At 37.3% G+C, this 144179-nt stretch overlaps 3 protein-coding genes, 3 long non-coding RNA genes and 1 pseudogene across 13 annotated transcripts in view; 3 read left to right on the forward strand and 4 right to left on the reverse strand.

Annotated features, from left to right (window-relative positions):
• Positions 1–5412, reverse strand: part of LOC132114887 (SRSF protein kinase 3-like) — a 19981-nt gene extending 14569 nt beyond the window's left edge. Inside the window, exons 1-3 of the mRNA XM_059523270.1 lie at positions 5263–5412; positions 4748–4865; positions 2540–2931 (exon numbers count right to left, since the gene is read on the reverse strand). Of these exons, the coding sequence (XP_059379253.1) occupies positions 2540–2931; positions 4748–4865; positions 5263–5278 (526 nt within the window). The 5' untranslated portion in view covers positions 5279–5412. The remainder of the gene's footprint in view (positions 1–2539; positions 2932–4747; positions 4866–5262) is intronic.
• A 3903-nt stretch (positions 5413–9315) lies between these two features.
• Positions 9316–75568, reverse strand: LOC132114888 (plexin-B3-like). 4 transcript variants are annotated; one of them, XM_059523274.1, is made up of 35 exons: positions 75337–75568; positions 36290–37394; positions 33283–33462; positions 31371–31499; positions 30947–31047; positions 29515–29647; positions 28959–29118; positions 28246–28354; positions 27275–27383; positions 26439–26564; positions 26106–26222; positions 25789–25879; positions 25279–25445; positions 22329–22480; positions 21977–22243; positions 21287–21460; positions 20782–20926; positions 20325–20561; positions 18695–18853; positions 18125–18273; positions 17863–17963; positions 16181–16398; positions 15547–15725; positions 14923–14989; positions 14260–14406; positions 14006–14165; positions 13810–13913; positions 12812–12893; positions 12518–12684; positions 12211–12371; positions 11326–11473; positions 11107–11171; positions 10908–10983; positions 9992–10066; positions 9316–9913 (listed from the first exon to the last, which is right to left on the reverse strand). In XM_059523274.1, exons 2-35 carry the CDS (start codon positions 37379–37381, stop codon positions 9809–9811), a joined length of 5652 nt encoding a protein of 1883 aa, XP_059379257.1. In that variant the 5' UTR covers positions 37382–37394; positions 75337–75568; the 3' UTR covers positions 9316–9808. The 4 variants fall into 4 exon arrangements, with proteins under 4 accessions (XP_059379257.1, XP_059379255.1, XP_059379254.1 ...); XM_059523272.1 differs by having other exon boundaries at positions 36290–37397; XM_059523271.1 differs by lacking the exon at positions 75337–75568 and adding an exon at positions 50363–50516 and having other exon boundaries at positions 36290–37397.
• A 3441-nt stretch (positions 75569–79009) lies between these two features.
• On the reverse strand, positions 79010–96566 carry LOC132115042 (ATP-binding cassette sub-family D member 1-like; annotated as a pseudogene).
• LOC132115250 (uncharacterized) lies at positions 87309–87851 on the forward strand. The gene is made up of 2 exons (XR_009425454.1): positions 87309–87364; positions 87794–87851. It is a non-coding gene; the product is annotated as an uncharacterized LOC132115250 (long non-coding RNA).
• A 4332-nt stretch (positions 96567–100898) lies between the features above and the next one.
• On the forward strand, positions 100899–102183 carry LOC132115252 (uncharacterized). The gene is made up of 3 exons (XR_009425458.1): positions 100899–100972; positions 101693–101765; positions 101865–102183. It is a non-coding gene; the product is annotated as an uncharacterized LOC132115252 (long non-coding RNA).
• Positions 102184–102212: 29 nt separating this feature from the next.
• LOC132115251 (uncharacterized) lies at positions 102213–104962 on the forward strand. Of its 2 annotated transcripts, XR_009425456.1 has the most exons (4): positions 102213–102309; positions 102662–102780; positions 104339–104436; positions 104514–104962. It is a non-coding gene; the product is annotated as an uncharacterized LOC132115251 (long non-coding RNA). The 2 variants fall into 2 exon arrangements; XR_009425457.1 differs by having other exon boundaries at positions 104339–104962.
• A 9986-nt stretch (positions 104963–114948) lies between these two features.
• Positions 114949–144179, reverse strand: part of LOC132114891 (coiled-coil domain-containing protein 120-like) — a 48422-nt gene continuing 19191 nt past the window's right edge. For 2 of the 4 annotated variants that reach the window (XM_059523276.1, XM_059523277.1), the window contains exons 2-11: positions 131157–131298; positions 130968–131049; positions 126379–126509; positions 126079–126195; positions 125860–125983; positions 123749–123805; positions 123046–123187; positions 121504–121605; positions 119170–120204; positions 114949–118145 (exon numbers count right to left, since the gene is read on the reverse strand). In XM_059523276.1, coding sequence (XP_059379259.1) covers positions 118040–118145; positions 119170–120204; positions 121504–121605; positions 123046–123187; positions 123749–123805; positions 125860–125983; positions 126079–126195; positions 126379–126509; positions 130968–131049; positions 131157–131204 — 1944 coding nt within the window. In that variant the 5' untranslated portion in view covers positions 131205–131298 and the 3' untranslated portion in view covers positions 114949–118039. Of the gene's footprint in view, positions 118146–119169; positions 120205–121503; positions 121606–123045; positions 123188–123748; positions 123806–125859; positions 125984–126078; positions 126196–126378; positions 126510–130967; positions 131050–131148; positions 131299–144179 lie in introns of those variants that run through there. The other 2 variants (XM_059523279.1, XM_059523278.1) reach the window with 2 other exon arrangements.

Genomic DNA, 144179 nt, shown 5'->3' on the forward strand with positions numbered 1-144179 from the left:
GGTAGGAAAAGCGCATTTATACCTCAAACACAATAGATCCATTATTGAAACTCAGTGAAAGTTTGATCATGGCACATCTGGTAACACAAACAGTACAAATGGCTTGTGAAAAACCACACATTGTCTATATGACACTTTCATGTAAGCAGAATATCGCTGTGGAGAGATCGCTAAACTCATCAGCGCTTGTTCTGCCATCAGTGAGCGCACAGTGTATCCTTAAAGGAGAAAAGCTCTGTTTTGAGGCTTAAAGCTATTCACATCTGGCAACCACAAGCATGGACGCTAGTGAAGACTTGTAAGCAATGCAAGATAACGCAAATGCCAAATTAAAAACATGTTTCAGGATTAATAACGAGGCGGCCAATATCGTGACGATTATTTTTAATTAATTGATTATTTTTTATTAATATATTAAACACTTAAACTAAATGAAAATCTTGAAATGCTGCCATGGTAACTAAATGAAAATTGCTGGAAATAAAAACTAAAACTGAAATAAAAATAAATTAAACCTAAACAATAATAGTTAAAATCATTAACAACATTACTAAAAACTCAACTAAAAAAAAAATTCAATATAAAAATGTATAAAAAAAACTATAATAGTTCATAAATAATGCTAGAATACCACTGTTTTGCATTGATACCAGATTTTTTGTATTTTTATGAATATTATAATTTTTTGGTTTGCATTAATAATGTTCCAAATAAAAACAGAAAATTATGAAATGAAGGGCTTTTTTTAATTTGGAAAGTAATTAATTCACTGGATTATAAAAAAAGGCATTTTTAAATGGTTATGTAATACATTAAATATTTTATTAAATTTTCAGCAAAATTAACTGTTTAGAGATCATAGACTGTATAATAACATGGACGTAGTGTCCGTGATGTCACCCACTGGTTTCCGAAGAGCGATTTTGAAGCCAAAAGCAGGCAGAGGTGGATGTCACCATCTTGGCAGCACATCACCGAGCATCACTCCTGGATTAGGGCTGCACGATATTGGGAAAAAATGACATTGCGATATTTTATTTTTCTGCGATATATATTGCAATATTTTTTCTTACAAACAAAAATGGGGTGAGCACACTTACATTCTCATTTTAAATGATTTAAACATCGACACCACCATATGCGCGAGGGAGAGAGAGCAAGACAGCGCTCGTGTTGTTCGAAAACGGCTCGCTCTCTCTCTGTCTCTCTCTCTCTCTCTCAATTCAATTCATATTGCTTTATTGGCATGACATACAAAGGTACATATTGCCAAAGCATTGTACATAGCAGAATAGAAACAAACAAAACAAAAATACATATATATTTATTATAAGAAAAAAAAATTACATGCAAAATAAATCCATATACATTTCTATAAACATTGATGGTACTTCTAATGTACTCTCTCTTTCTGTCTCTCTGTCTGTCTCTCTCTGTCTGTCTCTCTCTGTCTGTCTGTCTCTCTCGCGCGCGCTCTCTCTCTCTCTCTGTCTCTCTCGCGCGCGCTCTCTCTCTGTCTCTCTAGCGCGCGCTCTCTCTCTGTCTCTCTCGCGCGCGCTCTCTCTCTCTCTCTCTCTGTCTGTCTCTCTCTCTGTCTCTGTCTCTCTCGCGGTCTCTCTCTCTCTCTCTCTCTGTCTCTCTCACGCCCTCTCTCTCTCTCGCTCTCTCTGTCTCTCTCGCGCGCTCTCTCTGTCTCTCTCGCGCTCCCTCTCTCTCTGCCCTGTTAAACTTGCATGTGGTTTTCAGTCCTGTCAATTATAAACTTTCACTCTATGATGGTTAAGCTGTGCAATTAATCCGCGAATCACATTCGTCAAGGGCAGGGGAGTAGCTGGCCCGTACAGTTAATGAATAAACGGATCAACCCACGACAGCCTACATCGCACATCCTGCGATGTGACTATCGTGGATTCGTACATCGTGATATCGATGCTTAAACGACACATCGTGCAGCCCTATCCTGGATAATCGAAAATGGGCAAAAAGGAGGGAGCTGGTTGCTGAAACCACGCCCACCTTATTCGATTGCGGTGACAGCAGCGGCAATCCACCTGTCACTCAAGTGGCTGAGCCCTTAATGATGCAGAACTTTAAGGCTTAATATAATTTAAACGGATGAGTTATAAAATAAAAAAAATTCACCTGCCCTCACAGTTGTCACGGAGGGCAAAATTAGCCATATAGACCAAAATAATTTTTTGTACCAGGCTGTAAACATGTTTTTTTTTCTGCTGTATAGTTGGGCATTTTAACATGAGGAGTCTATGGGATTGACTCCCTTTTGCAGCCAGCCTCAAGTGGACAGTCGATGAATTGCAGTTTTAGTCACTTCCGCGTTAGTTTCAAGAAAGGGAGCGGAAGATTGCCGCTTGGATGAGATACATTTCATTAGTGTGATTTATATACCAGTGTATATATTTTTCCACATTATGTATTGGTGATACCTCCTCTTTAAGTTGAACAACTTCATATTTTTATAAGGATAAATAAGTATCATTAAAATCATCTATAAAGCAACAATTTCTTATGATCATCCTACCTTCACAGTAATCTGACGGATTCTCTTGCTCCTCATCATCTGACCCGAGTAATTCTGCTGGGGGTGGGGAAAAGTCTGGAGGGGGAGGGCTCAGAGCTTGTGGTGGGATCGTCTGTTTGGCCGGGGCCTGTGGAGTGGGAGGAGTCGTGGAGAGAACAGCAGGTAGAACCAGTGAAGGTGCTGTGGGAGTGGAAGATGTGTCTGGAGATGAGAGGACACTGGGTGAGGAAACCACTGTGATGGGAACGGAGTGAGGGATAGGGGCCGGAGGCTGCAGGTCTGGGGGACTCTGGGAAAGGTTTAACGGGGGCGTCGGGGGCGACTCTGGAGGGGTGGTGCATCTGTGGATGGTGAGGATGTGGCACAGATCATCAGAGGAGGGGATCTGGGGTCTGTAGAGCGAGAAATAAAAGAAGAAGATAAGATTTTAAATGCATCATCTGGTGGCTGACATCCTGTCTGAAAATTTTCTACAAAACATCACTTGTCTGTCATCTATAGCCCCTTTCACACTGCGATTCCGGCAAATACATGGGTAATATGTCCCGGCAATTGTTCGCTAGATTTTGCACTTTCACACGGCCAGTGATGACCCGGGATATGTGCGTGCGTTCACACACAACCCGTAAAAGTCCCGTAATGACACGTGACATCAGGACCTGGCATGTAATGTACGAGTCGAAAACGTTAGGCACGTTATACTTTCACTGAAGCTGGCGAACGATCTCAGCTTCAGCGCGGAAAGTGAGGAACTAACTGATCTCTGCTTCATTACAGTTTGCACATATTTTTTTGTCTAGAATGTTGATCTTCCTTCAAAACACCTGGTAAAAGAGTCACGCGATAACGTGCGTCATCACTATGACACGGCATTAGATCTGAATTTTGTTCACACAGCGCTCGTTCCGGGACTGAACCCGGCAATGTTACAAGGTCCCCGACCCGGGATCAGTCCCAGAATTAATCACGGGATATGTTTGCTTTCACACAGAAGGCGACCCGGCAATGTTTCGGCAATTTGCCAGGTCCGACGTGCAGTGTGAAAGGGGCTTATGGAAAACGCAGCTATGTTTAAAGAAGCAGAATGTTACTATTTATAATCAAGAATCCCTGATGACAACTCCATAATTCTACTACTTTTCATAAGCAATCTCCAGCTGTGCCTTTCATATCTAGGGCTTTTGATTTCATTCAAAGCACAGTCTTCAACCATCTGTGCAATTCAAAACATCAATGCACCATCTTAATATTAAGCCACACTGTGTCTCAGTCTATCTAGCTTTTATTAAATGGCCAATAAGTACATCTAAAGGGGTTTGCAACTTTGGCCAACCAATATCGGTTAAAAGCAGTGTGGCTAATACAATGGCCAACATAAACATATAATGTGTTATGTACTCGCTATAATGCACAAGAACATTCAGACATCAGGGCTACAGAGTGAAGTTCATGTCCACTGTGATAAGAGTAGAGATAAGTAGAATTATTGTTATTATTATTATTCAAAAAACATCAGAATTTAGAAGTAATAGGCTCAATGTAAGTAATAGGTTTATGTTTTCAAAATTTGTCATAAAGCTGAGACTATGATGACATGGCTGAAGGAATAAATTCGTTTTTCATTTTAATTTATTTTAGTAATGAAACTGAAGTTCACTCGCCGGATTGCTTCTGAATCACTACTGACTGAATCCTGCAAATTTTACTGACACCAAATAAGACATTTAAATTGGAGAAATAAAAAAAAGCTGAAGGTGTAAATATAATGTCTTCTTAGAATAAGATACTAAGAACACGTGATATTTATGTAGGGGAAGCACATACACATCCGCTCTTACTCTTTGCATCTTCATGCTATTTTGGCCTACTTTTGAGCGCTGCTAATGCAATTGAATCGCTTGCATTTCTCCTTATCTGACCATATTCATTTCTCAGCTTGTACTAAATAAATATAAACGTGGGGAAAATCAGAATTTTGACCAATATCTGAACAGATCTATGGTTCTTACTTATAATATGTATCTAATGTGTATTGTTTTCCAAGGGTGTGTTAAAATAGGTTGCACATGCATGGACCGGGAGGGAGGGCCATGAGTCAATATGCTTATCTGGAGAAGTGACTCCCATGGCCACCCTCCAATATATTTTTAGCAGCATCTCACAGAGCAGAAACCCAGATCTGGATCCTGCCCAGTTAGACACACTCACCCCAGCTCCAAACTAGAAATCTCCAGTGCTACTGCCTCTACTTTACGGTGCTTCTTGTTTTTCTTCTTCTGCTTTTTGCCGTGGCTGTTCAGGGGAAGGCTGTTATCGCTGCTGGATACTGCCATGCATCAAAGAGAATGTCATATAACATGATACATATTAGACATGCTGTTATAGACACCCCCACCCCCAATTCACTACTAATGGAGGACAATCCACCAATAAAATCGAGGATATCACATTGTCAGCAGGATACATGACTTTATTAATCACATGCATTTATCAATAAACAACCGAATACTTAAAAAAAATTGTGAAAAACCAAACATTAGATCCTGTAAACGTGCTCAGGCTTAGCTTTACAGCTAACACGGGCTCTAGTCATCAAAACAAGCGTCCTTTTAACCCCTTCGGCAAGCCGACATTGTTGAATTTATCCTCAAGAAACATAATACATACACAGACATGAATATATTTAGGGTTGTTTGACTGGTTTTTAATGAAAACACTCTCACCGTTCATCGATATCATCGGGACAGCTGTCACCTCACGCACATTCGCCTCGGTTGGTTCTGCGCATGCGCATGCGCATTCGGACAGCGCTGTGTTGACAGCATCTCGTGCGGTTGAAAAGGGACTGCTCGAGGACAACGGGGCCCGCCACAACGTGCAGAATGCAGATCCTTATATTTTCTGAACATCAGGCACATAAATAACGTCGAACAAAAATATAGTTTTTTTTACCCGCTTACGGCATTATTTTATTCCAAATTAGTGAGACAGAACAATTTTTACTTAAAATTGTTCAGAACAAAAATCTTTTTTGCTATTTCTGCCAAAATGTCAGACTAACCTCATCAAGCATTAAAGGAATCGTTCACCCAAAAATTAAAACTGTTGAATATTGACTCACACTCAGGCCATCCTGATATAGATGTGTTTTTTTCTTCATCAAAACATAGTTGGAGAAATTTAGCTTTCCATCACTTACTTACCAATGGATGCTCTGCAGTGAATGGGTGCCGCTGATAAAAACACCACAATAATCCACACCATCAATTTGACATCTTGTGAACTGAAGTACTTTTTTTTTTGTCCTCTATCCATAATATTTCTTTCTCCTGTGAAACGGTCATCTTATCTGAATCAGGAGAGAAATATGCAAAGATTAAACACCATGAAAAAGCAAAAATAGATCAAAACAGTTTTAAACAAATATGAGGGTGTATTTTGATGTGAAAGGACAACAGGGGATGGACTTTTTCACTGGTGGAAGCGTTATTATACATTATGGACTAGTATTTTGACCAGAAGTGATGATTTAGAGTTAAAATGCCTTGATGGGTTTGTTTCTTACAAACACACATCTTTTCACTTCACAAGATGCTAACTGATGGACTGGAGTGGTGTGGATTACTGTGATGTTTTCATCAGCTGTTTGGACTCTCATTCTGACGGAACCCATTCACTGCAGAGGATCCATTGATGAACAAGAGATGTAATGCTTATTTTCTCCAAATCTGAAACACCTGATGGTGAATACATTATTATGTACTTTCAAATAGGACTTATTTTCCCAAAAGTTAACATTAGGTTTATCATTTTGATTCATTTTAATAGCCTGTTTTTTTATTATTATTATTTCTATATATTTCATTATTTTAGAAAACATTTATTATTAGGCACATACTAAAACACTTTCCCTCCTCAAGTATTAAAATCCAAAGTAAAATATTTGTACATTTTCATGTTTATAATCTAAAAGCAAGAAATTGTCTTTTTTTTTTTTGTAGAAATGGCTCAGAATTTGAACCAAAATCCTCCTTTTCTGAGTGAGTGAGTGAGTGAAGTGACATTCGGCCAAGTATGGTGACCCATAATCAGAATTTGTGCTCTGCATTTAACCCATCCGAAGTGCACACACACAGAGCAGTGAACACACACACACACTGTGAACACACACCCGGAGCAGTGGGCAGCCATTTATGCTGCGGCGCCCGGGGAGCAGTTGGGGGTTCGATGCCTTGCTCAAGGGCACCTCAGTTGTGGTATTGAGGTGCCCTTTTCTGTTATTGACATGTCACTTTAAATCATTTTAGCCCACAGAAGATGGATCCGCCCATTTAAAACACTTTTGTTCTACTGTCTACAAATATAAAAAATCCAAATCAGTAAACACAATGTCTTCATTGTTAAAATTATAGCTTTATTTTTTTTTCCAGATACAAATTTCCATTTCACTCATCTAAACATTTAGGTCCCAATTTCTCCTGAATGGAGAGATTATGTCCAAAGTCTGTCCAAAGTGGAAAAAAACAACAACCAAAAAACAAAAAAAGAAAAAGAACAAGTCCTCTTCACAATATGTACAGGTACATATACACAATTGTTAGCAAACTATACACAATACAAATACAAAAGAGTACGTCTTTTGAGTGGGTTTAAGTTCTCTTTTAACCCCAAATTCATTAGAAAATTAACATATATTATTTTTTTTACCCTTGTATAAAAACTCGTAGCCAGGCGAGGGCTCAATATACACCAACAATTCTCTAAACAATGGTCTGAATTGTATATCTGCAAAGATACAAAGCCATATTCCACACAACTGGCAAAACTAGAAATCGCAAGACTCTACAAAAGAAGGTTTCGCTGCGTTCTCTTAGAGAAAAGTGTCCATAACAGGAGATTCGCCAAAAACCTCACCATCATGTACGAAGCGCTACAATTACTTAAAAAACTCTCATGCATACACACACACTTTCTTCTGAGGAGTGTTTTTATGAGAGTCATGCACTCATAATGTAGTCCATCGAGTGAACCTCATAAAGAACCCCAATCAGAAAATCCAATCAAATTTCAAGCATGCTTCAGCCTTAATAATAAAAAAATACACCAAGAGCCCAAACACATTCAACAATGGGCTAATAACCATACACAAGATGAGCAAACTAATACGTTTTCAATTTTTAAAAAACAACTCTGTGCAAACATTAGTATGATGAAGCATAACAGCTCAAAATCTCACAAATAAAAGCAGGAACAGGGAAGCCTTCAATATGTGTGTCCAGATAGCATTGAATTCATTATTTTCAGTTCTATACATAAAAGGGATCATGTTAAAGCACATGACGTCAAAAAAAAAAAAAAAGAAAAACTGACATTATGGGTGAGCCAAAATGTAACCACAAAAGTGATTTTGCTTCAGGCAAAAACTAATTATGACCATTTTAAGAAGCTTTAAACAATGGATGCCCACACACGCAAAAATTTACACCATCATCACCTGTGAAAACAAGGTGAATACAGATCGCTCCAGGAAATGAGCCGGCTAGAAATGATTAAGCTACACATGGTTTTATATTGAATCCATTGAGATCGACGGCTATATGCACTGTATGATCTTCACAACAGGCAACAGTTGTGCCAAAGTTCATCTTTTCCTCCATTTGGCAAGTAATGTCAAGCACGTTTACTTAAATTGTAGACGTTATAAAAAGTAACAAAGAAGGCACATTGGCGGTCATGTATAAATAAGTAGTATTTACAATATAATAAGTTAGTTTCTATCCAGTGTCTGATGTACACAACTCTCAATCCAACAGCTGCTTTTCTATTCATTGAGACCAAGTGAATAAAGATGCTTTTCTCCATTTTGCCAACATTAATCCAATGACCCAAACTGTCCCAGTTTTGTTTCAATACCTCCCAAGAGACCGGACATCCCAGCTGCAATTTCATCTGAGACTCAAAACTCATGAGATTGGATCTTTAATTGTACTCGCTTGTGCTATTAAACACAAAGCAGGCATGAGGAAATCAATGCCATGTAATGTAAGTGTGGGTGAATCTCACAAAACCTGCAAAGATCTAGGATTGATTTCATGCCTAAATCTAATTAAATCAGAAATTAAAATGGAATGGAAAGGTATTGTGCACTGCAACATTCTTAGAAGTATTAGGAAGCAATGCAAAAATCTATAACTAAATAATGATATATTAGAGTATGTTGTGCAAAGTATAATTTCTTAATATTTATTATTTTTTTTCTGTTGCTTTGGTAGCGAAATGTGGCCCAGACCCATATTTTATAGGGATACATCAGAAATCTTGGGAATAAAGGTGTATTAATCCTTGATTAACTTAAGTTAACAGCTTATGATACTACAAACCAGATTCAGATGAACACATTTAACAATTTTGAGAAATTCCAGATATTTGCGATATTAACAACAGCAGAAAACCTGAAAACTCTGACATTTTGCATGCACACCGAAAGCTACACAATAACATGCACATAAATATTGTGCTTTTATAACATGTTTTGGCACTTGTGTGCATAGACTTACTCTACAGTCCCTGGAAAAGCTTAACACTTGTTTTGATCTGCAATGCTAATGTAAAAACGTTGGTATAAAAGGTTAACAGCACAGGGCCAGGGACAGTCTTTGAGTTTGGGATGTGATTGTGCAGAAGCAGAACATTTCTAAACCTGGAACGAAATACTCCACGTACAGTAGAAGCAAATGTGGGATTTGTCCGCAGTGCTGACATGACTGTAAGGTTTTGTTTGAATCAGTTCGTGAATCTCCATACAGTGGATCTGATCACTTGAGTGGAAGTAAGAATGGTATAAAATGTATCTCAGCATGTCACAATATGTGAGAGCTGCTTCAGTAGTGTCATTAAAAAAGTCTCGTGTCACAATTTTAATTAAGTAATCTTCAAATAAAGAGCAGAGCCTTTCAGACAAAACACATCAGAATTAACCATGCATGCGCGCGCACACACACACACACTTCCCATCAGTCAATACTCCAGTGAGTCGTTCAGCGCCTCAGTCTGAAAAGCAATCCTTTTCCAATAAAATTCCCATGAAGGTTTCATCGGAAGAAAGTGATCATTACTTCATTTCCTGTTCCCTTTTGTTAAGAATATGCGGGTAGTTTATGCTAACGGTTGTGGAAGCACACGAGTGTTTTGACGTAGTGATTGCCTTTCATCAGCCGATAACACACATGATTATAGATGAGCTTAGACAACAAGGAAAAAGGTCAAAGCCTAAAGGTCAGTGACTTTATTCTCCACCAGGGCGGCAACCTGCTGAAGCCGATACGCAAGCTGCATCTTCTGACCCGCAGCGTCTTCTTCCAGAGACATGATAATCTGCACAAAATGCAATATGAAAAATATATTAATTTCCTCTAGAACAAACATGATAAGGTTATATCAGTGCCTACTGACCTGATCATAGTATTTGTTGATATACTTGTACAGCTCATGCAACGCCACCAAACTGTTCATCTCAGACGCAAAGCTCTAAAAACAGACAGTCATCAAAATCTTAAAATAGAAGGTTTAACTGTCCTTGAGAAAGAAAAGGAAAAATCTTTTAAAATGGAGGGACAATCTCATTTAAAAAATTGCACATTTTCCTTATACCTTAAATACATGTAAGAGTATAAAAAGTAAATTTAAAGTAAGAACTTTTTTTAAACATCATTAAAAAAATATTCATTTTACTAATATCATGAATTATTAGTTAAAATAATATGCTTAATATTTGATCATTATTAACCTGAATTTTCACATTGACATGGTATTTTTTTATAAATGTCAAGAATTTTTAATAAATAAATATTTTTGATACTTTACAATTTATAATTCAGCAAGTTGTCATTCCACATGCCTTTTTTTTTTTTTACAAATATCATACATTTATATTCCAAAAATACTTGTAATTATTAATTCAATTTTTTCATGCCAAATAACTTTTCAATATACTATTCATTCAAAAATATTTTTTAGGTTTTATAATTCTTAATTTAAATAGTCACACAACATGTTTTTTCTTTGCTTTAACAAATATTATGTACTACTAATTAATATATATTTTCAATATTTTACAATAACTAATTCAAGAAATTACACATCACATTTTATAACCTGATCAAAATCAATCGATCAATAAAAATGAATTTTAAATCAGAAATCAAAAAGAATATTCAAGTTGCTGTATATGTGAATTGCAAACTATGTGTATTGCTAGTGTATGCTTGAATAAATGAATAGAACAATTTGTTTTTGTACTTTTGGAGCCTGCTGTGTGTTAAAATGTAAAATCGAGTTGAATTTAGAATAAAGTAAAATCCAGTCTTACCCCTGACAGCTCTGTAAGGGTTGAATTCATTTCCTGGTAACAGCCAGACACGGCGCTATGAATATCACTGTAGTACCTGCAGGAGAGGAAGAAGCTTTATAGCACTAGACACCATAACTATCCACTCTTCCTTTCAGTTCCTTCTAGATATGTTAAATGCAAAAGTCTGCATTGCTATGCATCATTTAGATTTTCTCACCTCTCCACCAGCTGCTTGTATCGTGGGATTTCTCGGGCATACAACAGCTTATTCACTGGAGAATCCTGAAGGACAAGAGACATGACAATTAGCTCTTTCACTGCTACAGCATCTTTCAGCTTTTTCCTTTTTTTTCCTTTCCTGTCTTCTCGCTCATCATGCACACTCTTATCATGAGGTCACAGCTAGAGAGGTCAAGAGGTTAATCGCTGTACTGACCCGGCCTACTTTGTGCTCGGATGTAGTGCAGGAATCAATGAAGGTCTGAGCGATAACGGAAAGGACGGCATCCACGCTATCCGTCACCTGCACGTCAAAGACAAACTGAGGATTCTTCAAGATGTTGACCCAGAAACGCAAAGGTAAACTGCAGGTGGAGGGAAGACAAGAATGCATTTTAATTACATTCAATATTATGAACACAGAAACATCAGGGTTCTCACACTTTCTGCTCCATGAATTTCCAATGACCTTTCCAATCATTTGCAATTATTGAGCAAGGATTTCTAAAAATCAATTCAAATTCAGAATGATTCACTGATGAATCATTCAGACCAAGTTCTGAACCAGTTTGACCGATCTGAATTAATGAGTTGCTAACTTTTTTTTTTATACAAACTTTAGCCAAAGAAATATTACTAAATTAAAATGCGTATAATAATGTATATTCACTATAGACATTTGCAGATTTCACAAATGTCCTGGGCTTTTCCATTATCTTTGTATTAACTATGGTTTTCTATAATATTGTAATTCCATTGTAATTCAGACCGATTGAGTACTGAATTGTTCAAATCAATTAGTGAACAAGTTGATTTGGGGAAAACAACTAAAAAGAATAATTTGCTAGTTTTGCAAATTTTACACAAGAGCAATAACTAGATAATATTATATATAATTCAGAGTAAATAAAATTAATTTCTTAAAAAACATCACCAAACAAATTGAATTAAAATAACTAAGTTAAATTTCCACTCCAAATGTCATATTTAATCCCATTTCATATGCTGTACTAAGTATTATGAATTTGAAGAAAAAACGTTTTCTTAAAATGCTTCATTAAAAAGTTTTATAATACTCGAAGATGTAGGAAATAGCACCGACCTATTTGTTTTCCATATGTGAACGGTCTCTGGGTCGTCAATCCCGTGTTTTTCTGCCATGTCGTCCAGGAAGTCAAAGAAGAATCTGACAGCGATGGGTGGAGGCCGCTTTGTACTCAGTATGGCTACAAAGACATCATCTACAAACTTCTGCAGAGTGCCCTGAAGATACACATTTGTAAACACAGAGCAGCTTTCAATCACACTGACAGTCAGCAGCATCTCAAACAAATATGAGAAACGGCAGGATTTGTTTGATGTGGCGTGTACTGTATTAAAGATGACTCCATCGCAAACATTTCCTGTACCTTCATAGAAAGCAGTCGTGTAAGGTAGATCTCAGGAATGGCTTTTGCTCGCTCCCGCTCTCTCATGCTGCTCTTCCTGTGTTTGGGGATCTCGGGGTCCTCGCTCGGCTTCACCAGATGCCACAGACGAAGACCTTCCTCCTCCTCTCCCTCCAGCATGGGAGTTTCTAAAGCAAGACCAGGCATCAAGAAGAAATTGATCATTTGTTGCTCTCTGATGGTCGGTTATGAAGTGGAAAGAGTGTAAAAATAATGGCCATTTACTTTTGATTGATCAAAAAGTATTAAACTTACTCTCTCCAGTCTGGTAAAACTGATTTACTCCAAGAGAACTCTGGGAACGAGGGATGAGAGCCACAGTGGCCCCATCAGGCACCTGAGAAGAGAGTAGAGAGACACTTAGTGCTAAATCAAGTCAACCAAACAGATGGTCAATGAATCAGCTAACCAACCGACTCAGAAAATTAACCAGTTAACATGATGCAAACTCCATACAAAAAGGCATCCTGGCTCAACCGAGACTCATCCCACAAAATCAACCAAAAAATTAATTTCCAAAATCAAACAATAAAATCAATCAAAAAATAAATTCATAAAATCAATCAGCTTACAAAAACCAACCAATCAATTCACAAAACCAACCAACTTAAAATCAACTGAACAATAAATTCACACAATCAACCTAACAATCAACTAAAAAAATATAAGAAACACAAACAACAATAAATAAAAAACAAACAAACAAAAAATTAACCAGTTAACACACAAACCCCACACAAAAAAGGCATCCTGGCTCAGCCCCAAAATCAACCAAACAATAAATTCAGAAAATCAATCGAATAATAAATTCATAAAATCAACCAAACAATGAACCTCACAAAATTAAATCAACTTACAAAAATCAACCAATCAATTCACAAAACCAACAAATTAAAAAAAAAAATTAACCAAACAATAAATCCATAAAATCAATCAAATAATAAATTCATAAAACAATGTAGATGTCAATGTCAACCAAACAATGAACCCACAAAAAAAAAATAAACCAAACAATAAATCCACACAATCAACCTAACAATCAACTTAAAAAAATAGCTACTAACTTATAAAAACTAACTTACAAAATCAATAATCAACAACAACAAAAAAAATCAAAGAACTCATTAAAAAAAAAAGTCAGTTTACTAATCAAGCAACCCACAAACCAACTAACCAACCAACCCATATTTCAACTAATCAATCTGAATGAGCTTCCATGTTTAATTCTAGTCACAGTAAATGTCCAGCTGTACCTTGTAGTGCTGTAAAGTGTTGATCCGTTTCCAGCGACCCTGAACGATGGCTGTGACATCATCATCAGAAAGAGTCAGGTGACCCGCCTGACCTGATCTCCACTCTGAAGGAGAACAACACACAAAACAAGAAGCTTTAACAACAACAACAAAACTGTAGTGGTGACTAATCTATATATATCTAGAAAAACCTTACCAAGGTCCAGTGAGTCTGCGGCTGGTCTTTGGGAGAATCCTGCTCCTTTATAAATCTGGTCCAGGATTTTATCTTTAACCTGAGTTATGGTGTCAGTGTCCAGAACTTTAACAGGACAGGGCTGGACCTCGACACCGCTCTTCACAAGCACAGTCAGAGTCTGAGATGAGACACAAAAACTCATCTTATTAGATTTGTTCATTTAGGAGATTTGCTTGGTATAGCATTAAGATGGAAGTATTACAGAGATGTACCACTGAGCAGTATTCAATGTCCTCTCGGAGCAGGTGGCTGTCGTTGAGAGTGCGCTTGGCTTTGCCTGTCACTGCATCCACTGGTCCTTTATCGACCTGGTATTTAATAGCCCTGTACAACTTGTAGAGAGGCTCACCAGCAACCTCCTAGCAAAAATGCACAAAAGATAAATAAATAGTTCATAATAACGATGATCTATTATTTTATTAAACTATTTAAAATAATAATAATAAACATATACATACATATATATACATACATATATATATATATATATATATATATATATATATATATATATATATATATATATATATATATATATATATATATATATATATATATATATATATATATATATATATATACATATATATATATATACACATATATATATATACACATATATATATATATATACATATATATATATATATATATATATATATATATATAAAATGCAAATAATAAAACAATTTTCACAATAAATACATTTTAATGAAATACATATTAATAATTAAAACAATGATTCAATTAAAATATATTTCTTGTGAAAAAATAAATAAATAATAATAGTATTACCACATTTTAAAACTATAAATACAAACAGTGACATTCTCATTATTCACTCATTAATCAATGCAAATCACATGCTGTGATACCTTGAGAAACGAGTAGAGACAGATGGACATCCAGTTGGTCAGCATCTTCTCCACCACCGTTTCTGTCCTACAGATAATGATGTGTGAAATATCAGATCAGATTTACTATAATCAGATCAGGACGGACATGATGCACTCATTTGAAATGTATAAATATATATATATATTATATACAATATAAAATATATATATTGCGAGCTAGAAACTTGTTACAATGGAGTCTTAGAAACACCAGGTAAAATAATCAATAGAGGCAATCCATTTTCATAAGCTAGGAGTCTCTTATTAGTCTGCTTATTATTATTTATTGAATATTATTGAATACTGGGTTCTTGAAAACCACACAAACATACAATACAGTATGATTAAATCACATTTCTTAACCACCTGCTTTGTGGTAAAATACAAGGTTACTTCTTCAAACATATGACAAAAAAAATAATATGAAAATAATAAATTATTTATTGCAATTGTAATATTTTTTTGAGCCTCTGAGACTCCCTACGTAAAGGTGCAAATATCAATGCCAGCTGATTCAAGCAACACATATACTAATAAAACATATGCCATGAATGTTGTTTTGGGTAAAATAACAATAATAAATAAAAGGCGTATGTACAATACCTGCGCAGCATGAGTTTGGGGTTCTTGGCCACATATTGCTGCACTAGATCCCCCAGCAGGGTCTTCATCACATCTGTGAAGTATTCCAGCTTGTCATGAAGGGCCATCGTGAGAAGAGATGCGACGTAACCTCTGTCCCGCTGTGAGAAACTCTGCTGCACCTCCAAAGTATGAATGAACTAGAGGAACCCAGAGCAGAGTTTACCTGCATTAGTGCCATCAGATGTCGCCTAAAATGCACTACAACAGCATACTAGTTTAACCAGTTTCAATCAAACAGCTTGAGCTTTCAGACACTGCACTACAAAGCCTCAGAATGCAACAATGGATATATATTTAAAATCCTGAAGTTCAACACTGAAGTTTCTGTGCTGCTGTCTGACAGGATAGCAACTGAGATTCCCCCCCCCCCCCCAAAAAAGATAATAATAAAAAACCCTCTTTCTACTAAACAGACATCCAGCCGCATTCTGTGCAAAATTAATATTACATTTGCTTTCTTTTTCATCTTTTTTTTAATCTTTGAGGTGAAATAATGGCTGCAGAAACAGCCGAATACACCAGCGGCAGAAACACTGTAATTACACTTTTCCTCTACAGGAAGCTAGTGCCGAAAACAAAGCACTTCACTGACCCGTATAAGGAAGAGTCTGTTGTTGAGCAGGTTGTTGAGCTGACCCAGGCCCTGCTCCACGGTCTGCCTGCGAGAATCAGGCAAATCCAGATTCTGACTCAGCGGCGCACCCTTCTGGCCGGGGAAGAAAACACGCTCTGCATATGTGCGGTAATCCAGAAAGGGGATGCCAGGACCACCAACGTCACTGCTCAAATCCATCATCTCCGTCATTAGATCTGGAGGGCGGGAAAAAGTCTGTTTAATGGTGCATGTTATGGATACAGTCAATCGAAAAGTGTCTCAATTTGAATGAATAAAATAGTCATTAGTGCAAGCTTTCATTTTATTTTAACTGTTATAAATATACATTTAGGGGGAAAAAAGGAATACTTCCCAAATACTATAGTATAATACAGCTGTAACTGTTAATACAACAATATAATTAAAATTTAAATTTTGAAACGTTTAAAGTGAAATCTATATAAATCTAAAATGAATAATAAAAATAAACTAATACATACATTAGGGGTGTAACGGTACGTGTATTCATACCGGACCGTTTTGGTACAGGGCTTTCGGTATGGTGCACGTGTGCACCGAATGAACGAATGCAATATTTTGTGCGCGGAACATAAGTACATTTTTGTGTTTCCAAACGAACATATTAAGTGTCGGAAGTCTCCGCGTTCAGTGCAAATCCCGCCCTGCAGCTGATTCTAAGGCCGGTGACACACTTGTGTGAGTGTGGCGTTTCCGCTGCGTGTCAGTTGAGTGACGGCTGCCTCGCGTTTTCCCGTGTCTTTACACACCAGAATCGTGTCTGATGCGGCGTTGGTGCGCTGCTGCTACTGGTGGCATAGAGGAAAGCCGACAGACCAGGATCTTGTCTTCACGACAACAATATCTATACTTCATGTTGAGCATAAATATAAAGCCTACTGATAAAGGACACCGTCAACAGTATTGACTGTGTTTGACAGGTTAAATATGCCAGTGTGTCACCGGCCTAAGGTTTTTAAAAGGCATCACGCGAGTGTGAACATCACTACAACTAGGAAAAAAATGATTGTAATTCAAACACAGCTCCCGTCGGCATTTAAACAGACCGTTGCTCTTAATTCCGATTGGGCCAACGCAATAACGAAATATGAGCAGGCCTAAAAACTGAAACTGTTGATTGGAAAAGTTGCACTTTGGAAAAGTTATATATATATTTTAAATATGAGCAGGTCTACAAGCTGGGATTGGTAATGCTGCACTGTAATCATAGTTATTTATTTATATTTTTCATTATATTTTATTATATGATACTGGTTTGAGACTGAGAGTATTTTATTTAGTGGAGAACTTTGCAGCAGTATTTTATTTCTTATAATTTTTTTATTTTATATATATTTTATTAAAAAGGATTTAAAAAAAAAAAAAGTGTAAACAAATTGTTAAAAAAAGTTTATAGTAATGAACAACCAGTTTAATGTTTGCATTTCTTTCCCTTACTGTACCGAAAATGAACCGAACCGTGACTTTAAAACTGAGGTACGTACCGAACCGTGATTTTTGCGTACCGTTACACCCCTAACATACATACAACTTAAATAAGATAGACAGATAGATAGACAGACAGGCAGACAGACAGATAGATGTCTACAGTGGTATATTATAATTAAGACAAAGTGTATGGATGAACAGTGTTACCATACCAGTGAACTCTTTTCTGCACTGGTCTCCAACATTTATCTCCAGAGTCTCCAGCTGCATCAGAACCTTTTTATAGTCTCTCAGAGCTTGTTTACTCTTCCGCCTTTACAAACAGAGAGCGAGAGCAAGCACAGGGTTAGAGCGCTACCCTCCACAAATGGATACCATTCGAATTCTCTCTGAGTGCTGGATGTGAGTTCACGGCTCATCGTCATGATGACAGGCCCAGAAGGGTGAGGAATGTGCCATCTGAATTCACTCTACCTGTACATGAGAATGATAACCAGCACGATGAGAACGACCACCGCGGCTCCCGCTGCCAGACCGATCTGAGCTGACAGAGGCACAGAGGAGTGTGAATCACTGTCATACTGCACTGGACCCAAGTCAAACGCCAGGCGTCCCATTAACACCTGTGTGACACACACACACACAGATAGTAGCATGTGAAAGCAAAATTAAGTCACAATTCTAAGCAGGTGTGATACAACACAGCATGAAGCAATTAATTACATCTCTTTAAAGAGACGGGTTCCAGGCCGCAGTCGGTAGTAAAAACCTCATTTTCACCACAGAGAAAATAATTTACAATAACACACGAACCGTTCAAGACAGACAGTATGTCTGAGCTCCGAGGTTGTTCAGAGAAGAACAAACAAGCCAATGTGATTTTAATTGATCTAAAAGTCACAATTTTGTCATGTTATTTGCAATGCTTCTTGGAAAGAGTTAGGGATGCACAATATTAAATTTCATGTTATGACCAATAACTAATTATTTATATTATAAGCCGTCCAATGAAACAACTAAAGCTGACACTGGATAAAGACTGACCTTTAGTCTTGGTAAGTCGCTGTCGTCCAGGGCGAGAGGCAGTTCCTCAGGTGGTTCGCAGTACAGGTGTGTGTTATCCAGAGTCTTGATGATACACTCTTTGTCCCCTAGCCAGGCCACAACTTCCTCTTTACTCATAGCCAGTGTCAGTCCCTTACCCTTCAGACACAAAACACACACGCTCAGTCACAGCAACTCAACTACAACTTAAAAGTGCTACTAAAACTAGTAATATATTTAGTTTACTGAAATAAAGCTGAAATCAAATCAAATAATAAATATAATAAATTATACTATGAGACCATTGGCTGACGAATGTTCTGAGGTGTGTAATTATTTTCTGGGAAACACACAGCGAACCATAGTTCCAGGCAGCTCTCTTGACCGCATTACAGTTTCATATCACTTCACATAGTTAACGGTCACGCAGTTTGCACAAAAAGGTGTTGTCAGCGCTGCCTTGACAATTTTATCAGTTAACCTATAGTGTAGCAACTTAAAGAGTGCACATGACATTTCTCACTAGTGAGGTAATAACAGCGCTGTATTGAGATGCACAGAGGTAGCCTAATTCACACAAGCTCTCTCTCTCTCTCTATCTTTTCTCTACATCTCTGTCTCTCTCGCTCTCTTTTTAATAACTGCTTTAAAATGCTATAAATGGCTCAAGCCTCCATTACCAGCTTTAAAATTATGTTTTGGAACTAGCAAAAGAGGCATTGAATGAGAGGTGGAAGAAATAATCCTACTTACAATACTATTTTAAGTACAAAAACCAGACAAATCTCTTTAAATATATCATCTGATCGATGTCTTGAGGTGTGATAACCGCAGTATAAGTGGAATAATTGACTCCGGGATGTTGAATTATTCTAAAAATAATGCACACCTGAAGTGTAACAGTGTGCATTATTTTTATAAAGATTCAAATGGCCCACCATCAATTATTCCTTACATATAAACCAACATTAAATATAAGATAAAATAGTAACTTCACCTTGGTAGCAAACTAAAATAAGTTTATTACTTAAGCCCTGAAATTTCTAACTGGAAATAAATAAATATCTAAAAAGAATTATTAATCAAACTAAATAGTAATATTTAAAATAAAAAAACTAAAGCAAAATAATCTTATTTCAAACATAAAACAAGATTACTTTGCTTACCCCACTGGCAGATCATTTTGCTTATTTCAAAACAAGACAATAATTTTTACTTATCTAGAAAATCATTTTTGATTTAAGAATTCAGATATTTTGGCTGGAAACAAGACAGAAAATCTAAGCTTGAAAAGCGTTTTTGCAGTGCAGTTGTTATGTTATTGTTAGGTAAAATTTGATAGCCTGAATGCACTGTAACTCTCTTTGGATAAAAGCGTCTGCTAAATGCATAAATTTAATTTAACTTCATTTATATAATAAATGAAACTAAATGGCAACTAACTTCCTCAAATACATCTCTGTCACCCAACTCTGCATTAGATGACAGTTCCATTCTTTCGACTATTAATATGAGAACTGTTCTTATTAAATACATTTTGTTTATACAGGCAGTAGTTTCTTTTTTAGAATATAATGAAATTCCACTGGTGGACAATCAACCAAACAGAAATAAACAGAAATGCGAGCACCTCTACTGCCAGGACTCCTCCAGGTTTGAATCGGATGGGTGTTCCTCGGGACTCACTGTTGAGCTGGAACAAGTCTGGGTTTGGGTGGTACACGAACGGTTTGTTCTTGATGCTGTGGAAGTCAATGTGCACATTGTCCATCTCGAACCACACTCGCACGATCCTGGATTTCGGCTCCACTGCAGGGCTCTTGCAAATCATCCTCTCTGAGGTCACATTGGTGCACAACTCCTGAATCTGAAGACAAAAAGAAACATATGCATTTCCTTTCATGCGGTTGGAGTGAGAATGAGTTTTAGTCAAGTAAAAGATTAAGCCATTTCTGAATAAATATTTAAACCTCATGAATGAATCAATTGTATAAATCATGCATGCATTAATTTTGAAAACAAATTCTATGTTTGATATGTAAAATTGGTTGAAACAATCCGTGAAATGAGTTCTCTGACTGTTTTACCATAACCAAGGGATTCCTGACAGACACGTGGGTGTATCGACGTCTTCTGACTCCTGACCTGTCTCTAGGCTCATAAGAGACTGACATCTTTGGCTGCTGAACGACATTCAGGTTTTGGCCAGTCACATATATAAGACGTCCACCCCTGAATTTAAATAAAAATATTATAGGAACATAATCTCATGACGTAGATGTAGAACAAATCTGAGTAAACGCCTGTTCATACATGGACAATAACTGTAACAACTTAAGTTTGTACGAGTTTCTTTCTTCTGCTGAACACAAAAGAAAATATTTTGAAGAATGCTGGTAATTGAGCAGTTGACGGTAGCCATTGACTTACATAGTATTTCTTTAAGTCATTGGCTATCAGTAACTGTTTGGTTACCAACATTCTTCAAAATATCTTCTTTTGTGCCCAAAGAAAGAAACTCGTACAGGTTTGGTAACTTGAGGGTGATTAAATTATTTTTTTGTGTGAATTATAAGCCTTGAGCGCACATACCCGTAGAAACTCTCTGTAGGTGTTGCACCAGTAATCACAGGGTCTTCCATATAGCTGAAAAGAACACTATCCAAAATCCTCTCTGCTTTTCCAAACACAACTTTGACAGGCACTCTTCCAGTTTGGTTGGAGTGACTGGTGCGACAAATCAGCCGTGTGTCACTCACTTCATTGCTTACAGAAAAAAAGAAAAAGAAAACTTAGACAAATGCAACTTGCAGCATCTTTTCAGTCAACTGCATTCACATTTTCTGTCAATAAACAGATAAATGATATCAAGTGCTGCAGGGATGATGTATTTTTGTAGACCAAAACCCATAAATGAGTTAACATTTGAGTACCTCCGGTCCACTTTCACATCCTCATTGTGCTTAGAATTGCGCTCTTAAAAATATTCTAACTCAAAATTTAAAGGAAAAATAAAGACTGAAAGCTTAATGGTAGTGACGCTGAAGTCCAGCGACCATGTTGTGGTTAGTTTATAGCCTTTTTACTTCTGCTGACTGTATTTAGGCTTCAAAATTAAACATTTGTGTTAATTTCTAAAGATGATCACGATTTACAAAACATGTAAGAAACACAAACTTTGGTCACAGAGCTAATTTTCTACAATAACTTAAAAGCCAATGGAAAATCCAGTTGGGTTTTTGTCAAGGGAACCAAGGTGCTGTTAGCTCCATTTGCTCTTACATGCGACAGGGTTTTGAGCCCATGAAAGCCTGCAGGTCAGCGATTTGGTCACTACTTTGTTCTGTTCGTTGTCCCGTCAGGAGCTGCGACCCATGGACCGTTAGTATCGTGCCACCAGCTAAGGGCCCTTTTTCCGGGACAATCCTGCTCAGCTGTGGATTCTGATATGAGAACGTCTGCTGGGACTCTTGTTTCTCTGATCCTCTGACGGTGATGATGACCGGTCCGGCTGTGACATTTGCACTGGCCTGGAGCTCACACACAATGCTGAAAACAAAACCAGAATTATGCACATATGAAATCTGACGCCAACTTGTCATCATATTTGGTGCACTAAAAAAAGTAGTTGTACCTGGTGGAAATGCGATAGGCCTCAGGCAGAGGTCTGCAGGTCACCCCTGCCACCGTCACCCCTGACTGGATGTCCTGGAAACTCTGGCCCAGATTCGATCCCTGGATTGTTAGCAAGATGCCACCCTCCATTGGCCCGGTCAGCGGCTCAACCTACCCACAGATAAAAGTTTGAGAAAATTAATCTTTAATATTTTATTTACCATTTTCTAGTTCAATTTGGCACATTAAACTTAACACAAATTGTAACATGTACAAAACACACATGGTCTTTTATAAATATATGTGCTTGAAGACCAAAATGAATGCCTGCCATGTGTTGCATGTGATTAATAGTTAGTTTACAAAGTATGTAAGATACTTCCATTTTTCAGGAACAATAATAGGTTTAAATGGCAATGCAATAACAATAGTTTGAGCCTCACAGCTTTTTGGTCTTTCAGAAGCTATGTGAATCAAATCAAAGAGACACTATGCCAAAATTTGTTTTGCAACTCCACACCAGGGATATTAGATCCAGTCTCTCCAATAAATATGTTTTGTCTGATACCCCAAACCTGTTAACATTGCATTTTGTTTGATAACCAAAACTGTATTAACTGTCTTCTATCAGCTCAAAAATTTGACAGAGCAAGACAGGGAAGAGTAGAAAGCAGGAAACAATAAGATGATAAGAATGAGCAGGGTGTCTGTTGTTTTTCAATGCTCAGCTGCACTTGGCACAAATCCAACAACTGTTGTTCTATCAAATTGGTTCACATTATTCCATTAAACAAACAGATAAATAAATATTATGTATGTATAAAAACACAATATACAAAATCATTTTTAAAAATGACAAATGATTAAATGATCAATTATATGAATAACATAAAAATGATTCAATAAACGATTGAATGAATTACCATTATGAAAGTGTAACAGGTATGGAAAGTATTATGCTCATTTAGAATTACACAGAAATGTTGAAATGTATACCTAATATGTCAGTCTACACTCACCTAAAGGTTTATTAGGAACACCATACTAATACTGTGTTTGACGCCCTTTCGCCTTCAGAACTGCCTTAATTCAACGTGGCATTGATTCAACAAGGTGCTGAAAGCATTCTTTAGAAATGTTGGCCAATATTGATAGGATAGCATCTTGCAGTTGATGGAGATTTGTGGGATGCACATCCAGGGCACGAAGCACCCGTTCCACCACATCCCAAAGATGCTCTATTGGGTTGAGATCTGGTGACTGTGGGGGCACTTTTAGTACAGTGAACTCATTGTCATGTTCAAGAAAACAATTTGAAATGATTCGAGCTTTGTGACATGGTGCATTATCCTGCTGGAAGTAGCCATCAGAGGATGGGTAAATGGTGGTCATAAAGGGATGGACATGGTCAGAAACAATGCTCAGGTAGGCCATGGCATTTAAATGATGCCCAATTGGACCTAAGGGGCCTAAAGTGTGCCAAGAAAACATCCCCCGCACCATTACACCACCACCAGACTGCACAGTGGTAACAAGGCATGATGGATCCATGTTCTCATTCTGTTTACGCCAAATTTTGACTCTACCATCTGAATGTCTCAACAGAAATCGAGACTCATCAGACCAGGCAACATTTTTCCAGTCTTCAACTGTCCAATTTTGGTGAGCTCGTGCAAATTGTAGCCTCTTTTTTCTATTTGTAGTGGAGATGAGTGGTACCCGGTGGGGCCTTCTGCTGTTGTAGCCCATCCGCCTCAAGGTTGTGTGTGTTGTGGCTTCACAAATGCTTTGCTGCATACCTCGGTTGTAACGAGTGGTTATTTCAGTCAAAGTTGCTCTTCTATCAGCTTGAATCAGTCGGCCTGTTCTCCTCTGACCTCTAGCATCAACAAGGCATTTTCGCCCACAGGACTGCCGCATACTGGATGTTTTTCCCTTTTCACACCATTCTTTGTAAACCAAAGAAATGATTGTGAAATACTCAGACCAGCCCGTCTGGCACCAACAACCATGCCACGCTCAAAATTGCTTAAATCACCTTTCTTTCCCATTCTGACATTCAGTTTGGAGTTCAGGAGATTGTCTTGACCAGGACCACATCCCTAAATACATTGAAGCAACTGCCATGTGATTGGTTGATTAGGTATTTGCATTAATGATAAAATGAACAGGTGTTCCTAATAATCCTTTAGGTGAGTGTATATGTGTGCATCCTCCCCTTTAATTTGCAAAGTTAATCTTAATTTCCTGTCTTTGCCCCTCCTCTTTCCTTTCTTCACTGTCTCTGCATGGGAGAAGTGGGTTTCTTTTTTATCTTTGTTTTAAAAAAGTAAAAATGTTTTTCTGTTTAAATTATATATATAACTTTATTTTTCATGTGTGTTTCATTATTTTCATGTTTTTGTTTTAATTGAGGTTGTGATTAATTTTGTTGCCTCATCGATAAACTTGAAGCACATGCTAATTGATCTATTTATTTAATCAAAAACACTATACAGAAAACACCAGTTACAAAAGTAAATTGAGAAAATAAATCAATATAATTATATGGTTGTGCATTTGAAGCTACACACACAGAGATTGCTATTGAACACTCAAACTAGATCCTTCGACACAAACTGTCCACTTATGAAATGATCAGTGACTATGATGACAGCTTTTGCCTTCACATTGACATTTATACATTCGGGAGAAGCTTTTATCCAAAAGTTTTATCAGTTTGTGTATTCCCTAGGAATCAATCCCATGACTTTGATTTTTTTTCGACACACAGACAGGTTTTTGATTATGCAAATGACAAAATTGGCTGTATGGTTTGCTACAAATACTCAAACTAAAGTTAATTAATTCCATTGCCTTGGCAACAAAGGGCATCTTTAAAGAAATAACACAAAATGAAGTTTCATAGTTGGTGACACATTTTCTAAATTCACCCACACAATTAAATTTTGGACCATGCATATGTGTACCTCAGTAATTTTAGGAGGAGGACAGGTGTCCACGGTTCCGCTGGTGCAGGATTGGTTATACACACAGCCGGGTGTTTCACCGACACACCACACACATCCGTAATTAGACACAACCGCACGACACTGACTGCAGTCGGACTGTCCCACTGAGCAGTCGTACAGCTGCACTGTTACACAAACACAAATTCATCTCAATTAGGTCACAAGCAACAGGGACAAAAATGTTACTAGCTGCTATCTAGCTAGTTTTTAAAAACATAAAACAATTTATATATAAAAAGTACATATATGGTCAATATATATATATATATATATATATATATATATATATATATATATATATATATATATATATATATATAGACCATGTATGTACTTTTTTTAATTATATATTTATTTTACATGTATTTAAGTAAATTAGCAAATTAGTAAGTACTAAAATAAAAAATGAGAGTTAATTTTATGATTTTTGCCACTGAATGTACATGCATAAATGGTCACGGTACTCACAGCGGAGATGTGGTGCTGTGTCTATACGCTGCGTTCCCCACTGCAGGTATACAGGAGCGGAATATTCAAACTGCTTTCCCGAGTACTGAAACTAAGCACACACATACAAAATCAATGTATAATCAGCCAGGTGCATGCAGACAAATTATGTGTGGCACCATCAACAAATCCATGTTTGAATTGCTGTGTTTTTCTGGCTGGTGAAATAAATTACAGCTATTATCAGTGCAGACATCACATGCACAAGTCTATATTAACTGCACCGGCTGTGGCATAATTTGATGTGGCAATGCATAAATGGACACTATTAATATCACCTGATGAGCGGCACACTTGAACACATGCGTCCCCGTCTCTTTATTGCGGTCCAACGTGGCCTGCAATCGCAGCTCCTGGCCTTCGATGACCAGCACGCAAGCATAATCCTCCTCATCCTGTTTAAAATATCACACGGCATGTCACACAATCAAATGCTAATCACGAGCCATCTCTAACCCCTTTCCCCATTCCACATGCATTATTCACCCAGACCCTCCTGACCACCCTGGAATAATCGCGTCTTAAAATGCACAGGCATGAAACGTCAAGGCCAACATATTGATTCAGGCACAATGAATGAGGTGGAATGATAAGCGGCAGATGAGCATCACCTCAAATATGTCCAGGTTTTTGCCCTGCAGAGAGAGCTCACTGTCAAAGCCAACAGGAACCAGAGGGGAGCTCTGCAGGGCCCAGACACAGGGGCAAGAGTCAGGCCCGTGGGGCAATGACTGCTCCTGTTCACATGCGCACACAAAATGAGAATTTCAGTGAGGGCAAGGGTTGGTTAGAAAAGAAGAGAATTTTCAGTCTAATGCAAATCTGTGTAAGGTGCGTTTTGACTGAACAGACCAAATTTAGACATGATTTAGGCATGATTTCCACCACAGTGTGAGAGATATACTAAACTACTAGTTTTTCCAACAATAGTCGTGTAAATGAATCATGAGAAAAAAAATTGTTGAAAGCGTAAAGTTTTCAACGGGGTACATGTTACTGCCATCATTTTAAAAGTAGTAATAATAATAATATAATATATTTTAATGCTATATATATATATATATATATACACTATAGTAAATACTTAAATATTTTAATGTAGTAAAAATAACTATAGTACCCTACAAAGAAGCACTGTGCTAAACTGTTGAATGATATGGTGCTTTGAAATAAACCATGGTTCTGAATGATATACAATATAATAACTTGTAAACTGTACTTCAAAAAATACCATGGTAGCGTAAGCCACTACTGAAAATGTTTATTCCTTTATTTGAAGAAAGAATTACTGATGATCTCCAAGTACAATAATATGAATTTATTTTGACCTTGAGAAAGAGAAAAAAAAATCACTATATGTATCATGAGAGGTCATGACCCCGTTGACTGTCTGTAATGATCTCGATTAGCGGTCAGGAGATGGTAAAGTCCTGGGGGAGATACTTACCCTGCTGTTATAGATGATGTGTTGACGAGGACAGCTCTTAGCATGAGTGCAGAGCTCATCCTTCACACACCAATGACAGGGCCACATACTGCTAACACACGCCATGCACCTGCAGCAGATCACATACGATACAATGAACATGAAAATGTGTTACTTGAGGCCGGTCAATACATGGAACCATACTGTATATAATTCTAGTACATCTATTATGATAGTCACGGTTGCACCATAGTCGTACTGCAGCTTTTCACTCAGTTTCCATCCTCTCACTCAGACTCATTTAGAATTAAACAGGTCATGAAAGTATTTAACCCCAAAAGGCAAGACACTACAATTTTTTACTTCCATAACATTCATATTTCAAACTCTTATTAGTGGAAAGAAAACCTCTAAAATACACGTTTAAATGTTAATTTATTTGTTTATGTAGAAATTATAATACATATTTTTACAGGTTGTTTTCTCAAAAAGATTTTTTTTTCTCAGGAATATACCAAACCTCACATGGTTTGCTCCTATCTATATTCTGTAGGTTTTCACATAAGGGATTTTTATAGATCATTCACTTGATTTATTTACCACATAGTTCCTAAAAATATGGTAAATTTAGTTCTGGCTGTTGACAGTAATTTATACAGCCTAATTACAGGCTGTATGAGATTCACCTAAACAGGTTGCTTTTGTTAGTTTAGGTTTAAGACCTCAACGTGTAAAATGACCTCTGTGACCTCTTGCTCACTCTCATTCCACAGGACAAGTTGCTAAATATTAAATTGCATTTGATGCAATTTATTAAGCTTAAGTTATGACATCAAAATACCAAAGATTTCTTAAATATTTTGCAGGTGCGCTTCTGTAAAGATGAACAGAAGAAGGGTTTTTCATGATACAAGCATTTAAATTCTTAAACATTGCATTTTGCATGTGTGAGTTTATTCATAAGAAAGAACTCTGTGTGCATATGTGCTTACGGTGAGGTAGCGTTGAGCCGTCCGACTGCTTTACAATCATAAAAGGTGATATTTGTATGCGAGATGGTCACGTTTCCAAACCTCAGTGCAATTGGAACAGATACGTGATCTACAAATAAACAAATATCAGCAAAGCATATGACATAACCAACAATATTTAAAACTTCCTCTGTTTTGACCTAGATTCTCCACATTGAAATGTGAGTACATGATATTCAATATTTAACATGGATTTAATCATCCCTGCACAGTAAATACTGTACACCTACTGTATACTCTAGAGAGACACATAACTCATTGTTAGGATCTCAGGGCTGTTTGTCTAAAAGCTTTAGTACATATTCCCAGCAGAATGACATTTTCTAGCTGCAGCAAAGTAGATAAAGTCAAAATAATCCCTATAACCCAGATTCAACATCAGTAAAATCAACAGAAGTATCTTAAAATGTCTATAAATCCACGCCAATGCACATTCACAACATGCACGCAAACATATTCTAAAAAACTAATTATCGCACGATGTGTGCTTGGGCAGTTAGATAAAACCATGATAGCCAGTTTCAGATTACCAAGAATAAAAAAAAAAGTATTGTGTGGGTAACAGTAGCATGGTCCCTTGAAAAGAAATGGTTTGGGTTTAATTCCCCTCAGCTCAACAGTTGGTTGCTGGGATAAAACGGTCTTGGCAATGCGATCATGTCAGCGTGGCTCACCGTTGCCTGGTGGACTCGGCGGGAGCTGCTCTGGAGCTGGAGATTGACATGTGATTCTATTCTCCATGACAACCGCAGGCTGAGCAGCCAAACTCCCAAAAGCGCAAGATAGAGACTCATCCTTTGACAAGACCGGCAACTGTAGAACCGTGAAAGAGACCTTGAAAGCAGAGAAGAAAAAAACATCAGATATTTAATGGCCATTTTAGGAATGTGCAAGGCCATGGTTGGTCTTGTGAATACTAATAAGAGATGTTGTTGAATCTTTTGTTTGGATGCTGGTGAGGTTTTTGTGCTTCGCTTGTTAAGACCAAGGTTTTCACTCTATGAAACCATCTGTTAGTATTGCATAAGCGGAGATCTGACCCCTTACAAGAATGTTACTATGCATATGAAAACCTTGAGTCCAGTGTACTGATGCATTTACAACTGAAGCAAGAATTCGAGATGGGGCATATCAAAATTCTCTTAAAATTCTCTCAGGCTGCTGTGAAGACCTCACAGACTATAATGTGACAGCAGAGTGTGGACGGTGATCTGGGATCAGGGTTTGTACCTGTGTCTGCTCTTCTCTGCTCTGGATGGAGGGGTATAGACTCTCTATAGACATACACTGGTGCTCACGGCTGTAGCTCCAGATCCAGTGGTGAAGCTGAGCGTGCCGTGCACAAGCCATCTTTCTTGTGCATCTGATACATAAACAAACAATGAGATAAGGCTCTGTTGAACGTTACAGAGGATATGAAAACAAAATGAAATAAACTCCATAGGCCTCTCAGAGCTTTTGAGATATTTTATAAAAGCACCATAGGTCAACGTCGGGGCAGGCAGTGTTAAAAGAAAACGTTAAAAAATGATGTTGTTTATGTTGTTCTCACCATATTATTTTGTCACAATGTCTGAGATTCTGTTTCTCATGTAACAAGAGTGGATGGCTATTTATGTTTAAAAAAAAAAAATCCAAAACAAAACATAAAAGCACTTTTAAAACATCAAAGTTAGGCCATATGACTCATGTGCTATATTTCAAGTCTTCTAAACCCATATGCCAGCTTTGTGTGAGAACAGACAGAATTTAAGCTGTTATTGCTAGGATGATAGGATTCATGAATTTAAGAGGACAATTATTTGTGAATTGCTTGTGGTTAGTAATGGTCTGTTCCTCATAAAAGGTTTTCGTATAGTATCAAAAGACTTGGAATATAGTGCACAGACTACTTTTATGGTGCTGTTTTGCACTTGTTTTATGCACTTTGGAGCTTTTTGCAATATAAGTTACAATGTAGGGAAAACAGAAGCCTGGTGACTGAAAAGAAAGAAAGAAAATAATAAAGTGTCAAAATTGCATGGGGATGAATAGATGACCATTTAATTTTGGGATAAACTAAGACAAATATAAACCATTGTTCAAAGGTTTGTGGTTGATGTTTATAAAGCTTTTGAAAGAAGTTTCTTACTGTCATCAAGGCTGCATTCATTAAACTAAAGACACGATACAAACAGTATTATTGTGAAATACATTACAATATAAAACAACTGTTTTCTGTTGTAACATATTTTAAAATTTAATTTATCCCTGTGATGCAAAACTGAATTTTCCAGTCTTCAGTGTCACATGATCCTTCAGAAATCATTATAATATGCTGATTTGTGCTCAAGAAACATTTCTTATTATTATAAATGCTGAAAACGGTTGTGCTGCTATATAATTTAGTGGAAACTTTGATGCATTTTTTTTCAGGATTCTTTGAAAAGTAGAATTTGAAATAGAAATCCAAAAAAGGTTGCATAAATATTTGAACTGGAAACGCTTCTGCTGTTCTGTGGAAGCAGAAATCGTTGAAGAAATTATGAATATCTCAAAGATCTATGTAAATGATCTCCATATGATTAGATGTTTATGTAAAACGAGAGGTGCGGCCCGATGGGAAGGGAGTGTTGAAAGAGCAGGCGGTGATGTGTAACAGCAGTCAGGTGAGCTCAAGTACCTGCCCTCCAGTGAACACCAGCCGCAGTAGGGATCTCTATTAGACAGACAGGAGTGGCAGTCTAAATGCTTCTCACACTGCGCGACATGGAGCTTTGTAACCTAAAAACACACACAAATACAAATCAAAGGCCCTGAGCAGCGTTCTCGAATTGGAAACTGATAAAGCGCAAGAGGACGCAACTTTTGCATGAGCGAAGAGTGTGAAAACAATCTCTGATTCTGATTGGCTGCCAAGACAAATCCAACGGCAATTACTCGAAAATGCAAAAAAAGAAAAACAGACTTTTATCTCAAGAAAAAAATCTGTTATTCAAATGATGTTTGTCAAAGTAAACGTGTAATCTCTCCTTTGAGAGTGCGCATGTAACAGATGTCGTGTTTCAGTTGCTGGCAGTTGAAAGGAAGTTGTTTGTCTCTCATACCTTTCTTTCAGTTAATACATAGACGTTCTGTTTGGTGGAGTCCAACTGCAGGTCAGCATTAATGGGACTCTCTGCATCCACCTCCACTGTGTCATATTTGGTACCGGTACCATTTTCATGCAAGAACACCTGCAATAAAAAAAGGCATATAAAGCACAACTTTTCCAAACAAACCACGTTTTAAGGTATCACTTATGTCTGTAGCAAAAACGCTGCGGGGCACATTATGCGCTCAATTTGAATACCTACAATTAGTGGTTTATTCAAAAGCATGAACAAAAGCTAATCAATGCTTTCGCATACATATGCACATACAAAAGACACACACGTTGGCCACAAAGCTCAGGCTAGTTGCAATCTCAGCAGCCCGGTATGTTTCTCAACATCTTGCAAGCAGGGGAAGTGATACCGTTGGTTGTCTGTGATAAGTTCTGCCTGAGGAGAACTTTGGGTGGTAAACAAGCTGCTGTTTCAGAGTATCGCCGTTAATATTTCATACAGCACCAGAGGGGATTGAGGGTTGAAAAACTTAAAGTGCGGTTCCTGCCACCCCTATCAGCTGATCCAGAGCGCACTGCATGTGACTGGCTCCCTTGGGATTGGTTCTCCCCAAGGCGCTTGCAATAAGCATTCAGAACATGTCCTCTTACGCTGATGAGGCAGCCGCTCGCACACAAACACAAACATACACTCTCTCCTATCATACCACACAATCATACCACCTCCAAGACAGACAGGTGAACCACGAGCCGTAAATACCCCACATTTTCAGATTGAAACTAGGCAAAACTGGCAGATCAAAATATATTCGTTACTGTAATGCAACAAACTAAATGTGTTTCCCAAGTCAATGAACTTTGCACTAGGATCTTCCACCTGAAGGATCTTAAAAGAATAATTCATCCAAAAAAGTCATCCTTTTGCGGTTTGTTCCAAGTCTTTTGAAGCCTCTAGCTGTTTAAGTTGTTATTTACTAAAAAGTTAAACAGTAAAACTTGGCATCAATGACTAAATTTCTGAACATAAACTTTTAATGGCATTTTAGAGCTTTGCTGAAAGGGAAGATTTTCTGTAAAAACCCTTAATTAAATGTTTGTTTATTTAGGGCATATGGACCATTTTTATAGTGCTTGACAGATCTGTTGTTATACAGAAAACATCATTTAATAAATATTTTAATTAATACAGACATTGGAAAGATGAATTTTTGATGAACTATAACTGAAACCAAGAATAAGAGTTGCTCATCATGTAGTTATTTTCACATTCCATGACTCATAAATAAATTCTACACTGTTCCACCTCTAAAATCACAGAGCTTGAGAGACCTGCATGCTCTCTCTTGTCCATTTGCCTAAATTAGCAGCCTAAATCCAAATTTGACAGTTCAAGCTAACTGTGACGACTTTTTTTTGCTTTGAAAGTTGATCTTCAAATATACTTTCTCATTTCCAGTGGCCTTGAACTGTAGGCCTCAAATAAAGGATACAAAAGTGTCCAAACTGCAATGCAATTTACCAAACAACAAAAAAAAAACTCCCCAAAACTTTGTCCTGATAAATAATGTAACACATTATCTGAACTCTGACTGAACCAACCCATTTTAATAACATAATATTACCCTGCTGTAGGGTGGTTTGCTCATTACTGGAGAGTTAGTGCTTAATGACAGATTATGATTAATCCATGTGTTTGCTTTTGAATAAAGAAGTCTTTAATGATAGTACACAGCCTTTAAAATTCAGTTGTTCATGCTGATTTTTCCCATTATGCTTCAGTGATGGATGGTGGGTCTTTAATGGTTAAGGATTTGTGCTGCTAACACAAAAATTGCAGGTTTAGTGCCATTAAAGCATGATGCAAGATTAAAAAAAACCCTGCATGGCCAATAATAGGTAACAGTAAGTCATACCTTGTGCAGCCTTCCATTTTTGTCTCCTAAAAGTACTACGGTGTGGCCAACTTCAGTTGCCGTGGTGACAGCAGTGATGGGAGGAGTCCAGGTGAAAGCGGGCGTGGCCTCAAGAGCAATGGCACTGGCGATGGGGCTGGGTGTGTGTTCACCTCCGCATGGGTACTCATTCAGAGAGTCCTGCACACCCCCAAAAACATTCCATTACCTATATCTATCATCAAATACATTTATAATACACAGCTCATGATTATAGCAGATGGAAAATAATTAGGGATGGGAGCAGTTGGGAATTCAACAGTTTTGCTCTCTCTCATCATATTAAACTCAGGCTGCAACCTCAACTTGGCTATATGTGACATTTTGGCACTTTAGAAGTAATAGTGCATGAAAACACTGTCAGTGTGGTTTTAATGCGGTGCTCTGTCTGCATTAGGGGAAGAATGCAGACTGTAAACAGAACCCAATGTCATGAAAACCACACAGAATATTTATACATAAGGTCTCTGAATAACAACCCATTCTCGATTCCCAACCCATAAACTGATTATACGCCACTGCTGACAACTTTATTCACTGCAGAGGACTCAATTTCTGCCTACCCTTACTGACAGTGACAATAGGGAAGAAATTATTGGGAGAGAGTTGCAGTTCGTACAGTACATTAAACTACAGTACCATTCAAAAGTCTGGACACTTTAATCCTCAAAACTATTCAATTTAAATGCTTAAGTTTGAATTCATGAAATAGTTTTAAAGGCTAATTTAAAATTTTTACATTTATTAGAGAGGTCCAGTTCCAGATATAAGATGAAGGGTGGGATAAGTGATATTTCAGGGGGGCAGGAGACCCAACCCATCATCTGTCTATGGCTGGGAGTGATTTTAGATGCACTCTCACTGGAGCCAGCCAGGGGTTTGTGTGTCCTGATCCAATGCTATTCAGTCATCAGTGGATGGACATGCACAACAATACCTCAGCTAACAGACCAAGGGGCGTGGCCACACAGGACAGCGAAACAGTAGCACACAATGGAAGTCAAAGGAGGTAAAATACACAAACACACCTAATGCTTTGGAAACTAGATAGCAATCCATTCTGCAGTACTTCCAATGAATTATTGAGATGGCCATAACTGTTAAATTTGCAACATGAAAATCTTGAACATAAAGTCAAAATGAAATCAGAACTGATCCTCATTCTCTTTCTCAATACCCCTTCCTGGATATTGTGCACATAAGGAGAAATTTTGCTTTTTTTCCATGCAGTTAAATTAACTGAGACTGAAACATTCAAGCTTCAAAGGGACCATGAAAGTATGATAAAAAGTAATCAACATGAGTCCAAGTTATATTCCAAGTTTTCTAAATTCATATGATAATGCTGTGTGAGGAACAGACCAAAATTTGGTTGTTGAAACATACACATTAGAAGTGGTTACATTATTGTGTCTTTGAGGTCAGAGTTTCAGTGGGCTTCTGTGTGTGGTGGTCACTGGGGCGGCGAACCCAGAGAGGATATGGGTCAGCAGAAGTCAAACCAGCTGTGGCGTTAAGCTGGATTTAACCCCTTCCAGAGGCTACACACACAGAGACACTACTCCATTTCATTCCCAAGCTCATACTAATACACACCACCCCCTTCCACACAGTAACACATGAATAGAACATTACCCAATTTCAAATTAATCATTGTATCTCCTTCCCTCCCCTTCCTTTTCTCTCAAACAAAACCTCTTTAGATTTTTCTTTTTGAAATTCTCCAGTATTCATTGGCCACACTTAAAACAAACCATAAACTACACAAACCACTTCATACCAAAAATTACAAAAAACATTTTGATACTACTTGTTTTGTTATGCTAAATGACCATTACAGACAAATAAACTTTCAGTTGCATAAACTGAAGATGGAAAACTCCCAGAGCAGAGTTTTAAAATTGTCCCTGTAACATGCAGAAATCTGGAAGCTACCGCTGCATTTGTTATGCCGTGCAGATTAACACTAGCGCAGACAGCTGGATGCTAATCTGTGTCTGCACTGAGGCAGCTGCCACTCGCCCAGACTTACACCCCTTTCGCAAAAAAGCCCCAGCTGACCCTGATCTGTCGCCAAGAAACCCCACACTTTGCTATCTTACACGACCTGGCTAATAGGCCAATATCTTGTGGCTTCCCTGAGCAATATATTCCTACTTATCGCTCTTCAGCTGTGGATTTAACCCTCTTTAAAAAGCCACTACATTCACAGAGCTATTACCTCCATCTGTTAAAGTCAGGTAGGTGGGTAGGACTGCCTAAGATTGGCAATATAAGCGTATACCTAAGTGCAATATTCTGCCAAGAAAACAGCATAAACTAAATCTCATTGGCTAATGTTGGAATTATACTGTTATTTACTGAATTATACTGTTATTTATTATACTGTTAATTATACTGTTATTTTTAGGGGGAAGTCGTGGCCTAATGGTTAGAGAGTTGGACTCCCAATCGAAAGGTTGTGAGTTCGAGTCCCGGGCCGGCAGGAATTGTGGGTGGGGGGAGTGCATGTACAGTTCTCTCTCCACCCTCAATACCACGACTTAGGTGCCCTTGAGCAAGGCATCGAACCCCCAACTGCTCCCCGGGCGCCGCAGCATAAATGGCTGCCCACTGCTCTGGGTGTGTGCTCACAGTGTGTGTGTGTGTGTGTGTGTGTGTGTGTGTGTTCACTGCTCTGTGTGTGTGCATTTCGGATGGGTTAAATGCGGAGCACAAATTCTGAGTATGGGTCACCATACTTGGCTGAATGTCACTTCACTTTAGAGGGGTCTAAAATTAAACTGATTGTGAATGATGGATGGGGATTAGGGAACTAAAGCCTGGAAAAAAAATCTGGCAAAAGAGCAAAATTTTAATTTAGTTGGATCAGATGACACATCAAATGCCCTTTGAGAACAACATGATGAATTACAGTCAGTTGTAATCCTCTTTGAGGAATGACTACAAACCAAGGCCAACAATTTACCTGCGGGAGCTTCAGACAACTGGAGGACACTTCGTACTCTATATATGCCTTCTCCTTGTTGTTGGCGTCTTTGCCCTCTTGTGTGTAACAGAGTAGCTGGGCGCCATGCAGGGCTTTATCCAGCTCCTCCACCTTGTACACACAAAGAGCTGTCCTGTCTGTGGGTGTGGGAGTCAATGCCTGCCCCATGGCCATGGCCACAAACAGCGTGGGTTGTTCACGGTGATAGCCAAGTACAGCTGCCTGTGCCAGATTGTATCCTCCACCGCAGGAAAGCGGCACCTCCACATAAGAGTAGAAATTTGGATCGCCTGCACAGAGTCTTGAAACATATGTCCGATACTCTCGTTTGCCCCACACGTCACGCCGAGAGAACACAAAATAGACATAGTTGTTGTGGTGAAAAGCTTTCACAAAGTGGTTGTTGTATTCGGAGTAGCTACCAACAACCAGCTTTCCAAGTTCTTCATGGGAGAATGCTCGAGCAGTGTGGTTTAAGCGTCGCATCGTGATTGGCGGGATCCCACCAGGTCCTTTACTGGTGTAGCCCCGCCCAACAAGCATAAGCAGAACATCTTTCTGCTCAACCACCACACCAACCGTTGACACTCGAGGGTTGTTTGCTGCCACATACTGCGTGTCCACAGGGTTGTCGGTCTTGTACAGCACCTGAGAGACATTCTCTAAGCTTCGCTTCTCGCAGATGCCCTGCAGAACCGTCCCGCACACAATCAGGCTGAGCGGATCCTTTCCCTTGATCTCTTCCAGCAACAAAAGCTTGTTGGTGTTGTCCGTAGTTTCCGCCTGGGTGCAATCAGTGGGGTCAATGGGTGGTAGGCAGTCCGGGCTGTCCAGTTTAGGCCCCGTTTTGCCCCAGGAGAGCAGCTGCAAGTCTGGAGAGAGGTGATAGAGCACATTTACCGCCCCCACATAGACGTGGCCCGAATGGGTATCGAGCAGGAGGTGATTGAGGCGGGAGCCATTAAGGGTGATGAATGAAGTGGGGCTTTGAAGATGACTGGGGGCCAGAGGCAATACCAGAGGCCACCACAAGATGGCGAGGAGCAGCAACAGGGAAGCAGCAGCTGGCATGGCACCCCCTCACCTGCTGAAAGAGGCAGAGATCAAGAAGATAGTGAGAGAGAGAGAGAGAGAGAGAGAGAGAGAGAGAGAGAGAGGGCAGTTGAAAAGAAGCATGCAGGAAGAAAAATAATTCAGAATGGAGGGATCGGGTGAAAACGTAAACAGGGAAAAAGGTTAGTCAGCAAATTCAGAAACATGAAGGCAATGTGCATGAATAGAGTTATAAGGAGGAAGCGAAGATACAGGAAAAGACAGTAAGGAAGAGGGAGAAGGGCACGGAAAGTTGAGTAACACATGAAAAGGAAGGAAAAGAGTCAGAAGGCAAAGCAAGATAGTGTTAGCGGAAACCAGAGAGAGGAGATGATTCAGATGGGTGATCGAGAGAAAAGGATAAAGATATAGAGAAAGAAAGGGAGCAAGAGAGGGGAGGGAGAGAGAGAGAAGACAAATGTTAAGTTAACAGAAAAACACCACAGAGAATACCTACTGCAGCACATCACCATTCAGCACAAAAACTACAGGCTTCAAACATTTTCTTTTGTTCTTCAAAGTCCTGCCACCTTCACACAGGCAGTGAAGGGTGCTTGAGTGAGACTGCTAGGCTTTGGTCAAGTGCAATAAAAGAAACTCATCTGAGACCAAGAAACATGCAATAGTACTGGAGTTTACTTCAGAAAAGTCCAAATGCCAGCGTATGAGCAGCATACGCAACAGCAGCTGATAAAACGTACCAAAGTGCACCAGATGCAGGCTCCTGTAATGATTAAAATTCTTTGCTGGTGTTTGTATCGTCTCACTGTTTACTGGCCGAGTCTGACTGCCACAAGATGACATGAGAACACATGGAGTATTCATTTTTAAGAATTATCGAGATTTGAGAGAGAAGGAGAGAGAGAAAAGGAAAGAGAGGGTATGTGGGGAAACAGAAAGAGAGAGAGTGTGTGTGAGTGTGTGTGAAAATATGAGAAAGTGCTGAGAAAAGTAATAGAGATGTGAAGAAGTTAGGTGCTAAATTATGCATGATGCCTGTAGCTGTTGCCTTTCTGGTTTTACTGATGAAACAGAAAACAGACACTGCTTTAATCAACCACTCAAAAGACACGAGCGTCAGCTGTCATTCATTCATTTATCAACCTCTGAAAAAAAACTGAGAGAAAATAAAGAACCATCTGATGCAATAACACCTAGATTTTAACTGTCTTCAGAAAGTGCATGGTACATATCCCATGCAGAACTCAATGTCATAATGCATTACAATTGCTACATGGTCAGTGATGCGTTTTAAGTGTTTTTAACATGTCGCCATGTACTTGCTAGGATATACAGGGTGATTTCCAGGGTGTTACTATCCAACTGCTAAAGTGTTCAAAGTTTATTAGGTCAGTGATACATGGTGGCTAGGTGGCTCAGATCAAAAGTCCACCCCCAAACCTATAGGCTATACTTTCTGGGGGGGAAATATAATCTTAAACCAGGATATATTGGTTTTGTGGTCTGATCTAAGCTGGTCTTAACTGGTTTAACTGGAGTTAAGCAGCTAGTGTGTTTCCCAGCTGAAAAGTATCCAAAAATCAACTAAAAACAGACAAAAGACCAGCCTGACCAGGGAATTTACATTAAACCAATGTCTTTATAAGATATATAAGGTATAATCACTGGCACACGAGCAATCACATTGCTTGATAACCGATCACATAATTGCCTTGACATCATTGAATTTCATTTAGAGTTGGACGATTAACAGAGGCTGTCGATTTATTAAATGATAAGTTGTTTCCTCCAAAAAGCTGTTTATTCAGTGAAGTGAAGCCTCTCTTTCATTAGTCTCAGCCTCAGACGTCACACCCACAGACCGTTGGCTGAACAGCTGATGCATACAGCACACAAAATTGAAAACACTTTTGGAGTTTCAAAGTCGTCATCGGGGATTGGTTGAATTATACTAGATTTATGGGAGACAGCTACTGTTGCGTTCTTTAACGTTTCGTTTGGAGACAAATATGCCGCAACACCAAACCCCCTCATGTCAGAAGAAAGCCGTTGTGTTTACTGTGACAGTAAGCGCATATCAGGATCAACTGAACGCCGGATTTTCAAAAGTATGCAAAATATTTTAAGTTTGCTCCATAGAATCTTTAAAATAAATCCAAGAGTTTTACACATGGTCTGTTATTGTGAGGACATTTACACACCCCTAAACATGATGCAGCACAAAACAAAACGTGATTGGTTGCTTTATCTGTTAGTCTTATGGCCTCTTTGGTGTAGGGCTGGGGGATATATCTAACAATATGATCATGCGCATCTAGTCAGTAAATCTGCTTCTGTGCTTACCGCTAAATCGCCATCACCTGTTTTCAAACGGAGCAGCATTTAATAGACAGAGCCGTAGATCACTGACAAGCTATGGAATGTCGCGTTCATATTGCGTATTCATCAAAGGCGATAATGAACGCGATATTGTGTAGCTTGTTAGTGATCTACGGCACTGTCTATGAAATGCCGCTCCATTTGAAAGCAGGTGATGGCGATTTAGCTGTAATCACGGAACCAGATTTACTGACTAGATGCGCACGATCATATCGTCAGATATATTGCCCAGCCCTACTTGGGTGGTCCATGCCATTCAAAGCAGCCAAGGTTCCCAGATCTTCTGCCATCAGTTTGAAGGTCTAGCTATGGGAGACTACTCCTTCATTGACATACATTCAAACAAAACGGCCTCTGGTCTCCTTCCATGTATACCGCCAAAGCATTAGCCATTATACTTTTTTGACTAAAGGATGCAGGCTTGCCATCCAGTGGCTTTGCTTCAGATCAGCGGTCTAACAGTGCTCATTAATGTCAAAATAATTGAGATGGCCAATCAAATCAAAGTAGGTGGGTTTTACTGTAGATATATATATATAAGCAAATATTATCGGCCAATATGCCGCGGATATTATTTTTTTTATAGAACATATCATGCAGATTAAATGCTTTTGAATGGTGTAATTACTTAGTTTGTCCAGCAGAAAGAACTCCATTGTTTGCTACGGGCGACCCAGGTCAGTGTAGTGTAGAGATGCGCAGATGAGCTTAAACTTCAGAGAGTCTGCTGCTTCAAATTATCCGCCTGCCACCCAACCATATCTGCAACCATATCTGTATTAACTGCATCTGTGTCTCTCTCTACAAACAATGAACCTGAATTTAGTTACTTTAAAAACATAGTTGCTGAGAAATATAATTTAGCAATTCAGTATCAATTAATAAAAGTAGCGGGGCAGCGTTGCCAAGATTCTGTGCTCCTGAATGTTTCTGTGTGTATGCAGTGCAATAAAAACTATTTATGAAACAATGCTTCAAAACTATTTGTATGATAATCAAACAGGCTATAGATTTTTATCGGAACATTTCAAAATGATTACAGATTTCTTTTCTTTTTTTTTTTAAGGTGGGGGGGGGGGGGGTTATTTGGCACAGTGGTTAACCATAAAAATAAAAAAAGCTCTATAACTTACACGTATCAATTGCTCACTTTTCAGAACTAAATTGACCTCCACAGTACAACTCTTCTCAACAAGACACATGTAGTGCAGGATGAGTTACATGACAAGGTGTAATATTTAGGTATAGGAGTTCATTCAAATCACTAAACCCCAAGTATGAGCAATAGTAATAGTTATGCTTGCCTTCAAGACAAGTCTAGATAGAGGCTTGACTAATTTCTACCAGTTAGCCAAACATGATTCCATTTTTGAAGGAGAAAAAGTATTAGAGGACACTGAGTATCTAAGCAAGAAAGTTATAGAGGGAAAAGAAAGATTCATCTTTAATTCATATCACAGAAGCCAACAAGTCTTGAGGGCCTTGTATATGAGAGATGAAGAGAAGGACCAAAGGAAAGGAGGGGGAAAAATCCAGAGAAGCTGGAGTCTATCAGTATGCATAACATTTTAACTTGTCTCCACCTTCAAAGGGATGGTGGGTATGAAAAGGACAGTTTGACATGCTGCTGAGATAAGCCACTTCTTTTCAATTATGCTTTGGATTGGAGAGTTCACGCGCCAGCTTGTTTATGAAGGCTGAAATCTGAACATCGCTTTGTACTGTGTCTCTTGTCTACCTAGCTTAAGGACCCATGCTATCCACGTTTAATGAACATGATCAAAAGGAACGAGCTCAGAGGGCCTACACATTGCCAGATGATTTTTCTTAGCCTTAGTCATGACCTGTTTCATCAAGGTCTTGCACAACAGAATCTGGATAAGCTTAATGATGCTGACTTGCATTCAGAGTGGAAAAAACACTTTGATAATAAACTGACCTGTTTTAGATATTCCAGTCAGCAAAAAAAGATTCTAGAGCAATTTTTCAAGTGGTCATATCATGAAAATTATCTTCCTTGATCTTTTATTAAAAAATACATTTAATATAAGCTATGACACATTTTGATGATAGTCAAAGCAGAGTAGTTACAAAAATTCATATGTTGGTGCTTTTTCCTTTTTATTTATTTTTATTCTTTCTAATGTATTTTTTATTTTTTCCTAAGTTTAAAACTCTTCTTTTAGCTCAATGGTTAAATGAAAGTTCTTTGCAGTTTTCCACATTCATTTCTGACTACTTTTACATGTTGTTTGGCTTGTGCAGAATTCATCACGGCTATGATGTCAATCTATGTAAATATCAATACCTATTCAATTTTTAATGACTGTGTGAACAAAGGCAGTAAACAAAGTCTAGAAAATCTCTGTATTTACATTCACTGCTGATGCTTTCTTCCAAACTGACATACGCTGCATTCAAGGTATAAATTCTATTAGTTGATGCATTGCCTAGGAATTGAATCCCTGCTGTTGTCATTGCTAGGACCATGCTCCATTGTTTGACCTACAGGAATGCCTGTAAATCATAACAGAGGTCATTTATATATATCAGTCTTAAAGGTACAGTAGTGAAAGCAGTCTGATGAACTCTACAGTCAAAAGAGGGTGAGAAATGCTTATATATAAGTGACTATTTTGCACATCTTAAATGATTAAATTAAAAAGTAAGATATTACACTGGTATTGAAAAGACATTGTATAAATGCTACATATATCAATCTTACATGAATAAATTAGTGAGGCATTCACAGCCCTAGAGCATTTAAGTAGCAAGAGGGTGTGTCGCCCCCATCGTATCCTCATTGAAAATCTAACCAAGAGTGCTAGAGATTGAATCCCACCCAAAGTGCAACCATTCCTACACAGATCCACCTTACAGCAGCAGACAGGGTGAGAATGGCACAGAACAAAAGGATGCTAAAATAGAGCAAGCAAGAGGTCTCTTATACTGTCAAAACACCCAATTTCACAGCTTGAATTAAGTCAAGCTTTTGCAGCATCAGCATTCATCTCCATTTTTTTTTTTACTTAAATGGTAATAACTGTTTCGGGAGATCATGGGAGCGAGTGAGAACACACTCTCTATTCACTTAGAAAGAGGAATAGCTACTGCCTTTGTGATGAGGAATGGAAAAAGCTCTGGATATATATTGGAGACAAGCTCTTCCTTACACACGCACACACACAAAGAACTGGGAGATGACAAAGGGAGGAAATAAATGGGGGTTGGTTTAGCAGCAAACATTTGTAAAACCAGACAAATAGCTATTATAGTTAATGCATATTGCAAATAACAGCTTTTGCTATGTAAACATGTTTTAAATAGGATGTAGCATAGTTTATCACTCCCAAAAGGTGCAACCAATTCAGGGAGAGCCATTTCGATTGCAGGCTGACCTTTGACCCTTACTGGTGCTTTGTGTGTGTGTACATTCACAATCTCTGTAAACTTTCTCTCCTGCACAGCAACATATTAAAACAAAGCACATACTTACTAGGTTGCTACACTCACTCAACACTCATTACCTTCTGAAACAGACATGCTAGAAATTATAGCATGCATGTGTGTCTAATTTGTGTGCATGTGTGCATATGTGCATGAGTGCATAATACACAAAACAATGTATCAGACACAAAGCTTACACGTACACACAATTTTTTCCAGACAGACACGCTTTCCACACATGCAAACAGGTCAGGGTATTTTCTGGAAAACCGTTTACCAATCACGTTTCTCAATCGGTAAAGCAATCTGTGGTACACGCCTCTACCAACACACGATGGGTAACGCGCGAAGCACAATGTTCCTCCGTGTTTTCTCAGCACTATATCATAGAAAATACGAGGTTTGAGAAGTAGAAGGCGGGGCAACATTTAAAATATTTCAAAGTTAAAGTTCATGCAAACAGATTTTAATAGACAAGTTTCAGTCATGTATTTATGGTTTAGGCCTATAACAAAACCCAGTGTTAAAGCAGAGCGCAAACAATTATATCTAGAACATTAGAATACTGTAGACTATCCAGTATGCGCTCACTTCCGCGTATTCATCGCGGGGATAAAGAACACGGTTTTTTTTACAATCACAGGCATAGTTACAGTATGTCCAATAACAATACAACGATATAATAAAAATCAGAGATGGTTTAAATGTCCTTTGAAATCACGCTAACCACTTGTTTTTGGTATGTGGGGCATTTAAAGTAGATCATTAATTATTAAATACTATATCTATCTATCTATCTATCTATATATATATATATATATATATATATATATATATATATATATCTACAACACACATCCATAAATACATACATACAATACAAATTAAAAAAATCAAATAGAAAGAATTGAAAAAGAATACAGAAAGCTAGTGTTGGATGAAAAACTAACAGTTAGAATAAATAAAAAAAATAGATAAAATATAATTAGACTAGACAGTGGTAGAGTTCGAGGGTCAAAGATGAAAGAGATGTGTTTTTAGATGTTTCTTGAAGATGCATGTACTGCATGTAATATATATTTAGCTTTGCAGTATAACAATTTTAAAGGTAACAATGTAATTAAAAAGGCAATGGTTGACATACTGTAATAATGTTTGTAATAGTATTCTACCTGACAATTACTGTATCAGTTAAATATATTACACCCTTTCATTATACTGAATTTATAGAATAGAACACCTTTATTGCACAGATGTACTTTGAAATTTAAGTTCTAGTAGCAATACACACTTACAAACAGTTCTAGTGCACATGTAAACAAATACTGTATGCACAGAACTACGAAGTTACATATTTACATTACTTTACAGTTACATTGCAATCTGTACAAATAAAACAAATGAATTTATTCCTTGTGTTAGGTCTAAACCTAGCATCAGCTTATCAACTGCTTTGTGCCGTTCTTCAGTTATCAAATTATTGATGTAGTATCAAGGTTGAAGTAACTACACTTAGTAGGCCTACTGTAAATCCATGGCTTTATCAGATCTCGTCTGAATTGGCAACAAGTGAGCAGAATTCTGCTGCCTATTTCCTTAGGTTGGAAAGGCAGCAAGTGAAAAATTATATTTAGCAGCTATGTATTGATAGGAAAATAACTAATTACTTTAAGATAAATGCAGATTTTTGTGCTTTAATGATTTGTATTCTTCCAAATTCTGCCAGCAGAATTTTTTTATTCTTAATTCTCACATAAAATAAATGAATAGCCTAAAGAAGACTGTCGTTTTTGTGAAGAATCAGGATAAAATCAGGGTGTCATCCCAATCGTTTTTTTATTTAATTTTGAAATCTGAAAAATGAAATTAATTTACTTCAAACCTGCACTCACCAGAAATGATCAGTGTCAGAAATTTTCTTTCCTATTAGGGGCAAATCATTTTTATTAACCATTTAAACAGAATGTCGTATTAGGTAAATACGAAACCCCTAAATATAAAACCCGATTCCCAAAAAATTGGGACATTGTGAACAAAAACAGAATGCAATGATGTGGAAGTTTCAAAATTCTAAAGTTTATTCAGAATACAACATAGATGACATATCAAATGTTTAAACTGAGAAAAGGTATCATTTTAAGGGAAAAATAAGTTGATTTTAAATTATATATATATATATATATATATATATATATATATATATATCGTTTTGTCTGCTTTTATAGATCTCATTAGTAATAAAATAATCTGCTTATATAAATTTTTTAATTAATGATCTACTTTAAATGCCCCACATACCAAAAACAAGTGGTTAGCGTGATTTCAAAGGACATTTAAACCATCTCTGATTTTTATTATATCGTTGTATTGTTATTGGACATACTGTAACTATGCGTGTAATCGTTAAAAAACCGTGTTCTTTATCCCCGCGATGAATACGCGGAAGTGAGCGCATACTGGATAGTCTACAGTATTCTAATGTTCTAGATATAATTGTTTGCGCTCTGCTTTAACACTGGGTTTTGTTATAGGCCTAAACCATAAATACATGACTGAAACTTGTCTATTAAAATCTGTTTGCATGAACTTTAACTTTGAAATATTTTAAATGTTGCCCCGCCTTCTACTTCTCAAACCTCGTATTTTCTATGATATAGTGCTGAGAAAACACGGAGGAACATTGTGCTTCGCGAGTTACCCATCGTGTGTTGGTAGAGGCGTGTACCACAGATTGCTTTGCTGATTGAGAAACGTGATTGGTAAACGGTTTGCCAGAATATACCCTGACCCAACCCCCCCCCAAAAAAAATGAAGGACATCACACAAAGCATGTAACTGGCACATTCAAAAAAGTGAGCCTCTGTGTGTGTTCAAAAATGAGACGAGCTTCAGAGGCCAAGACTCCTCAATGGGGGTGAGCCAACAGACAGACAGGCGAATGCTGTGTGCTTGTGCTATCAGAGGAAGGAATCGCTTCGGCAGGCTTATATATATATAACAATATAGTCTGGCTACAATTTTTAGGTTTCAGTAGGCGTAACTACCATATACATTAATATGCATCCCTAAAGTATTCAGAAATGTTGATTGATCAACATTGACTTTTAAATGGCTCCACAATTACCCCCAAAACTGAATACTTGGTTACACCCTTCAGTCTAATGGAGCTTAAATGCATAATTCTGCATGTACAAGCAGATGCATGTAAATTCATGAATGCTAATCACGCCCTTCTAGCAAAAGCTTGATAAAAATATTTTTGTCTAATTGAATCACTTTCTCAAGGTGTGAACTTCTCAGATGAGATGTTTGCTTCACATTCAAGTCTGTACGTGCCACACAAAGAGGGCGTAGGTCGGGTGAGTGGTCACAGCAGGTGGGGGCAGCAAGATTTTGAGTGGAAATTAACCTGGAAATCTGATGTGACACAAAGCATCTTGCAATATGGATCACCGTGTCTCATTAAAACATCTCTCAACGTTTAAAAGCATCTGAATTCATAAAGCATCTGAAAAATTCATAAGACAATGCAATGTAGTAAATTAAAGGGATAGTCCTGCCAAAAATGAAAATTCTATTAGCATTTACTTAAGTTGCACTAAACCTGCATGACTGACTTTCCTTTGCAGAACATAAAAGAAGATATGATAACACACTTTACAATGAGGTCCCATTAGTTAATACATAACTAACATGAACTAACAATAATCAGTACATTTGCTACAGTTTTTAAGCTCAGGTGTATTAAGTAATATTAACAGACACAATTTTTGATTTGAATTAATAAAATAAAACTGGAGCCTGCTGACTTTCATTATCTCTCAAGAAAAGAAAAGGTATAAAAGCAGTCATTTGGGTGCCACCCTTTTAAAAGTTACTAACATGTACCATTTAGGTATTACTACGTATGTACATTTTAGTTACTGATGTGCACCTTTAAGGTATGCACTATTTAGGGGTACATAAGGTACAAAGCAAACCCCTTTAAAAGGTTACCGTCCCATTGATAGCTTTTGTACCTTTTTTTCTTGGTGTACATGAACCAAAAATCTCGTCTTTTGTGTTCAAAAGATCAAATAAATTAATGAAAGTGTTTCAATGTTGACAGAATTTTCATCTATTCCTAAAATGACCACATTCTTGCAAAAGGTTGATTAAAAAAGCAAGTAATATTTTAATTAATTACAGTCACTCAGTTCTCATAAGGTAAGATCACATTTGCGTCATCGCACACAAAGCAGATCGGGGACAGATTGGGTTGTCGCAGCAGGTGAGACTGTGCAATGCTAACCCAGGTGTCAGGGTGGAAATAAACTTGGAAATTCAGTGCGAGACAAAGACAAAGCATCTCAGAACACGCATCATGTCTGGTGGAGATGGGCACATCACGGAGCCACTGCTGATTACTACTGCGTTGGCTCTTTGAATGCGTACAGAGAGTGAGAGTGACTGGGATTTACAAGTCTCTTTGATGCCAGGCATGAAAGTGTCAGCACACCATGTGTGTGTGTGTGTGTGTGTGTGTGTGTGTGTTTGTGCAAGAGAGAGAGTGTGTGTGTGTGTGTGTGTGTGTGTGTGTGTGTGTGTGTGCCTGGGGTGTGCAGTGGTTAATCACCACTTCTCTGCAAAGGGAGGGTGGGCAAGTTCTCATTTCCATACTCTACGCCCAATGGGGGGGGGGGGTACTTTGGGAAATATGGAACTTGAGAGAGAGAAGGTTGGGAAAATTAACAAAAAAGGGAAGATAAAGGCAAAAAACAACAGAGAAAGCATCTGGCTCTTTAAAGAGCACAAAGCGGGAGTGTGATAAAATATGGCGATTAGTAAAGTAACCTCGTGCATATTTCATCGCTGACAGTTGTATGCTACTCAGACTCCTAATATTTCATAGAAAAGACTCGTTGTTCCGTATTTACTCAATCTTTTTCTCCCTCCCACTGAGCCAACTCAACTATCTTTATATCTCTGTTGCAATCTGTCTTCTGTTTCCAGCAAAGCCTCCTCTCCTTGTATAGCTGCTTTATACTCCCCAACTGAGCTCATGAATATTTAGCACATATTTCACGCACACTGCTAGATATCTGATATCATCAGGGTGTTTCTGCAAGGAGAGCAAGAGGTTAGCAGTGCCGTTTAAGTCCTGCAGGAATTTTTGCTGGAGAAAACACTGCTGCGGTCGAACTGAGTGAGTAAGGCAACCAATCATCTAAGGCTCCCTGTAATTATCACCTCTCTGAACAAACAAATATGATGACATCTTATTTTGATGGTAATGAGCTGTAATGGCCACAATGGGAGAAAATAATGATGTTCAAGCAAGCTTTTATCACAGACGAACTCTGTGAATCAATCTACAGGAAAATGACACAGAGTGGCTCTTTTGAATGCAATCACAGTAAAACCTTTTTTTAAAAAGTGGCATTTCAATTTTATTATGATTGAATTCAACAGTTCTGGCAGGTTAGAAAGGTGCACATCTATATTCATAAGCTAGATGAATGTGAGAAGTGCGTCTACTCTCTGAATTTTAAAAACAGTTCTGGAACCATCAACCTTATGAAGATGATTATTAGGTTTCACCCTCGGCTCTCATTTTCACACCGGAAGACTCTCTCACTTCGCGAGCTGCCCACACTGCTTTCATCAACACCTTGACAAGCATCTGCGTGCATAAAAATGCAACATTAATTACTTGATGGGGCCAGATAAACACGCTCACTCCAGTGAAACTGACAGGAAGGGAGCTGCCACTAAATTCAAATGCTACTTCATACATTACACACCCTATTTAATAGCTGTTTTAGAGGCTGCAAACAAAAACAGCAAAAAAGAAAAACCTGTATGTTTTGTCTGCCAAGCTTGGGGAGTATAATGACTTTGAATGAAGGTTCCCTAAAGTGTTTACAAGCCAAACATTTTACAAGATAAGGGCCGTCTTTGAAGAGGGAAAGAAAATGCAAATCCACAGGAGTGCAATTTCAAATTACAGACTAAAGGGAGGAAAAACTTGTTTGTGGGTACCGGGTGCACGAAACAATAAAAGAATGTCAACACGAGCAGAAAATTACGCCCCCCATATGCTGAACACAAGGTGAAAACCCAACACTCCTCAGGGACTAAAAGGGAGGAGGCATTTAGAAAGGAGACAATGGAGTCATAACAACAGGGGGAGCGCGTGGAAAAGGAAAGAGAGGGTGAAAAGGGATGTTTGGGTTTCGTGAAACTTGGTATGGCTTGCTGAAAAGACACAATCTCAGTCGCGAGTCCTGGAGTGGCACGCCACACCTCCCGGAGGAATAGTACAATAACCGCAAGCTGCTGATACAGAGGCTGGAAACCACTGAGTAAATGTGTGATTAAACATCTAGTTATCTTCCAATTAAGCCTGAATACATTAGATCCATTCCACAACAGGTTAGTGTGGCATCTTGAGGTCTTTGACTAGTCACCTTGGACTAATTGGAGTCTTGAGAATAGGATGTTAAAAGCAACTGTTTGATAATGTTTCAGATGCACTGACATTCGTGTGATGTTATTTAAACTAAATCAGTCCCATTAAAGTTTTATAAACAGATTAAAGAAAAATTAAATGTATTAAAGAACAGTTGGCAATTTAGATAGCAATTATCAGGTAGTTTAAAAATGCTTGCAAACTACATTTCAATAACAGACTCTTAAATAAAGACGAAAACCTTTTTGCTTTCATGTTTCTTTCTTCCTTTTCTATCAAAGTGATGCTTGTTAGAGCTTGAAACAGAATGCAAGAGCAAAAATCAATGAATACTCTCAGAGGTCTGTCCCAGACTGCAGGCAACCTTCTGAAAGGTTATAAAATATAAACCGAACACACCGAACAACGAGCTGAACACAAAGATGCATTATGTTCGGTGCTCTGATGGTAAGTTATGAAATACTAAATGAGATTCCTGTCGTCAGGTAAATGAAAATTACTCCTAATCGCATTGCTTAATTTAATGAACTCAAGAACTTCTCCACTGACATTCGCAATAACTTAATGTAACATACTGTCATTTGCAACTGAAATGCTCTTATTTTAATCTTTAAAAAAGATGAATAGAGTGTTTTTAAAAGCATCTAGTGAATAACAAATTCCGCGCTCAGAATCTAAAAACGCATAAACACCCAAATGTTTCTCAGCGAACTGTTACTCACTTCATTCAGCGGCACTGCGTTTCATCCCCTTTGACGTCAAAGCAAAAGTCTCGTTAATTTTTAAAACAACAACACAAGCGTTTGAAATTGAACCCGGTAAATCCCATTATGCGTGTGCTACATTGCTGTGAAGCGGCTCTGAGTCAAGACTCCGGCGAGCAGCGCGAGCGGGTCTGGGGTGGGGGTGGGAGTGGGCGGGGCTTTTTGAGCGTCATGAAATAGTTTCAATGATGCGCTGGTAGAGTGGGCGGGGCTTGTCCTTACGTAGGGGAGGTACTGCAGGTGAAAAGATAAGACAAAACATTTTCCTTTTATAACAGCATTTTAGTTTTCAGACATGACTGCCTTTTTGTTGATATTGACTTTTTTCCTTTCAGTTTTATTGTGCTTATTGATATTCGGTATTAATACGTTTTACTTTTCATTAAATGTGTTCTAATTTATTTTTTAGGAATATCAGATAATCACACCTTATTATCTGACAGATATTACTGAAATGGTTATAATATTTTGATATTTAGACAGTTACTAGAACCTGTCAATCAATTTAATTAGCTGATTCAGGGCTGTCATTTGAGGGCAGGAGAGAGAGGCCCTTGTGGCTTAAGTTAGCAAAATGGCTAAAATGAAATCATTAACAGCTCCTTTATTGAAAATGAAACTTCAGAAAGTACAAACAGAACATTTTTTTAATTTTTCATTAAAAAATATGCAATATATTGCATAACATATGTAAATTGGGATAATAAGTAAATAATTACAAATCTGCATTTATCAAAAGTGATGTAGATCCCACAAAAACCATCACAACATTTTTCAAAAGATTTATTTTGACAACATACTTAGTAAAACGTATGTATATGAACATGCATTTTTCCAAAAACCCATTTAGAATTATGAGAAATATCTTTTAAGATGCAATATTTAAAAATAGTGGTCTGTACATGTGGAACATCATATTTCATATAACATTACAAACTGTTACTTAAAAAGTGTTATCCAGTGCTAATGACATTTTTATTATTATTATTATTATAATATATATATATATATATATATATATATATATATATATTTAAATTCTTTAGCTTTAGATAAGCAACATGTCGTAGAGGGTCAAAATTAAATCCAAAAAAAAAATTTAATCCACCCAAAATCACCACTTAAGCCTGCAGTACCTCCCCTTAATATTTAATGCTGGCATTCGGGCATTAACTAAAGCACGCTGCATTTAAAGCCCCATGTTGGGTGGATTTGGGGTGTTGCGGGGGGGCTGGGACATGTCTCTCTGTGGCGCAGCTGGAGAAAGCAGATGGGGTGTGACACCCGTGTGTTTCTGTTGCACCAGGTTTTGACATGGATACTGTCAGGTTCAGACAATACCAAATGAAATGAATGCAGATCTCTCAAATGGACCGCCTTTAATAGATTCTTCACCATCCGCTCGGCTTCATTTGTCAAATGTCACCCGGCTGTGACATTTCCCACGGTGTCAACCTACAAGTACATTAAAAAATGGAAACATTTTAAAGACTCCAATGGTGAAAATTGCTTCAGTGCCTTTGACCATTAAGAACAAATCAACTAGAATCAGCTGTGATTCGAAACTGGGCCTTGTATAATTGCATAACTTATGTGCAGCTCTTTGTGTATACATACATATACAGTATATACAGTATGTATATATATATATATATATATATATATATATATATATATGTATATATATATATATATATGTATATATATATATATATATGTATATATATATATATATATATATATATATATGTATATATGTATATATATGTATATATATATATATATATATATATATATATATATATATATATATGTATATATATATATATATATATATATATATATATTTTTTTTTTTTTTTTTTCTTTTTTTCTTTTCTTTTTTTTTTTGGACCATACAAAAAAATGTATTTCCTAAAAGAAAGGGTTTTGTCTTTATCCATTGTTATGAAATAGACTTAACACTATTATTTTGTATCACTGAATTGTCATTTACATATAGTTTTCATTCATATTTTTTAATTCGTTTTCATTTTTATATTTTCAGATTTTATTAAAATTAATAAATAAATACATTTTAGTCAAGTATTTTGCAATTAGTTTTATTAGTTTTATATGTCCAAATAGTTTTAATTCATTTGTATTAAAATTTTAGTTATTTTAGTACGTCAAGTTAAAGGGGTCATATGATGCTGCAAAAAGAACATTATTTGGTGTATTTGGTCTAATGAAATGTGTTTATGCGGTTTAAGGTTAAAAAAGATCTTTATTCACCAAGAGCTTGTAACACTCCAAAGAGAAAGGAAAATTTGAAATCGCATCATATGACCCCTTTAAACTAAATGAACATGAGAAACATCTCCTTGGCAAAGCTGAAAAAAAATAATACAATATTCTTTATTTTTATTTTTTGTTTTCATTACAATTTTAAAGTGTTAGTAATTTTATTGTTTGCTGTCATTTACATATTTTTTATTTCAGCTTTAGTTTTCATTTTAGTTATTTCAGTACATCTAGTTAAATTAAATAACTGTCACCTTGGCAAGTTATATATATATAATGGGTTAGTTAAACTAAGTGAAAATAAGAAATCTTGCCATGGCAGCCAACTAAAGTAAAATAAGTTTAACATTAAAAAAATATATATATATTTTATGTTTTTGTATCTATGGTTTTAGATGTCCTTAACTATAACAACCTAGCCTCAAACAAAAGCATGAAATCACATTGACACAGCAAAGAAATGATGACGGCTCATTGTGTTTAGTTAGAGATGGAGAAGAAAGTGATAGAAAGAGTGACAGAGTCAGTGAAGGGGGAGAGAGCTGAGAGAGCAGAGCTCCCCAGTGGGTTTACTGATGAGACTGGGGGGGGCTCAGCTGGGGCTGTTTGCCCAGCAGTGAACACCCGTCATCAAGGAGCTCATAAAATATTAATCCAGCACACAAAGACGGGAAGGAGACAGACAGAGTGACCAGAGAAAGACGGAGAGAGAGGGAGAGAGACTGAGGCAGGCTGAGCATAATGAATGGACTGGGAGGGAGGGAGGGAGGGGGCCATGGGGTGAAAGGGTGACATGCCGTAATTGGGGGGAAATCTGCGCGGCGGTGGGTGGAAACCATTATTGGCAGGTGGAACAAAAATGGACGCATCCCTGAAATAATGAAGCGAGGGGGAGGAGAGTAAGGAGGAGATGCGGCGAGCAATAAGATGAGAATTGGCACTCATTTAATTACAATTGCTTTAAAATAAAAGGGTTCTCATGACAAAGGCACGGCTTTAGAAATAGCGGCGTGTTTCCGACTGTGGAGGGCCAAGTTTGGAGGAATGGGCTCGGAGCGTATGTTCACATAAGAAGTTTTGGCAGGAAGCGCAGTGCCCAACAGTTGTCTATTTACACTCCCGGAGCCAAGGACTGGGCCCACAACAGAACAATGCTGATTTGTTTGGAGGACTCTAAACGGCTCTTCATGTCCAAATACACACTGGCCACAAGGACAGTGAATAGAGAGTGCACACACATCCAGACATGCACATCCACACCAGATCAGACATCAATATATATTCAAAGTGTTAATATTCTGGAAAGGGGGGCGAAACCTCTTAGGGATGCCTGAAAGCAATAATCAATTTTATTCAGATAGCTGCCTGTAGGATGCGTGTTACATTAGGGACTGCATTTGAAGTTAAAGAGCAAACAAACAAGGTTCATCCAGAAACCAGTGATCTAATGTGCCAGTTATGCTCTGATTAAAGGATTAGATTACCTAAAAATAAAACTTCTGTCATCATTTACTCACCCTCATGTCAGTCTGACTTCAAATGCTGATATATTTAACACAGCAGATGTTAAAAATATGAGTCTAAACATTCATCTTTTCTATAGTGAGCTTATCTTATAATATAGTAAGCTTATCTTAATATATTATATATATTTTTTTTTTTTTTCAGACTTGGCCGGGAACACATTTATCAAAATAAAAGGCCTCATCGGCAAGTTGGTTGACCTTTTGGTTTGCCTGGTTATGCCAAATTACTCAAAAAATGAATTCACATCACACCTCATGCACTTTGCAGAACCTGTGGATGAATCAGAATCAAAACATTAACATCTATATGCAAAGCAAAACCACACAGGTCGAGCACCAGAGAGAAACACTGAGCAAATGAGTGACTGAAACTTTTAGTGTGAGTTACTTTTAGTATCATTAATATGCTAATATAATTTCTGTTCATATTTTGAATTTGATTTAAATTTTACATTTTCAGTTTATTTAAACTGCCTTGGAAATTAGCTGAATTAAAATGTTTAAGAAGAGACATTTAAGAAAAAAATATCAAACAGATATCACCATATTTCCCCAAGAGATTGATAACATTAAGTATTGCAAACATTTTTTGTATTACAAGTTTTCTGAAATCTCATGTTTGTAATATGCAAATGAGCCATTATCTAATGAAATATGCACTAATTTGCATACATTAACCCACCACAAAGGCCAAAAAAGAAATGTAATAAAATAAACACTTTACAGTCTATTTTGCATGTTTTCTTTCCACTTGTCGAGTAACAAAAAGTTCTTTATGGTTTTAGTTACTAATAACCTTGTTGAACAAATGAATATTCAAGTGAAAGAAAGCAAGCAAAAGAAAGCGTGCATGCATTTAGCCGTCTCTTTTTCTGCATGCCTGGCAGTGCCCAAAAAGAGTCTCCACCACAATCAAGGGCACCAAAACTTCACTCCACATTCCTCTTGCTCCCTCTCAGTTGACTTTTTTTCCATCATTCCCGACACGGAACGTTCCAGTCACGGAAAGCCGCTTAAATGCGCAAATCGCATGCCTATTACAATATCAAAGCGAGACTTGATAAAGATGACAGTGTGTGTGTTAACGGAAGCGCCGTGACCTCCCCGCGTGTTGGATGCCTCTCGTCAAGGCCTGAATGGCGCTTCTGTGGCTGAACATGACCGCTGACCTCTTTCTGCTGCAGAGTTTCCTTTTTACATGACGAGCCAAATATCCAGCTCTCTCTCTCTCTCTCTCTCTCTGCGCTCTGAGTGGAATAATAAGTTGTCGCTGGATTCCCGAGGACATTTCGTTTGCGTTTCATTGCCAGAAGCCCCCGAAGCTACAGCAGACGAGAAATAAGTTTTCTTACACCTCACATGCGATATTAAAGTGTCCTCTTTGGAACGCTTCGTCACAACAGTTGGGATATATTAATTGACTATGAACTGAATATATGAATAATTGATGTGTTGTAGCAAATTTGAGCAGTAGGAGAAAAACATCAGAAAATGGGACTAAAAAAAGAACAAATAAGGTGACTTTGTTAAGTATGAAACACAATAGTCCTTTGAAAAAGCCAGATTAAAAGGGGAAAATATGAGCAACTACACTTTAGCATTTTATGATGAAAATGTGTGCTTTGCATGTGCAAAAGGTATTCTGGGTGGTTGCTAGGGTGGTTACTAGGCAAATCCACCCTCAGGTTTTTATGATATTCTGGTCTCTAGATATGATTTAGGTGAACTTATGGGATTTTTTTCACAGTGTTATTGTGCACCAGGCAAAAATCTAAGTTTTATTGCTCAGAAAAGTACTGGCACACCTTTCCTCAACGCAATGCATGATCTGAGGTATCAATCATGTCTGTGGCACAAACTGCGTTGGACAAACAGTACCAATTTTTTGGAATTTAAACAAATGTTAGCCTTAGCAAGCACACTCTATATCCAATAATAACATGTCTTAACTTGATTCAATTGACTGTAGTTTCAAATTGTAGAAATTTGTTTTCTAAAAATTCGCACGTAGACCTAATTCAAATTCCTTGTTTAGTGTGAATTGAAAACTGAACTGAATTGAGTCCAAATGACTCTACATAAACTTAGAGGTGTCAAAAAAGAACTGAATAAACCTCAGGCTAAAAACTAGTAGTTAGCAAAAATGCATTTTTTTTACTTTATGTATTGCATGGCATGAGCAAGACACACATGACTGGTCAATGTATTGGTTTTTGCATGCATCACACCACACATTCTGTTTCATTGACATTTGCATTTAATTTCTTTCCATTCAACCCACTCAAATTTGTAAAATGGAGATTGACTTAATCTTACAATCATTGTTTTTGCATTAATTAAAACAAAACAGTGGCTTTTTGGAACTAAATTGGGAGGGAAAATGTTTTATTTTATGCATTTTGGGTAGAAAGACCTGTTAGTGTTTAATGTTACGTTATGTTAGATATTTAAGAGTTTCTGTTGACCTTTTGTGGATACCATAGAACTGAAGACTACAGCTTGTGGTTATTTGTGGAATGGGAAAACAGATGCATAATGCATCATGCAATCAACAATAGCTGGTAATCTTTTACTTTTTCATTGCATTTCCATACATAAGTGTTACACTAGCCATTAGTCTTAACTAGGTATGATGAATTATTTCCACCACTTCCCATACATAGACTAGTCTGCAGTCTGTACATGAGTAAACTGAACAAGCAGCAAAAAAAATTATTTTTCGAGTGCACCGGTAATGAGTCTGGTTCTGTCTTTTCCATGCTGGTTATTCACACCTCTCTTTACCCAAAAAACTTCTTCAGATGTAGCCCTGAAGGACAGACCCACACGCTCTAATGCTGTTATCTTGCTGTAGTAGTTGTGGTCCATACCCAGTCCTCTCTCCTGCTCAATCCAGAAAGGGATCTGAAACCCTGTAATGTTTACTGTGACCCTCAGTACAGTATCCAAACGGCAGAGGCAACATACAGTGAAAGAATGATGGGGGGGGGCGGTTGAGTTACCACGGCTGACAGCTCACCTCAACCCCATCAATGTGACAAAACAGGTTTGACAACGGAGGCAAACAACATGGCAGTTGAACAAGAGAACATATTTGATCCATGAAAACTCTCAATTACTTGGAAACGGCTGTTATTGCACCACAAACCCCCCCCCCTAAAAAAACCTTTTATTACCACATCCTACAGTGCGCCATGAGACCCTGGCAGCATCATCATAAATCAAAGAGATTCAATTATAGGGAAACACATTGGAACGCAATCGTATCAGAACTGCAAAATGGGAGCAGAAGACCATTTTTGGGCTTTATAGTGAGGAAGAATAAGCAATCACTCATCTCAACATGAGGTGATCAAGACATTGGTTTATGCACAACTACTTCCAGCAGATGTCTGGTCACATTTGCATTCAGCAGCGAAACTTTTTGATTTCAAAGGATGTCTGCCTTTGTGTTTGCGCACACAAGATGATGTTTTTGGTAGAATATACAAATAACCAATTTATCTATAATCCACTGTTTTAAAGCACTATTTGAGAATAAACACTATTTAAGCTCTATCAGCAACATCTGCTTATTCTGTCAACCACTGAAAAGAAAAAATGTTCATGTTCCTCAGTGTGTAAAGCAGAATTGTGAAGCTGCAATGGATGCAAAATGTCCAAAACTAAATGACTTTCTTCATTGATGCTGCTCCATATAATGATAGCATGAAGGGGTTGTCAAGCTCCAAAAAGGCCCCAAAAAAGCAGTCCAAATGTAGACCAAACAACTTATTTGAAGTTCTTTTAAGTCATATGAAACAGCTTTGTCTGAGGAACTGTCAAAAATATAAGTCATTAATTTCTGAAAATCCCCTTTGTAGCTCTTAAATCTATGCACACATTTAAAAATGAAGAGTAATGCATAGCACCACGTTTGACATCAACACTGCCTTCGGTTCTCATGTGTCTAGTCACATGTTTTTTTTTCACAAAACTTGGCATGCATGGAAAACAGGACATTCTGAGTAAACATGCCAAATTTCATGAATTTCTAATAATGCTCAATGGGCTAACAACAATTTCAATGTAATCAGCCATTTATCGTTATGTGAATAACAGATAATGACTATAATGAAGATATTGTCCACATAAAAAAAAATTATAATCCTTTTAGTTCCAGTCTATTTTTAATCCATTTGAATGGCTAAAAATTTCCTGAATCCCTTTTTGAAGTCAGTTGTCTCTTTTGCTACAGTACTTTCATGTATTTTTCTAAGCTTACTTTCCTAAGCTATTTGATTCAGATACAAGACTGCTGACTTTGCTATGAAAGCACATAATATATGAAAAGAATCTCTGCAATTCTATCACCTACTTATCTCCATGAGCTATTGGTGCTTGGACAGCTTGTGGCAATATTTTTATTTATTTGATTGATTTATGCTACTTCACTATCTAAGGCTATTTTCAATGAAAATAAAGGGTCAAAATCTGTGACAAGAAAAACAAGAAATAGGCAAATATACAAATATATAAAATATATAAAAAGAGTTAATGATAAACAATGAAAAAGACAAACAGAATAAATTATTTAATTTACATACAGAAAGATCAAATCAATGTACGGTAATAAAAAAATGTATCGGTTTTATTGTTAAATCGTATGTTGAAGTTTATTCTCATAACAAAAGCTTAGAAATTAATAATGGACACACACACACATTTACCTCATGTTTTATGAACTGTGCAGAACAAAATGGCTCAGAAAAAGAAAAAAAAAATATTTTCCCTTAATAATAGACTAAATTAGTGCTCTCATTGTTTTCAGTGATCTACAATCTATAAATTCCCATTAATATCTCAAAAAGTGTGTTGAGGGGTTTTACAACCCATTAAAGTGCACAATTGATTCAGTTCACAAGCCATGCTCTTTATGGTGAATTTTCATTATTTTTTTTTTGGTCATATTTGGAGCTTGACAGCATCTTCCACATTCAAAAAGCACCTGAGCCAATCTACTGAAGAAAGAAGAAGTGAATTTAGTAAGGCATGAAAGGGAACAAATCATGTTATTTTGTTAAGTGTAATGATATTTTTGAGAGTAGTCACATTTGCGATGCTCCATGTGTGTCTGCTAGGCATTGCAAGTGCATTACTGTAAATACGTTTCTGTGTTTTGTTTTGTTTGTTTTTTTTACAAAAGGAAGTGGAAATTGTTTACTGTGGTAGTTGATGGCATGCCACATATGCCGTCCATCCTTAAGACTTCAGTGGCACACATAGCAGAGATTCTTCCACTTAAGAAAAATCAATAACCCGAAGCACGCAATAGATGCTAGGTTTACCCGCTCTGTGAGTTGCATGTATGTGCGTGATCAGTGAAACAGATGCTGCAGGGCTCAGACAGCTGTGGAGTAAAGGCACCAATTACAGTGGCAGCCCTGCCTCTGACACACACTATTACACACTCTATAATCTACCCTGCAAATCTCACTCCCACACAGTGTCAAAGGGGAACGAGAGAGAGCATGAAGCAAAGAGTAAAACAGGCATAGAGAGCGAGACGGGGAAGCTTAGAGACAAGCAAAGAGTAAATGAGAGAAACGATGGACAGAAGAGGGCTGAAGGACAGGAGAATGAGGCTAAAAGACTGAGTGTGTGCGTAAGGATGGGGAGAGCAGAGCATGATAGGTGTCATATTCGAACATATACTGATAGGGAAGTCAGATTGCTGGGCTGGGGAAACACTGCCCATAATTGCTGCTCTACGATCAGTTTCTTGTTCTCCAATCTAGCCCACATTTACTGGTCAGAAAGGAAAAACTGACTCTAGAACTGCGGGAGCAGAAAAAAATCATAAATACTGTATACACACACAAAAGATGTACCCTCTAACTCTAGCACTCTCTATTCTAATTCTATTCTTACTACTTGTGTTCTTTTTATTTATTATCTTAAAAAAAAAACTCTTGCTACGTGTACTGCATAAGGCTAACCGAGACTTGTCAGAGCACTTAAATATTATTTTAAATATCATTGCCATTTTTTTGGTTTTAATTGCTCATTGTCCTCATTTGTAAGTCGCTTTGAATAAAAGCGTCTGCTAAATGAATAAATGCAAATTTAATGTAATATAAATATCTGACATATCTGATTTATTTTATTATTGTATATGTATGTATGTATATACAAACACACACACACACACACAAATGTACTTAACCCTAACAACAAAAATACACATTTTATATAGTTTGTGTTCTTGTGAATTTAATCCGATATGTTTGCATGTGGGGGTAGATCATAAACTAATAAAAATACACTTATACATAAACCTATATATAAAAAATAATATTCAATTAGTTGACCATTAACTCCCATCTCTAAAAAGACATACAGGAAGGAAGGAGACGCACTTCTACGTCAGAGACTTCAAATTTCTCACCCTCTGTCGATGAAAGCACAAAAATAAATATATGACACAAGACAAACAGGAAAAGGAGAACAGAGAACAGAGAACAGAACAGAATTAAAGGAAGTAGAGGGAAGAGTAGAAAGTAAGGACAACTGTGGAGAGAGAGAGAGAAAAGGAAGAGGGTGTTCACAGAGATAGCAGCATGTGGAGAAGCAGAATTTGGCTTGAATAAGTGAGCCTGTCTGGGTGTCCCTCTCGGCAAAGATCACTGTCTTTAATGTGCTACATGAGAAGACACTCAGGATGTGTGCGCAGAGGCCTTGAGAGAGAGAGTGGGCTACACATCCTCCCAAAACCGGCCTGGGAAGACCCTCTGCTGTAAACCGAACCCAACACAGATGCACACACACAGCTCTAGTGAACCAGCCCCAGGCACGCCTCCTCATTAGCTACAATAGTAAATCAACAAAGAGAGACTGGAGAGTGAGTAAGTGAGCTCTGTCACGGGTGCTAATTTTACAATCTAAATGACTCTTGTCTACACACTATGTCAGTTCTGTTCCAAGACCTAGAAAGTACAAAACTCTTTTAAAAAGGCTTTCATAGCTTTGCATTTTGGTTGCAGTTGCAGTCGTTTTGATTCTTTGTTTGGAGCAAAAAGAAGTTTGAAAAGGGTGAGCGACGGTATACTGTTCCCGAACATTCCAACACCCCCACGCTGCTGGAGGCGGGGTGTAGATTACAGAGGTGGAAAGTAACGAATTACGTTTACTCACGTTACTGTAATTGAGTAGCTTTTTTGTATACATCTACTTTTTAAAGTAGAATTTTTAAAAAATCTGTAATTTTACTTTTGCTTTAGTATTTTTTGTTTGAAGTGTGGTACTTCGCTACATTTCAAAACACATTAATTACTGAGTTAAAAAATTTTTTTTTTTATAAAAATCGCTCCCAGGAAAATACTTAAGTAAATAATGGTCAGGAGAACAAACTGATACTGGACACTCCAGTGTAATCAGGAGATGTTGTTCTGTTGCCTGACCTCTATTGAATTAGAAACGAACCGGGGGGCAAAAAAAAATTGCATGTCAAAGGAGGTGAAGTTTTAGAACACACCCACCAATTGTGTAACCGCCACGGACCAATGGTACCACCACACCTCCTCCAAAACACGAGCACAGGCAGTGCTGAGGCTAAACTGTGACACTTTGGTGGAGGGCTCTATGCAGTGCTATCAGATTACCTCATGTCTGATTCACAGGTGAGAAAACATTACAGTACAAAGTGCATAATATTACAAAAATAATGCCTTCCATTCTAACTCGCTCTGCAATAGCATAATGGAACGCACTGTTGACGGATCATGTCTGCGCGAACAGAGTGTGAAAAGGTATGCAAATACATACATTGACAGGCAGGCAGGACAGCCTTTCATAGGCTTCGGATCAAGAGATATGATTGGACAAACATTTGGTGGTCCTATGCCTTCCACCTACAAAATAAATACATTTAGAGCACTTAACTTAGTGAGTGAGAGAGACTTTTAACCAGCATAACAAAAATGTTTCCTACCCTGCCTTTAAAGTGACATTCTATTGCACTTTCCAAAGAAGGAAGTTGGAAACTCAGACTTTCCGGGCTGAAGCAGTCACTTATGACATTCCATTCGCGTTAGGATGCTCCCTAAGTGGGCAGCAGACAGGAGTGCAGTTCAATAGAGCTGTTGAGTTGCTAAAGGGGTTCACTTGAACTATATAGACAGAAACACAAAAGGCAAATTGGATTTGCAACCACGTGCACTCTTGACCCTCGTTTTGTAACTAACAAGCCAAATTGCATTTCGCACCTCAAAAGGCAAACAGCCCTAACCACATGCTTGAATGCAGTAGGGATAGAGCGAACGAGTTAGTGAGACAGACAGAACGGGGGGAAAACAGGAGCAGACAATTGCAGGAAAACAACTCAGAGGCCCGGAGAGGAAGAGACCGGCAGACAAACAAAAGACAGACATACAGAGAGAGAGAGAGAGAGAGAGAGAGAGAGAGAGAGAGAGAGAGAGAGAGAGAGAGAGAGAGAGAGAGAGAGAGAGAGAGAGAGAGAGAGAGAGAGAGAGAGAGAGACAGCATGATGAAGGCCAGGGTTTTGCGTGGCGCACACAAACAGTCGCCAGTCTTTCCCGTTTTACACAGTGGTTTCATTGTAAGCGTTCATGTGGCCACTGTAACCCAAACAAATAAAAACTCTTCAAAACAGCTGCGAAATCTATTAGCCAGAGTCCGTGTCCATAAACGGCAACTAAACGAAGGTGGGAGAGACAGAGATCATGGGCGTGTGGATTCGAAATGCATTTCTGTGCGATAAAAACAGCTCTAAGATTAGACTGCCGTGCCGTTATGGGAGACGGAGCTTTGTTAAACATTCAGAGTGGAAAAGCCCTGCCTTACCATCAGATAATATCGTGAGGTGGGAAGAAAAAGAAACAGACAGAACACAGTATGTTGTGTTAATATAAATATGAAACCTCAGAATGAATCACCACGCAAAGGGGCTTTTTAATTGCTCAGAGATGACCTTTTAAAACTCAGGAGACTTCAATGAGTTCTTAGCTAAAATCAACATGAAACTATTGCATTGCAACCTACGGTATTTATCTTTTTATGATTTTATCCTTCAGTAATTGATTAGAAAAGTGAAAAGAGGGCATTATATACTAGATTATATACTAGAATGGAGCCAGACGGGTCGCCTAAATGTGCTGTCCCATCCTGAAACACCTCCTGCACCCACTTTTGAGGTGACATTTTAACATGTCTTGATATATCCCAACACTAGCCTGAAACCAGATATTAACATCTATATGGCTATTGATTAACATTAACCAATAAGCCACAGCCTAGGAAAATATCATCTTTTTAACTTCAAATTGACTTTAAATGTTAATTTTGTCTTAAATGTTTCTCATTAAATCTGTTTGGAGAATTGAAAATAGACCTAATTTAGATAATTGTTGACATATAAGTATGGAGCTATAAAATATATGATTGAAGCTTTTTTTTAACTGCAGCCTTAAGTATCTTGTATCTTTAGCATCTTGTAAGAGGACTTGTATTTTAGCTGGAAGCAATGGTTTGAAGTTCAATTTTTTTGATGGATTTGTTTCTTACAAACAAGCAGCTTCTCACTGCACAAAAAATTAATTGATGGACTGGAGTGGTGTGGATTACTTGTGGATTATTGCGATGTTTTTATCAGCTGTTTGGACACTCATTCTGACGGCACCCATTCACTGCAGAGGATCCACTGGTGAACAAGCGATGCAATGATACATTTCACCAAATCTGTTCCGATATAGAAACAAACTCATCATCTTGGATGACCTGAGGGTACATTTTCATGTTTACATTTTTAGGTAACCTAGCTCAATTTAACTGATTGTTTATTTATTTATTTATTTTCTTATTTACTGTTTGTTTTTGTAATCTTTTTCTGTTTTTATCCACCATGTAAACGTCTAATCAGAACGAACTGTTACTGTACATACTATTATTTAAGCCAGTTTATGGCATGTGTGACTAAACTACATTTCCCATGATTCTTTGGGGCATCACAAGAATGATAAAAGCATAATTTAAACACCTAAAACATATCCTTTGCACTTTGTTTTGGGCCACAAAAGCATCCTGCCTTTGTCAGGAAGTGGAAAAGAGAGCATGAAATATGAACTTGTCCGATACATATACATATAGCTACACAACAGGGGTAGTTGTGGCCTAATGTTTAGAGATTAGGACTCCTAATCCAAAGGTTGCGAGTTTGAGTCTCGGTCCAGCAGGAATTGTGGGTGGGGGGAGTGAATGTACAGCATTCTCTCCACCCTAAATAACACGACTGAGGTGTCCTTGAGCAAGGCACCAAACCCCCATCTGTTCCCTGGGCGCTGCAGCATAAATGGCTGCCCACTGCTCCGGGTGTGTGTTCACTGTGTGTGTGTGTTCACTGCTGTTTGTGTGCACTTCGGATGGGTTAAATGCAGAGTACGAATTCAGAGTATGGGTCACCATACTTGGCTGTATGTCATTACACGTCACTTCACATTTATTTTGTTCCAACTAAAAACCACTTGAACACGCATTTCATAATTGCCCCCAATAGAAACTCTTCAGGAGAAACTCAGCCAAGAAACTCAGAAACTCAACCAAGAAACTCAGTTAGCGCAAAATGTGTCTGTGTGCCTTTGGTGAGAGTAAATAAAGAGCCGCAGTCGGTAATGTGATGTCACAGCAGGACTGGAGAGCATTTAAAGCGGTTTAAGTTTGAAGAGCTCTCTCCATGAGAAGAGTGCTGCCATATTTCACAAGCACACAGAGAGACGGCATGAAAGAGAAGCTGCAGCTGAACGCCTTCGCCGGCTCCTACTGTAACCACATCGCAGCTATTTTGGCGACAGTGCAGAAGCCCATCAGGGGGGATAAAGAAGTACCTTGTTTTTATTTCAGATTATTTCAGACTTAATCCTCAAACGGTGGTATCTCCCATCCTCAGATGAATGAGGGATTCTGGACAAAGCAGCCATGGGTCAATGCCACTATTTCTTACGTATTAAGCATAAAAACAAAAACACAGAGCCTTTTGTTCTGAATATAATCTAAATAAAACTAGTGACCGCATACTCAAAGATACACTGGTATTCATCATAATTACATTTGTTTAAAATATAGTTTTGCTAACACATTGCACCTACGACTTTGTTTACTAATGTTTTTACATTTTAGTGGTTTACTTTCACGTATTAACATATTTATTTTTTCTCTCCCTCCTCTATGTATAAAATTCATTTATTTACATTTAAATCATTTTTTTTCTTTTCAACCACCCTGTAAACCTCTTTCAAATTATAAATACATCATAAATAATTAAAAAGGAATGTATTAACTGATAATTCATTTATGTTGCATTTATTTATTTGTTTATAACTTTTTGTTTAATCATTACATCCAAAATTAAATCTGAAAACATTTAAATGAAGTATATATTAACTTTTTCCCTCCATGAAATAAAGCATATAAGAAATATAAATAAATCCTTAATAATATTTTTTTTATTATTATTTAGGATTTATTTATTAACTGATTATTTATATATTACCTGATAATTCATTCAGTTGTTAATTCATTTATGCATTTATTTAAAATTATTTTCATTTTAGTCTCTTAGTTCATTTTAGTCTTTTTGTTCCTTTTTTGTTAATTCATTCATATATATTTTTTTATTTTCCTCCATGGTGTAAACCTTAATAAAAAATTATAAATAATTACTAAATAATAATCTGTATTATTTTTTACAGAACAATAAATAAAAGAAAAAACATATAGCTGCTGAAAAATCGAGACTCCTGATTCTAATACAAAAAAAATAATAAAATAAAATAAATAAATTACAGATTATATGGAAATTTTGCTATGGGAAAGGAAGAGGTGCCCTCCCGGAAGCCCTGTTGGGAAAATGCATGGGATATCAAAAAAAGTCATGCATGTTTAATGCCACCTTCAGCACACCGTCAACAGAAGTTCTGCCATTGTGCTGGGCGCATGATGACAGGCAATTGGGAAAGTAACGCAGCGGTTGGCATGATCAAGAGCCCTTCATGCAAACACACACACACACGCAAGTATACACCCCATCACCACACTTGACACGATCTGTGTCTGATCCAGGAGCTTCTTAATCTGTCTGCACCCAGCGAGGAGGCCGGGCCTCTGCCTTAATCTCTCAAGGAGAAAATCCAGTTGTCCCTTTGCCTCTGAAAGACACTCCCAACTCACTGCCGCTCCTCAAATACACCGAGACACACACAGACAGCACGCTTTGATCAGGGCTAATACACGCCACAGTTGATCAGTGAAGATAGCAAATGATCCATTATGACTCAAATGTTGTTCTTTTAAACTTTCTATTCATCAAATAATCCACAAGTTTCACAAAAAAATAATAAGCACAGCTATTTTCATAATTGATAATAATAAATGTTTCTTGAACAGCAAATCAGCATATTTGTAATGAGTAATGAGTGACAGCTGTTGCTGATGACAATTAACGGAGACACCCACAAACTAATCAGTGCTGACGCGTAACACACAGACTTCACCCACAAAGTGCAAAACCCAGAGATCACGGTTTACCCACCGTGACAATATTAGAATGATTTCTGAAGGATCATGTGACACTGAAGACTGGAGTTATGGTGCTGAAAATTCAGCTTCACATCACAGGAATAAATTACATTTTATAATATATTCAAATAGATAACAATTATTTTAAATTAAAATAATATTTTACAATATTACTGTTTTTTTTTACACTGTATATTTGATCAAATAAATGCAGCCTTGACAAGCATAAGAGCCTTTTGATTGTCACTCTATATCGGAGAAAGTACAGGCTGCTCCATATAATGTAAGTGGATGGTGAGCACAACTCTCAAGCTCCTAAAACTACCATAAAAGTTAAATGAAGCTTGGTGTAATGAACAGACTGAAAGTGCCATGTACGACACAGTTCTGATTCATTCTCATATTCAAACATGTAAAGTTCCCAATACACGTGCAATGCTTGTTTTATTTAGATATGAGTCCACAGGAGAAATATGCACATTCCATACCTTCCCCAAACTTGCTTGTTTGTTTGTTAAACATTTTGGCAAATCTGATAATGCATTCAGCTACCAAAAAGAGTGCAGTGATCTCTTCTCCATTTATAAACTCTGACCAATTATCTGCGCAACTCACTGGACATCACAGAGGAGATTGTCTTATTTGCAAAAATGTTATATATATATATATATATATATATATATATATATATATATATATATATATATATAAAAGAAATAAACATTTGAAATATATCAGTCTGCGTGTAATGAATGAATATAATATACAAGTTTCACTTTTTGAATGGAATTACTGAAATAAATCAACTTTTTGATATTCTAATTATATGACCAGCACCTGTATATATAATTTTGTATATAATTTTACACATTTTTATATTATATTTTATATATTATTTATACCTTTGTTATTTAATTGTATGTATTTATATTATATAATGCTATTACATATACATAGGTATACATTATGAGAAAATTATATATATATATATATATATATATATATATATATTTGTTTTGGATTAATACAAGAAAATACATATAGATAAATCATAAATATATATGTTTTCTATAAATATATAAAAGCACAATGTTTACATGGCAAATGGCCTACAATATGCAAAATAACTTCTCTGTTTTATGGACAAGAAAATTTTGAGCAAATTTTGAGCAATGTGAGTGTGAGCAGATGATGACAGAATTTGCATCTTTCAGCAAACCAGTTGTCTAAGCTCCAGGAGACGATATCATCAAAGCCAACTCCTTCAACGCTTAACTTGCTAGATTCAAAAAGGATTATAAACCGCTGTCTGGCAGCTGCAAGTAGTGTTTTGTTCTTGCGAGGGTGCTCTGGGAAGTTTCAAACACGTGCCATTTGTGCGCACACACACAACACATGGTTTCCAGTAGTGCTAATCTCTAAACGGACAGAAACAAAACAAACAAAACGGCTCACATATGCTAGCATGTTTCTAGGGAGAAGACACTCAATAGTGAGGGTGAGTTAATCTTGTTCTGGAGCAGGTGTAGCAACACAAGCATGCCAAAATCTGCCCTCTCCTCCCTCCTCTTGCCCTTTGGCCGCTTGCTGAGTCTCAGTCGTGCGTTTTCTCTAGTGTTTGATGCACACCACCCCCATCCCCCTTCCCCGGCTGTCATTCACGACCTCTCTTAACACACACACATACACATTTGCAACATAAACACTGTCAAACACACACCGTTTGCCCAGTCAGACCTGTATTCCTGCTTCCTCTCCTAATTTGCATTATTCATCATCACTATGGGATTTTGCATGCCTGTATGAATGTGTTATCAAATACTTCCCAAACAAACACAGTAACCAAAGCAATGTTAAAAGTGACAAAATCACAACAATGGCAGTCAAAGACTCATTTAGCTTATCGAAAATTGGGTTATAGTCAATAAACACCCCATATCATGAGGATCTTCCTTAATTTAATTTCACGGAGTCAATTTCTGTGCCTGTGATCCTCGGGATAACCCTGAGTTTGTACATGACTGATTAACAATGCACTAACAGATGTCTTCTTTGTGTCGATACGATGTGTGTGTATGTATGCATTCGAGCGGGGGGTGGGTACACTGGTGTGAGCGAGCGAGTGTGTGTGTGTGTTTGTCTTCATTTGAAAGGAAATCCCATTATAATCCAGATTGAATGCTTAGAGCTGTCAATGTCAAACTCGTAACCTCTTCAGCGACTCCAGGTTTGTGTATTTTGAATGAAAGTAAAGCCAAATCTGAAAGCAAAATCGAGGCTAAGGACACAATAGCAGCTAAATTAAATTCAGTTCATATACATCACACTACAAATAGATGTAATTCATTAAGCACATCATAATGACCAATTTTGTATGTAAATCACTGCAGTGATTCGCACATGATAAGCGCAATTTAATTCCAAGTCTATTCTTACTCAAATATCTTATGACTTTCTACGTAGATCAATAATTTGGTTAAGGCAGAGAGACACCATTCAACCAAATCTGCAAGTTAGTTTTGTAAAGAATAGCAATGTTTTTGGCAATTGTTTGGAATCATTCCCTGTAAATTGCGTACATTTCTTGTATTGATTAAAGGACGAACAAAAGCAAGAGCAAGCAGACTAATCCATCAGCACAGACACATGGGGGTTTCTACATGCAGGATAAAGCGAACAAAAGGATTTCAGTGCTTATGTAATGCCCACATGGGCCTGAACTACGATAGAATCTGTATGGAATAAAACAAATAGATTCTATCTTAACAAAACTCCTCAGAGTAATGCTTAAAAGAATTACACTTCCTATAGGGATGTAAAGATTCACTCAACTCCCGATTTGATTCGATTCACGATTCAGATTTCACGGTTCGATTCGCGATATTTTTTTACAAAATGAGATTTAAGACAAATTAAAAATTAAATGTGTCCTTTTATTATTGCTTAGAAAAAAAAATGCACGTTTCTTTATTAAATTGTAATATAACACTATAATAATATAGCACTTGTATATTTTTGGATTGCTTCTGTTGTCCGCATTTGTATGTCGCTTTGGCTAAAAGCATCTGCTAAATAACCAAATCTAAATATAATGTAAAATTGAAATTTTAAAACAAGCCCCAAATCAAAGAAATAAGTAACACAATCTCTTCATATAAACAAAATAAGGCTTTGTCTGTGCTCTTTCTATTTAAAATGAGATGCAACCACTGCATTTTAATCATGATCCAAACAAAGATTCTGCATAGATGCAACATGAGCAGTTTTTAATCTAAATTAAATTTTATAATTTTGAAATCTGAAGTAAAAACAGAATGGTTTGACTTCAGTTTTGTGAAACTATACATAATATCTGCAGGAAACAGAAAGAGCAGACAAGCTGAATGAGATGCAGATTCACTCTCTGCCAGCAGGTGGCGCTTAAAGCGTTTCTTTGGTTTCCGCTGTAAAGAAAGCAGTGCTGCACTTATGAACTTTAATATGCATTATACAGAGGCAAGACAGTAAGTTCCCTTCAGACATACATTTATATGAACTCCTACCCCTAATTGAATTGCAATTTGTTTAGCATCTCAACCGATTTGAATCGTCACATATTTGAATCGATTTTCAACAGGCTCGCGGTTAATCTTTACATCCCTAACTTCCAATATGCTTATAAAACAGCTTATGGATTAAAAAGTTTTTTACAGAGTAAAGAGTTACTTAACCATATGTATCCCTGTTTCCACCAATTGTAAGTCGCTTTGCATAAAAGCCTCTGCAAAAGAACTAAATGTTAATGTAAACTAAACATTTTAGACTCAATATGCTCTCAGGAATCCTTTTAATCATTAACAAAAGAACGAGCAATATAATATGTGTGGTTAAAACCGGCTGATACTGAGTCAACAACTATGTTCACATTTTTGATTAACAAAAATTTTATTTCCTGTATCATTTGCATAATCTGATAGCCTTTTCAACTAATAATAAAAGAATGAGTCTTAAAACCCATAAACAAGTTAGCATTTTTAACCTGGTTCCATTGTTACAAAACAATGAAACAAAATAGGGGTCAAAGTTGAAAATGCTTTTGTTTCTGTTTTGTAAGTCGCTTTGAATAAGCATCTGCTAAATGCATAAATGTAAATGAGAAGTTTTAACTTGACTTGGTGGGTGACACTGAGATGCATACTGTATGTACATAAATGAACAATTAAAAAAAATACTACAGATATATTATCATTTATATTACACGTGCGTATCAGTGGGCGGGGCTAAACAGGCAGTAACGTTGATCTAACCCTGTGGAGGCGGTGCTTAGCCACACTATTACTTCATTTTCTGAGCTTGGTTTCAATAAAAGGCGTTTTTAGACTGACAAGAAGCTTTTGAGTTTTGAAACTTACAGAATGTTTTTATAGTACATTGACCTGTTATATTTCAAAAGATCAAGGGAAATTTTATTTCTCAGTTCATGGCACCTAAAAACCTATATTTGTCGACCAATAGTATATAGTGCACATGGGACAATAGCAATATTGCAATGCTAAGCACATGATTGCAGCGCTACGCACATGAGAGAGGGGTGTAGATTAGAGATTATTAACACAAAACACAGACTAATCAGTTCAACAGAAAATCCCCTGAACCACAAGAAGAACCAAGGTGATGAGAGGACGAGAGAGAAACGACAGAAGGGAGAGAGATTATTTAAAGAATTAGCAGAATATTTGCAAAGAAAGAAAGAAAGAAAGCTGGACAGCTATTGAGAGAAAAAGAATCATTTCAGTGGAACAAAAAAGCAATTATTCTGTTGTTATGCTGTTGAGAGTTTTCATAGGCAGTCACATTACGGATGCATAATGTGCTGAAGAAGGCAATGCAAAACACAGTGAGAGAGTGTTTTCTGGCACTGATCAACTCTACCCATGTTCATGCACGATCGTGGAGTGTGAAGGACCGACCACGGTGTTGATTTGGTGAAAACGAGTCAAAATTCTTCAAGACATCCCTGCTTGATACAGCAGCACATCTGCTCAGCGATCACGAAGCCTGCTGAAATCATCTCTTAGTCTGCTGCACCAAGACACTATTATTAATATCTTTTGTCTGAGATGAAGACTGTTAAAACCTTACAGATTATAGGCTGCTACCAATTAGTCATTCAGCAGATGCTTTTATATAAAGTGACAGTGCACTTATTACAGGTTTAATCCTGCTCATATAATGTGTGCATTAACCTTTAGCTCTGCTTGTCTAACATAGATGGTACTGCTATAATACTGCTATAATATAGTGCTTTAATATGTACCACAGTACTAAATGATTACAATGTCCCATGGTATCAACATCATATTACTACTAAGAAAACCATGGTACAGTTGCACAAAGTACCAAGTTTTGGACAGGTACTCAGTTTTCAGTCCTTTATATGATTGCGTTCACACACACTTCGGTTATTTATGGCCGTGACATGTGCGTCTAGAATATTGCGAGGTTACATGTGTAGTTTCTGTAACTTACAGAGACGCAGATATGACCTAAGTGTCATCTGAAGGTTTAAATTCAGTCATCAAATTGTTTTGTGGTCTGTATATTAGTCTCTTAAATGCTCCGGTCTTTACACAGGAATCAAAGCTGTCGTCTGTTAATTAACAACTGACAGATAAAACCACACCTCAATTGAATTTCCATTGTGTGAAATGCGAAGACTTTATTGGGGCATCGCCATCTTTGATATTTACTTTAGTCACTATTGCTATGGTTACAGGTAATAGTCACAATTAGAATACAGGCTTGACTTCCATTGTACGTTCGTCCATTTTTTGCATTCTTTCCTAACCAAAGGACTCTTTCGTTATAAGGGGACTCAACTTTCCTAACTGCAGTAACACACGTCTGCTGCCCACGCACTGACAGGTGGAGAGAGTCAAACGCTGACACGCCAAAGCTCACATCTGGCTCTACTTGATTCAGAGCTTTTGAAATAACAAGATCTCGTTGGCTTTGATGCTGCTTAATTACTTCCACAAGAAATAGCATTTTATCATGAACGAATGAACCAGAGCTTTTAAAAACACTTGGAGCCACCGGCCATGTAAGAATTCAAACCATTCCGAATGAAGGAACCTTTCAGAGCAGCCGATGGAGCATGACATATTCAATACAGCTCTTCATCTGAGAAACATATACATGTAAAATGAACATAAACTAATATGGATTCAAGATTTTTTTGAAGCACGTGGATATATAAAAGAACGTTTATATGGCAACTCACTTTCAATTGTTTTAAACACATAATGGAGTTTTCTAAACCACTATGGGTGATGATCTTTGACCCTTTAACATAACTCTATTTGACAGTCTTCCTTATAGTTTTTTATACTCAAAAATGATTGAAAGTGTCAAAGCATTAAGTACTAATAGAATATTTACTCTGGTGTCTATTAAAATAGCTGGTTTTAAATAAGTATGTTGAAATACATCAGTTTGAACATCTATCTATCTATCTATCTTCTTATGAATTCAGGTAAATTGGAACAAATTTGACAGGGAAATAATGCCCCAATTACCCTATATACATGCAAAAGCCTCGCTATCAGAAATTTTCATCTAAAATTTGCATTTTTATCAAGCTCCTAATTTAAGAAGAAAATTTCAGATGGCACTCAAATGCTTTTGAATCTGAACTCTTCATATATATATATATATATATATATATATATATATATATATATGCCAAAACTACATGACACAGTAGTTTAAAGTAGTTTTAGATGTACAGTCGTGGCCAAAAGTTTTGAGAATTACATAAATATTAGTTTTCAAAAAGTTTGCTGCTAAACTGCTTTCAGATCTTTGTTTCAGTTGTTTCTGTGATGTACTGAAATATAATTACAAGCACTTCATACTTTTCAAGGGCTTTTATCGGCAATTACATGACATTTATGCAAAGAGTCAGTATTTGCAGTGTTGGACCTTCTTTTTCAGGACCTCTGCAATTCGACTGGGCATGCTCTCAATCAACTTCTCGGCCAAATCCTGACTGATAGCAACTCATTCTTTCATAATCACTTCTTGGAGTTTGTCAGGATTTGTGGGTTTTTGTTTGTCCACCCGCCTCTTGAGGATTGACCATCTCAATGGTATTAAGATCTGGGGAGTTTCCAGTCCATGGACCCAGAATTTCAACATTCTGGTCCCCGAGCCACTTAGTTATCACTTTTGCCTTATGGCACGGTGCTCCATCGTGCTGGAAAATGCATTGTTCTTCACCAAACTGTTGTTGGATTGTTGGAAGAAGTTGCTGTTGGAGGGTGTTTTGGTACCATTCTTTATTCATGGCTGTGTTTTTGGGCAGAATTGTGAGTGAGCCCTTGGATGAGAAGCAACCCCACACATGAATGGTGTCAGGATGCTTTACTGTTGGCATGACACAGGACTGATGGTAGCGCTCACCTTTTCTTGTCGGGACAAGCCTTTTTCCAGATGCCCCAAACAATCGGAAAGGGGCTTCATCAGAGAATATGACTTTGCCCCAGTCCTCAGCAGTCCATTCACTATACTTTCTGCAGAAGATCAATCTGTCCCTGATGTTTTTTTTTGGAGAGAAGTGGCTTCTTTGCTGCCCTTCTTGACACCAGGCCATCTTCCAAAAGTCTTGGCCTCACTGTGCGTGCAGATGCGCTCACACCTCCCTGCTGCCATTCCTGAGCAAGCTCTGCACTGGTGGCACTCCGATCCCGCAGCTGAATCCTCTTTAGGAGACGATCCTGGTGCTTGCTGGACTTTCTTGGACGCCCTGAAGCCTTCTTTACAAGAATTGAACCTCTTTCCTTGAAGTTCTTGATGATCCTATAAATTGTTGATTTAGGTGCAATCTTAGTAGCCACAATATCCTTGCCTGTGAAGCCATTTTTATGCAACGCAATGATGGCTGCATGCGTTTCTTTGCAGGTCACCATGGTTAAAACTGGAAGAACAATGATTTCAAGCATCACCCTCCTTTTAACATGTCAAGTCTGCCATTCTAACCCAATCAGCCTGACATAATGATCTCCAGCCTTGTGCTCATCAACATTCTCACCTGAGTTAACAAGACGATTACTGAAATGATCTCAGCAGGTCCTTTAATGACAGCAATGAAATGCAGTGGAAAGGTTTTTTTGGGATTAAGTTAATTTTCATGGCAAAGAAGGACTATGCAATTAATCTGATCGCTCTTCATAACATTTTGGAGTATATGCAAATTGCTATTATAAAAACTTAAGCAGCAACTTTTCCAATTTCCAATATTTATGTAAATCTCAAAACTTTTGGCCACGACTGTATAACATGTCAAGTTTTAACAGACAAGTAACAATTTAACTCGGCGCAAAGCTACAAATGCACGTACTGTAAGGTGTTTGAGATATAACAATTCGCAACCTACATGACATGCAGTCTGTTGAGTTGAATTTCTTTGGTTGGTCAATCTGTGTTAAACTGGCTCGCTGTGAGCTCTTCACTGTGCATAAACACAACAAACATCAAATGTAACATCAACGTCACAGCCATATGTTCGTCTTCTTACCTTCCGCAGTTTACAGCGTTCCTTCACTCTACCTGCCTCACAAACTCTTCAGCACAGTCTGGTGTCAGTTAATGTCTGTCAAACAGGGAAAAGTCCGGTCCGCTCTCAGCTCCTGTCAGGGCTCTGCTCTGTGCTGTTATTCCCGGAGCATCGAAACTTCCCGGTGATGAAGCTACCGACAGGACGCGAGACGCGAAGCGCAACACGTGGATGACAGACAGACAGACAGACAGGCTGACAGACTGAAACACTGGAGCTGAAAGTCATTTATCTTGGGAGTGAAACTGAGGCAGGGAGCGGTGCGTAACATCTTACACAGACCCACAGCGACACCCTTCGGCCAGAGATGAGATAGATAGACGATATCTATCTATCTATCTATCTATCTATCTATCTATCTATCTATCTATCTATCTGAACACATGGATAGAAAGTCATACAAGTCACCGATCTGTCCCACTATCCATCTATTTATCTGTCTCTGTCTATGTGTGTAATAGAAAAAGAAGCTTCCTAAGCCCAAATATAAATATTATGCAAAGAGGATTTCAGATTCACTCTAAAATGTATTCGAGTGCACTGGACAGATTATGTTCAGAGAAAGCACAAAAGCCATCTGAAACAACTTTGCAATTTCCTTCTGAATCCATATGCTGTAAAAGAAGGCACATGAATGGAGAGAGGTTTTTTTTTAAGAGGAAATGTTTTATTAGACAACAGAGATGCATTTGTTAATTATTCAGGAAAATGTGCAAAGGGTCCAATATTGAATCAATTACATTGCAATCGCATTATGAAATTCAATATCATACGAATATTGTGGACAGATTTTTTTTAATGGAAATTTCTTTTAAAGCAGTAATTAACAATCGTCAAACATCTTTCAAGTGACTGACCTTCTGAAGTCAACACACGATAAGAGAACAAAAGCACTTTGAAATGTTACAATGAATGATTGAAATTCCTAAGACACTTTAAAGAAAAGTCTCAGCTGCAAGAGGTCTTGTTAATGTTCAGGTCAACTCTAGTGGTCATCACAATACACATATCAGACGCCATCCCCTCGGGCTAAATCTGAAATGATTTAATAATCATGTGTCCATGGGTGCTCCTTCAGGCCCTGTGCTCAGACCAACAGAATCAAGCCCCTGTTTTTATTTAATAAAAAGTCATATCACATCTACCCTCTGGCTTTTTGTACAAAATTAGAGCAAGAAAGTTTAATGAAAAACATCATCTCCTCTAATGGACATAATTAGAGATTAAGGTTCAACTGATGTCTGTCTTATGAAGATAAAAGAGAATTTGAAACTTTCCTTTTAAGGTGCTTTTTATGGAAGCTTGTTTTCAACACATAATGAAAGTAAATAAAAATGTGACTTTTATTTCACAATTATGACTTTTTTTCTCTCAATTATGAATGTATATTTTTTTACAGAATTATGAGTTTATATCTCAGTTCTGTTTTTTTTTTCTTTCTTGGACTTGTGAGTTTGCAATTCTAACATCTCACACTTACAAGCTTACATCTCGAAATTCTGACTTATTTTTTCAGAAATGGGTTTATATCTTATAATTGTAAGTTAATTAATTGTAATTAATAACTCATAGAATTGCATGTTTTAATCTCTCAATTCTGAGTTGATATCTTGCATTTCTGACTTTTTTTTTGTTTCTCAGAACTGGAAGAAAACAAGTCACAAATGTAAGATAAAAAGTTGCAATTGTTTTTTTATCCTGTGGTGCAAACAGGCTTCCATAGCTTCTCACTGATTGTTTAAAGAATAAAAGCTACATTTTAAAATTAGCCATTTCTTATTGACCACAATTACTTGCACTTTTTTTACAGAAAAGATGTTAACAACATTCTATTGGGATATTCCCGTATACATGTAAATAAAGCATTCATGTGCATGGAAATGTGGACATGGTTTAAATATCTATTAGAACTGGATAATAACAAAAACGCATATCATCTACACTGAGGACTAATTTACCCTTTTTGATTTTGCATTAAAACATGGCACAGATTTGAACTGTAGTACTCATGGTGACTCCTACAAGTTTGAAAATACCATCGCTGAACTGATACAAAGCAGCAGAGCCCTAACTCCCTTTCCTTAAAGACACACGCACAGACACCCACGCCGCCTGTGTCCCAGATTTCCAGAGAATTCTTCAGAGAACAGTGATAACGAGCAAGAGGAACAGCTTTCATAGGTGCTTTCATCATTGACTGCACCTGGTTGAATTGGCAGCTGTCTCCCACCCCCTCCAAAACAAACACACCCAGTTTTCAGTACTACCCTCACACACACACACACACACACACACATAAACAAACAAACACACACACACACACACACACACGCGCTAACTGCATTGTCTTTGTACAGCTAAAAAAAGCTTTGAAGTGTTCACTGTGTGTTTTCGGTCTAGAGACTAATGATTGGGATCTGATTCTGATTCCTTAATGGTTCTGTTAATAGTCCTTTTAGTAATTTTGAAGCATAAAGAATGGATAATGATTGGAAAACTACTGTACTGCATTCACTATTCTCAGAAGCCTATTGTCAAATTATGAAATAAAAATTAATGTATTATGCAATTCTTGGAAAAAAACAACTTTTTCACTTTTTTGGGCATTTTATCTGTTCCTTTATCTCACCTAAGTTTATACCATTTATTAGTTCAGAATTTAAAAACTGACACACTTTTAAATAAGTTTAATAGAATATATACAATTATCTATTATTCACTTTTTTATTTCTTTTTTTTTTTACATTTTTCTTTTTTTGTCTGTAAGGCCTTTAAACCTCCAAAATTATTATTATTATCATTATTTTTTATTATTAAAATGACAGCTACACTTCTTTATTCTAAAATTCTTAATTTCAAATAATTTTAAATAAACTTTCTTGCATTCAAATTTGAATTGGATTCTGATTCAATTAGCACAGGTTGTCTTTTTCTTTTTAGAACTGATTGATTGTAGACCATTATCTAAAAATATTGCTTTTTCACTCAAAATCAGAGGTGTTTTCGCTTAGATCAAAAAGTCCTATGATCAATCAGTTCGAAGAAAAATATACAAAATCTGTGCTGATTGAAAGAAAACAAGTTGACAAAAAGATTAAATCCAAGATTTGGTGAAAATACAGCATAACAAGAATTTTATAAGCAATTATTTTTAAAATCCAGTAATTTTCTGGCCTAATAGGTAAAGGATTTTGCAGCACAAGGGTTAAAAACATTCTGAATTCAGTTCTGAATGACTCACAACTCTAAATATAATCAGTCTGTGAAAAAGGAAAGGTTATAGCTGTTTTTCACTGTCGACAATTACACACTCTCAACCTTTGATTGCTGATTCTCACGCAAGCTAAAAAAAAATAAAAAGATGCACGTTGATCATCATGACAACAACAAAGGTGGTTCAAGGTGGCTCTGATCCATTCATCTGTTTTGCATATTTTATTGCTGTATTTCTTCTGAATTGTTGCTGGAATGCAAACGTTCTAAAACCGTCAACATAACCAAACATCCTTAAAATGATTCCCGCTGTGGTATTTCTTTTAAAAATGAAACTGGTTCTGATTAAGTTCTTGATTCTCAACCCTATTAGAAACACATTCTGATGTGGGCAGATATACTGTATGCACACACACACACACACACACAAACACACACATGCTCACACCTGGCCTTGTATGCATCCGTCATCTGTCTGTAAATCACTCCATAAGTCCTTCCTCTTTTCTACCAGATAACACATCTCTCTCCTTCTCCTCCCCCTTCTTCTGGTCATCTTCCCCTGGGTTTCTCAGACTGCTGCCACTGCATCTTGGGAATTCCCGAGAGCTGGGTATCGAGTCGGAGCTTCTCGTCCTGCAGGGACATATGTGTGGAGGCATCAAAGCGCCAGCCGACCTCGCCATCAAACTGCAGCAGGTGGGAGTGGTACTTCCTGTCAGCAGAGGAAGTTTAGGACAAGGTGTGTCATTCTGACTGAACTGAAAGTAACACAAAGTCACTAGTAGAGAAATTTCTGGATGAAACCATGTTTAAAGCTGTACGGTGTCCTCATATGGGCTTTTCCCTGAATGTTTTATAGCACTATGAGCATATTCTACACTTCTAAAGTTTATTGTTATTTATTTGATTTCTGCAATGTCAATTTATATGGTAATCTACGTTTCTTTATGCAAATTACCTATATTGTGTCTCGCTAAAATCTGGGTAATGACATAATTCTTTATTTAACAGGGTAAAACCAGTGGATCACCAAGGATGCATTTATTTGATCAAAAATACAGTACAAACAGTAAAACTGTGAATTATTACTATAAATTAAATTGTCATTTGATCTATTTCATGCATCCTTGCTGAATGGAAGTATTAGTTTCTTTAAAAAAAAATCGAAACTTGTTTTAGTGTGTTAATGGATGCAATGTCATGAAGGACATTTGAACGATTCACCTGCTAACTTCTGCACACCCTTTCTCCATAACCCGAAGGAATGTCATGATTCATCGTGGCTAGTTTTCAGATCAACAAAAAAAGCGTGGGCCGTTTCCTTGACTTTTTATTTTGCCTAGTGCGATCGCAGTGACAGGTGTTTTATCAGGGCATCCATTTGTGATTTTATGCCATGTATTCAGCACTTTTAACAACCCATTACTGCCTCTTTGTTGGATAACTAGTCTGTTTTTTCATACAGTTTGTCTACTTATCAAACTCCCACTTCAAAACAGCAAGAAAAATCCTGTTTTCCATCATATGAACCCTTTAATCTTATGGGTTTATGATTCAGTGCTTGACATAAATACACTCCCACTAGAAATAAAGCAACTGCTCTTAATTTTCATACGATTGAAAACACATCAGAGAGAAGGACGGTGTGTAATAGAGAGAAGAGCAATCCCAGCATCCTTTGCAGCTTCAAAGATTTTGCCCTCCACATCAATACTCACAGCACTCGTGCACTCATCCAGGAGGGCGAATTGAGGCCTGTAGAGATAAACCAGAGATTTATCAGCTTTAAAAACACACAAGTTGTTGGGGACTTTTAAAAACAGACTTAAAAGCAGTAGTTGGCAATAGAATTGCTACATTTTTTAGGGTTTTTTTCTCCCCATTAATAAATATCTCAGTGGTTCTACAATAATCTCCCCTAAAGCAGCTGCTCACTTCAAATGCAAAGTGAGCTGCATAGTTTCCAAAAACACCCACTGAATCCAGTTAAATGCTAATAATGTTCAGTAATTTAATATTTATCACTTGAATGGCTTCAAGGAAACCATGAGCAGCTTTCTTACATGTATCATAATTTAGTATCTTTAAAGTGTTATTTTTATTTTAGACAGAGGAAGTCATTCTACCAATTATCTAAAGCAACTGAAAGATCATTACTGAGAAAATATCTCAGTAATATTCCTGATTATTAACTTACATTAAGTTGGATCTAAATAGATGTTAGTCCAGTATTAAGCATGGTGTAAAAAAAAAGGAACTTTCATTATATATGTGTCTGCATCAAATCGTGTGTGTCATATTTAATAAAATGCCAGTCAAACAGAACAGATGTGCTTATGGTAAAACATCCTGGCCATGCCCATCCGCTGCTTCTCTCCTCCAGACAACACATCCTTCCAGTTGCATCCCAACCTGACAGTATATTTAATAATGTTTAAATACTTACAACATGTTTACTACTAATACAGTTTTGCTTCTTCCATATTACTGAATCATTTAAACATGCATTATTAATTATATGATATTAATATTTTAGCAAAAAATCTGTTGGTTCAACACTTTACATCCAGTACAGTAAATGTGCTGTGCTTGCTTTTATCTTGCAAAACTATGGAAGCACATGGGTAGCGATATTCAATTTGGAATGTAATATGCAAAATGACAATGCAATATGTAAAATGACAATGCATTTCTGTATTTACATTTTCATTTTCCAATACATTTGTGCAACGTTTGGTGCAAAATGAAAATGAAAATTAAATTACATAATTTTCATTTGCCATTTCATACACCAGTTTTAATATGTAAAATGAAAACTAATTCTAACGCTTTATAAGTTGCAAAATTAAAATGAAAATGTATTACAGAAATGATTAGATATGTATAACATGTTCAAGCAAAAACGGTGGCAAAATTATCATTTAAATGCTATTTTTCTTAAATGCATTAACACTCACAGTCAAGACATTTACGATTGCATTTTCATTCAGTGTCCCGCAATGAATGTAGCAAAATTCAATGTGCACATTTGAAAATGCATTCCGAGCCGATCCCCTGTCCGTCCCCTCGCGCCATGTCAATCACTGCGTGAACAAGGCGGGGCTTGCAGAAGGTCAGAGACTCAAATCTCAAGAAGAGGATTCAAGTGAGAGAACATGGACAAGACCCTTGGTCCGTGTACGTTTTGATCATTTCGGTTTATGGCTTCAATATTTCATTCGCACTTGTGGGCGGGGCTGAAACGCTGCTTTCATCTGATTGGTCGAATCGCTCAACCTTCAACTCTGTCTTTTCATTCTTTCAGGCAGAATAAGAGTCAGTACGAGTGAGACACTGTAATGTGTGAAACCACCGCTCACTGTTAATTAGCATAATATTTGAATCAGATATAGCTGGGCACATAAATCGTGCTGCTGAGACCTGCAAATTATTTCTAGGTTGTAGTATTGTATGAATATTGTCCCACTGATAAATACAGTGCAAATAGTTCTGTCTCTTTGGAAAAAAGTGAAGTGGAAATAAAAATCAATAATAGACTGAACAGTTCCATGTCTGTAACATTTACCACTCTCATCTTTTAAGTCATTAGGCACTAGGTATGTGTGTGTGACTAATAAATAATTGTAAAAATTAATATTGTTACATTTCTGAAATAAAAATAGTAAAATTAGCTCTATGCTGCTCAGTGCTCCTGTAGCCTACCCCAGAGCGCCCTCTCGCGGCTGTAGACGGTAATGTTTTCTCTTGGTTTTGAATAAATGCGACTTATATGTTTTTTTCCTCTCATGACATATTTTTGGACTGATGCAACTTATACCGAAAAAAATACGGGTAACATTATTATTATTATTTATTATGAGAGTAACTGACACAGACTAGAACTTTAACGTTTCACCAAATTCAGCTCAGATCTTCAGACTCGTCTGACTCGTGTTGCTGTATAACTGGCCAGACTTGCCTTCCCAAAAATCCTATTTAATTTTATTTCATAAATTTAACTATATTTATTTCCACTTCACTGTTATCCAAGGAGACAGAACTATTTGCACTGTTTTTATCAGTGGGACAATATTTATACAATACTATAACCTAGAAATAATTTAACGGGGTCTCTTGCAAGTCGCAGCAGCACGAATTATGTGGCCAGCATCATCTGATTAAAATATTATTCTAATTAACAGTGAGCGGTGGTTTCAGACATTATAGTGCTTCACTCGCACTGACTCTTATTCCGCCTGAAAGAATAGAAAGACCGAGCTGAAGGTTGAGCGATTTGACCAATCAGATGAAAGCAGCGTTTCAGCGCCGCCCACAAGTGCGAATGTAATATTGAAGCTATAAACCGAAATGATCAAAACGTACACGGACCAACGTTCTCTCACTTGAATCCTCTTCTTGAGATTTGAGTCTCAGACCTTCTGCAAGCCCCGCCTTGTTCACGCAGTGATTGACATGGCGCGAGGGGGCGGACACGGGATCGGCTCAGAATGCATTTTCAATGTGCACATTGAATTTTGCTACATTCATTGCGGGACACTGAATGAAAATGCAATCGTAAGTGTCTTGACTGTGAGTGTTAATGCATTTAAGAAAAATAGCATTTAAATGATAATTTTGCCACAGTTTTTGCTTGAACATGTTATACATATCGAATCATTTCTGTAATACATTTTCATTTTAATTTTGCAACTTATAAAGCGTTAAAACTAGTATTCATTTTACATATTAAAACTGGTGTAGGAAATGGCAAATGAAAATTATGTAATTTAATTTTCATTTTCATTTTGCACCAAACGTTGCACAAATGTATTGGAAAATGTAAATGTAAATACAGAAATGAATTGCCATTTTACATATTGCATTGTCATTTTGCATATTACATTGCAAATTGAATATCGCTACCCATGTGCTTCCATACAAAACTGGTTGAAATAAGCATTCATATATCAGACTGTGTGCACTACTGTTCAAAAGATTTGTGTTGATAAGATTGTTTTTGACGTTTGAATGATGATTTCAATATTGTTATGTCCAATAACGTAGATACTTTTATGTTAACTGCATTGTGTTTATTGTTATAGTTTTTGTTGTTGTATATTTCTGTGTCCTGGGGCCCGTTTCAGAAAGGAGGTTAAGTGAAAACTCTGTGTATGTTAACCCTGAAATGAGAGAAACTCTAGGTTTTCCATTTCAGAATGGGAGGTTTGTCAAACCCGTTTCTGAAGGAGAGGTAACTTAAACTAAGAGTCAGTTACCATGTTAACTTACTCTATGAACCTAACCTGGTCGGGAGCAGGTTTTCTTCAGTAAACCCAGAATTTCTTTCGTTCTCCTCCCCCTTTTTAAAGAGAAAGTGATGTTTAAATACTTCATTCATTCATGCATGCTGCAAAAAGGCTTTTCTTACTTATTTCTGCTTACAAACAGTATTCTCGTCGCTTCATAACGCTATGATCGAACCACTGATGGCAGATGGACTATTCTGACGACGTCTTTCATACTTTGACAGTGTATTACTTGGCAGTCTATGGTACAGTCACAAGCCTCCCGGTTTTCATCCAAAATATCTTAAATTGTGTTCAGAAGACGAACAAATCTTTTTTGGGTTTTGAACGACGCGGGGGTAAGTGATAAAATTGACAAAATTTTCATTTTGGGGTGGAGTATTCCTTTTAATGCAAATGGAAAACAAGATTATTCGGAGTGTCTATTACTAAGTGGAAATCTGCTGTAGTTCCCCCATGCAGTGTCACACAATGTTAAATTTGATGCATGTGAATAATGGCTTCAGTGGTATAGGCAACAACATGTTGGGTGCAGAGAACTAACTTGTGACATGATTGATTGGGTTCAAGTCTGGCTTTTGTCGAGCTTGTTCTTATCACTTTTCTCATCACATATCACTTTAGAATTTATTTTCAATAAAAATGAAGAATATGTTCTAAAGTACAGTGCCTAACGAGTATTTTCATAATTATAAAAGTATTTATAATTTTAATAAATATAATCATTAACAATCTGTTATTATTGCATCCTGTTAATGTACAAAAATACTGAGGTGCAAATAGTACGTATCTGCCAGTATAAAGTATAAATAGCATGTAATTATTATTTACACTTAGCCTGTTGCAAAGAACTGCTACTTTTACATGGTAAATAGAATAAATCACGGTTTTAATTAAATGTAAATAGCATCTAGAGCTATTTGCACTTAGCCTACTGTAAATAGGATCTATCGATAATAAAATGGGTTTCATGGTCGTGGTGCATGGGCTTAACTCAGAGTCAACCTACTCAGAGTTAACTGAACTTACACAATTCAGATGTTCTCAACCTGAAAACTCAAGAGTTTCTCATCTCAGAGTAAGTCAACTCAGAGTTCAAGTTTTAACTTCGAATTGGTTGAACCTCCTTGTTGAAACGGGCCCCTGCTCCTCTGGCTCCATATTCAACCAATTCGAAGTTAAAACTTGAACTCTGAGTTGACTTACTCTGAGATGAGAAACTCTTGAGTTTTCAGGTTGAGAACATCTGAATTGTGTAAGTTCAGTTAACTCTGAGTAGGTTGACTCTGAGTTAAGCCCATGCACCACGACCATGAAACCCATTTTATTATCGATAGATCCTATTTACAGTAGGCTAAGTGCAAATAGCTCTAGATGCTATTTACATTTAATTAAAACCGTGATTTATTCTATTTTTTGGGAAGTCGTGGCCTAATGGTTAGAGAGTCGGACTCCCAATCGAAAGGTTGTGAGTTCGAGTCCCGGGCTGGCAGGAATTGTGGGTTGGGGGAGTGCATGTACAGTTCTCTCTCCACCTTCAATACCACGACTTAGGTGCCCTTGAGCAAGGCATCGAACCCCCAACTGCTCCCCGGGCGCCGCAGCATAAATGGCTGCCCACTGCTCCGGGTGTGTGCTCACAGTATGTGTGTGTGTGTTCACTGCTCTGTGTGTGTGCATTTCGGATGGGTTAAATGCAGAGCACAAATTCTGAGTATGGGTAACCATACTTGGCTGAATGTCACTTCACTTTCATATTGGGATATAGTTTCAGTATGTTACACAGTTGATCCAACCACAGAAAAAGCAATTATATGCAAAAAGGCAAGGCAAGGCACTTTTATTTATAGAGCACATTTCAAACAGCCACTGCTGACCAAAGTGCTGTAAATCATTTCAGACAATATAAAATATAAAAAAATACGTCAGCAGACACAATCACATCGTAACCCATCATAAAAACCCATCATAAAATGACATTTAACCAAAAGCCAAAGAGAAAAAATAAGTCTTTAGTGAAGATTTAAAACTATCAACAGTGGAAGACAACCTTAGGTGTTCCGGCAAATCATTCCACAGACATGGAGCAGCAACAGAAAAGGCACGATCACCTCTTAATTTCAGTCTAGATCGCAACTGAACATTGTAAGAATGCCCATCCCTTCTTTGAAGAGGATATCGGAAGACATTCCCGTGATGTCTCTCACCTCCTTCTCTCTCCAGGATGTAGCAGTTTTGAGGATGTCCTCCAGCTGCTGGTCAGTGACGCCTTTCTCCTGCATCTCCTGAACAGAGTGAAGATGACCTGATTTCTCAGCATTCCCACCGACATACAGTATAAGGCCTGAAAAGAGAAGAAAAATAATAATGAATCCAAAATGTAATTTTCTAGTTCTTTTTGTTCCAGATGAGTTCAAAGGAGTTTTAGTGGATTAAAATAGCAGGATTCTTTTCATGAAAAGATATTACTTCTGAATAACACTCATATTCCTCACTGTGTATGTAATGCTGTTTTCACTGTATGTCTTGTTTGATCTATCTATGCATCTATCCTCTGTGTTTCACATTTTGCATTAATAATTCTCATAAAGGCAAAATGGGCAGTGTTTAAAAATGTAGTCTACTCAAAATCATTGTGCATTAGGCACATCCTCAAAGCAGTTGAAAGTCTTATTCAATCTTTTTTCCTCTTTAACAGTCCTGATATACAGAAATGTCCAGTGAACTGCAAGTGGGCCAAGTGACAAGCAACTGCCGGTCTGTAAATGATTTTAAACACGTCCTGTGTGCATGAATACGAAGCGATGCTGTACTCCTGTTGGGTTTGGATTGAAGCCGTCATGTAACAGTCACAAGAGCACCATATGTGCTGACTGCTTTTTGATTGTGCTCCTCATATACTCATCAGCGCTAATTAACCTGGCACGGTGTGGAAAATTGAAATAAACACATGCACGCAAACCCACTTCTCTGATTTCTAATTGATCTTAATTCTTAAACAAAATTTAGCAGAGCGTGGCTCAGAACTGGGTCCTGAACCAGCAAAAAGAGAAATCAACAGCCTTGTACAATCATAGTCCTATTTGTACACTAGTGATGCGCGTGTCGGGGTTTTTTCCAACCCGCGGGTCCCGCTTTTATGAAATTATTTGGCCCGCCCCAGCCCACCCCGCAAATAAAGTAAAATTGCTTGAACCGCCCCGACCCGCCCCGCACATCGGGGACATCACGAAAGTTACGTTGCTACTTAGACCTTCGTATCGTAACCTTATCGATATAGGCTATAGGTAATTGCACTATGATGGTTTGTTCGTAACCAAATCTTTTAGGTGAACGAATTGTTCTCGTTTACGTAATCCACTGACCATAGACAGTAAAAAAATGTCTCGTTCAATGAAGTTTCCCACAGCAGCGCGTGAGCGCGGCGCTATTAGCAGCGCATGCGCAGCTCGTGAACAGCTCTGTGAACTGTTTCATCCTGTCAAAAAGTTACTCAAGATGTGACGGAGCATGTGACTTGTTGAATGTAGTGAACGAATACGATGTTCTCGTAGGTGAAAGAGTTGAATAAACTGATACATCTCGTTCGTGAATGAAATGAATGAGAGTATACAGGGTCAGTCGGCCAAGCATGTAAATCTCGATCAGCAATCAGCAGATACAAAGCGTTATTGGTGCACATACGCTTGTTTTCATATTTGGAATACAGAACACAACTCCACGTTTAATCCCCGATAAAACCTCGTGCTTTTTTTAATCTGAACAATTTATTTAGACTATTTATTTAATGCGATCATGCACACATTTTAATAAAGCCAAATCAGTTTTTGTCACAAGTAAATACGTTCGTTGACTTAAGACATAACACATAAGACACTCTTTTTCGCCAACTGCTGGCGTATTTGTGTAATATGAAGAAATGGTCACTGAACGAATCAGTGAATGAATCATTTTGGTGAACGAACTGAAAATCAACGAATCTCTTGAAAGAATCAAAATTTCCACCACTAAATTCCATGCAACATAAATGGATTTTAATAATAAAAATAATAATCTAATAATATTAATAGTAACAATAAACATCATTAAAAAATTATAATAATTATCTAAGATATTTAAACGCACAAATACAAATCTGCACATGTAAAATATACACTAAGTGATGATGCAAACAGAATCTGAATCAGATTTTTGAATCAATTCACTGAGATTTTGCTACTGAAGTTTATATCAGAGCATTAAAAAAACAATTAACTGTAAATCACAATTAAAAGAGGGACTGCAAAACTTAATAGCAACTTGTTAAATTTAAATTAAATTTAAATTTATGCAGATGCTAACGCAATGCTCTACTACTTGAGCTACAGGAACACTATGCATTGTGATATTCACAAACATTGCTTCATTTTACATATCATTTGACATAATAAACCTAGGTATAAACCTTAGTCCTTCTTACTATATACTTAAAAGCATTTACCTTCTTATCACTAGTGAAGTGCATGCTTTTAGTATACACTTTTTAGGCCACAGTGTGCAGTCAGTACCATTGAGTTATGTAAAACATGCTTGGGTGATGGCTTGTAAAGCACTCCGCTGTAGACGGGCCAGAGGTTACTCAGGACTCTGAACAGAGAGCTTTTTCCACAACCGTTGGGGCCCGTGATCAGCAGATGCATGCCTTCATCAACCTGGAGAGAAAGACCCAACATCCCCCTTATATGTTACTAAAAACGCATACATGCAGCATATCGCATTACACCCCCACAGAGAGAGAGAGAGAGAGAGAGGGAAAGATGCACAGAGGGACAAACCACGGGAAACAGCTAAATGTGTTTACAAATTCAGCAAAGCCACAGGGTTAAAAGGAGCCACTGTGATGGGAAACGCGTGATGGTTTTCAAAGGCCTTTCTGCAGCACAACATACCAAGAAAAACATATCGCTCCCTCTCTACACCCTGTCATTATGCTAAAGCCATCCATTCACCAGACACACATAAACACACCAGCACGGCCTCCTGCTAGAGCATCAATTACTATTAAAAGACCTTCAACACAACACCAAACCAATGTGAATCATCGGGTTCAAAACATCTGGACGCGGCGTTAATGATAATTCTAAGTATAGAGACAAGCTGGTCGAGTGACTTCAGTCTATTCTGATGGCAGTCTGGAAGCAAAATATAGATTTAACCGGAGAGAGCTGACAAATGAATCTTAAAGGAACAGTTCATCAAAAAATGTAACAACCCCAAGTACCGCCACATTCCATTTGGCAACCGTGATAAGTTTTTTATCTGACATTATTGTCTACCGTGCCTTATTGCACTTGGCTTGGCTGCTTTTGGCTGCAAAAGCGATCTGAAAAAGGATTGTGGGTAATGTTTATTGTGTCATGAACGCACCGCATGACTGCAACATCAGGGCCATGAGAGGGTATTAACACCCTGCAAATCGAGGCGCTGTTGTGAAAACCCTAAGAGCACACCAACGCGTAACCGGAATATAATCAGCACATTGTCCAGGGCAGACCAGACGGGGGTCACACTGTGGTACTCATGACCCATTTCTCAGGATTTAGCAGGAAACATGAATTAATCATTAGGGAGCACGTACTCAATCCAGACTTAAGAAATGTATGCAACACTGCATTCATAACTAGTGCATTCGAGATTTGTTCCATGAAATAATTCTCACTGAAATAGTAAGAAAGACAAACGATGGGTCTCATACTAAAATAATTGGGTGTAAGCTGCGTACTGATGCATACAGGAATTTTAAAAAATTGCTCTGGATTTACAACAGGTGTGCAGACATACATTGTTTTGTACCCATATTCTAATATTGAGCAATCTAGATTATTATAAATCTAAGATCACTTAGTTTTTTTATTTTAAATAATGAATCTATATTAGAAATTATATTCTACTTTATAAAGATTTAATATAGTATATATCAATCATATTTTTACAAATAGGTGTGTGCTAAACGAAAGACAAAGTGCTAGAGGAGGATCGGGATCAAATGAAGATTTTACTGACGATAGACTACACTAACAATACAACATAACAAATAACAGCATTGACATAGACATTCAGGTTAGGTTACAATACAATACACATTCACATTCAGGTTAGAATACAATAATCACGGACGAGGAAGAACTGAACAGACAGGGTATTTGAGCACACAGGAGGTAATCTGGGAACTGGAGACAGGCGGGGATCAATCAATTAACACAACAAGAAAAGGAAGATGACCAAATAAGGGAACATAAAGTTCATAAATGTAACAGTTCGCCCCCTCCCGGAACGGTGAGTCCTCGCACCGCAAGAGGAATACCAGCAGAGGGAGGGTGGGGGTTCTGGAGGCGGGCGTGGGGCAGGCAAGGGGCAGGCAAAGAGGGAACAAGGAGGGAGGAGCCAGGAGCAGGAGGTGCCAGATGGTCCTCCAGAGACCAGCCAGGACGGAGATCCATGGTGGAGTCGACGACGGGAGGAGCCATGGTGGAGAATGGGCCGACGACACCAGGGGGCCGACAGGCGGAGACTGCACCGGTGGGTGAGGAGCCCAAGATGGAGCAGCACAGTCGCAGAGCCAGGGTGACGTCGAGGATCCGGAGGGCCTAGGTGGAGCAGAAGGCTCAGGCGGGGTCCTGGAAGACCGCTGTGGAGCCGGAGTGACTGAGGATGAAGGTGGAACCAGAGGCAAGGAGGAGCCTGACAGAGCCGGAAGGATGGAGTGACGAGGTGAAGCCAGAGGAGTGGAGTCCCGAGGCGGCGGATGGTCGACGACTGACCAGGGTGAAGCCAGAGGGACGAGGGAGCCCGGTGGAGCAGGTGGGATGCCAGGCCACGGTGGAGACGAGGGAGCTAAGAGCCAAGGCAGAGTCGCTGGGTCGAAGGACCGAGGAGGAGTCCAGGGCTCGGAGGCTGGAGGCGGAGACAGGGCCTTAACAAGCCAAGGCGGAGCTGGAGACTTGCAGTCCAGCGGCGAACCATCGCGCCCAGATGGTGCGGACTGAGGGTGAGCTGCGGGACAGAGTGGCACCAGCAGAGATGACGTTGAGGAACTGGCTGGTCTAGGAGGAGGAGAGAGAGGAAGGATGGGAGGAAACACAGGAGGATCAGGGCTGGACGGAACCAGCGGAAGTAGAGCAGGGGAACTGGCCGGTCTAGGAGGAGGTGGGAGAGGGAGGCTGGGAGAGAATGCAGGAGACACAGGAGATTCAAGGCTGGGTGGAACCAGCGGAGACACAGAAAATTCAGAGCTGGGCGGAACCAGCAGAGACACAGTAAAATTCAGAGCTGGGCGGAACCAGCGGAGACACAGGAAATTCAGAGCTGGGCGGAACCAGCGGGGACACAGAAAATTCAGAGCTGGGCGGAACCAGCGGGGACACAGAAAATTCAGAGCTGGGTGGAACCAGCGGAGAAACAGAAAACTCATAGCTGGGCGGAACCAGCGGAGAAACAGAAAATTCAGGGCTGGACGGAACCAGCGGAGATGGAGCAGAGGAACTGACTGGAGGAGGTAGGAGTGGGAGACTGAGAGGGTATACAAGGGGATCAGGGCTTTTTCTCCAGCACCCACTCCACAAAAGCGGTGAAATCCTCTCAGGGACCGTTCGCTGGTAGGCGTGCCTTACACCGCTCGCTCAGGCCGGTGTAGAAGTTAGAGAGCGAGTGGTCGGGGAAGAGGGTAAGGCACGCCAGATCTAGAAAGTCCCTGGTATGGTCCTCCAGCGAACGGTCCAGTTGCTCCAGTCATAGGAGACGTACTGCTGGAATGGCCATTCTGGGAAAGGGAAGAAAACAAACCAAAAAGAAAGTAAAACGCCGCCAACTAAACTGTTTAGGTCCGTGATTCTGTTACAAATAGGTGTGTGCTAAACGAAAGACAAAGTGCTAGAGGAGGATCGGGATCAAATGAAGATTTTACTGACGATAGACTACACAAACAATACAATATAACAAATAACATCATTGACAGACATTCAGGTTAGGTTACAATACAATACACATTCACATTCAGGTTAGAATACAATAATCATGGACGAGGAAGAACTGAACAGACAGGGTATTTGAGCACACAGGAGGTAATCTGGGAACTGGAGACAGGCGGGGATCAATCAATTAACACAACAAGAAAAGGAAGATGACCAAATAAGGGAACAGAAAGTTCATAAACGTAACACATATATTTTAGAATTCTAATTAAAAGAAGAAGGTAACTGCTGCACTTATCTTGCTACCTTTAAAGTTTAACTGTTTCAAGTCCTGCCAACATGTTTTTGATTGTACAGACTATATCTCTCCACCAGCACCATAGGTGGGGAAACCTAATTAAAAATCCATAAAGATAAGCTAATGTAATATAACAGGTGATGCAAGCAAAAATTGACACCATAAGAGTGAATGAGCAAAATACCTAAATAGAAATTCTCTACATAGGTCTCATAATATTATCTTCAACTAAATCCACTTTAAATTGTCAAAGGTAAGGCACTGAATAGCAATGCTGTATTATCATAGAAGTACTCACAGACCTATGCTAGAGAAACAGATAACAACCTCACTGACATATTCACACTTCAAAGGCACATAAATCATGCAGGGAACAGCATGTTGCATCAGACCACTGACTCATTTACTCTGCATGAGCACGAGATATTGCAGCATAGAGATAGAAATTATTTAATATATAGTCTCCTTAGCTGGAAAATGGAGAGCAGTTTTAATTGGATGTACCAAGTATGCAATGCCTACTACATCCGCATACCAATTTTGCACTGGCAAAAAATAGATTATGAATTAAAATGACTCAAGAAGGGTTTAAGATGGGAATTTACCTGAATGTTCAGACTATAGTTATTATGGGCAGGTTTTCACATTTGATGCCCTGTTCCACATCAGTCACATTACCTGAGCAAACACACACAAACATGACAAGACAATTACGTAAATGGTCAGTATACTGTAGTATATAAAAGTACTGATTACTATGTACTGTTCAGTATGTACTTACAATTCACTTCTGTTCAAAAGATTGGAATCTGTAAGATTTTGTATTTACTGTCACTTTTGATCAATTTAATACGTTCTTGCTGAATTTTTCTTAAAAAATAAAAAATCTTGCTGACCTCAAACTTTTGATGGGTTGTGTACTTTAATAAATGATGCGCCTGTTACTGTTTAAACAGTAAAATGCTATAATGTTGTTACATGACAATTCAGCAAATGGCGTCCTGTAATTGCCTTGAACATTTTAAACCAATTGTGTGTACACTTTTGCAATACCAATCAAATAATGAGAAAGAGAACAAATCGAAATTCACAGTTTAAATTGCTTCTAGTTTATTTGTCACACTGGAAATGGAAGATGAAGTTGAGCACATTGCATTATGGGATACAGAATTCCATGCATGCACTCACTGTATATGATACATTTAATCAAATCTGAGCCACCTGCATATTACTTGCATATAGAAAATTGGGTCACACTTTATTTTAGGGTCCAATTCTCACTATTAACTAACCATTAACTATGACTTTTGCCTCAATTAACTCCTTATTTGCTGCTTATTAATCATTTATAAGGTAGTTGTTAATTTTAGGGTATTGGATAGGATTATGGAAGTCATGCATTATATGTACTTTATAAGCACAAATAAACAGCCAATATGTTAATACTAGACATGCAACTGAAGTTGATCAAACTTCTGATCTGGAGCGGTCCCTCCACTCTCATGCCATGTTTTATCTTCCGAGCCGCCCCAGTCTCTTCTGGCTTCACCTCTGAGACAGAACGGCGGTACATCCCAGCACACACATCCTCAAACACTTCAAACGTCTCATAGACACGAGCTGTATAGCCAGCCAGCTCTGTGACCTGTGAGATGACAGAGTACTGTTTACTCATTTACATACATGAAAACCCTTTAACAGCTCTTGACTGAAACAACTAGTCTGGAGGCAGGAAATGATGTACTGTATTGGGAGTTGGATGCACAATGTTTAGGTTTGCTACATTTACATGATAAAAAGATGATCGATGATCAACTAATGCATATTGGATTCATACTGTAGACATTTTCAGATTTAACATCCCCAAAACATCAATTATAGTGTTTTTTTTTTTACTTTTTTTAACTGCTTAATCTAGATTTGAAAGTGCTTTTTGAAAAGTTATTTGGTGAAATGCATCTCACCTCTTTGTAGGAGATCATGATCGTTCAGAAGGTTCAGGGCCGTGGTGAGGCCTATGTGCGTTCACTCACCAAGTCTTCCTCCTTCATCACCAGGGATGCCTGTTTTACATCCTCTAAATCTTAAAGGATATCAAATAAACAAGAAAAATCTCAAACGATGAAAGGGAATACTGGAGTAATGACTGCTGAAAATACAGCTTTGCATCACAGGAATCAATTACATTTTAAAATATATTAAAATAGAAAACAGTCATTGTATTTTGTAAAAAAAAAAAAACATTTCTCAAATATGCCTGTTTTTACAGTTTTTTTTTTTTTTTTTTTTTTTTTTTACAAAAAAATCTTACTGACCCCAATCTTTGAATGTTACTGCAGAAGTGAACATCAAGTACAGGACAAAAAGAAACTAAAAAATTGTCCCCTTTAAGAACACCATATCAACAAATGCTCAAGGATGTTCAAGGAAGTTTTAAATTCACAGAGTTAAAACGTTTCGAGCCATAGACACAGAGAAGTGAACAGAAACTACAGATAATCATAATTGAATCCATACCATATTTAGAGTATCCGGTGGCAGTGATGATGGGCACAGTGACCATGACCAGGCCTGATGCGCTCCAGAGATATTTCATCAGGAACTGTTCTAGCATGACATACCAAAGCCTCTTGAACAAGATCAGGTTAATCTGCTTGGACAGCGCGGTGTAGCTCTGCTGCAGCTGCAACATCTTGATCTGCGCAGGGCACAGACGCATGCACGCAAACACACACGCAGACACAAATACACACAGATACACAAGCAACAAGATAACTTCAAACTGAGGAACACGCAAGCTCACACACAGATTAGTTTCCAATAATAACCTGTCAAATCAACTTTTTTTACTAATAGGAAATAGATATTTTTAAGCATCAAATCAGAGCATATTAAAATAATCATGAAGGTTAAGAAAATAAATGAGTTAAGTGCAATGTGTGTGAGTGTGAGCCTCAGGTAAGAGAGGTGAATACTGACTTTTGCCCCAATTCCAGGGCTTTCTTTGTATTCAGACACATCACATGACCTCTCTCTATGAACACTTTCTCTGGCCATATGACTGAAGTTCGGGAACATTTCCCATTGCAGGCATGGGTGCTGTTTGTTCAGCAGGAACATTTGTTTTGTCTTTGGGACACATGAACAAAATGATCCTAACCCTAACACCTGTTATAAAGGGATAATTCACCCATAAATGAGTCTCTATCATCATTTACTCACCCTTACCTCCAAACCTACAGTATCCATAGAACACAAACAAGGATAAAGCAAGGGTTTTAAAACGAATGATTATCTCGAAATATGATCTAAATATCTTCTTGCAAGCGATCCCTTTTTTTAAAACATAAATTCTATTCAGGTCACCAAGGCTGAGTTTATTTGATTAAAAATACAATAAAAAGGTGTGATATTGTGAAATATTATTACAATTTAAAATAACAGATTTTAATTTTTAATATATTTCAAAATGGAATTTATTCCTGTGATGCAATGCTGAATTTTCAAAAAGGTCATGCTGTTTAATATTTTTATGAAATATTTGCTACATTTTTTTGGATTCTTTGATGAATAGAAAGGTCAAAAGAAAAGCATTTATTTGGAATATAAATCTTCTGTGACATCATAACTGTCTTCACTGTCACTTGATCAATTTAATGCATGATTCCTAAATAAAATCTTAATTTCTTTCAAAAACAAAAATCTTACTAACCCCAAACTTTTGAACCCTAGTATATATTGTCACACGTGTCCCGAGCTCTCATCACCACACCTGCGCCCCATCAAGAGCTGCCTTCTTAAGCACAGCAAACTAACACAGAGGTGAGAGATGTCTCCACGAGACTCGGCTAATCCTAACAATCTGCCTTGCTTTCAGAGAGCAGTGTGTGTTATGTTAGTTAAATTTGTTTAAAAAATAAAAAAAAGCACCACGAAATTTGTTTTATTTTTCAAATCTTTTGAAGCTATAAAATAGCATTGTGTGAGAAGCAGACTGAAATGTATTCACTGAGCAACTCGCTGCTGGACAGTTTTCATGGTATGAAAAAGAGCAAGGTGAACATGCTGCTAAACATTTACTTTTGTGTTCCAAAGTTGTACACATTTGTAAAGACATGAGGGTGAGTAAATGAAGACCGAAAACTAACCCAAGAGGCTATTCTCTTACCTTATGTCCTAGAATCTCCTCTGAATTGGCGATTATGCATGAAAGCATGTATCTCAGGTTACCTTTCCTCCTGGCTTCCTCGGTCACCAGTTTACCAAAGTGAGGCGAAAATGCTCTGAGAATCTTGGCAGTAAATGCCACCACAATGCCAGCTATGATGGACGGCCATGTGGTGCTGGCACCTTTCGACTCAGGTCTTTCTTTACAATGGTTTACACCACCTATTCTTAACCATAGGGCCGCGGCCCACGCTTGGAATGACCACTGTTATCCATGAGACAGTTACAATACACCATCCCACAGTCAGTTCGGGAGTTCAAAGCGGGTTCGCAAATCATTTGTGTCAGTTTGGGGATCACAAATCATTTGAATCAGTTAAGGAGTTCGGAGCGGGTTCGCGAATCATTTGTTCGTGGATGTTTCGACGTGGAAAGCAGTTCGGAATGGAAATATTGATATTTTATTTGTTAACAACATACTTTTTGTACCTTAAAATCAGTAAATGTTATGAATTAGAGAACTAAGCCAATAGAGTTCAGAGCGTGATTCATTTGAGTCAGTTTGGGAGTTCAAAGTGGGTTTGCAAATCATTTGAGTCATTATGGGAGTTCGGAGTATGGATCGTGAATCATTTGAACCAGTTTGGGAGTTCGGAGTGGGATCGCAAATCATTTGAGTCTGTTCGGGAGTTCGGAGCGGCTTCGCGGATCATTTGAATCAGTTCGGGAGTTCGTAGCGGGATCGCGAATCATTTGAGTCAGTTCGGGAGTTCATAGCAGGTTCGCAAGTCATTTTCGTCTGTTCGGGAGTTCAAAGCGGGTTCGCGAATCATTTCAATCAGTTCGGGAGTTCGTAGCGGGATCGCGAATCATTTGAGTCAGTTTGGGGAACGCGAATCATTTGAGTCAGTTTGGGAGTTCGGACCGGGATCGTGAATCATTTGAATCAATTCGAGAGTTCGGAGCGGGTTCACGAATCATTTGAGTCAGTTCGGGAGTTTGGAGCGGGATAGCGAATTATTTGAATCAGTTCGGGAGTTCGTAGCGGGTTCGCGAATCATTTGAGTCAGTTCGGGAGTTCAAAGCGGATTCGCGAATCATTTGTGTCAGTTTGGGGATCACAAATCATTTGAATCAGTTCAGGAGTTCGGAGCGGGTTCGCGAATCATTTGTTCGTGGATGTTTCGACGTGGAAAGCAGTTCGGAATGGAAATATTGATATTTTATTTGTTAACAACATACTTTTTGTACCTTAAATCAGTAAATGTTATGAAATTAGAGAACTAAGCCAATAGAGTTCAGAGCGTGATTCGTTTGAGTCAGTTTGGGAGTTCAAAGTGGGTTTGCAAATCATTTGAGTCATTATGGGAGTTCGGAGTATGGATCGTGAATCATTTGAACCAGTTTGGGAGTTCGGAGTGGGATCGCAAATCATTTGAGTCTGTTCGGGAGTTCGGAGCGGCTTCGCGGATCATTTGAATCAGTTCGGGAGTTCGTAGCGGGATCGCGAATCATTTGAGTCAGTTCGGGAGTTCATAGCAGGTTCGCAAGTCATTTTCGTCTGTTCGGGAGTTCAAAGCGGGTTCGCGAATCATTTCAATCAGTTCGGGAGTTCGTAGCGGGATCGCGAATCATTTGAGTCAGTTTGGGGAACGCGAATCATTTGAGTCAGTTTGGGAGTTCGGACCGGGATCGTGAATCATTTGAATCAATTCGAGAGTTCGGAGCGGGTTCACGAATCATTTGAGTCAGTTCGGGAGTTTGGAGCGGGATAGCGAATTATTTGAATCAGTTCGGGAGTTCGTAGCGGGTTCGCGAATCATTTGAGTCAGTTCGGGAGTTCAAAGCGGGTTCGCGAATCATTTGTGTCAGTTTGGGGATCACAAATCATTTGAATCAGTTCAGGAGTTCGGAGCGGGTTCGCGAATCATTTGTTCGTGGATGTTTCGACGTGGAAAGCAGTTCGGAATGGAAATATTGATATTTTATTTGTTAACAACATACTTTTTGTACCTTAAATCAGTAAATGTTATGAAATTAGAGAACTAAGCCAATAGAGTTCAGAGCGTGATTCGTTTGAGTCAGTTTGGGAGTTCAAAGTGGGTTTGCAAATCATTTGAGTCATTATGGGAGTTCGGAGTATGGATCGTGAATCATTTGAACCAGTTTGGGAGTTCGGAGTGGGATCGCAAATCATTTGAGTCTGTTCGGGAGTTCGGAGCGGCTTCGCGGATCGTTTGAATCAGTTCGGGAGTTCGTAGCGGGATCGCGAATCATTTGAGTCAGTTTGGGGATCACGAATCATTTTCGTCTGTTCGGGAGTTCAAAGCGGGTTCGCGAATCATTTGCATTACCAAACTGCAGGGAGTATTAACCATAATCTGTTGTGATCCGACCACCTCAGAGAAAACCAGCGTTGAGCTGCTGCAAGAGCTTTTGAAGCACAGCATCTGTGATCAAAGAGTTGTCGTGTGTTCTGATTGGTGGATGATGATGATGATGATGATGAGTGGATAAAGACTAGAGCAATCAAATAGTGAGAGAGTGATCTGCTCAGCTGGTTATGTTCTTGGATGTTTCGACGTGGAAAGCAGTTCGGAGTGGAAATATTCATATTTTATTTGTTAACAACATACTTTTCGTACCTTAATTTCAGTAAATGTTATGAAATTAGAGAACTAAGCCGCTGGCAGTGGCATTTGATTTGGATGGGAACTTCATTGGGATCACGAATCATTTGAGTCAGTTCGGGAGTTCGGTGCGTTTTCGCGAATCATTTGAGTCAGTTTGGGGATCGCAAATCATTTGAATCAGTTCGGGAGTTCGTAGCGGGTTCGCGAATCATTTGAGTCAGTTTGGGAGTTCGACACGGGATCACGAATCATTTGAGTCAGTTCGGGAGTTCAAAGCGGGTTCGCGAATCATTTGAGTCAGTTTGGGGATCGCGAATCATTTGAGTCTGTTCGGGAGTTCGTAACGGGTTCGCGAATCATTTGAGTCAGTTCGGGAGTTCAAAACGGGTTCGCGAATCATTTGAGCCAGTTTGGGGATCGCAAATCATTTGAATCAGTTCGGGAGTTCGTAGTGGGATCGCGAATCATTTGAGTCAGTTTGGGAGTTCGATACGGGATCACGAATCTTTTGAGTCAGTTTGGGAGTTCGGACCGGGATCGCGAATCATTTGGGTCAGTTTGGGAGTTCGATACGGGATCACGAATCATTTGAGTCAGTTTGGGAGTTCGGACCAGGATCGCGAATCATTTGAGTCAGTTTGGGAGTTCAAAGCTGGTTTGTAAATCATTTGAGTAATTTTGGGAGTTCGGAGTATGGAGCGTGAATCATTCCCAGATAGCAAGCAGACGTTGATTCAACGTCGAATTTTGGTTGTAAAGGTCAGTATCGGTCGTCGATCAAATTTCGATGTTGAATCAACGTTCACTATTTGGTCGGAACATCAGAACGATATTTAGTGGAAAATAAAGCATCAATTCTCGAAAAATCATCAATAGTCGAAATCACGTTGACTCATCAACCGACACAGCCGACGCATCTGATCGAAATCATAAAGTCGCATCTATGTTGAAACTTGAACAGAAGAATCGGAGATCTGCGAGTGCACTCTCAGAGAAAGAAAAAGAGTAACTAAATTTATTTTTCTTCATTATTTTATATAGCCTCGTGGGTTGTCCGTCTGCCACTGGATATTATAGGCTTAGTTACTTAAAGTCTGAAGTGGAATTTTTTTTAATTTTTTTTTTATGAAACAAGCGGTGAGAAATCAAATAAAGAGTGCAAGTGTTAGAGGGTCAAGTCAACTATTAGGTCTCATAGTATACACACACACACGCAGATTTTGTAATGAGCTAATCGGGGGTTGAGTGTTTCTGTAAATTCTGCGTGTTTTAATGAGCGCGCGCTGAACACGAGAGCTTTCCTTCAGATTTAAACACTGGAGCGAAGGTAGTTGCCATGGGAACGGGGCGATCGACAACACTGGCCAGTTGCACGCTCCGTGTCTCGCTGCTGTTTTCACTGATTTCGGTAAGTTTAGTCAATTAGAAATTTCACAAATATCATATGCCCCTGTGCCTGACATCTCTCTTGCTTGTATTTGACCCGCATCTGTTGAATTTACTTCATAGAAATGGTTTAGTGTTTTCGAACAAGTCAGTGAGCATCTTAACCGTTATCAGAGGAGGTAACGTATGTTAACTCCATAGACTGAGCATTTATGAAGATTTTGGGATTTTAATAACACATTTATGTGTAGATGAGAGGCATTGACAGTTCTGTAAAAGATTTGCTGGTCATTTTTCAATGGATGATTGAAAATAGGCTTTTTTATATAACCTAAATATACACTAACGTTACCGTTACTCAGTGACTTCATTACATCAGCGTCACAGTTCAAACGCATTTTGATCTCGTCTAATGATAAACAAATATGGATAAAAACTGGTCAGGATATTTATTAAATACATATTCTTTCTCTTTTCTACATTTCTAATAGCTTGTTTTCTTGTGATAAAACTGTCATTGTATACTGAATATTGTTGGCTCTGTGACAGATTACTTGTTATATTTCTAGATTCCTCTAGTGCTTGATGCCTTCTGTATCCCATGATGAGCAAACCTCCTGTCCAACAACATCTCCAAGGCACACTGAACCATATGACTAGCAGGTTAACCCCAAACATACACTAATGCTATCCTTACCAATTTCTGAAATATTACAATTTAAAATAGCAGTTTTCGGTGAAATGTAATTTATTTCTGTGATGTGCAGCTGTATTTTCAGCATCATTACTCCAGTCTTCAGTGTCACATGATCTTCAGAAATCATTCTAATATGATGATTTACAGCTCAGAAACATTTCTGATTATTAACAATGTTGAAAACAGTTGTGCTGCTCAATATATGAATGTATATATATATATATATATAGAGAGAGAGAGAGAGAGAGAGAGAGAGGGAGAGAGAGAGAGAGAGTCTTCTTGACACTAACTTTTGATTAATTTAATGTGTCCTTGCTGAATAAAAATAAGAATTTATTTTTAAAAATGTAGTGTACATTACCATTTAGAAGTTTGGGGTCTATATAACAATAAGCTTTAAAATAAATAAATAAACTCTATGCTGTTATAAACGGTTTACACAAAAATATAAAACAGAGCTGTTTTTTTAACATTCATATTTATCAGAAGTGTTTCTTTGGCAAAAAGTAGCATATTGATTTCTGTAGGATCATATGATGCTAAAGACTGAAGTAATGATGCTGAAAAATCAGCTTTGATCTAAGCAATCAACTGACCTTTCGCAAAAAAATTCCCCCTCCTTAAATGCTGTTGCTATGTCTGACAAGCCATGCTGCTCTCACAGTACACACCTTGTTCTCACACAGTGAAAAATACATCGTGGGCCAAAGAGGAAACTGACAACACACTGACAGAAGAAGACAGAGAAGGTCACTTCTGGTATGAAACAAGTTTTCAGCTTTCAAATTTGGCCCACTTTTTTTTTTTTAAGAAATTCAAACAATAAATACTGTTTTGTGTTGTTTTAATGTGTTACAGATCGCTGTAGTGCCTCAGTTCAAGCAGCACACATGAACGAACCGATTGATTCATATTTAATTGAAGCACAAATTAAAAGATGTCACACGTCTTTATACAACATTTTTCAAGTTTAAGTCCACCGAAGTTAATCTACTCTCCTGTCTACTGTATTTTCTGCGCCATAAGGCGCACCGGATTATAAGGCGCAGTCTCAAAACAGTGAGTTTAGTTGAACTTTATTCTACTATTTAACAATACACTCACATTATTTTTTAATCAATCTTCTCCCACAGATCCATCAATGTCCTCATCTTCTGTGTCTGAATTGAACAACTGAGCAACAGCTTTAGAACAGCTTTCTTCATCAAAATGCCAGGTTCCCTCTCATCATGGTTGATGGCTGCCAGTGTACGTAGTGTACGTATTACGTCCCTGTGTCAGCGGGAAATGGTCCAACAGTCAGGTAAACGGAGCGCTTACCAAAGTCGCACAACAACATTTTTACAGATTTTGGAACTCAGTGCACACATAAGACGCACCGGATTATCAGGTGCATGCCTGATTTTTGAGAAAATGAAAGGCTCTTAGATGCACCTTATATTGTGGAAAATATGATAATTTGTTGGCGTTATGATAGGTCAGATCACCTGTCAATCAAGCTCACTGTGAATGTTCAATGACATTTTAACATGTATTCACAAAGAAAACATCTCATAATGTTTCACTTCTGTTAAATGTGATTAAATAAATCATCTTTTGTGTGAAATATGAACAGCTATGCTAATCTTTCTCCTTTTGTTTTCCTGTTTCTCCAGCCTCGCGTGTGGAGACTTCAGAAGATGCCAGACCTCACAAAGATTTCAGATGATGGAAACTATAGATGAACATGCAAAGCTGCTAAATAATCCTTATATTGTAATAATTGCCCTAAAAGGTAAGTTTGCAGGCTGATTTAAGGTGTTCTCCTACATTTTCTGTTTGTACTCCTATGTATTTATGATACAAATGTAAATGACTGTAAATGAACATAAAAAGCTGTTGCATGCCTTTCTCATAAGCACTCATCTGTTAGCAATGCTAATTTTATTTAACAATGTTATTACTGAGATCATAAAAAAAGTAATTGTGACGAGTGGGGTGGGGCCGAGAGCCGTGGGAACGGAGCGAAGCCGGTGGAGTGTTTGGGAAATGAGTAGGGATGGGTATCGAAAACCGGTTCCATTTTAGAATCGGGTATTGGATAAGATGCGTGCATTTCGATTCTGCTTAACGATTCCTGCGATTGAATTCCAATTTGATTAAAAACGATTAAGTGCAGGAACGGAAAGAATTTGCGCCCTGTTTGTGTGCAGCGTGCATGAAGTGCAAGCTCGTGCACAGAGAGCAGCAGTCGCGCTGTGGGTTCCGGGTTTGTGTCCGTTCTTGGACTGTTCCGTGTATTTCCACTGTAGTAAAGGTTGTTCAGAGTCGAAACTGACTTCTTTCATATTTGTCGACCAATATACAGAAAACTACATCAGTATATCATCATAAACACAGCCGTTTTTGTCTTACATGAACGTGAACAGATGAGAAAGAAAACACACATGTTCAGTGTTTTTGCTTAAAGAGACAAAAGCCTAATAATCGCGTTGCCTGTCATTAATGTTAATCAAAGAACAAAAGAAAACCATTCACTGATCTTGACTGAATGTATTTAATAACTTTAATTGATGAATCTTTATTTTATTTATAAAAAGAAAACTATGCAGTGTTTTTAAACTTTTAATTACGGTTTCTGTACCTGAATTTTTTTTAGTTGTATTTATTTATGATATTGCTTATTGATTTGTTTGTTCCTATCTTAGTACTGACTGTTTACTTGTCTTTAACACTTTATTATTTGAAATTTATATTAATCTAGTTGTTTTTGCTATGGTATTTTTTTTTAAAGCACAGGCAAAATTCCTCTTGCAGTTTTTTTCAGGCTGCTGATTTTTGCTCATGTTATTCGGCTGCAACAGAATGCTATGTATAAAGACAGAATACATGTTTGACATCTAAATGTTTGACTTAATTTTTTTTTTATTGGATTTTTTATCTTATTGGAAACTAAACTAGGAATCGATAAGAATCAGAATCAATAAGCAGAATCGGAATTGATAAAATTCAAATGATACCCAACCCTAGAAATGAGGGACACCTGCTCCACTCACCGGTCTCGAGTCCCACGGAGGAGATCGGAGGGATACAAAAGAGGAGCGATGACAGTGAAAGATGAGAGAGGACCAGGCCTGGACTTTATCTTGTGTTTGTGCGCGACAGACGTCTGCGAGGGGCTGGCGCGATGTTTTGTCTTTATTTTATTATTAAAGCTCTGTTTGATTGTCCGCCGGTTCCCACCTCCCCCTTTCTGAGATTGTGAAGTTTGTATGCCGTTACAGTAATATTGTGATTTATTAAATGATCCTCTACGAAAATACAGTTTCACTGTGTTATCGATGTACTTTCAGGGAGGAACTTGTCAGCAAATCTACTTCACAGCACATCAGTGAAAGCAGTTGACAGTTACAGACGTGTGTTGGATCAGGGTCAGATCTGAATTCTGCAGGTAGGTAGATCTCCAGGAACAGGATTGTACAGACCTGTTATATTGGTAATGTATGATGGATTTTGTTTTTATTGCAGGTTTCCTGGGATGACCGTTGAAGAGATCAGCACATCAGATGTTGGCCTGGACAGCTGTACCTACAGTACACCACACTGACTTCTTGGCATGGATAGCTGACTACTACTATTATGTTCTGTGAAGGTAATATTGAAGCAAACCTGAGCACCTGTGACAGTGGAATAGTTGTAATGAATAGTCACACATGCATATTTGTAAATTTAAAGTCACAGATACATTTTTTTGTACTAACAATATATGTTTTTTTTTAACTAATTCTCTCCAGCAAACACGACAGTTACACCATTTCATATTCTGAGGTGCACAAATCCTATTCTACAAATAAGAGAACAACAGTATACAAGTGCTCAGTTTAGCCCCTTTCACACTGAGATTCTAGATAATACACAGGTAATGTGTCCTGGCAATTGTACCCGGATCGTTAGATTTTGGTTCATTCACACTGCCAGTGATTTTACGGAATCTTTTTGTGCGTACACACAACCCATAAAGATCCTATAAAGACACATGACATTACGATGTGACGTGTTTTGTTTCACTTAAGCTTCAGAACGGATAGTGAGGAACTAACTGATCTCTGCTTCATTACAGTTTGCACATATTTTTTCGTCACAAACATTGATCTGCCTTTTTTTTGGGACCACCGTGAATTGTGAAAGGGTCTTTAGTCTAGCACACTACACATAAGTTATTTATTTACTATTATTATTATTTTATTTTTTATAAATTAGAGCAAATTGAATGGAAATTAACTGAATAGAAACGGTAAGTGCTTTTGGAAAATGGCTGAAGACTCAGCTGCTCAAATTAATAAAGGCAGGTCATTCTACCATGATCTTATCTACAAATACTACTATTCTCATAAAGTCTGTAAATATGTCCAGTTCTAATGAACACATTCAGGAAAAAAATATTCAATAATATGAGCAAAATGAAAGGCAGCCCTGCATAAATCTGGTATATGAGCCTGTGAATTTGTTATTTTGTAGAATAGGATTCATGCACCTGTAGTGAAGATTTTGAGAAGGTTTTGTTGTGTTTGTGAGAGAGAAAGAAACAAAATACAAGCTTGCAACTCCAAAAACATTTTCTTGATGATTTATTGATATATTCTCTACAAATACAAATTCCAATGTCACAAGTGCTCAATTTTGTTATAATAATGTACAAAGTGTCTCGATTGTACAGTAGATGTACTGTATGCAAATATAACAAAGGGACATTAACAACTGAATATTCAGGGGATGCAAACTTGTCACCTTTAAGTAAAAATTGACATTTTGAATCCAAAAATCATTTGCATGTTTTGTGTAGATCCAAAGAGTTTTTAAAAGTGAATTAGTTAAATAGCACATGCTAAATAACACAAGGCATTTTTTGTTTATATTTTATATATTTAATAAAAATAAAAGAAATAGGCCTACATGTTTTACATCAAAAGTTGCCATTTTATATGAAAATATACAAAAGATAATATTTTTAAGGCACATGATAAAAAAAAATTAAATAAAGTTAATTTTATTGTCTAATTGTGGCCTACATGATCAAACGTTGCATCTTTTGTGACCCACTGAAAATAAGTCAAACACATTTGGTCTTTTTTTTTTATTCTGTGAATATAGCTTTTAATTTGTGACTTGACAATTTATATTAGCCTATAATATACTTTATACCTATTTGTGTGTAAAGCATTTTCTTTGCTAGACTTAGAATGTTTGTGCTCTACACATGTATTTGTAACTGTGTATAAACTGTATTGTATAAATAATAAAGAAATTGTGACTGAATGTGATGTGTTTAATAAAGTTTTACTTATACAGGCTAATTTATTTAGTAGTAAGGGGTCGGGATCGCGAATCATTTGAGTCAGTTCGGGAGTTCGGAGCGGGTTCGCGAATCATTTGAATCAATTTGAGAGTTCGGAGCGGGTTCGCGAATCATTTGAGTCAGTTCGGGGTTCGCGAAACATTTGAGTCAGTTCGGGAGTTTCGTAGCGGGTTCGCGAATCATTTGAGTCAGTTCGAGAGTTCGTAGCAGGTTCGCGAATCATTTGAGTCAGTTTGGGAGTTCGATACGGGATCACGAATCATTTGAGTCAGTTTGGGGATCGCGAATCATTTGAGTCAGTTCGGGAGTTCGATACGGGATCACGAATCATTTGAGTCAGTTTGGGGATCGCGAATCATTTGAATCAGTTCGGTATGGGATTTAAATCCTGCCATGATTCAAAACTGAAAATACAGGTCTGAAAGGTTGAAACTAAGTGTTCGAAAACTCAAAATCTTACAAAAAAAAGTTGTGCAAGATCGAAAAATAAGATTTGCAAGCTTGCAAAATGTAAAAAAAATAAAAATATCTCTGCAAACATTGTTGTTTTTTAGATTTCCTTCTTCAGAACTGCAACATTTTTTTACGATGTTGCGCAAATAAATTTTCAGAGTTTCAAATTTGTCAGTGTTCTCCCACTGTATTAGATTGTTTTCCAGGTTTGAAACCTTGTAAATGGTGATCTGAAAACTGGTGTGCGAATGTGTGAATTTTTTTTTTAAACTCTGAAAACAGAGCTTTGCAGGCTTTCAAAGTGGTAAAAAAATTACATCTCTTCAAACGTAATGTTGTTTTTGAGTTTTCCCTCTTCAGAAGTGCAACACACTTTTTTATGGTGTTGTGCAATCATTTTTTCAGAGTTTCGAATTTGTCACTGTTCTCCCAGTGTATAGTTTGTTTTCAAGATTTGAAACCTTGTAAATAGTGATCTGAAAACTGGTGTGCGAATAGGTGAAAAAAAGTTTTGAAACTCTGAAAACTGAGGTTCCAAAGGGGCGAAACTTATTACATTACATTACATTTGCACTCCTATTGCAGACTATTTTTTCAGAGCTGAGTTTACAACACCCACTTTGCGGAGATACGCACACACAGTTGCGAGCTTGCGTCTCACGTGATTTGTGGCAGCGTTGTCACGCAGCTCTGCTCTGAAACTCTGAAACTCAGACTGAGCGGAAATGAAGCTTCGCAACCTCGCAAATAAAAAAAGCCTGGAGGGAGGGCCTTCTGCTCTTGGCCAATGCTTTGCTGTCTGCTAACCTACAGTCCAATCACAAGTCGTATTTACTGGAAAGGTGGGATTGACCGACTGCTCCGCCAATGACAAAAGCGCACAGGATACGCAAACAGAGGATGCACAGATTTCTGTCCACAAGGTGGTCCCGTCGCGGTACAGTTCTAAAATAAAGGTTTACCCACTTGTCGCTGAAATTCACCATACAATTGCCAGTAGCCACTGAGTTTACCACTGATAGACCGGCGGTGCATCAGTATACACACTCACCTCACTTTCCTCAGCTGGCGACTCACTTTCCTCACGCAGCGAACGATTCACTTTCCTCACGACTCACTTTCCTCACGCAGTGGACCAATGACTCTCTCTTCAAGTAGAGACCGAATATTACAATTAAAGTGACTTCAATAGTGCATCCAAAAGAATATTTAGATATTATATTGAAATATACAGAAAGGTGTACAGTGTATTTTTTACTTTTATTAAAATATTTCAGTAAAATTATAAATAATTGCCTATTACAAATTTATGAATGCATGGTTAACTTTTTTCTGCAATCACTATAGGCTATATGTATTGAGACGTTTTAAAATCTATATTTTGTAAAAAATAAACCTGAATTATAATCTAAACATCTGTATTTTCATATATATATATATATATATATATATATATATATATATATATATATATATATATATATATATATATATATATATATATATATATATAGCCTATATATATATATATATATAGCCTATATATAACATAAATAAGTAGGCTAATAAATATATAATGTTTAAAACATATGATAAACCATTTTTTTTCACCACCACATGCTAAAATTGATACTGTGTGTTAGTGAAAGAGAGTGCTTTCTGCATTGAGGATATTCTGTAGTCTCAGACCTTCGTTTGGGTAAATCTTTACTGGATTGTCTGTACCCAATCCTTATCTTCAAGAATCGGCTTAAAACACATCTCTTCCAAATGTATTTGACCTTCTAACTTTAACACTCACTATTCTTAAAAAAAGAATAATATTAAGCTTTCTATTATTTTGTATTCTATCGGTTTTCTTTTATTATACAATTAACAAAGGCAAAAAAGACCTCTAACTCTAGCTTGCTCTATTCTTTTTCTATTCTATCTGTTATCAGTATTTCTTTATTATATTATTTAAAAGCCTTTGTTACGTGTAAGCTAACTGAGACTTGTTATAGCACTTGTATATGTGTTGTTTTTTATTGCTTCCATTGTCCTCATACGCTGTTTGTGACGGATTGAGAGACGATAGAGCTGACATTTTGAGTCACCGACTTTGCAAAAACCCAACAAAAACACGTCCTAAGAGTCCAAAAGCATTCACTTCGCAATGAAGCCTGTTAGAATTAATAAATACAGTTAGAATGTCCTTATAATTTAAGTCATGAAAAAATGGTGTACGTTTTTATATTCATTGAACATTAATTACTGAGTATCAGCACGTGCGCGAGCAAAAATGTGCTATTAATTTTATAGCTACAACAGTGCATAGGAGCGCAACTGCCGAGCGCTTTGGAAAGAAGGAGAAAGCGACGCGTATTTAGGCGCGACATGTGAACGGCCCTTAACACAGTGTTTTGTTCCTTGAATTCATCATATTTTCAACGAATCAAGTGAGCCAGTGATTCAACAGTCCATTCAAATGGACTCTTTTGTTTCCTTTCTAATAGAATCAGGCGTTTTGAACGAAAAGTTTGATTTGAACGATTCAATAAATAGCCTACTTAAAACCATGGTTTTGCTGTCACCTACTGGCGTTTTTATTGTCATCATTATTTATCAATGACAGGCCTAAACCAGACAAGGTGCAAGTGTGTATACTGATGCACCGCCGGTCTATCAGTGGTAAACTCAGTGGCTACTGGCAATTGTATGGTGAATTTCAGCGACAAGTGGGTAAACCTTTATTTTAGAACTGTACCGCGACGGGACCGCCTTGTGAACAGAAAACTGTGCATCCTCTGTTTGCGTATCCTGTGCGCTTTTGTCATTGGCGGAGCAGTCGGTCAATCCCACCTTTCCAGTAAATATGACTTGTGATTGGACTGTACGTTAGCAGACAGCAAAGCATTGGCCAAGAGCAGAAGGCCCTCCCTCCAGGCTTTTTTTATTTGCGAGGTTGCGAAGCTTCATTTTCGCTCAGTCTGAGTTTCAGAGTTTCAGAGCAGAGCTGCGTGACAACGCTGCCACAAATCACGTGAAACGCAAGCTCGCAACTGTGTGTGCGTATCTCCGCAAAGTGGGTGTTGTAAACTCAGCTCTGAAAAAATAGTCTGCAATAGGAGTGCAAATGTAATATAATGTAATAAGTTTCGCCCTTTCGAACCTCAGTTTTCAGTGTTTCAAAACTTTTTTTCACCTATTCGCACACCAGTTTTCAGATCACTATTTACAAGGTTTCAAATCTTGAAAACAAACTATACACTGGGAGAACAGTGACAAATTCGAAACTCTGAAAAAATGATTGCACAACACCATAAAAAAGTGTGTTGCACTTCTGAAGAGGGAAAACTCAAAAACAAAATTACGTTTGAAGAGATGTAATTTTTTTTTACCACTTTGAAAGCCTGCAAAGCTCTGTTTTCAGAGTTTCAAAAAAAAATTCACACATTCGCACACCAGTTTTCAGATCACCATTTACAAGGTTTCAAACCTGGAAAACAATCTAATACAGTGGGAGAACACTGACAAATTTGAAACTCTGAAAATTTATTTGCGCAACATCTTAAAAAAATGTTGCAGTTCTGAAGAAGGAAATCTAAAAAACAACAATGTTTGCAGAGATATTTTTATTTTTTTTACATTTTGCAAGCTTGCAAATCTTATTTTTCGATCTTGCACAACTTTTTTTTGTAAGATTTTGAGTTTTCGAACACTTAGTTTCAACCTTTCAGACCTGTATTTTCAGTTTTGAATCATGGCAGGATTTAAATCCAATAGTTCGGGAGTTCGTAGCGGGATCGCGAATCATTTGAGTCAGTTCGGGAGTTCGGGGTGGGATCGCGAATCATTTGAATCAGTTCGGGAGTTCGTAGTGGGTTCGCGAATCATTTGAGTCTGTTCGGGAGTTCGTAGCGGGTTGGCGAATCATTTGAGTCAGTTTGGGAGTTCAAAGCGGGTTCGCGAATCACTTGAGTCAGTTTGGGGTTCGCGAATCATTTGAATCAGTTCGGGAGTTCGTAGCGGGATCGCGAATCACTTGAGTCAGTTTGGGGATCGCAAATCATTTGAGTCAGTTTGGGAGTTCGGACCGTGATCGCGAATCATTTGAGTCAGTTCGGGAGTTCGGAGCGGGTTCGTGAATCATTTGAGTCAGTTCGGGAGTTCAAAGCGGGTTTGCGAATCATTTGAGTCAGTTTGGGCATTTATTTGCAATCAATCAACGATATCGCTGTAGATGAAGTGACACCAACTAAGCAAGCCAGAGGAGACAACGTCACAGCGGCAAGGAACCGAAACTCCATCGGTGACAGAATGGAGAAAAGGTAAGGTAAGATGCTAACATTAGCTAAGTTACTAGTTATATAAGATGATATTGCTAACATGCTTTAGTAGGGTATTATTATATTGGGACATGCTGTTTTGTTTTTTAAACTGCGGTTAACCCCTCTGACATTAGATACACTCCATTCACATTCCCACTAGATGGTCTTGATTCTGTTTTTTTTTTTTTTTTGCTATATAGCCTATATATATTTTATAAAGATTGTGAGAGAAAAAAAATTAGGCTTGTTTGACTTGAACAGGCGCTGCACACTGCAAGACTGATCGGTTTATGACATCAAAGTACTGCGAGAGCGATTCAAAAGCATAAGGAGCGTCTACTTTCTTTGATGTCATATGTCGTGTGTGTATGTATATATACACTTACCTAAAGGATTATTAGGAACACCTGTTCAATTTCTCATTAATGCAATTATCTAATCAACCAATCACATGGCAGTTGCTTCAATGTATTTAAGGATGTGGTCCTGGTCAAGACAATCTCCTGAACTCAACTGAATGTCAGAATGGGAAAGAAAGGTGATTTAAGCAATTTTGAGCGTGGCATGGTTGTTGGTGCCAGACAGGCCGGTCTGAGTATATACATACACACACGACATATTACATCAAAGAAAGTAGACGCTCCTTTTGATTTAGAACCGCTCTCGCAGTACTTTAATGTCATTAACCGATCAGTCTTGCAGTGTGCAGCGCCGGTTCAAGTCGAACAAGCCTAATTTCTTTTCTCTCACAAAAAAAAAAAAACAGAAACAAGACCATCTAGTGGCAATGTGAAAGGAGTGTATCTACTAATGTCAGAGGGGTTAACCGCAGTTTAAAAAACAAAACAGCATGTCCCAATATAATAATACCCTACTGGTCTGGATACGTACTGGACCCCGGTGACTGCAGTGACCCTCTGATTTGGATACAGACTGGATCTGGTGGCTACGGTGACCTCGGAATAAGAGAGAAACAGACAAATATTAGCTTAAATGCCATTCTTCAAAGAAAAGGTTCTTTAGAGTTGAGTAAAGAACCCTATGGTTCTATATAGAAAACCCCAATGAACCCTTTTTTGTAAGAGTGTGTTGTCATAATGTTCACCTTGGAGATTGAAAATGTTTCTTTTTTGAGATCCCATTAATCCAAATTCAGACCCAGAACAATAAAACACACAGAAGAGGTGGGAGTTCAAAGGAGGAATCTTTATATTACCAAACTGCAGGGAGAGGAAGAGTAGATATAAGTCATGATCTGCAAGATTAACCACAATCTGATGTGATCCGACCACCTCAGAGAAAACCAGTGTTGAGCCGCTGCAAGAGCTTTTGAAGCACAGCAGCTGTGGTCAAAGAGTTCTCGTGTGTTCTGATTGGTGGATGATGATGATGAGTGGATAAAGACTAGAGCAATCAAATAGTGAGAGAGTGATCTGCTCACCAGCAATCGGCGCGCGGAAACTTGACAACAGTCTGTCTGCGCCATCTTTGTGTACTGTTGATTTAAACACTCAACTTAAACACTCTCTGTACTGTCAGGTATTTTGTCTTCTTCTGAGGGTGGTTTGACACAAAAAAAAAAAAACTCTAGGATGTGACTATCTGACTTGGGGCGCTTAAAAGTCATTTAAAGTTGAGCTGGAGTGAGTGTCTTTATCTGCTCTTGGTCTAAGCTCAACCTGAATAAACAAATTATGAAATGGATAAAAAAAAAAAGATGTTTTATTCCAAGATAGCATGCAATAGATTATATAATATGCTGTTATAACAGTAACTGTTATAACCTTGTCATGATGTTACCAACATTTTTAAAAGTAAAAGCACAAAATATTTCTTAATATTAGCTACTGCATGTGGCATTTTACAGCTAAAATGTTGAAGTTCAGCTGTTTTAACTACTGTAATCATTAAAAATGTAGCAACCTGAATATCACTTCCTAACATCATCCCTAGCAAGTAACTCTTTCTCCTCTCATGCTCCATACTTACTGTATTTTCCGGACTATAAGTCACACTTTTTTTTCTTAGTTTGGCTGGTCCTGCTACTTATAGTCAGGTGCGACTTATTTATCGAAATTAATTTAACATGAACCGAGAGAAATGAACCAAGAGAAAACATTACCGTCTACAGCAGCGAGAGGGCGCTCTATGCTGCTCAGTGCTCCTGCAGTCTACCACTGAAAAAACAGAGTGCCCTCTCGCGGCTGTAGACGGTAATGTTTTCTCTTGGTTCTCGGTTCTAAATAAATGCGACTTACAATCCAGTGCGATTTATATGTTTTTTTCCTCTTAATGACGTATTTTTGGACTGATGCGACTTATACTAAGGTGCGACTTATAGTCTGAATGAGGTGATGACTGCGTGCGTGGTGGGTGGTGGGCTGGCCCAGATCACACAGATGGCCGGTCCGCCCCTGACCACCAAGGACAATGGTGTTTCTCTCAAGGGGTTTCTTCAGCTCAAAGGGCAGATACTGTGATCATTCAAAATTAAGGTTATTGAAAAGCAGGTTGTTAAAGTACACAGCTATATGGACGTCTATTCATGTAAACTAACAGAAATGCCATTTCAGCAAACTGACAGCATGTTGTTCTACTGGAAACCCCAAAGGTTTCAGAGACAGCAATGAGATTAAATGGAGAAAAGTGGAGAGTTTGAGAAAGTGGCAAAGTGAAAAGAAACCAACTCAAATATTTCTCCTTCTAACAAAAAATCCCATCCTTACACATGAAGGCCTTTAAACTGTAAATGCATGTCATATCATATATTTGTTTCTGCTAAGGAGTTTTAGAAGCATCAGAGACAGTTGACACTTATGTTATAACAGATCTGCTCTGAATGATTGTAGTGGGAAATATTGTTTGTTTATATGATAAGTTAAATAATATGAAGCAAGTAAACTAACGTAAAAAAATATAAAATTACTTTAAGTGTAAATAAACTGGCAAACATGTCAGAGGTAGTTCAAATGACAGCTAGCAAGATAAAAAACTAGAGTACTAAAAAACAAACAGCGGGGTGACACAAAAACTATATAAAACACTATTTACATATTATAGCACGGAAATATCACATAAGTGTTGTTTGAGACATGGTGCTTGCGCCACTGGCTAATATAACTTACTGGTGTTTTTCACTATTATTGGCGCTTTTAGTTTTACTGTGGCAAGATATGTTGTATTATATCGGTCTATAATTCACTTTAGTTTAAACAGCTTGGGCACGACTGCAGGACAGATAATACACCAAAGTACACCATAATATCACCAAATCTGGGAATTATGCAGAAAAAAAAACATCTATTAATGTGATATTACATAATACATCAAGGGTGTAGAATTAGTAGGGACGCTTACCAATTTCCAGCGACTAAATAGCAAAAAGCAATTATTTTGATCAAACAATTAAATTATGTCCCCATTATGCCAAAACCAAACCACTTGTCAAAATACACCCTTGTAGTACAATATCAGTAAATTATGGTAATAGCCTACTTACGCAACTGGTAAAAGCTACAAGTTTAAGTTATCAAGAAGCATTGAAACGTAACTGCTGAGAAAAAATAAAATAAAATAAAATAACAGCTAAACTGGTTGGCTGGTTTTAGCTGGTCAGCTGGCCAGTGTTAGTGGGGTTTTAGCCACTTCTTTAGCTGGTCAGACTTGGAGAACAGCTAACTACTTTCTAGCTTAAACCAGCTAAGACCAGCCAACCAGCTTAGGCTGGTTTTTGCTTTTTTTTCAGTTTATTAAATAATTCCTTTCATGAGCTGAATAAACTCGGCCTCTCAGTCATTCAGTCAGTACATGTAGGCCGTGTTAAATAACGCAGATGACTACATACTGTATGACCAAAAACACTTTATTAAAAAGACACTTTGTACAGTCTTGGATTTTTTTTCTTCCAATAGAGATATAAAATGTTGAAAAGCAAAGAGAAAACAGCAAATTAGCCTATATACAGTTGGAAAGGTTTCTTCCAAAAGTGATAAAAGATTAGCAGGAAATATCAAAGAGTTTTTGAAATGGTAACTGGGGAAATCAAATCTTCAATAGTGTCCACAACATGGAGGGAACATCTTCAAAAAGTGTTAGCATTTGGTACCATGATGAAGACAGATATAACAAACTTCATTAGGTTTTCAACAGTTATTAAGTTTTTCATCAAAAATAAAAGGCTGTTATCCTTCATATCCATCATCCTTTAGATCTTTATGTTCTCAATAGAAATAATCATAATTCACATAAGTGTAAGATGATCTTTCAAAACATTTGATATAGATTACCTAAAATGTCCTCAGCAAGGTTTTAAAATCATCATAAACATCCGGCAACTATAATGTATTCTGACAGGTCTCTCGTGTTAAAGTCTGTGTTTATTAAAAAAAAGATAAAGGAAAGAAATAATTGTATTTCTATTAGTGAAACTTCCATGCATCAATGGTGTTGGATTCAAATGGACAGATCACAATCAAGCAGCTTTCAGTGTAGTCCTGAGACAAGCACGGCAGCATTTGCTGACAAAGCATCTGAGAAAGTTTGGATTACTTCAGTAAGTTATATTCTGCAGATAAATTTGTGGTGAAGGCATTTGAGATTTAGAAGCTTTTCAAGACCTACATCAAGATGCCTACATAATGATAACACAATGAGCCAAATAAAAATCAAAGAACAATAGAGAAGAAATAAAGATGAACAGATAGCCGCATGCACTGGTACATCGTTTTTTTTTAGTTTTTTTCAGAAGGGAGCACGAACACTCAACATAGCAGACTATATCTATTATTTAGAGTGGATTAGCCAGCAATCCAAATGCCTGTTTTGTTTTTTTTGTGTGTATTTTTTCGGTCATAAAGAGAGAATAAGATCTGTAGTTTAATAAGCAGAAGCCTAATTCTTTATTTAGACTGGCTGTGAGAACTACACATAGTGATAAGACATTGTCTCTACAAGTCTTCCGCCACATTTTCTAGGCACAATGGTCAAAAGTTGGCATCATTAGTAGGCAACACCTCATTGTGAGTATCACAATTCAAATAAATTCTAAAGGAGGGTGCAGGAAAATTACTAGTCTTGGCAAAGTCCTGATTTGGTTAATGAATCCTTTTCATTTCATGCAATCTAATTATTGAGAGATACAGTAAATATTGACATCTGCAGTGAATCCGATAGGAAGAACAATGAACAATTGCAATTAAGGCGCTATACACAAGAAACTGGTGCTTCTTGAGACAAGCACTGCACCTGGCAGGACGCTGTGCATGCATCTGCAGTGGATGCTGCTTATTTGAATGGATCCAGAACCCCCTCAAAACAGATCATGGGGCTCCCCCTAGAGGTCATCTCTAAAAATTCCTGATGGTTTTAGAAAGCGGAAACATGTAAGAGTGATATTTCAACCCCAAAATCTAAATAAAATCAAGATTATATTTTTCTCAGTATTTTTTTTTTTAAATAATCTTCTCCCTAGATATTTTTTAAAAACCTATAATTATTATTATTTTGCATTGTGGCATTATTTTCATGCGCCTGTCCCTCTCAATTCTCATTATCATAACGCATCCGGTTGTTTTGCTTTTGAGTGTCTTTATATTTTTCATTATTTTTAGTGATCATGCACATTATATTTGTATTACAGTAATTAAATTTCATCCTGTCCAGAAAGGATTCTTTTAAATCAGCATTAATCCAGCAAAAAAAGAACTATGATGATCCTTAAATCCATAAATAATATGATTATTTTCTTCTTTTACAGTAATGAGAATGAGAATTCTTGTCATGAAAATGTCATAATGCAAACCTTTTTTTTAAATTATATATATATATATATATATATATATATATATATATATATATAATCCTAATCTTAATATAGACCTAAAATAATTGTTTTAAAAGACCATTTTTCTTGTAAATTTGGAATTAAATTTATTTTTGACAGAATTCTTGAGATTCAATCTTTCATTCTGGTTTAATTTTCATTAAAAAATGCTATTTTAAAATACATCAAATGTCATTTATCCTTTATTCTACCTGTGAATGTCTCTGTAATTGTGGATATTAATACTGGTCTACAATTACAGCCTGAGGAAATAGAAACCATCATAAATATGAGTGATACAGATAAAGATGTTGTTGGAGCTGTGCCATTCTTAAAGTCATCGTCCTGAATAAGCACACTTATACTCCTCCACATTATGATTAGTAATAAAGATACTAACTTAATTATACATTTCATGAAATACTGTGAGTCCCTGACTCTGAAACAGTCCATCAGAGTTTAAGATTTGGCTTGTTTTTTTCTCATACATATTTTAAAACTGCTACTCAGAATGACAAAACCAAAACTCAAATTATTAATTTTGTCTAAACACAGTCTTCTTGATTGTAATTTGCATAGAAATATTTCCATATAACATTGAGAAGATCCTGATTAGTTATTTCAAAGGGCCTAGTATGACTTATGGAAGGTCTCATGGATTCTCATGAACAACAAGAACTCTTTGTATATACTTTGTGACAAATCCGTATCAAGGAAATAGTGATAGAATGAACTCACATTGTTCACTGATAGGAATGTGCTGACATATCGTCTCTTTTGCCAGAGCTTGCTACTACTGTTGCTGATTAAAAGGGAAACTACATAAGAAATCTGCAGGAACCCAGAGATGATCTAAAAACGTGAAGACAGCTTGATTTCATGCTGAAAAGAGTGAGTATGAGTATTTGTCCCATGTCAAGGGTATCTTAGCATATGTTAGTATAACATTGATTAGATTGATTTCCGTCAGAATTATTTAATTCTAACCACTGAAAGGAACCAAAAGGTCTCTTTAATAGTCCATCATGCATTCTCTCAGTCTGCCATTCCATACACATGTAAGCTGGTGTTTGCTGTAGTCTCTTTGTGTTTGGGTCTCTTTTTTGTTTGTGTGTCAGACCAGCGTGCCTGGCGTGGGTCTGTCATTACTGCTCTCTTTAAGTGTCATGTCCTGCATTTTAGATGAAATGGTATCTTGGTACAAAGAAAGCTCCTTCGACCTATACGTGATAAGAAAGAAGAGGTGACAAAATCAGTTATGATAGGTAATATCTAAGAAAAGGAACTATATATATATATAACTATAGATATATTTATTTTTTTAATTCAGCAAAGATGCATTAAATTGATCAAAAGTGACAGCAAAGACTATATTTTTGTAAAATAAAATAAAAAATTATAATAAATAAATAAATGCTGTTTGAACATTCTATTCATCAAATAATCCAGGATAATAAATTGTATGACAGTTATCACAAGCTCAACTGTTTATTTAAAATTATAATAATAAATGTTTTTTAATGATTTCTGAAGGATCATGTGACCCTGAAGACTGGAGTAATGATGCTGAAAATTCAAGCTTTGCTTCACAGGAACAAATTACATTTTATAATGTATTCAAACAGAAAGCAGTTTTGTTAAATAATAATATCTCACAACACTGCCTATATTTTACAATGTTTTACAATGTGTGATCAAATAAATGCAACCTTCGTGAGCATAAAAAAAGACCTTTTGCAAAAACATAAAAAATAACAACCACATACTTTTGAATGGTAGTATATATAATAAATATAAAATATTTAAAATATTTCTCTTATGTTCATTTAGAAATATATTATTGTTCACTGTTATTTCTTGTTCAAGGATAGCATGACACTGAGAACTGAAGCCATCAAAGGATTAAATTAGATTTAAAAATGTATTCAAATAGTTTTGATTCAATTTAAAAATAAAATTTCTATATAAAATAAATAAAAGATTAATTTAGAAACATACTATTGGTCATTCAAAATATATTATTATTATTATTATTATTCATTCAAAACACTGTAATGAAAATTCATTCAATAAATTTATTTGTACAACTTAAAATGTGAAATGCATTAGTATGTATGATACCTAATGCATTAATTTTTATATATACTGTATAATGCATTTACATTACATTTATTTAGTAATTTAAGATTTTACTGAAACAAGGGCTTCTTTATAAATGTATGTTTTTATTCAGTCTGCAATTACCTGCCGTGTAGAGGGTGTCCATGAAATGTGGCTGACTGGGGGATGTGTGGACAGGACGTGTCTGTTTGGAAGGACTGTGGCTGGTGTTTGAGCGGTGGATTGGGGTGTGAGTTGTGCAGAGAGGACGTGGTACGCCTGCGCTGAGTCTGCTTCCCCTCTTTGCCCTTTCCTCCACTGGCCGTCTGTCCCAACGCATTCCGCAGATACCAGTCTCTCAAACCCTCCAGTGCCAGGGCCTTGTGCAGGCTGCGCGTGGGGTCATCGGGGGTCGTGGGCACGGAGGAGTCGAGAGGGTAATTAGGTGGCCTGTGGGGGTGGTCGATCTGCTGGTTATGTGTTGGATTGGAGGTGTTGTTTTCAGTGTAGGCAGTGAGCAGGATGGACTCTTGCTGGTGCTGCTGTAAGGGAATGATCGGGCCACAGGATTTGGTGCGTGACACTTTGACCCTCCGTGGCTCGCCGGGCTTCCCTCTCAGCATTAGAGGGCTGTAGGCCGGAGGGCCATTGCCTAGGATAAGCTGCTGAGACTGGGCAAAGCCGTTCCTGTAAGGAGGTGGTGGAGCATTAGGACCATCGGCCCACGGCCGGGTTTTTGCATTACTTTGCACCTGCAGTCTTTTTTGTTGCTGAGCTTGCATCTTCTGCTGCTTGCCCCACACATAATCCATGAGGATCTCACTGTAACCTCCGTTCATTCCTCGACCTCCTGTGGCCAAGCGAACGTGTGCCAGTTCAGTGTGCCCGTTTACCTGCCGCTCGGGACTGCTACGCTGCGCCTGTTTTAAAGTCGAGTCCATGATGGCTTCCGAGCTCTTGTACGGGCCGTTCCGTACAGGCAAGCCTGACCTTTGACCTCCGTCCTCCGCTGTGGTGCCATGCCGGTCGAGTAATGTCTCAGAACTATTGCTACGTCTGTGCCCTTGCTCATAGGACCCTGAGGATGACCCCTCCTGAGACTGCAGAGGCACCTGATGGGACGCCTCGGGATTGTCTGACCACTGCTTCACAGCAGCAGAGCCGCTAGAAGATTCTGACCTAAACAAATAAACAAGACATTACAATACATACACTACCTTTTTTTCCAATTAATTGTTTTTTTTATTAAATATTAATTAATATTTTATTTTAATATTTAATTTATATATATATATATATATATATATATATATATATATATATATATATATATATATATATATATATTTTAATCCAGCAAGAATGCAACTGATCAAAAGTGACAATAAAGACATTTATAAATTGTATGTATTTTTAGTCGTAATATTGTTGTCGTTGCATACTGGTTTTTGTAGAGAATGATATTTATTGCAAAAAACAAAAGTGCTAAACAAGCACATTTAATTTACATGGGAATTATATACACTAGTGTTCAAAGGTTTGGAATCAGTAAAATGTTTATTTTTGAAAGAAACTAATACTTTTATTCAGCAAGGATGCATTAAATTTATCAAAAGTGACAGTAAATTATGTTACCGTTTTAATTTATAATGTTAATAATAAATGGCTGTTTATAATGTTAATGTTTAAAATGTTTGAAATTTCAATTTCAAATGAACGCTGTGCTTTGCCATCACATCACATAAATTACATTTTAAAATATATGACAATAGAAAACAATTATTTTAAATTGTAAAACTATTTCACAATATTACTGTTATATTTTTTATCAAATAAATGCATTCTCGGTGAGCATAAGAGACTTCTTTCAAAAAGGATATGAACGGTAGTGTACATTTGAAAAGCAAAAAATGTGACAACCAGAACAGCAAACATAAAACTCATTCTTACATACTTGAGTTTAATATTTACAGTTAGGGGGGGTGTTAAAATCAGTAACCCTTAGTATCAGCAAAAGTTATAGTGATGGCTGCCTTAAACACTTCTAATTAAAACATAAATTCAACAAGCATCATTAAAGCAGCAAAACTGCATTTCTTATATAAAGGGATAGTCCACTCACCCGCATGTTGTTTCAAACCTGTATGACTTTCTTTGTTCTGTGGAACATAACAGATGATATTTGAAAGAATGCAGGTAACCAAACAATTTCAGTTTCCATTGACTTCCATTGGACCAAAAGTACAATGCAAGTCGATGGGAACCAGCATTCTTCCAAATATTGTCTGTAGTGTTCTGCAGATCAAAGAAATCCATACGAATTACAATTATAAATGTTTAAGCCATTATCAATTCAGGGGTTTAAACTACTATATAAACCATTAGCCAAGTGTCTACATGGTACTGATCGCAGTCAGCATTCAAGCTGATGTGAGCAGTAACAAATATTTGTGCATGTGTGTTTTGCGCATTTGTAACCTGATGTGCACTCCTGTTATTCCATTGCGGGACAGAAGTGGAGTTGCCGGGACACTTCTACCTTCCAGATTCGACACACTCCTTGGAAGAGAGTGACTCGGGCTGGCAAAAAATTCAAAGTTTAGTCTTCTAGCACACAGTTAACAAACTTAGATTGTTGTTAAATTGTGACAAGGACCATTGTATAAAACTGATGGTCAAATAATGTTGCTGCCTTATTATTTTGAGTGTTTAGAGTGCCCCTATTATGGATTTTTGAAAATTACCTTTCATGCAATGTATAACACGGCTCTAAGGGAATGAAAACATCCTGACAAGTTTTAAATCCGAAAGTGCACCGTGTGTAAAGTTACTGTCTCTCAAAAAGAGTCGACTCAGAATCCTTGAAGCGTGTTGTTTCTAAAACGAATCCCAAGTTGTTTCATGTTGGCATCAACAGGAAACATTAGAATACTGCCCGCACACTGGTTGGTCTTTTCTCGTTTGTATGAATGAAAATACAAATTCATTCTTGGCCACTAGTTGCCGCTTTTGGAGCAGTAAAATAGCGTTTTCCCCGGTAATGCTGTACACAAAGCAGCACTGTGCTCACAAACTCTTGATTTATCAGGCATTACAGGCTCATGATAAAATGAAAATGAGACCAATCAGACCAATCACCGCAGATTAGCGTCACATAAAGGATGGGTTTGGAAAAATGTATCTTTAAATTAATAATTTGGGAGTTGTCAAGCACATAGGTAAAAATAAATGCATATTATTAGACAATGAAAGTGTTTTTTGACCTTGCATGCATGTCAACCTGTTGTTGGGGACTCCCAAAACCAAAATATGAACCTTTCATTACCCATAATAGGGGCACTTTAAACAATAATATTTGAATAAAAATATTTTCTACATTATAATTACAGTATACTCACAGCTGGTTACAGTTGATAATATTTACTCATAGCTTAAAACAATTAAAAAAATAATTTACTAAATAAATTTACTCAAACTCATCTACAGTGAATCACCCCTTTAAAATAATTAAGCAATTCAATAACATTTTGTTGCTTTGCAGCCTGAAATGAAGACACAAAGTGAAATGGCTTTGTGTGCCATTGAGAAGATGATTAGCTACAGCTGATTGAGTTTATAAATTGTTTTTAGGAGTCATTACTTGTGGATTATTGTGATGTTTTTATCAGCTGTTTGGACGGCACCCATTTACTGCAGAGGATCCATTGGTGAGCAAGTGATGTAGTGCTAAATTTCTCAAAATCTGTTGTGATAAAAAAAACTCATCTACATGTTAGATGGCCTGAGGGTGAATCAGTGTCCAGCAAAATTTCATTTTTGAGTCAACTATTCCTTTACTGCCTAAATATAATTGAGTGGTACAAAGCCTTTATTCTAGAATCAGGTTTTAATTACAAACCATTTAAACTGGTTTTCATCTCAATGAGGTGATTTCAGGCCAGCTAATTAATGCTGATTCAACTTTAAGTGGAAAAACAGCTGTTCCTTGCAACAACAAAGCAAATTGTGCTGAGTGTGTACCTGGCTGAGCTGGCCACAGAGTTGCGGCGTGTTTTCATCTCGTAATAGATCTCCACTGGGGAGAGTTTTGGAGAAAATTTGTTGTCTGGGCTCCCAGAGACCAGCCGGGGCTGTGAGGCTGACAGACCATCAGAGGCATCTTCTGATGGAGAGAGAGAGAGAGAGAGAGAGACTTGTGCGGTTCAGACAGAAGCATGCTTTCTACTTCACAGAGATACACTTTTAAGGCACACTACAGTTCAGAGGTTCGGGCTTGGTAAAGTTTTTAAAAGAGGCTTCTTATGCACACCAAAGCCACATTTATTTGATCAAAAACAGTAATTTTGTATGTGTTCTTTATGAATAAAAGGATTAACTTTTGAACAGTATATAATAAAAAAAAAAGTTTTGTATAATTTCATTGCATTAAATAACAAAATGAAGCCAGTGTGGTCTGTGCTCAAAAGCTGCACAAGCAATGTTTGTGCTACTGTATATTACTTCGTTCGACTTTTTAGCATTTTTAAATGTGTATTAAGTGTCTAAATAGAGGTTGGGGTCATTAAAAATAAACAAGTGCTTTTAAAAGAAGGTAGTTATCCTTTACAGCAGAATTTATTGTTATAAAGCAACATCCTCAGGAACTAAGGACAAGTCCAACTCTTTAACCATTAAGCCACAACTACCCATGCAATGTAACACAATGATCCGTCCCATAACTCACCAGTGTCCTGATTGGTTGAATCAAACGTGGAGCTGCTCTCTGTCTTCACTGTGTTATCTGAAGACATAAACAGAAGACATGGCTCCATGCTGCTGATAATGGATAAAGCTATATTGTTGTTATTTTGTAACATTGTTCATGTCATTTTATGTGTTAGACATACAAAAAAAGTCCACTAAATCTTCCTGCAGGAAGTCCTGTCCTTAAATCTAAAAGTAATGCTTTTGAAAAGGATGCTCATTCATTATTCATTTGTAAAGAATTTATTTATTTATAATAATATTGATAAAATTATGGAAATATTTATTTATGATTTTATTCAAGATTAATTTGTAAATAATTTCTATATACAATTGTGGAAATACTTATTCAGGATTTTAACTTTTGTAAAATATAACTGTTATTATTTGGTAAGGTTAGGGTTATTAAAATCTATAGTTTGTCCAGTGTTATTTAGTATCAGATATAGTTTATATTTTTTGTTAATATCTGAATGAGTTTTTATTTTATATTTTCTTTTTTAATTTAGTTATTTTGTCATTTTTATTAGTTTTTGTGTAAATGTCTATATAGTTTTCACTCTATTAAATGATTTTATTTAAGTTTTAGTTTTGCTTATTTTAGTATATCAAGTTAAACTAATTGAAAATAAGAAATGCTGCCTTGATAACTAGCTACAATAAGTTTACGTTTTTTGTATTATATTATATTTGATTTCAGTTCAAGTTTATTTTATCTTTTTTTTTGTAATACTTTAACAAGGTCTCATTTGTTAACATTATTTAATGCATAAACTAACATGAACTAACAATGAACAATATACAATAAACAATGTTAATAAAAATGTTCATGTTAGTTCACAGTGCCTTAACTAATGTTAACAGACACAACTTTTAACTAATGTTAAAAAATAAAATGTTATTGTAGTGTTACCATGGTTTTAGTTGCAGTTTTAGTTAACTATAATAACCCTGGTTTTTCACTGAACCTGTGTTATCATTATAGTAAAAATGTCCGGAAACAGCAAGGTTCCTCAACACTTCCTGTTGCACTTCATCACAACTGTTTTCCATGTTTGCACACATGAGAAACTCTTTTCAAAATTTTCAGCACATACACAAACACGCAAACACATTCAAATGTTCCCATGCTCCAGAGCCAGACTTCCAGCTTGACACTAAACTGGTCTTCACCCCATCTCTCCCGCCAAATCTCATCAGGTAATTTACCAAAGACTAAGTCGCATAAGGTGAGCACTACATGTGAAGAATCTTTGTTAATATAGTGAGTTTGAATCAAAGTCTATAATATAAATTGCTTAGTTTGATCTGTTAACCTCAGTCTCTCTTGATCATTGATCATCTTATTTCAGTGTAATCCATATTCATTACATCAGATTTTTTACAGCTGGTTTGCTCAGTTTGACTGTGGACTAAAACACTGCTCAGAGAGACAAACATAAGTGATTTGTCAATTAGCTGAGCATCTGGTATAAATGCTACATTTTTAAGTGTTTAACAGGTTTAATGGACCTAAAATAATCATCCTCAATGAGCAGTTGACATGCTACATTTAAACCGCTTATTTCATTATACATACACTCTTTTATTTTATTATACATACATTATACAACTCTAACACAACTGTTCAAAGGTTTGGGGTCTATTTTTTTATTTTTTATAAATTAACAATTATTCAGCAGGGACAAAAGTGACATTAAATAGATGTTAGAAAAGATTTCTTTTGCACATAAATTTCAACATTGATAATAATAAGAAATGTTTTCTTGAGCAGCAAATCAGCATATTAGAATGATTTCTGAAGGATCATGTGACACTGAAGACTGGAGTAATGATGCTGAAAATTCTGCTTTATACCACAGGAATAAATAACATTTTACAATACATTCAAATAAGAAAATACTTATCATAAAAATTTTTTTTTACAATATTTGTTTTTACATGCAGCCTTCTTTCAAAAACATTAAAATCTCTCCTAGACCCCAAACTTCTGAATGGTAGAGTATACTGTATACATAATTAAAATATTCCCAAACACAAATTTTGGCCATGAAATTGTGTTTAGTTCATCTTTATGATCTTGAGGCTCACCTGTGTGGCATCCTCTATGAACCGTGCGTTTGCTGTGTGGAGGATGCTGTTCAGAATCGACGTGTCTGCGGAGGGCGCCGCTGAACAGAGTTTTCTTTGTCTTGCGTTGAGAGACGTCCTCTTCCTAAGCCAGCACAAACATTGAGCAGCTTATGATATTTATCTACCACGTATTCCATATCAAATAGTGGCCACCCATCTCATCTCAAATGCACACACCTCATTTTTGGTGTTATGTTTGGACCTGCTGCGAGACAGACCAGCCCTGCGCCGCACATGAGGGACTTTCTCTCCACTTTCCAGAGGATATTCTTGAGGAACTTCTCCTGTTAATTCCTGAAAAATTCATGAGGAGCAAACATGAACAAGTATATTTTTCCTTCAAATCTCACCGCTGTGTGGTTCGGCAGGGACACCATGGTGAAATACAAAGTCGGTTATGTCAAGCTTTCTTGTACTAGTTCTTTATAAATAGTTTCATATTCTTCATTCAAAGTAAAATTCTTTTTAGATACTGACCGCCTCCTGCAGACACACACGTTTGAGTTCTGCTATCCGAGTGTTGAGCAGCGACTGCAGACTCCTCCGGCGCTCCTGCAGCTCCACCATCCGCTCCGCATGCTGCTTACTGTCTGTAGTGGCCTGCAGCTCTGTAGAAAACACACACATGTGTCACATCATAGCAAGGACCACAAATCCACTTATTTTGAAGTTTGGGGTTGGTTTTTGTTTTCTTTTTAGAAAGCCTTCTTATGCTAATCATGAATGCATTTTTTTGATCAAAAATACAGTACCGTATTTTCCGGACTATAAGTCGCACTTTTTTTCATAGTTTGGCTGGTCCTGTGACTTATAGTCAGGTGCGATTTATTTATCAAAATTAATTTAACATGAACCAAGAGAAAACATTACTGTCTACAGCCGCCAGAGGGCGCTCTATGCTGCTCATTGCTCCTGTAGTCTACACTAAACAGCATAGAGCGCCCTCTCGCGGCTGTAGACAGTAATGTTTTCTCTTGGGTCTTGGTTCTAAATAAATGCGACATAGTCCGTTGCGACTTATATATGTTTTTTTCCTCATCATGACGTATTTTTGGACTGATGCGACTTATACTAAGGTGCGACTTATAGTCTAAGACAAAGTGGTGCCCCTGGTGCCCCACTATACCCCCCCTCCCCCCTTTAAGAGATAATTAAGGTGATTTCTCAAATGTAATTTATTAACTTGTCCAACTACTAGGGGTGTAACGATTCACTCGTTTTCTCGATGCATCGATTACAAACCCTGATTCATATGCATCGATCTTGAAAAATGATTTTTGAATCGTGAATCGCCAATCTCGGACAGTAATCGATTCAAAACGCTAAGAATCGAATGAATCGCGATTTCCATAGCGATTCAGTGCTTTCAAAATATATAAACATTAAATTACTACACGCACAAATTAATGGAGACCTTGAACAGTGTTCGTGCCTCTTATCTGTCCTTCACATGCTCCACTGTTTACCGCCTGAGACTGTCACAGGATTCCGCTTGCGCTCCGTTCGTCTCTGATGCAGCTGATGATGTGCGATCTCTCCTCAAAACTCGTGGCCAGTAATAGTAAAATGAAGTAGTTTTTTCTGTAGTTTGTTAATGGCTCTCTGCATCTTACCGACGGCGTTACCTGAGCAGTCGAAAGCTGCATATTTATTTCATGGTCGGAGCAGAAATGTCAGTGTCTAAATCATACGCACAGTTCCATTGAATGATAAATGTGTTTAAACAATGCGGATGAACCGAATGTATGAAGGAAACTGTTAAAATAACCACAGCATGAACAATGACTTTGAAATAAGAGCGCGAGGTTTATCTGAAATATCGTTTGTAGCTTTAGCAAACAGACATCTGGCACGTTTTCTATCAGAATCATCATTCACTGATGGAGAGGAAAAGTTAAATAGCTACTATAGCATTTTATTTTCTGAAAATTAGATAAAGAACTTTTCACACTGAAAGAAAAGTGATCTCGCTCTCATAGACGTGCCAGGCTTTATCTGCAGCTAAACTGAATTTATTACAGTACAGAAACTACCTTATTCTGTGCAGAAAATTAAAATAATTGATCATTAAATGTAGCCTAGTATATAAATCAATCATAAAATTGCCATTGGGAATAAATTATCGATAACAAATGATTGATTATTGTCCAGCAGTGTATTTGATTTCTTACAGTTAAAAGTAATAAAAAAAGAAGACAATTCCTTGTAAAAAATAATAATAATTAAATAAATAAATAACAATAATAATAATTATGATAATGCATAGGCTACATACATAAAACAATTCTATTTGTTATTTCTGTCACTTCTGAAATGATGGCTACGCCCCTGGTGTGAACAAAATGTTAGCTTATACATAATACTCCTAAAGCTCTTTTTTTTTTTTTCTTTATCTTGGCTTACATAAATTTTTACGTATGCCATGTCATGCCATACCAACATTAAACTAGCATATAACAATGGACAAAAGGTTTTTTTTTTTTTTTTTACCTATAGTTCTCTAACCATAAAGGCTACTGTAATTTGCCCCCTGATTTAGCATTTAAAGAATCCTGTGAATGCACTTAAAGAGTGCAGAATCTAAACATTATAATCGAATCGAATCGAATTTAATTGTGAATCAAATCGAATTGAATCGTTATAAATTTGCAGAAATCGTTCTTGAATCGAATCGAAAACCTATGAATTGTGAATCGAATCGAAGCCTACCCAAAGATTTACAGCCCTACCAACTACCGTATTTTTCGAGACTATAAGTCACACCTAAGTATAAGTCGCATCAGTCCAAAAATACGTCATGACAAGGAAAAAACGTATATAAGTCGCACTGGACTATAAGTCGCTTTTATTTAGACCAAAGAACCAACAGAAAACATTTCCGTCTACAGCCGCGAGAGGGCGCTCTATGTTTTCAGTGGTAGACTATAGGAGCACTGAGCAGTGTAGAGCGCCCCCTCGCTGCTGTAGGCGGTAGTGTTTTAACTTTAACTTCAATGGTAAACAGGGAGAGTGCAGTCAATCGCTTCTGTGTCATTGTCATCCTGAGCTCATTCTTCACTCGTTTAAAAAAAACTTTCGATCCCTGGAACATTTTGAATTGTAGCCAAATGTCTAGCGTCCTTGTCTTTCTTTAACTTTCTTTTTGCAAAACCACTCAATTGACGTCTATCTATTTTTGATTCATTTTCTGTAGCCGTAAAAAAAAAAAGACACATTTGCGCGTACTTGTTGTGGACCAACTCAACTCTGACAGATTGGGGACGGAAGGGGGGGACTGATAGTGGTCATGTAATCTTTATTTATTTATAATTTATTATTATTATTGTTGTTAAGTTAGTTTTCATAAACGAGTTATGTATGGTCTTTCAAGAATTTCAAGTTAATAATAAAACAATTTATGAAAAATATTTTTAAAGCTTGTGTCATGTGGTGCCCCCCTAGTTGTTGTGAATGGTTGGTGCCCCTGGGCACAGGCCCAAGTGCCCTTATGGATAATCCGGCTCTGATGTTAATAATATTTTTGTAGACACTGTGATACATTTTTGACATACATTCTTTGATGAATATAGAAAGTTTAAAAAACAGCATTTATTTGAATTTAGTTATATAAATCATCTTAAAGGCTGCATTTGCACTGGCACGCATGTGTTTACACATGTGTAAACACAAAAATACACAAGCGATCTGATTTTTTTATATCCGATCTGAGCCACTTCCAAATGTGGTTTAAAAATCAGATCCATATCTGATATCTGTACATCCGATCTACATCTACACACAAATATCTGATTCCCCTCAGAACTTCAAGCCGCCACAATGTTAGGGCGACACGTATAATATGTGTGCTGTATAATATGCACTCGCATTTTATTTAGGCGGGAACGTTATATGTAAGAAACTGCAGAACATTCAGGAGCTGGTTTTCAACTCCTGCCCCATGAACTTAGCTGTTTTTAGATTTTGCGCTGCAAAACATCCATGATAGCTGTTGTCCAGGCTTGCAAATAATAATGTCCCCTCAACGTGAATTAAATCATTTTAACGGCCATTCACGGCCATTCAAAACCTGAGGGTCTACTACGATGTGCATAGTCTAAGCAATCAAGCGGGAATTAATTTAATCAGATATCAGTCGTGTCTGAAAGTGAATGTGGTAACACTAATTCACTTTTAACTACGACTTTTCCCACAGTAAACTCCACATTTGATGGTGTTCCTGTGGCTCAGTGGTAGAGCATTGCGTTAGCAGCGCAAAACTTTGTGGGTTCAGTTCCCAGGAAACACACATACTTATAAAAAAAAAAAAAATTAAGGCATGAATAAGTAAGTCGCTTTGGATAAAAGCATCAGCTAAATGCATAAATGTAAACGTTTTAATAGTTATAGCTATGGGGTTGGATCTAGAATAAAGTCATGCAGAATAAGGCATTAATATGTGCTTTATAAGTACTAATAAACAGCCAATATGCATGCTAATAAGCAATAAGATCGGATCTGTGCATTAAGGCTTACAGTGTAAACACAGCTCTCTAATTAATCTAATAATCGAATTGTTCCTTTAATTTTCAACTGTCCAATTTTCTTTAAAATAATTTGTTTAAAATTTTGATTTCAAGTGCTAGAAAAGTAAATAGTTTAAGTAGTTCTATAAATCTTCAACTTTTTTAAATTCTTACCCAGTAATCATGCATAACTGGGAAAGACAAGAAAAACATACCTATAACCTTGCATGTTTGGGCAGCTCTTGGCCTTTTTACATGTCAAATATTTAAAGATTTAAAGGTACATTTCTCCAACACTTGCATCACCAAACAGCAGATGCAAACTGCAGTTTCAAGTTAACTAAGATTTAGTCCCTTTATACAGATGTTCTCCTCACATAAACCTCCCAAATGTTCCCACAGTTAAGGTTTTGTGGGGTCTCTGTGAGGACATCTGGTCGCCACAAAAGACAAAAACAAAACACACAAGCTAGTCAAACTAACAATTTACAAAGTACAGTTCTTATGTAGACTCATTCTTATCAACAAACAAACACAGACAGACAGACACATGGAGGTGCTCACCGGAGCATGTTATCAGTTGACCTTTGACCTCCATATCATACGTCTTTCGCGTCACCTCACTGACCCCTGATTGTAAGTTTACCTACATAGAGATAAACAAAATATGACACTGACTCATCCTTCTGGCAGCTGGAGTCTATTAAAACAAGAAAGGCATGTAAATAGTTTATGTGTTTCTTACCTTCTCACCTTTTGGTAAGAGTCATATGTTCTGCAGAGGTTTGGTTTTGTGGCCATGAAGCAGATTTGTGGCTGGGTGTTGCTGCAGTACTCCGACTGGCCTGAGGGGGGGCCACTGTGCTGCTGCGCAACGCTTCACAAACTCAATGTCCTGAAATATAAAACAAACCACATGAGACACTGAAGACCCTCCACACATAAGAGCTTTGATCTAGAGAGGGGCTTTGAAGACTGACTACAAAGTTGCACTTAATCTAACTGATAGGACATGTGAGGTTTTGTAGATGTAACTGATTTCTCAGTTATGTTTCTATTAAGTATCTTGTTTCAACTTGTCTCAGAAATTCTATTGAAGGATAAAAATAAGATACAGATGCAGATACAGAAATTTGAGTATCTCAGCAAAATGTATAACAGTTTTGAGACACTGCGATCTCTTAAAGATTAATTCATCTCAATGTATATGAGAAACAACTGAGATATTAAAGAGATCTCAATGTTTATTATTTTGTTATTTTAATTTCTCGGGTGCAAAAAATTAAAGATGTTTTTAGAGCGTTCAGTTCATTGCTGTTATTTTTAGCTAAAATGAGAAACTAATAAAAATGGCTTCGGTTAATTGAAATAAAGCTAAAATAACTCAACAACAACATTTTTTTTTAAAACCTTAAAAGAAAATTTGAAATGTTACCAAATGGAAATAAGTACTAAAACTAACTTAAAGCTAAATATTTAAATAAACAAAAACAAATCAAATGAAAAACACATAAAACAAAATGAAATTAATATAACTGAAAACGCGAATTCAAAATTATCATAAATACTATGACAGTATTTAAATAAAATACTGCTTAAATAGTAGAAACACACATAAGCGATTTGAGATCTTATTTTTAGCTTATTTTCACTTTCAAGATCTTTGGTTGACCCAAGTCACATTCACATGTGATTCACAGTGCGTTTCCCCCTTTTCATATTCACATGGAACTGCCTGTGGGAACTCCGGACAGGAAGTGGACTGCGGCGTGCAGGAAGTGGCTCACGAAGCAGGAAGCGAGTGCAGAAAACAGAAATGGAAGGCTCAGACTGACCTATAACAACAATGCCGTCAGAAACCCTCACACAGAAAAACACTCACCCAGGGCACAGGTCATTTCCTCAGATCAGCCATAAACAAGGAGGCACGGACAATGAGGAGAAAGGTAAAAAAAAACACAAATACTACAACTCACACGGTTTCCTGTCTGCAACCTAAATAAACACCAAAAAGCCCAAATGTTTTCAGCTTCGACACCCAGTGGTGATCTATTCGTCTCAATGCCGTTTTTCATGCATCAGAAAGTAGTTATTATCTCAGCTGCGTAAGAAATGGGTGGCTCTCTGGATGCCCCGGAGTGGCTTTATCATTGAGAAGCTGTGAATGATGGGTGTCTCTGAAAAATGCAGAAGGTTATAATTATAAAGAAAATCAATAGACCCATTTGAGTCATATGCAGAACTAACCTGGAGAATAGAGTAGCAGATGAGTGAAGCATGCGTCCAAATTAAAAGAAAGCAACAGAACAATGTAGCTATTGTATGTTGTCATGACCTAATCGTGCCCATCACACACACTCGAGGGTCAAGGGAGGACAAATGAAAGCGAGCGGGCCGATAACGTAATTGCAAGAGCAAACACGGTGTCTATGCCTGTCTTAGTTTGCCTAGTGTTGGGTTTCAGCTAATGGAGTCACGATGTTGTCAGTTTGAGCTTGATAAGTCCCCTGATCTTGGAGAACAGACGTGTTTTGCCAAATTCTAAGCATTTACTGTAGAGTTTACCTAAATCTTTAAATGTTTTGATTAAACCCTTTCGCAATATTTATCCTTTCTAAGTTGGCCGTGAAGTCATTTCTCATAATAGCAGCATGATATGGTGATCTCATATACATACTGAATAGTTTTACTCATTATGAAAGTGTTTTTGTTCCTTTAGAGGTAATTGCTAAGGATGTACTGTAGTCACCTTAGTCTTGCTCACACTTAGTGTTCAACAGTTTTCAACAATAAACCAGGCAAACACATTTCATAGACTTATGCTGAATAAGGGATTTGAGCCAAATCTAGAGACCAGAATATAATTTTTTGACTTAGTCTCCTAGCAAACACTCAGTACCCTAGCAACCTGCCAAAATCCTTATAGCAAACACATTAGCAACGGCTTGACAATCACTCACTACTTAGCATCATGGCTGGAAGTTCTGCACAGCCATAGTGTTTTTCGCATTGTCTGGAAAACATAAAAATCTAGGATAAAATCAGATTTTGCAAGCCAGCATTAATTTGAGACTATAAATATGCACCAGACAAGCTGTGCATGTGTGTGTGTGTGTCTGTGTGTGATTCGCCAAACGTCATGACAAATGTTCTGCGGTCTTCACAAGGTTTGCCAGCATTCCACTCTCTCATGTCGGAGCCTGTATTATCAGTCCCGTTCAGATGTTCGTGGAATTATGATCTGTCCATTTTTGAGACTTCCTGCATTTGTTCTCTATTATGTTCTCTGTAAACCTGTAGCTCAATTCTGAACATGTAAAGGGGCCGTATTGTACATGCTTGTGGCATTTCGTAGGATATTTTTCCCTTGAAATTTGGTTGCATTTAAATGAACCTAGAATTACAGGTATCATTTTTTTTGATGGTTATACACCAATATAAAACATAAATAAAAAATATTAAATAAAAAAGTGAAAAAAAGAGATCGATAATAAAAAAAATTCTAACAAATACATATTTTAACAAATTTGTTAAAGAATAAAATAAATAAAAAGAAATAATTTGCAGATGTGTATTTTTATTAATACTTGATAAATTCCGATTTTTTTATATTTTTATTATATTTTATTTGGGTGTGTAATATATAGATAAAATAATAAAATGTTATACCCTACAAAGGTGATTTTAGTTTGGGGAAAGGCTCAAAATCTGGGCTGTAGTAGGGCTGAGTCAGATGGGTGATTTGACGTTTCACCAAAAAAGTGGCAAAGACGTGATGTGAGATGTGCTGCATGGGCAACCCTAATGAAGCTGTCAATTACCAGTTGCCCATAGCTCCGGCTGTTTTAATCGTATTGCATTGTTCATCTCAAATTGTTCATATTACATGGCTGGATATTTTCCGGACAGCCCACACACATATCTATATATATATTCTATTTTTAAATAATCATAAAAAAAATAAGAATTAGATAGAATGCTTACACACACACACACCATATGCTGCCTGTAAAAGACAGCACATCCATCATTCTGTTTTCTTTCCTCTTTATTTTTTCTCTCAGCAAGATTCTCCTGACTGATCCCTCCAATAACGACCTTGATATTTCACATAACATCAACAATTTCAATTTGAAACAGAATGGCAACTTTTTTTCCTCAGGTCTGCAGAACATTCTCCTCTGGGGAGCACGGTTTGTACTGAATTGTATCTTCTCGCAGACAGCGCTGAAGAGCAGGGGGGTCAGCACATTTCTTCATGCTCCCTGGACTCTCTGCGACCTCTATGATCCCGGCGGATCTGACAGAAGTGTTCTCAACTGTTCCGTGCCTCCGGTAATTAATCCCACACTAACAAGGAAGTGTGGACACAGCTGCGTTTCCACATCACCGGACTGCACCGAAACCATCTTACTTTCTTGACTGCAAAATTACATGCAGTCACAAAATGTATGGGTCACACTAATGACAAACACACCAGGTCAACAAAAATATCATAGAGAATTGGGATGGGCTCTTTGGATGATTTGGGCCTGTAAGCAACTACCTGGCAACCACTCAGACTACAAACATTCTGGCTACAGCCTACAACAGTAGGTGAGTTTTGCATGGGATAACCATCACTCTCATTTTCTGCATAAAACATAAAATTCTATTTATAATTATCTGCATCTTGAAAATTACACAAACTGTGGCATATTCAAAGAAAGTGAGTGCACCTAAATACAGCTGTCAAAACCATTGCCTGAAGCCATCATGATCCAGATAATTGTGCTAAACAGATGCATGTGTGGCATTGCTCTTTCATATAAAGGACAATTGAGACCAAATGGCATCAGGTATCTGCATGGCCTGGAACATGCAAGTTATAAGTAAAGGTCTTAAAGGAATAGTACACCCAATTTGAATTCAGAATATTTACTCATACTCAAGTTTTTCCAAACCTGTATGAATTTCTTTATTCTGTTCTGCACAAAAGAAAATATTTTGAAGAATGCTGGTATTAAAAGGTCTTTTCATAGTAAGGGAAAAATACTATGGAAGTCAATGGCTAATAGCAACTGTTTGGTTACCAACATTCTTCAAAATATCTTCTTTTGTGTTCAATAGAAGAAAGAAAATCATACAGGCTTTAGACAACTTGAGGGTGAGTAAATGATGACAGAATATCGCTTTAATGTTGTGTATTGCTCATTTGACAAAATAAAAACAAACCAACAATACAAAAAACAGAAAGGGCCTTATACAGACACATAATTAGTCCAAAATAGTCAAAACAGCCATTTCTCTTTTGAGGAAGACAGGAAATTTGGTAAACCAAGTATGTCATTTTATTCTTGCAAACTGCATAATTGATGCCCTTTAAATAAAAAGGGGACTTCATTCAAACAGCATGCAAACTAAAGGTGAATTGTGTGATTTGGCAACAAATGGTACTGCAAAAATAATGTTTCAAGAACATTCCTTCTGTCTTCCATTTTCTTAATTGGACCTATTTACACCAAGAACCACAACAACAACAATAGCAACCTTATCCTCCACACCATCAGAAAATACTATTTATCATAAGCATGCAATCCTGCTTTAAATGCTTAAGCCTTTTAAAGCCTGAGTGGATTTTGATTGGTTTTTTATTGTTCGTCAGCTGGATAAAAATCGTTCTGAAAGTGATTACAACAATATCGATCTTCTGTGCCATTTTTGTTATAGTTGTGGTGTGAAAATCACCATTCTCATAAAATTTAAATGATTATTGGAACTTTATAGTTGAAGTTATTGTTACAGTTATCGTATAACTTACTATAGTATTGTGCAGTCTCATTTAGTTATTTAGCTGTGATCGGAAAATGCATTTTAATATGGTATACAAAAATTTGCTAAATTCCACTTAGTTCTCTATTGATTTGATCTGGTACGCAAATGACCACTGCAGCATCATGTTTGATTTTATTTTCAAGGACATGTGGTACATGCAGCACAATTTTTTTCTATATTTAAAGGGTTAGTTCACCCAAAAATGAAAATTAGGCCATTGGCATCCTAGGTGTATATGACTTTCTTCTTTCAGAGAAATCCGGTTGGAGTAATATTAAAATGTAAAAGTCTTTGACCTTTCAAGCTGTTTAATGCCACTCTGTGGGTTTTGCATGCATCAGTCCAAAAGAAGTTAAATAAAAAGGGCCCACAAAGGCCTCCTGTAGCGAATTGATGCATTTTAGTAAGAATAAAATACAAACATAATCACTTTAATCTAGCTTGCGCTAGTTACTGGGGAATGACGTATGAGGTCAGCTTTGTGCATGCGCAGCTCAGAAGTGACGCAGGCAGAAACACAGGGGAGAGATCAAAACAAAACAATGGTCATTAATAAGAAGTACAAATCAAGGGTTTGTAAAGACAAATGTCAGAGGATTTCAATATAGGCCAAGAGGAGACTGCATTTCCTTTGCTGAAGTAAGGAAACTTTGCTTCCTTTGATCCTGTAAACAAACGTTGGTATTCATGAGACTCACTGGCACATGCCCAACGCTGACCTCATGATGTCATCAGCCCAGAGCTGCTTCCGTGTACAACTGTTGGCGCAAGCTACATTAAAGTGATTATTACGTTTTGAATATGGATATTTTTCTTACAAAAATGCATCGATTTGCCACAGGAAGTCTTTGTTCACCCCCCAGAGCCGTGTAATGTTTAACACCTTTTAAACATTTATTTTTTTATTTTTACTTCTTTTGGACTGATGCATGCAACACCCATTGAGTGGCATTAAACAATTTGAAAGATTAAAGACCATTTTTAATACAACTCCTTCTGGACTCGTCTGAAAGAAGAAAGCCATATACACCTAGGATGCCTCTGGGGTGAGTAAAACACAGCCTAATTTTCAAATTTGGGTGAACTAACCCTTTAATGGCCATCAAGTCTCTCTGAAACCAAAATCACAGTACTAGCGACTAAATTTAATCTCAAGAGACTGGGAGTATCCTTCAAAATGAATATTAAAATGCAGTGAAATGAAATCAAACCAACTTCTGAACCCCATGAGGCTTGTAATCATTTGTCTCTGCTTTACTCATGGATTCATCAGGTCCTGGCCTTTGTGCACAGGTCAGATGATGCCGATGAACCTTTCGGTCATGCTGAATGTTTGGCACAGTTTACAAAGGAAACACTGACCGCTGAATGCTCATTGCAATGGTTACATCATGCATCATGCACCATGCGGCTACAGTTAAGTTCCTGGGCATGATACCAGTCCAAGGGGTTTCCCAAGGGTCCCGAAAGGAAACACTAGTTAGATCACACCTTGATGCTCTTTGCTTCTCACCACACCAGCAACTTAATGATATCCCATATCTTTCTCTTCCTCACTACTCTCAAAAATCTGCTCCATCTCCTCTCAGCAGGCTGGGCAGAGGGCACATTTCCTCTGACTGGCAGCAACAACAGCTCCAGCAGAGAGGAGTCAGGACGGCTGCAGAGAGCAGATGGCCTCGACATATGAACCAGCTCCCCCCCATTTCACAATCTGAACCTAAAGCAAAGAGCACACATAAAAAACCAGAAATGATGCAAAGATACTGTATAGTTACAGAAGGTGGCGATATTTTTAGGAGCTGAGATGATATTTTCTGCTGATCCATAATCATCTGCAGCCGGACACTGCAATACTCCTCTTGGGTGCTGATTTCATAACGCAGCTTATACGTACACTACCGTTCAAAGGTTTTGATTTAATACTTTTATTCAGCAAGGATGCATTAAATTGATATAAAGTGAGAGTGAAGACATTTATAAACATACAAATGATTTCTATTTTAAATTAAATGCTGTCTTTTGAACTGTCTATTCATTAAAGAATCGTGGGGGGGGGGGGTGCAGCACTGTTTTCAACATCGCTAATAATAAGAAATGTCTATTCAAGATGAATGGCAATCTGACATCACTTACACAACATTCAAGCAAACAAAGTCTTAGCTACATATTTTCCACAACTTAACTGTTGCTATAGTTTAAGTTTTTTAATGTGAATGTGCATCAAATTTTTGGATCTGTTATGCAATTGTTGGACACACAGAAAAGGTGTGAAGATAAACATGGTGTCCAAATTTAGTGTGAAAACAGCCAAAGCCCAATGTGCTGGCACAATCAGGATCAGATGCATTCATGCTCAAAGGTCACATTCGGTCATGATGCTGGTTTCTTCATTCTGCTGTTCAACAGTTTAAACATGCAACAACATACTGTATTGACCTGAATATAAGACAGCCCTGATTATAAGACGACCCCCCTTTTTTCAGATGTACCTTTTGGAAAAAGGCTTTTTGAAAACCAAATCTTGTTTTTTTTTCTCTCTCTCTTTTTTCTTAAATTATTTTCATATTGCATATTTTTCCTATTTGAATAATGATTTTGAAAGTATGGTAAATACTTTGTTAATACTTTGCATTTAAAAACATACACTTTTTTGATATACCATAAAAATAACAGATAGCCCATTTGAATTATATAACATTTAGTCCATGAATCTCATAGTAGCCTACCAAAATTGTATTAACAGTAAAAGTGAAATCTTATTGTAGTCTTCAAATCTGTGTACTGTCTTATGTTTTAAAAATACTTACAGAGAAAATTTGTTCCCATCAGGCTAATGACAGTCACGACTCATGCCGCTGTAAACATTTGATTTTTCTTTTGTTTTCAGGCTATCCTTAAAAATATTCTTGTTTGCCGTGAACCGACTAACCCTGTCAATTTAGGACCGACTCAAATTTATTTATTTATTTTTTTGCTTTTAGTCCCACCGACTTGCCGGTTGTAAATTTGCGTTAAGATTATTTTTACTCTTCAAACAACTAATACAAAAGCAATAATATAATATGAATTATATTTTATTAAGTATTGTAAATATATAAATAGCCTAGGCCTACATACAAATTAAGGCTACGTTCTTTCTTTAAAAAAAAAAAAACCTGTGACGTCATCTATGTTTACACTGATGTCACACTATGGCCTGTGCGTTCACTTCGTCTCATACTTCTTATTCACTGTCAGAGTCAACGGTTCGCGCTTGGTAATGATGGCTGTGGCTGCAGTAAACAAAATGTTCGCGGTCACTGTTCAAAGTCATATGGGTTCGGGCACCATAATACATCTAAAACATACATTAAAACAGCTCGACACCGCTTTAGCTTGGCACAAAGTTTTTGGAAAAACTGTGCACAGATCTTTTCCCATCCCTTCTCCCGTCTAGTCTAAAACCGTGACCGTATCGACTGTCACTTTATGTTTGAAAATCTATTGCATGAATCAAGCAGGAATCAACCAACACAAGTTTCGAAAACAAAAATAGGAAATTGATTTTAACGACCTTCTCTCGGAGCGCGTCCACGTTTTTTTTTTTTTTTACACGCGTCACACAGCAAGCTGCAGCTTCGGACACAAACGCATAACATCAAATAATACTTCTGCACAATGTTTCTCTTTTTACAACAGAAATGTGAATTCTACCGGTATTCAGACAGATTCGGGCTAGAATCGCCTATGCGATTTTTTGTTGAAATTTCTAATCGTAAACACAGCCATGTTGAAGCCTGCAGTTAAATGTTTCGCGTTATGGCAGTCCACTCTGCTTATTTTTTTTCGAGAATGTTGCACTCCTGTTTGTCATTGTGCACAAAACTTCACACCAATAAATCATCAGAAATATTTGTCTTTACCAATATATTGAATCTTTACATTCGTCCTGCCTGTTGTCCGTGGATTTACCTATATTTGGTGTAGTTTGCCGTATAAAACGTATTTAGACATGCAAAATCGATTTTACAATCGATTCAATGAACACTTGTCTCTCAAATTCAACAGGATTTTTTTCACAAAAGTGACAACTCAAGAAAGCAAAGTAAACGGTCTCTCATTTGTAGGTTGCATTGACACCTAGCAGTGGATGCAAGTAAAACAGTACCTCATTTTTTTTCTTTTCACCTGAAATTCATGCAATAAACATGTTTTTGACAAAGATTTCAATTTGTTTGTGGTCTATATAGCCTGCATCAAAATGAGGTTTGCAATGATGCGCCCGAAGGCACGGGTTGAAGACCCAGTCAGTGACATCATGATATGCTAATTTGTTTAAATTTATACCTGCGTAACCACCAAAATTTACTTTTTTTTTTACATTGAAACTTGAAAAAAAAAAATAACCGACCCTTTTAAAAAAATTGTTTTTACTGTTACTGCAAACCAAAATATTTTTATTTGGTTTATTTGTTTATTAATATTCTTATTCTGACGGCACCCATTCACTGCAGAGGATCCATTGGTGAACAAGTGATATAATGCTACATTTCTCCAAATTTGTTCTGATGAAAGCATCTACATATTGGATCATGGACTGAGAAAGAGTACATTTCAGTCAATTTTAATTTTAGAGGAACAGCAGCAAGCCTGATATGTTTTTTTACTATTGTTTCTCTCACATTCAAAGACCTCTATGCACATAAAACTCTTTCAAGTCAGATGATATATAGGAAATGCAGTCCCATGGGGATAGACCGCAACAACTACCTGTACATCTGGAAGACACATGTTACACAAACATTCATCTGAGGGCGTCTACAACATCCATCCACTGCTGGGCGGCACGTTACAGTGAACCACACAGGAGGCTTTGACAGCAAAAGCTCTACCTCTGAAATCTGTTCCACATTGATCCACAAGCCAAAGCATATTAAATACGCATTCTAGATAACAACACAAAGACAACGGCCTTCGGAGACTTCATTCTGGCAATGATGGTAAGCACTGCTGCAGTACATAAAGACCACACAGGGATTGAGAAATCTTTCCCAACCATCAACAGTCTAATTCAGGGTTTCATGCAGTGGTTCCAAATGCAGAAGCTGCTCAGAACAAGAACACTGTGTGTGTGGAAAAATGTTTTTGGAGGCTCCTGATGGCTAGAAAAAAAAAACTGCTTTCTTAGTCTTTGAACTCAGGCTCAGCAGTAAAGATTTGAGCAATGAATCAGGTAGAGCAGAACATTATAAATGACTACTTCAGCAACAAGTAGTACACAGAAAACACAGAAATACACATTTTAAATAATTATTTTTAAATTGAACTACTAACTTTAAAAGAAATAAAAATAATATTTACAAAATAATAATATAAAAAAATGTTAAAAAAATAATATATAAAAAAAAATCTAATAGAAATAAAACCAACTGGACAGTCAAAGTGAGAAGTGCAGATATATCCAGAAGGAGAGAAATGAAAGCACATTGAAAACATGAGATAATTATAAGCAGATTAGACCTCAAAGAGAAACACGTGGGCTTTAAAGAGACTGGGCTCATTCAAGCAGCTGGAATCATACTGATGCAAATTGGAACCTCGTTTGAATATTCAAAGCCAATGGGTAGGATTTTGTATGTATGTTTGTGTGTGCGTGTGCTTGCATGAGTGTGATTGAAGGTGATCTCATCCCCTTTCAGATCAATGTTCCACTTATGATAAGCTTATGCACTACTGTATAAGCATCTGAGGCTCATGATTTGGCCATGAAATGATTCAGACTGTGATGGTGGTGAGTCAAAAAGCCAGTTGGTTAATAGTGCACTCTGAGATCATTCTGGGTTGGGTTGGACTGCAGGCGTCAGCACTTTTGTGTAATGTACATATACACCCCATTGCTAAAAGACACTCCACCCACCAGAAAACATGCTTTAATTGAGGTGTTGAATTGGTGCAAAGGTGGAAACTGCCCTGTCCGGAAGAGCTACTGACAGAAATACAGCCGAATATGACTGAACGGTTATGTTTTCAATATTAAAATACCTAATATCCTAGCCCAATATGCAGAGACAGCTATTAGTAATCCAATTGTAGGTTGATTTAGTTAAGGACAGGACTATCTGATTGTCCAGCTAATTTGTCCAGATGAGTAGAGTGTTCAGGTCTACCTTTAAAGTACTCATGAGACCAAGTAATTTCATGACCTATTGAGACTCAAGACTGACAAGCACATATGTGAGTCAAAAGTAGATAATGTGCTTTTATGTTTAACTTATGATATATATATAATTCTGATTCCGCCACTTTGCTTGTTTGTCTTCTCTGTGCTGTGCTCGCCCACGCCTCCTTGATTTTGTCCCCCCTCCCCTCTCGTGTTGTCTCATGAACATGGCGGCGTCCGCAACCAGCCCGGAGGCTACAGAACTAGTATCAGAAAAGGACAACTGGCTCCATTATATGGAGATACCTTAGTTTTAAGGCGTCAGACGAACAGCAGGCAGATGTCTACTGTAGGGCCCGATGATTTCCGCGATGCAGAAAACGCAGACGGAATCGCAGAATCCAGTCATAAAAACAGAATTTACAGTTTAACGTGGAATGTCACGGAATTTGTCAATTTTTGAATGAATTAATCAAAAGTAGGTTATTGCACTCACATCAAATCGCGATATGAATGAAGTTGCAGAAGCGCAACTTCACACATTACACACACGCGTGACGCTCGCAGTGATTTCAGCTTCTGTTGTCTCACTAAATAAAGACGTGAACACACGAGGAACATCTCCAGAACTGCACTGAGAGTCACTTCATGAGCATCTGACTGTTTGATTTGAGTAAAACCAGCATCATATATCACATCATAGACTGTAGTATCACATACACAGAACTGTAAAGGTACGGTTACCTGTCAAAATAAAAGTCTGGTTTAGTTTAAAGACAAGTATTTGCCAGAAATCTATTACTATTGTTCAGCAGAATGTACATTGGCTACTACTACTACTACTATTAAAATGAAACGAACATATTTTTTAAGGAATAATAACACAACATTTCTTCCATGTTTTATTTTTAATAGTAAATTCCCATTTGTTTACCAAAAAATAAAGTTTGCTTAATTTTAAATAATAAAAAAAAAAAGATAAATTAAATGAATGTTTTATGCCTTCATTTGAGAACCAGAAAAATGTAAATACACAGAATTTCAGAGGGGAAAAAACATTTCATAAGGATATTTTAAGAAACACAGAATTAGGTAACAATAAAACATATGATGAAGAAAAAATAAAAATTTTATAGGGCCCTAAACATGTAAAATTTGGCATATTTGTTTTTGCATTAGTTTTTGGGGGGTTATTTTTCCTGTAAAGATATGCTTCATAACATTAGGGTTGTACCACTGGTGGCAGATGGACTATTCTGATGATGTCTTTCATACTTTTCTGGACCTTGACAATGTAACTTACTTGGAATGACATGGGGGTTAATGACAACATTTTCATTTTGGGGTGGAGTATCCCTTGAACTACTTAGAGCTTTAGAGCGAAATCAACTGTTCTGTCATGCACTGGCATTCCACATTGCACAGTAATTTGTACATACAGTATACTAAAGTAGGTATCTTTGGGAATGCCCCAAATGGCATCACAATGACTTCAAATTAAACAATTTGTTTCCTGGTGTCTGCATAAAGTTTAATTTGCTTCCCTTCCTTTAACATTTTTTTTTTAATGGAGAAATGACAAACAACAAGCTCTACACTGCAAAAAACTCGCGTTTGAATAATCAGTGGCAAAATCTTTAAATATGAAAACGTACTTACAGGCTGTGAGTATGCCAGACTGTCCTTGCAAAGTTGTAAATGCCCCACTTTATAGAAACAACCTTTGTGCACAGTAGGCTACTCTCCCAGGTTCAGGAAACAGTCCTCCATAAAATGCGCTGCTGAATATTCGGGTTGAACTGTTCTGGAAGAGTGTTGTA

The sequence above is a fragment of the Carassius carassius genome, chromosome 34, assembly GCF_963082965.1.
Source record: "Carassius carassius chromosome 34, fCarCar2.1, whole genome shotgun sequence".
Lineage (NCBI taxonomy): Eukaryota > Metazoa > Chordata > Actinopteri > Cypriniformes > Cyprinidae > Carassius > Carassius carassius.

Excerpts from the sequence above, each read along its gene's own strand:
- LOC132114888 (XM_059523274.1), bottom strand. The coding sequence starts at position 37,381 with ATGCCAGCTGCTGCTTCCCTGTTGCTGCTCCTCGCCATCTTGTGGTGG. Across the intron at positions 21,461-21,976 it reads GGCTCAAAACCCTGTCGCAT|CAATGAAGTGAGTGACACAC; the intron begins GTAAGAGCAAAT and ends TTTTTCTGTAAG. Across the intron at positions 14,990-15,546 it reads CCCAAACTCATGCTGCGCAG|GACAGAAACGGTGGTGGAGA; the intron begins GTATTGTACATA and ends CATTATCTGTAG.